The 144,179-nt window shown below is 42.0% G+C and overlaps 2 protein-coding genes across 13 annotated transcripts; one reads left to right on the forward strand and one right to left on the reverse strand.

The window, feature by feature from the left end:
* Positions 1-8,399: 8,399 nt before the first annotated feature.
* On the reverse strand, positions 8,400-94,024 carry LOC147606272 (flowering time control protein FCA-like). Of its 12 annotated transcripts, none has more exons than XM_086792507.1 (21): positions 93,601-94,018; positions 93,433-93,497; positions 84,007-84,085; positions 82,357-82,439; positions 82,138-82,189; positions 81,909-81,976; positions 62,713-62,779; positions 61,276-61,355; positions 61,084-61,148; positions 60,863-60,925; positions 60,596-60,764; positions 42,805-42,873; positions 26,182-26,652; positions 26,017-26,067; positions 25,676-25,846; positions 25,145-25,591; positions 24,774-24,818; positions 24,612-24,689; positions 9,526-9,591; positions 9,299-9,341; positions 8,400-9,164 (listed from the first exon to the last, which is right to left on the reverse strand). In XM_086792507.1, the coding sequence occupies exons 1-21, from the start codon at positions 93,821-93,823 to the stop codon at positions 9,157-9,159; spliced, it is 2,463 nt and encodes an 820-aa protein (XP_086648633.1). In that variant the 5' UTR covers positions 93,824-94,018; the 3' UTR covers positions 8,400-9,156. The 12 variants fall into 12 exon arrangements, with proteins under 12 accessions (XP_086648633.1, XP_086648628.1, XP_086648635.1 ...); XM_086792502.1 differs by having other exon boundaries at positions 9,526-9,603; XM_086792509.1 differs by having other exon boundaries at positions 60,863-60,922; positions 93,601-94,015.
* A 3,193-nt stretch (positions 94,025-97,217) lies between these two features.
* Positions 97,218-99,677, forward strand: LOC147606273 (uncharacterized). The gene is made up of 2 exons (XM_086792937.1): positions 97,218-98,519; positions 99,672-99,677. The coding sequence occupies exons 1-2, from the start codon at positions 97,218-97,220 to the stop codon at positions 99,675-99,677; spliced, it is 1,308 nt and encodes a 435-aa protein (XP_086649063.1).
* The last annotated feature ends 44,502 nt before the right edge of the window (positions 99,678-144,179 follow it).

Below are 144,179 nucleotides of genomic sequence, written 5' to 3' on the forward strand. Positions count from 1 at the left end.
AAGTTAACATCCTGGCATTTCTGTTACCCTTTGCAACCAAGCAACACTTATTTTTGAAGTCTTCCACAAAACATCCTTGAGGATTAAACCTCACTTGTAGACCCTGCTTAACCATCTATCCAACAGAAACTAAGTTCTTTGTAATATTCGAAACATGAAGCACATCAGCCAAGTACTTCATTTTGCCATCCTGCACATAGACAATGGCACTTTACCAACATGCGCAATGGAATGCATAGTATCATCACCTGTTTCTACATAACCTGGTTTTTTCATTTTCTACATATCTCTAAACCACTCAGCATGATTGGTCATGTGGTTAGAGGCGTGAGAATCCACATACCATATATCTTGAGATCCTAACACATCCCCTGTTATGGAACTAAGCATGTGCTGCATCACAAATAGTTGCTCACTTCTGTCATCACCTCCATGTTTACTAGATGATACATAGTTGCCTTGCTGCAACTTCCCACTTTTAATGTCTTTTTGCTTTTTGTAGCAGTCCTGGTTTGCCACAGTAATAGCATTCTATGCTATTTGCATTTTGATTTCTTTTACAACCACCACCTCGGTCTCTTTGGCTCCCCCTACCTCTAGACTAGCCTCTTCCACATGTGTATGATTGTTGTTGTGAATCATTGGACTGTTGTTGTCTAAAATTCTGATTTCCTTGTTAGCCCACTTTGGCCTCGACCATAGCCTCTACCTGTGCCTCTACCTGAATTAGAGTAGAAGACCTGTTCCGATGTGTTCTTGCTTTGTGAAGAAGAATCCTCACCTAAAGCCTTTTCTTCTATATGAAGCATAGATATCAAGTCCCTAAATTTGGAAATATTCTCCCTAACTGCAATGGAGGTCTTGAATGGCTTATACTCTTAGATAAGCCCATTCAGACAGACACTCACCAAATCATCATCCTCCACACTGATACATTCATAGACCCAAGGGATTCAATAATGCCCTTGATCTTTAAGACATATTCATTAATGGATATGCCTTTCTTTTCCACAGTATGCAACTCTTGCTTTAACTGCAACTTCCTTGCCTTTGTATTAGTTTGGAACATCTGAACCAGATTCTATCATGCAATTGCTGGAGTGTTTGCATCCTGTATGTGTTCTATCATAGTGTCTATGACACTAATTGAAAGCCAATACATGACTTTTCTTGCACCCTAATTCCAATCCTTGAACGCTTTTATATCTGCAAGAGTGGCATTCTCCTCAGATAACTCTAGAGGCTCCTCATTATCTCCTTCTACATAATCCCAAAATCTTTTATCCATTAGGAAATTGGTCATTTTGAGCTTCCAAAAGCATGGAAGTTACTCTTATCCAGCTTCTCACTAACAATCTCATTAATTCCGTCAGACATGTTTTCCTGCACACAACAGCAATCAAAATGTAAACAGACAACTTCTGTGTGCAACCTGTAATACAGTAGTATCTTCTGTAAATAACTGTTGCAGCAGCAGCAGCGACACTTCAGCACAATCTGTGTCACCAAATGTAACCAAAGTAGTACATGTACATACACCTAGTTTCAACAATACATGTGCAAACCCGGTCTGCACTTCCAAAATGCGCTGTTGCACTACAATAACCTGATTTCAAACAGTTCTCTACCAGAAATTCAAGGAAAACTTTCAAAAATACCCTACAGTGACAAAACGGGGCCCGTAACGTGCCCGAAACACGAATCTAGACAAAAAATTTAGTCCAATAAGATAGTATACTTGCCCTGTAGCTCCACTCTCCACAAAGACAGCTCCTGATTCGGAGATATTTAGCTCCCAAAGCTATTGAGAAGGTGTTGTACTACCTAAACCAAGAAGGGAAAAGAGATGATGATGCTCTTGCCACTTCCTTCCTTGCTTGTTCTTGCCTCTTGCGTACCTCCTTAGCTCTCACACGAACCAGGCTCTGATACCATAAAGAGAATGTGGGGGAGAGGGAGAGCTTCAAACCCTAGCAACCAAACACACACACAAGAGAGAGCAAGACACAAGAGAGATGGATAGCTGAATTTTCTTCTATCTTCTTCTTCTCTACTCAGCCAACATAACATAAAGATAAGAGTATAGACTATATGGGTTAGTACTCAACTACTACAACATACAAGGGTCGGTCCATAATGTGAACCCGACTAAATGAGTTGACGCTATAACTATGACAGTCTCTAGTAATCCAAAATGGCCACATGGCCTCTCATCCCACTGCCTGCATATCACCCATAATCTCGCCAACCATGCCAATGGTGTAGATGCGGAATCTATCACCCAGGCGGGTCATCAATGTCCAGCGTAACACTAGTTGAGCTTGATATCTCAACAAAAATGATTAATATTTGAGGATGAACTCATGTATATATAACTTCAAGAGGAAAAAATCATTTATCTCACAATTACAAGGCCAGATATTTCTCATGCAGTTAGAGTGGTAAGCTAGCTTATGTAAAACCCAATGAAACCTCACATGGATGCTGCTGTGAGAAGAATCTTGAGATATGTCGAAAGCTGTATAATAGCATGAACTTCACTCTCGGTGTGAAGTTGCATTTAAACTTCATAAATTTTATGATGCACATTTGGCAGGTGATCCATCACAAACAAGAAGAAGCATCGAAGGCATGTTTTTGTTAGGAATGATTTTGTTTCTCAAACATCAAAGAGTGGTAGACTTAAGTACTTTAGAAGTAGAGTATGAAGCTTTAGGACAAGAAGCATGTGAAGTTATATGGATGCAATAACTCTTAGTTGATTTGGAGATAACGTTGATCGAACCAGTATTCAAGTGGAAAAGAAGCTAGTTTTTCATGCTCAAACAAAACACAATAAGATACATTATCACTTTGTTAAAGAAAAAGTGATGTAAGGTCAAGTTAATCATTTATGTGTCCCAAGAGAAGGTAATTTCAAGAATAGAATCTTAGTTGAGGCTCATGAGAGTACCAAACTAATGATAGTATAAGAGTAATTCAAAATGGGAGAATTGAGATGTACATACGTGTACCCTTTTATTCATTTATGAGAAATAGGCAAGTTATTCAATAAGTGTATATGCCAAACTGGTGTAATCTAGATACACTTTTAAATGTATACAACCACATACCATAGCTTTCATCCGAAAGACCCTTAGAAAAGGTGACAAAATAATTAGTTTTCTCATTAATGACTTAATAAAAGGAGAAGCCTTGTGAACATGACCATGATTCCAATAAAGGCCTAGCTATCTTATAGAGAGAATACCTGCTCTAATGGAAATTATTCCCATAGAAACCAAAATTAAAGGTGATGATAATGATAAAGATAGTATTATATGGGAAAGAGCATAGATTTACAAAAGTCCAGAGGAAAGAAGAGCCCCAAAATTCTACAAGATTCTAGAGAGGTAGTGAAATTCTAGCAATAAAAAATCAGGATGAAGAAAGTAGGAATTAGAAAATTCAAGGTTAGAAGAGGTTTAAAGCCTAAAAGAAATAAAAAAAGATTTAAGGCCTCAAGAGAAGAATATGTACTAATACAAATGGCTATTAAGTCCCTAGAGAGAAATCTAGAGTAATTTTTCACACCGTCTATAAGTTAACCCGATGTTGTTATGTGACAAATCAGAAATTATCCTAAAGAAATTCTCTTTTACATTTAAGGAATAAATAATGCAAGACAGGATAAGAATCCCAAAGATCTACCTTGGAGTCATCAAGTTAATTAAAATGTTAGAAGTTTGAGATATTGAAATTAAGACCTCAACATAAAATTAGAAGATGACTAAAGCTCAGTTGAAACAACCTCAGAGAAACCGTAATGTTAGATTAAAAAATCAAAGGCTTTAAGAAAAAGTGTGTCAATTACAATGAAGAGACCTCATGCCTTGATCTAATAACGGTACAAATTAAGGCTCATCTAACACCAAAGAATCAAATCAGAAACAATTAACCTTGAGACAATCCAGAAATTAAAAAGAGCAAAATTATTATTCGAAGCTTTAGATGGAAAGTGGTTAGATTGAGAAACGCATCCAGAGATTCAATGGAGGATCAAGATTGTCTCATCAAAACTTGCAATGTGTTATCCCATTTCATGTTGTATGTGTGATGTATGCTTGCTTGATCATGTTTCATATTCGTTTGGATAGTGTTTGTGTTGAGATAGCGAGCTCAACTAGTGCTACCGAGAACATTGATGACCCACCTGGGTGATAGCTTTCACACTTTTGCCACTGACACGGTTGGTGCGATTATGGTTGATATGCCGCCAGTGGATGATAGGCTATGTGACAGCCACTTTGGAGGAGTACTAAAGTTATGGCATAGTTATAGTGCGAGCTCACATAGTCGGGTTCATACTATGGACCGACTTTTTTGTATTATGTGATTGTAGGAGAGTACTTTCCATGGTTGCATGTGAATGTAAATTTGGCACCCTTCGTTCAGATCGAGGGGACAGCCTCAAAGCAGATTTTAGAAAGTAGAGATGTTCTTGTCAAAAACTTAGTTCAGCCCATGCTTTCATACAAAAAATAGCAGAATGTATGCTCACAAGGCATGTTTTTTGATTCACTCCTACCTTTGTTTGATGGAGGACAGCCATATGTAGAGCAATTGAATGCTCAACTGTGCTAAAATTCAACCTTTGTAGGTGCAAAATCAGTCTCCAAATCAACCTTTTAATAAGGTAATTATTAAGGATGTAGTGGTTGAGAGGAAAGCAACCATAGAAGAATCTAGGCATATGCCAAAATAGCTTGTGTAGACATTGAGGGATAGCAAGTGGGCAGCTTCTTTACCTAGCAAAACTCGTGCAGGTTCTCATCATGCAGATTATTCTCATGTGGATCATGTTCTCATTTCTACTTTATGTAATAAGAAGAAATCTGTTTCCTTTGAGGAAGCATAGGATGATGATCATTGGATGCATGCTATGCAGAATGAGTAACTCTATACTCAAGAATGACACCTGGTATTTGACACCTACCTCATGGAAAGAAGGCCATTGATAGTAAGTGGGTTTACAAGTCAAAACACAAAGCAGATGGTAGCATTGATCGGTATAAGGCCAAACTTGTTGCAAAGGGGTATGCCCAACAAAAGTACATTGATTATGATGAGACCTTTGCAACCACATCTCGTATGACTACCATTAGGTGTCTCATTGCTTTGGCAACATATCATGGGTAGAATGTACATCAGTTGGACATGAACACTGCATTCTTAAATGGTGATTTACATGAGGAGGTGTATGTATCGCAGCCTCCTGGTTTTGCTGTGAAAGGAGAAGAGTCTAAAGTATGCAAGTTGAAAAAATGCTCTTTATGGCCTTAAGCACACTCCTAGAGTATGATATGAGAAGATTCATGCATACTTGGTTGTAAATAATTTGTGCAATAATCCAACAGAGTACCCTCTATGTGAAGAGAAGTAAGGACACAATTTTGTCATCGTTTTGTACGTTGATGACATGCTGTTCACAGTACCCAATATAGATCGGATTTTAGCCTTTGAAGCTGATTTGCGATCATGGTTTGAGATGTCAAATTTGGGACCCTTGCATTACTATTTGGAGATTCAGTTTATGCAGCGCAATGATGGCATTGCTATGCCGGAGTCTAAATATATACAAAAGCTATTGAAGAGGTTTAATCTTAAAGAGTGTAAACCTGTGGCTACACCTATAGAGACAAGTACTGGACTTAGTCTTTTCAAGATGTAGGAGACTCTTTTGATGTTAGTTTGTATCAACAAGCTGTTGGATCCCTTCTTTGTACGAGGTCAGATATATAGTATGCGATCTCACAATTGAGCAGATTTATGCTTAGCCCAAGTACAAAGCATTGGTAAGCTGTAAAGCGGATTTTTTCGTTATTTTCAGGACACTCAGTATTTTGGATTATTTTATCCAAAAGGACGTGAATCACAACCTCATGCTTTCAGTGATCCAGATTGGACTGGATATTATGACACACGAGTGTCCACTAGTGGGTTTTGTTATCGCCTTAGTGATTCATGTATATCATGGCTCAATAAGAAACAGCCTATATAGTGGCCACCTTTAGTTGTTGTGAAGCTGAGTAAAGGAGGTAACTTTTATAGCTACAGTTGAGTGTGTGTGGCTTAGACGTCTGATGGCTGATTTGGATGTTGGACAATAACACTACGATTTTCACTGACAACCAAAGCGCATGAACAGTTGCAAAGAACCCACTGTTTCCTACTCGCACTAAGCACATTGAGATGCATTACAACTATGTCAGGAAAAGAATCTGCATCAAAGATTAGTCTGGTCTATGCGCTTGTACATGACAACATGACAAATTTATTCACAAAGACTCTTTCTCATCAAAAGTCCGAAGCTTTTCATACAGCTTTGGGCTTATTGCCTTTTAAAGATTGATCTTTCATACCCTGTACACGTTCACATCATCACTCCATGGAAGATTTGTAGCACTATATAGTAGTGACGTGTATGAACACACTTAAGACCGCCGAAAAACTTTTTTTCTCACTAGGAGGTTGTTTCCTCACTAGGAAGTTTTTTCCCCGTGTATATACGCCCTCTTATCTACTCATTTTAAAATGTACTTATCTTTTGTGTCTGACACATTTGTTCATTCTAATCTAGTGAGTTTGTGTGCTCTCAAAGCTTCTTTATCTTATGTGTATGCATTGTTGCAACCCTAACCCTAATTCCAACAATTAAAGCCCAAGAGGCTCACATTTCATCGCTTTGATCCAAGGATTAACTTAGCAATTCTAAAATCCACTCTAACAACATAAACACTGAGTGGAAAAGGATCGAATTTAGAATAAAATTATTCATAGATCTTATATTTTTTTCATAATTTGTTCATGCATTATTGAAATCGGTAGATTAGAAATACATTAAACCATTCAAAAACACTTTAGTCACTTACATATGCGACTGTTAACTAAAGATCATTACCACTACAATGTCTTAAAGTTAATCCTATTGTTTAATATTGAGTTCTCAAACAAAGCCCAATGGTTTTGTGGTTGCTGAATTTATCGATTTCACCATCACAATGGTTTTGTCTAAGGTCTGTTAACACCATTGCTCCAAACAATGTTTTGTTATCATGCTCTTATATTTTTCCATAATTTGACCATACATTGTTAGAGTTGGTAGATTACTACGTTAAACCATTAAAAAGCACAATAATCGCTTACATATGCAACTGTTGACTAAAGGTAATTACCACAATAATGTCTCAATCCCATTGTTTTAATGTTGAGGTCTCAAACAAAGTCCAATGGTTTTGTGGTTGTTGCATCTTTCGGTTTCACCGACACAGTGGTTTTGTCCAATACTTGTGTACACCATTGTTCGAAACAATGCTTTGTTACGATGCTTACTCTTGTACAACCATGAGATGTCCTTACATCTTTGCCTCTACAACTACGAACAAGATTGCATTTGTGGCTACACTTTCACCCCTCGTTTATTGACTTGTATTTTGTACACCTAGTATTTCTTAGTGCTTAATGCAACACTAGAGACATCCTCATAATCTACCATTATTTCTTTGAACTCTTCCACATTTGCTAAAGTTGTCAATTCAAACAATCGCTCTGTTCCTCCCATAGGTTTGGGCTTGCATGTAGCAATGTGGGAAAGGAAAATTTTATTTTAGAGGATAGGAAAAACTGTCATTTCATATTCTCCTTTGTCTCACACTATTAACGATGTAAGGAACTTAACGCAACACCTCCTATATCTTAGCATTTTAATGCAACACAATAGAACTCCTTATGGATCTAACACAAGCTAATTTAACTCTTCCATATTCCATCCAATCATGTGTAGATCCTCACTCACATGTAGCACCCCCAAAATGCCCTTTTGATTTAAAATTGTGTTCAAGGCTTCCAGAATAAGAACTTAAGAAGTTTAAGGATGGGATGCAGAAAAACATTGCAAGCAACATGAGTATAAGGGGGATGCAGGAGGTGAATGAGAAAGGTTTGTAGAAATAAGTTGACGCAAATGTGGCTTTTAGACTCTTCAAGGTCAACAAAGAGGTAGTAATCAAGTGGAAAGTGGGGGTTTGTAGATGGCGACATAGGAAACATTCTACTCACCTCTGAAGACCAAGGGAAAAGAAGAGAAAGACATGCATTCACTTGTGTCCAGTCAGCTAATAATTTCCAGGTCCATTCTTGCCTCTTCTAAGAGAGTTGTTAGTTCAATTTGAAGAACATTTTTTCTGATTTTTAAAAACTAAGCTGAATTAAACCTTATGTGACCAACTGAATTTCAAATAAAGGACAATACTTTCCCAAGCAGGACAATCCCTACAAATCAGTAAAACCCTACCTACACGTTTCACATTTGCAGATCTATTGGATCACAGCCTAGTCAAAGGGTTGGTAAAGATTCAAGGTAGATTGCAATGCAGTCTTTCCATTAGTCCCACAGTGCTACTGTCAAAAATGGCTTTTTAGGTTTTACTGGAATAGCACGATGATGAACTCCACACCATGAGTGTGCTTGTTATGGCCGTCCGACTAGACATACCAATAGTTACAAAATTCATATACGGTTCTAAAGGATAGGCAATAATCAAACGGAGTGTTCCTGATTTTTACAAGCATTCAATTGTGTCCAGACAGCTAATAATTTCCAGATCCATTCTTGCCTTAACAAAGTTGTTTAGTTCATTTTGAAAGATATCTTCTTATCTGATTTCTAAAAACAAAAAATTATCCCAATTAAACCAACCTTCTGACCAACTGAAATTCAAATAAAGAACAATACTCCATCCCAAGCTTCTTTGCAGGAAGAAACCCTGCAAATGAGCAAAAAGATGAAAAAGTGACAGCACCCTACCTGCACTACCACATTTGCTTGTGAACTTGTGTATATCTATCAGATCATAGAATAGTCAAGAGGGTTGGTAGAGATCCGGTAGATTGCAATGCACTCTTTCCATTAGTTCTGCAAGGCTAAGGTCAAAAATGGCTTTTTGCAGTCCTTGTGTTTCACGTGAATGGCACGATGGACTCCACACAAGAACTTTACCTTCCACCACATTGGGCTGCCAAGGGCAGTGGCTTCCACTGCCTAATTCACAGAAACAAGCCTGGTAGGAATCTCCCCACACTAACATACCAAATTTGCAGCACTTGCACTTCAATCAGTCAAGAACCTGCAATAACATCAGAGTACATGAGTCCACTCAAAAAGCAGCAAACCAAGAGCAGATATGCCAAATTAGATGCTTGCAGAGGTCAGATCTTCCTCAGATACTCCCTTTTGAAAAATATCCAGCAAATAACTTACCAGTAGGCTTAGATTTCCACATCCACTCTTGGTTTGGCAAACCCTGCAAAAGAGGAAAATGAGGTTTTTAATGTATAGTAAGACACATTCAATCATCTTTCAGACAGTCCATGGTTCCACTACAGTCATCCATGAAAAAGAATCATCTATCGTGCTTATAATAAGGTATCAAAATGATTGCTCGTTTAAAAATTCCAAATACAATAAAGCATAACCAATGCAGTCACCTGCTGAACAGCTGGAAACCACTGTGCACCCCTAGCTACATCAGGCATTCCATTTGCAGATGGAATCTGTGCGAGCACCTTCACACGAGTAAGGATATTAGATGAAAAGACCTTAAATAGCCTCCCCAAAATTTCAAGCCAAGAGATTTTCACACAAATTCCCAGGAGTGCACATTGAGTTTTTCCATTAAGTGATAGACTGTTCTTTTCCAAATGAAATTTTGATATCTCATTTCTTCAACTTGAAAAAAAAAAGATTCTGGATTCTCCCTCAAACAAAACTAGCCAGAGGTTTTCCACGAAGGAAGTTTTAGCTCGTGACAAATCATTATGTATGGGTTCAGCCGTAGAAACTGTTGGCAGTAACACTACCGCATGAGGTTACAGAACTGGCACAGGATGTGGGAGGATTCTTCCATGGCTACACCGTTTCCTAAGACATCACAAGCACGATCTACTCCTGGTGCATTTGGCTCATTGACTGAGAAAATATGATCAAGAGATACATGTGGGCAATGTTGTGACCCACCTGCAGGTACAAGGCCGACAGCAACAGCAGCCTCAGCAGCCAGGCCAGTCAGGCGATGGGGCTGCCTATGGCACTAGTTGAGCAACTCCAGCCTAGTCCAACAGGCAACCAGGTTGTCTACAGCAGGTTTAGGCCTGGCAGTGGCCATGTGCCCACATGTAGATGCTCAAGGCTATTAAATAAGTTTTACTAGGGCTGTAAGGAACACCATCCTCATCATCGTGGATACAAAGTGGGTGTAGAGTATTAGCTCCCGAGAAACAAGCCAGGAAACAAATCTTCACCCTTACATTCTCAACATGTGTTCAAAGTTCGAAGTTCAACTTCAAACTCTACACTTTGCAGCTTGCTATTAACATATGGTCCATGGATCATGGACCATGTTTGAAGTATGTTATTAACTCATGTATTTAATTTTTACATTCTTAATAGCATTGAGGAGTCGTCCATACTGTTTGCTCAAGATCGTGACCAGTTTGCACTAGAGATTGCCATGAGAGAGGAGCGAAGACAGCAAGTCATCTCATGATGGGAAATCAACGGATGGACTCCCACTTGCAAACCTTGGCTCTTCGCACTATCCCAGGAATGCACTGGTGGTGCAGCCAAGCGCATTTGGAGCATATGCGCAAACATTCACACAAAGAAGACAAATAGGTATACACATTTTGTTCTATACTTTAAAGTAAGAAGCTAGAATCTAGATTCTGACTCACTTCTAACTAGTAAGACTCATGAGTCATAGACTATATATACTTCACCTTCTAATCTTCCTTTTGCGTGCTTGATGTTGCACGTTGAGTCCAGGCCAACTAGATAAGTTGGTCTATGTGAATGCAAATCTTTGGCTATTAGAGGAACTCAAAGATCGATGGGAGCATTGACGGAGCAAAGGTTCTCAAGTGGAAGGCGAAAGCGAATGACAGCATGGTGATCATGAAGCTAGAGCAAGGGATAGCAAATCGACCTTACCTTCACTCAACGGTGCAACAACAAGCATCTGACATATGATTTCCTTCATGAAAAGGAACGCTTTAGACAGGTCAAACGAGCCTAGGCTCGAGCTCTTCTTGCTGCTCCTGAGCCACAGGATGTTGATCTTGACGTACGTTCTCCTCCAGATGTGGAAACTTCTTCCAGTGCGCAGTCGAGACATGGAGGAAGGACTAGCCAACGCGGTCGTGGCAGAGGTCGTGGTAGAGGTCATGGCAAAAGTCGCTATATTGTTATGCGAGAGATGACGCCATCAGACGAGGAGAAGCTACAGAGTTCTACTAGTAGTACTAGTGCCTCAGACACTCGTGGTTCAGGAGAGGGAGATGATAGCGGCTCGCCACTAGAGCAATGAACACTAGCTCCTAGTTTTTGAGCTTTGACATGTCACATGATGATGATACATTATGCTCTTCCTTTTGTTTGTTTTTCGCTACTATGGCATTTTGGTCCTGACTCTTTGGAAATCAAGCTTGAGCCATGGACTTCAGAGTTTAAACTTTGAATAATTCAATGATGAATCCATTTTGGTAGTTGAATTTTGGAGTCTCAACAGGCTTGAGCCGTGGACTATGAAGTTTAAACTTTGAATGATTCAATGATGAATCCATTTCGGTATTTGAAGCTTGGAGTCTCAACTTTTGATGCTTTGAGAGTCAGGAGTTTGTGACTCATTAGTATAGACTCATCACTCTATATAGGATAGAAAGATAATCTTTTGAGAAATACTATGCACTTAGCACAATGCACTTTATGTTTTAAGTTTCAACTTTTCAACTTTCTAGTGGTATCTGAAAGACATACATACATACATACATACATACATACATACATATATATATATATATATATATATATATATATATATATATATATATATATATATATATAATAGTAACAGACAAAATGTTTCGGGAAAAAAAAACTCAAAACGTTTCTTGTGACTATGGGAAATGAGAAAAAGTCAATTGATGAGAAACAAACAAAAAAATACATTGACCTTCAATTTGTCATTTTTTATTTTCTCACAATAAACCACACCATACAATACTAAGTGTACCAACCTTAGCCAAGTGTCGTAGCTTTCAAAAGTGCCCACACTAAGGTTATAAGTGTATAACATCAAAAATCTAAAACTCTAATGTCCTTGGGCATTTTGTTCCCCTAACACCTATACACTTTTTCACCACCTGAAGTGTGTAATCTCCTACAATTGCTACATATATTTCGAGCTGAGGACACTTCTGACTGAAGCACATGTAACGATCAAACCCCCCACAAAACCTTTAAAGAGCACAACTCCGTTTGAAACTATGACAGATTCCGCCACGTATCCAAGAGGTGGAAAAATATAGAGAGGGGGAGAGTAGGGTTTAGAGAACTTTACACATGACACACACTGAGGAGGGAACAGGCCCCACCCCCTTTCAAGAATTTATTCAAGAACAATCCACGGGCTCGCAAATCAATGAATACAAAAGCAAAAAAATATGCTAATGTAGAAACCAATGTCGAAATCAATGTCGAGGCACCAAATCCCGTTGTAGAGCACACCACGGGTATGGCCCACAAGATCTCTCACCGGGCTAGTACCAAATCCAACATACCCCAAGCTAGTAAATGAGGTACACAAGTGATAAGAGTAGATGATAAGGTAAAAAAATGTTCAGCAACAGATTTGACAACCAATCTAGAGTAGAAACAACTCAAAAAGACCAAACAGCAACTATCTTAGGCCGTACCGAGTTGTACGGACCACATCAAGTCCACGTGGCAGTACGGCAACAGCCTGTCGGTACAGAACAGCTGCATGGCAACACGACAACAATGCAGAACAACAACGCGGTAGCGGCAATCGACGCAAGCAGCAATACAAGAGCGACAGTCGACGCAGACAACAGTGCAGCAGCGGTAATCGGCGCAGAGACAACAACATCGTAGCGTTCCGTGTACGAACTGTATGCATCCATACAGCATACGGCCAACTGATGACATGGCACTGGATGACGTCAGCGGCGTTCTGGATCAGCAGCATGCGGCTATGAAAAACTCCAAACTTTGCTGATGATGAAGAGAGGTTCATGCTTGTTTTGTTTTGTTTTCCTCTTTTTCACTTTATACAATAAAATATTATTCAAATAAGGCCAGCTTTTCCCAAGTGCTTTTGTGCTTTGCTTTAGGGCCTTGCTTTTTGGCCCTAGAGTTGCTTTTTGAAAAAGCAACTTTTGCTTTTTGGTCCTGCTTAATTCCCTCTTGCCAGTGAAGCTCTTGGCTCACGGTCAACTCAATTTGACTTTTTGCTTTTCTCTTCTTTTTGCCCAAAACTAGTGCTTTTCCATGTGCAAACCTTATGGTCCCTATCCCCATCATCTTCCACCAATCCAGTGTCCTGGCAAGGGTTCCATCATGTGAATAGTGCTAGGAACGCCAAATAGTTGCATTCCGCACTTGTCCTCAACTCCAGAGCACAAGTGTACAAAGCATATCTATGTTCCAAGTACTAGCCCCATCTAGTAAACTAGTGCATTTGGACATCCCCCATAACTGTGATGTCATCTGCTCATCTGGCAACCTACTACAAAGATTAGACAGAATGTAATCAATAAACAAGTATGCATCATTCGTGTCTACTAGGTATTCTAGGCACTGGCCACGTAATCTGAAGCCCAGTGGACTATCACATGCCATAAATCCAAGCACATCAAAAACACCACACAAAAGTCAGAAATTTAAACAATCATCAGTATGCAATGCATATATAAAGATCCTCCTGTTCATAGATTGTCTTGTCATGGTCGACCATCTCGTCTCATCAGAAACCACTCCTTAGCTATCTTGCTCCCAATAAAACCACTCAGTCAATCATAACCACTCATCTGGGCCATCTAGTCACTATTACCACTCGAGAGTTTATCAATACAGTCATCTCGGCCATCTGGTCTCTCGGACCACCCTACTGTCAAATAGTCATCTCGGCCATCTGGTCGCACTGATTGCCCGACTATCCAATCCAACACAATCATCTAGGTCATCTAGGCACTATGACCGCCCAACTAATCCAAGGCATCTGACACAACCACCCAATGGGTCATCTAGCATCACTGCCACCCAAATACAAATCTTGCTCCTTGGGTCATCTGGTCCGCAACCGACCCAAACTAGAGCATGTCCAATTAACCATTACATAAGCAAAATAACGATCAACTACATTCCAATATATATTTATACAATGAAGAGGGTAGAAGTACAATCCCTCCCTCTTGAATCTGTCTTGTTCTCAAGACGTCTATCTCTGTACTTCAAACACATTTGGACCCATATGCAACCGACCCAAACAAGTGCATGTCCAATTAACCATTACATAAGCAAAATAATGAACAATTACATTCCAATATATATTTATACAATGAAGAAGGTAGAGGTACAATCCCTCCCTCTTGAGTCTATCTTGTTCTCAAGACGTCTATCTATGTACTTCAAACACATTTGGACCAACCGCTTCCTCATAAGCTCGGAGTACTCTTGATAGTCATTAAAGTACTCCTCTGACATCCATTTCGCATCCAATGGCGAATAATTCTTGTATTTCAAGAGAGACTGTCTGACCACTGTCTTTCCTCTTTTCCTCAGAGAATGAAACACAATCTGTTCTGGTTGCAAAATTTCTTCTTGCTTTTCGTTTCAATATACTCACATGGAAGGCATTATGTATCCTCCAATGATCTTGAAGGTCCAACCGATAACATACATCGTTGATCTTCTTTGTAATCTGAAAGGTCCATAATACCTAGGAGCAAGCTTTGGGTCCTTGTGCTCATTGGCTTTAGACTTCCGCAGTCTTGCTTTCTCGAATCTCAACAAGACCCAATTTCCTTCTTCAAATGAGACCTTCCTTCTATGCTTATCCGCAGCTTTGTTTTGCTTTGCTTGAGATGTCTCAATAGCCTTTCGAACCTATGCAAAAGTTTTATCCAAGTCTCGAACAAACTCATCCGCATGGAAGATCTCTTTCTTGGTTCTAGGCACAAGCAACAACAATGGTTTGCCATAGATAATCTCAAAAGGAGCTTTGCATGTAGATGAATGAACTGTGTTGTTGTAAGCATACTCAATCAAAGGCAAATACTTCTCCCATCGATCCTTTGCTTCGAGAGCATAACATTTTTGCATATCCAAGATAATGAGATTTGCAATCTCACTTTGTCCATCGGTTTAAGGATGATAAGCCGAAGAAAAATTCAGTTTTGTTTCCATATTGTGAAAAAGAGCTCTCCAAAAGAAATTGGTAGTTCGAGGATATCTATTCTCCACAATGGACTTGGGCAATCCATTGTGCTTGAAAATCTGTTGAATAAACAATCTCGCCATATGCTCTATGCAAATGGTCTTCTTCACTAGCATGAGGTGGGCTTGCTTACTGAATCTATCAATAATAGTCCACATACCATCATTCCCATTTTCTAACTTTGGTAATCCAAAGATAAAATCCATAGCAATACCCTCCCATGGAACATTTGGAATCCGTAATGGTTGCAATAGTCCTACTGGCTTTCGTCGATCAAATTTGACCTTCTGACAAACCAAACGTTCTCAAACATATCGGTCAATGTCCTTTCTCATGCTAGGCCAATAAAAGTAGCACTTTAAAGCTTGAGTTGTAATCAAGATGCCCCATGCAGGGTGGAGCATGGCATTCTTCCATCACTTTTGGCCTCAAATCCTTTTTCACACATAACCAGGTTTGCATCATAAGAAAACCCTCCTTGATGTTATAGGAGGTTACTAAATCTCCATTCTGCAATTTGTTTCAAATATCCTTGAAATCCTCATCAGTAGCATAAAGATGTTTCATCAAAGTAAAATCTATATGATAATCCATAGAAACCGCATGGCTCATGGGTCTCCGAGATAATGCATTTGCTACCTTATTGTCTTTTCCATGTGTATGCATAATTTGGAAATGAAATTGGACCAAATAATAAGCCCATCTCATATGCTATTCTAACATCTTAGGTTGAGACATGAAGTACTTCAGACTTTCATGATCCGTCTTGATAACAAGCTCAACAACCATAAGATAATGCCTCCAAATCTTCAATGCATGAATGATAGCCTTCAACTCTTTCTTAAAAGTGGATGAGGTCTTTTTGGCTCCTTGAAGTCTTCCACTTTCATAGGCCACAGCATGGCCCTCTTGGTTCACGACTACTCCAATGCAATCTCTTGAGGCATCACATTCAACCACAAAAGGCTTTGACAAATATGGAATAGTCAACACCGGTCTTTTGCTAGTATAAAATTTCAATGCTTCAAAGGATTCTTTTTCAGCTTTAGTCCACCGAAATCCCACGGCTTTCTTTGTCAAATCATGCAATGGAATAGCCACCACTGCAAACCACTTGATGAACCATTTTGAGAGAAGATGGGAAACGGCAACTCTACAAAACGGTAATTCCATTTTTTTTACTAGGAAACGGCAGTTTACTATTTTTATGTAAGCGCAACACCTCCCCCCCCCCCCCCCCAACTTTCCTCTCTTTTAAAGAACGAAGAAAACAATTCGCCCTATTTCTTGTGTTTGGAACAGCAAACTAACATTATGGAACAGAGACACGAATGGCTACTCTCTCCACAATAGAAAAATCTTGGAACTACAATATGGAAACAACTACAAAAATAGCAAGTCTTCCACGATAATATATATATATATGTGTGTGTGTGTGTGTGTGTGTGTGTGTGTGTGTGTGTGTGAAGCAATATTCTAAAAATTGTTGGAAGCTGGAGCTTCCCCCCCCCGGCCTCTGCACGCAATACTTTCCTCCCCCTCCCTTACTTTCCTCTCTTTTAAAGAACGAAGAAAACAATTCGCCCTATTTCTTGTGTTTGGGAAAGCAAACTAACATTATGGAAACAAAGACACGAATGGCTACTCTCTCCACAATGGAAAAATCTTGGAACTACAATATGGAAACAACTACAAAAATAGCAGGTCTTTCACGATAATATATATATGTAAAGCAATATTCTAAAAATTGTTGGAAGCTGGAGCCCCCCGCCCCCCCCCCCCCAAACCCCACCCCTCGGGGCAGTCCCATATCAGCCCCCGTCTTTGCTCCCTTTTTTCAACTCAACCCCCACCTTGCCATGCTCCCGCCCACTTCCCCTCCTCCTTACCCTCTTCCTCATCAAGTGCTTTCAGGATTCGGACATTTTTCTCTGTGACAAGACTCGACAACTCCTGGTCTCGAAACCCCAGAAGGACTCCACGGCAACGCTTCGCCATCCCCAACCAAGGTCACCATCCCTTGCCTCTCTTTTCCAGAAGCAGACTTTCATCACCTCACTTCGACAGTCACTTCTTTGGAGGCCTCCAACTTGGTTTGCAAGATTGTGAGTAACCGAACTGACACGCGGACGGTTCAAAGAGCTGTTACAGACAAGCCTTCTTGGCGCGCCTGGAAAGATCGGTGATATTCATCCCTTGGGCCGTGGCTACTATCAAGTTGAGTTAGATTCGCCTACAACTTTAGACAGAGTCATGTAGCTAAGGCCCACCGCACTGCGTATGGCCCAAGCCTTCTTTACGAGGTGTCAACACCGCTTCAACCCGACGTCCAACCCTTGGCAAGCGTCTCAAGCTTTCCCGTGACGGTCTGCTTTCCAGGTCATAGAATGGAATACCTTCCTCACCTCCCGATGATAGTCGGTGCTATCGAGAGAGTGATGGAATTACCCCCCACCGCAACAAGTTGAGTTCGATTCACTTGGAGCTTCGGACATAGTCATGTAGCTAAGCCCCGTCGCACTGCGTACGGCCCATGCCTTCCTAGCGAGGTGGAGCTTCAACCCAACGTCTGACCCTTGGCTAGCGTCTCAAGTTTTCCCGTGAGAGTCTTCTTTCCAGGTCATAGAAAGGAATACCTTCCTCACCTCCCAGTGATAGATGGTGCTATTGGGAGAGTGATGGAATCCCCCCCCCCCACCGCCACTTTGGTTCTTGCTTAGACGGCTAGGATTCCCTCCATTCGTATCTGCATCACCTCTTCAGAGTCAATGCCTCATGCCACATCATTGTTGGGTAGGAGGACAGCTAGCCTGCACACACACACACACACACACACACACAACCTCAAGCACAGAGAAACGTGAAGATGTACTCAATGAATAATAAAAAGAAAGTACAAGTGAGTACTAAAATGCCTAGGGCTAAGTGCCCAACACACAAAAGTGTGTTCACACGGGGAAAAAAACATGTGTCCAGTCGCAGGGAAAAAGTGCCTGTGAGTAAGCTAGATTCACACCTGAACTAGCCGGGAGTGGACATGACCAACAAACCCCCCTCAAGTGAACGGTGTGAATGGGTAGCAAGGTGACAACGCTATGAATGTTGCCTTGCACTATGCTCGTAAGAGTGATCAAGAGAGATCACAATGGCAAAGATAAACTGCAGTGCCAATGGGAAAAGCAAGCACTATATGACGGGGAAAAGGAGAATCCCCAATGTCATAGTGCTAATGCAAGAGCACAGTAGTACATAAACGCATCACCTGAAATGCATGTCAAAGATCATGTGAACATCAACTCCATCAAATCAAGAGGCATTGCATAATACCCCCCTCAAGGCAAGCATCCAAATGCCAAGTTAAACTGCATGCAATCCAAATCAATGACAACAAGAGAGAAAAGCATAGCTCTGTAACTGCACTAGTGATAAGCATAAGAAGAGGTAGCAAATACACGCATGTGTAAAGGCAACAGGATCCAAAAGTCATGCTTGTGAGACATGCAATGTAAGCTGCAAGATAGAAACTCATCAATGGAGGATCCGATGAGGAAAAATCAGCAATGGTAGGGCTGATAAAAGTAAAAATTCAGCAATGGGAAAAGCCGAAAATCGAGAGAAAAAGTGGGGACTCGAGGTGGGCATCAGCCAATGCTATGAGAGGATGGGTAAACTCTCAGCGATGCCATGATCAGTGGCATGTATGGCAAGTGTAAAGATGCATAATCCCACAATGATCAGTGGCATGTATGGCAAGTGTAAAGATGCATAATCCCACAATGAATAATATACATGTGACATGTCAAAAACATGAGGGCAAGCCAACACTGGCCAAGTGTGTAGAAGCACTCCCAGTAAACATCACATGTGAGAAAGTGACAATGTCAACACTGTAGAAACTCATCAATGGAGGAGCCGATGAGGAAAAATCAGCAATGGTAGGGCTGATAAAAGTAAAAATTCAGCAATGGGAAAAGCCGAAAATCGGGAGAAAAAGTGGGGACTCAAGGTGGGCATCAACCAATGCTATGAGAGGATGGGTAAACTCTCAGCGATGCCATGATCAGTGGCATGTATGGCAAGTGTAAAGATGCATAATCCCACAATGAATAATATACATGTTACATGTCAAAACCATGAGGGCCAGCCAACACTGGCCAAGTGTGTAGAAGGCACTCCCGATAAACATCACATGTATGAAAGTGACAATGTCAACACTGTAGAAACAATCCCGCTGCAAGGAAAACCAGCATAAAAGGCACCTCCAGTAGACATCATATAAGAGAAAGCGTCTAGCATAGACAAGCATAAGGGTTAACAAGCATAAGTGACCATGAGGCATCACCAACTGCATGTGGGCAAGTAAAATCCCCCCCCTGAAATGCATCTGCCTGACAATGCACACCAAGAAGTTCGGACTATAGAGCATAGTCATCAAAAGCAACGGCATCAGAAGACATCTCTGCATGTGATGAAGATATAATGGTCAAGGCTGATACATGTGTAGCCAAATTGGCCTGATATGCACCTATGGAAGAAGATGCCAGCAGCTTCTTTTTTTCACTCTCAATACGCTTCTTGCATTCCTCTATGGTGTGCCCTGTTTTCCTGCAATAATTACAGCACTTTTTCTTTTCAGGCTTGTCCTCTTTCTTGGGAGAATCCGATGGGCTAGGTTTAGGCCCATATCAATTCCCACGAAAGGGAGCAGCCATTGTTGACTCAACGGACATCATGTTGTTCCTGTTGGAACGGGATTGCTCTTCACTGAGCAAGAGAGTCACGAGGTTATCAAAAGTGACCGCATTAGGTGCATTGCCAACCAACAACCGTAGAGTGGTACCAAATGTCTAATAAGAGTCGAGCAAATTACGCAAAACAGTCTGAACAAGATAGCCATCTATCAAGACCTCATCAATGTTAATGAGCTGCCCTCGTAGGTCTTTCACATGCGTAAGGTACTGATCGATAGAGTCACCTTCAAGCATGCGGTCAGTCTCAAGCTTGCTCCGAAGGTAAGCTACACAAGCCTCATTGCGACCTGAATACGCCGCCGCCAAGGTATCCCAAGCACCCTTTGCAATGGTACAAGAACGAATGTGCGGAATGATATGCCTGCGGCACGAGAGAGCAATCAACGCATGGGCCTGAGCATCCCTAGCATCCCAAGTACGCTGTTGCTAGGTAGGAGGAGAACGAGAAGGTGAACCTGCAGGAGGGTAAGTGGGAATAAATTCACCTTCCGCTCGAGCTAGAGGACGCTCCTCAATGCCATTTACATATAGCCATACATTCTTGGCAACCAATACATGACGCATCATATAAGTCCACATAGGGTAGTTATCCCCATGGAGCTTGTCCTCTTGAGATAGCATGCCAAAGAGGTCATTATTACTGTTGGCCATGACAGCACAGCAAATTTGTCACAAGTCACTACAAGTAGGCAATGCCCAGCAAAACCGTAAGAATGCGGGAGATAAATAGCAAGATAATCAATGGACTAAAAGGGAACTCCTTCACCACAAGAAATACATATGCATGTCCCAAATCTGCAAGTGTACTCCACGATGATGTAAATCTGTCAAAGTGTCCACAATGGCATACATATACTGCAGCAAACCACAAATGTATACATGTGCCGTGAAAAACACGATCAGCTAACACCTGTAAGAACTGCAAGTGCTCAAATCCTGGCAAAATCAAAGGTAAATTGGTCGAATGCTGCAAAATGGGCTCAATGTAGAAGAGCCCCAATTTTTAGGCAACCAATTAGACCAAATCTGAACTGGATTTGTCCCTGTAAATCTGCTAAAGCAATTGTCACCTGCACCAAATGCTGTAATGCCCAAAAAATTAGGAAAAATGCCCCAATGCCACGTAAATGCACCTGTAACAACCAAAATGCCTGCAAATGTCTCTTATAGACTTGCAAATAGTGCCAATTTTTGCAAAATCCGCAAGTTTCTAGTGCAATTACGCACCGAATCAACTGAAATCAATGCCAATGTTGCGATTGCAGGCTCAATCGTGAAAAGCTCCAAATTTCAACGGACAAAATATGCAATTTCAGGTCAAAAACTACCAAATCCCACAAATCTATAAATTTATAAACCTATGTGGGCTGAAATTTTCGAAAAATTTCAAATACCCCAAATTTTTTTTGTGTGCAGGTGGGTGGAGATCTGTATGCTCACCAAGTACAATGCCCCAAATTTTGTAGTGTGCAGGTGGGTGGAGATCTGTACGCTCACTAGGTACAGTCGGACAGTACGGGTCGACAGCACTGGTACAGTCAGGCGGCACAAGGCAACGAGGGCGACGGCTCTGGTACAAGGCGGCGTTGCGCACAGGTACAGTCGGCACACAAGGCGGCGGGTTGTACAGCAACGAAACAATGCGCATAAGTACGGTTGAGGAGCGACGCAGGTACAGTCGACGGGCATCAAAGAGGCGACGTGCAGAACAAGTCAGCAGCTGGACAACAAGTGTCTTGCTCGTCTATGTGCAATAGGCCAAAGCTGAGCAATAAGGGCAAACCCTAGCTCTGATGTGTAACCCTACCCTAACCCCAACCAAGCTCTAATACCAATGTTGGGTAGGAGGGCATCTAGCCGGCACACACACACACACACACACACACACACACACACACACAACCTCAACACAGAAACGTGAGTGTGCTGGAAAAGATGTACTCAATGAATAATAAAATGAAAGTACAAGTGAGTACTAAAGAGCCTAGGGCTAAGTGCCCAACACACAAAAGTGTGTTCACATGAGGAGAAAAACATGTGTCAAGTCACAGGGAAAAAGTGCCCGTGAGTAAGCTGGGTTCACACCTGAACTAGCCGAGAGTGGACATGACCAACAATCACGTCCTTGCATTGAGGGGGACCCTATTTTGCAAAGAGTTGAGTACTCTGGCCTCCGAGGCCAATGTTTCATCTGCCGACACATGGGACACCTCGATAGAGCTTGTCCTCGAAGGAAGGTAGTCTAGGATGACAACTCCAGTGCAACAACCCCACCCTCCCCCCAACCCCCCAGCGGGCGCCTTAAGGGCCCAGTTCAAAACCTTCTCAAGGGATGGGAGGGAAACAGGCCCCCGAGTACCAAAGCACCAGGACCCGACCTCAATTGAGCCCGGTGCAAGAGAGTGGCAAACTGCTGGCCCGAGGTGGAACCGTCGGGCGACTTTCAATGCAAAAGGCACCGCCAGGCTCACAAAACACGACAAGATATGGTTGTTTCAGAGAACCATTATGAGCATTTATCTCACCATCCACCCCCCAAAAAAAAGCACCCTCGAGAAACCCACCTCCAAGCCCCCCCATCTCAAGATCGTTACTCATCGAGATCCCTCTCAAGGCTTTCAGTTCCCCAAGTGACTCTCTGACTCTTCAGCGGGCTCCATGGATTGTGCCTTCCCACCCGCGCGTAGAAGGCGTTGCTTGATTCCAAGTTTGCCTATGACACAATAGCATACATGTCGGGGGATGCGGGAAACCTCCAAAGATTCGCCGAGGCAATAGGGTTCTTCTATCATGCATTAGGAGCGCAGGTCAACTCACACAAGTCATGTGGATTTTGGGTTGGCTCAATGCCCACCCGACTTGGCATCCACTTGAGGCTTTTCAATGGATCTTCCCGAGGGGCACTCCATCTAGTTATTTTGGATGCCACGTTGGAATTGGTATCTCCCCTGAGCAGCAGGTGTCTCGTCTTCTACTGTGCATTCGAAAGAAGCTGCTATACTGGAGTTAGCCAAGCTTTCTTTAGCTAGCTAGGTGGTGGTGCCGAACCACTAACAAGATTCTTCTCGCCACCATGTGGTATATCACATCCTGCTGAGTTTTCTTCCGAGCTTGTATTGGTCAAGTTCAGCGGTTCATCCACAAAGTTTTATGGGCTGGTAGCGACGAGATGCTTACCCGGGCCAGGGTGGCCTGAAGAGTGATCATTCAATCATGACGCAGAGGGGGCTTAGGCATCGACGACCCCTCCATTCAGTGTCATGCCTTCTTCCGGGTGGTGAGCCTTGGAAAGACTTGCTCCTAACTAGGATCTCCGCCATTCGGGGAGGCCCCTGGCCTCAAAGCATGAGATGGATCTTCAGAGAGATGCGGGTTTGAGGCTTTAGCCCGACATTTGAGGACAAATTTGCAGCCAGTTTCTTCTGTGCTTGGGATCATCTCAAGCCATCCCTTTGGCAATCAACTCTAGTAACCTCCAAGGAGCATCTCCACCCCATGGTCCATCTGCCTAGTTGTCATATGCTTGGGACTCGCCTACACGTATCATGGCGAGCTTTGAGCACGGGCCCCACTAGGTCACTTGGAGCTTGGCTTACATTCAAACAACTGCCCGAGAGGCCCAGGAGAGGGGCCCTACTGGGATTCACGGCAAGGAGCGACTTACCCTCAACATCGACTCCGGGGTGGCTGGGCTCTCTCAGTCTACCATGAGGTCTAGTAGAAAAGGTGGGTAAGGGGGGGCTCTCATCCGCGACATAAACTACCAAGGGTATATCATGCCTGGTGAACACTCCCAACCACTACGGAGGAGGATCTGATATCTGGGAGAGACCCCCTTGAGGATTTCAGGGGATGTACCTTGCAAAGCGTGAGGGTAATTGGTTTCCATGCACATGACTGGCACATTGACCCTCCACCGGCCAAGGTGGCCAAAGAGAGACTCTGGAGTTCGTGGATTTGGGAGGGCCAGCCTCTCACGCATCTCCAATGGGACCCGGAAGGGTGAACATAGCGTGATCCATAGGACAGTGAGGAGACACCTATAACACAGCAACATGAAGTATTCCAAATACTTTTATTTCCGTGTATCCAAGCCTCAACATGAACACACAAAAGTAGTACGAGGAAGAGAATTAAGGGAGCTTGATTATTCCAGGGGGGGAAAATGCTTCTATACAATCGTTTATTTTAAAAAACTGTTATTTACAAGGACCTTTTCTTGCAGATTTGTGGTCGTTTGGGAAAGAAGCACCTTGGCGAGGTTTCAATACTGGGATTGGTGCTGTTTCAGGAACAAAAGGGACTTCAAGAGACTAATTAAGGATCAAGTTGATTGGCTTTCAATGAACAGTTCATTAATACGTGAGATTATGAGAGAAAAGACAAGGCTAAAAAATCAAGAGCATCTGGTTTAGAAAAGATAAACAAAGCCACATAAATCACATCCAAGAATAAGCCATCACAGAGATAACACATTGAGAAATCAAATGGTTTGTTCCAAAAAGTTCTTGAAGAGAAATGTCACTACCTGCTGACTTGGTGGAAACTGCTGAGCACCTCTGGAGGGATCTACCATTCCATTTGCAGGTTGCCCCTGAGCATAACCCTGTCATACCAAAGTTCCAATCAACTACAGTGTATCAACGCTGGCCCTATTAAAGCAGCTAGATCAAGTGAAATAGAGGTATACCTGGACAGGTTGGTAGGGTACTCCACTGAGTGGTTGTGTAAATTGCTGCATTACACCATGAATTACCATGTTCATCACAAAGTGTATTCCATATAGCCTCTTTTTTCTTAGAGAAAGACAGAGAGGGTATGATATATTAAGTAAAAGGGCACCCATGGCCGTAGAGCAGGAAGGGTTTGAACCCAGGCCCACGGCTTGGAGCTCTGGGCACACACGCGTGGACCCATAAAGCCATTTTATAGCAGACACACTCAATTTAATACAAAGGAAGATAACATGTGTTTTACGGTAAAAGGTTCAGATGTCTGGAATTTAGTTGAATTCTTACAAAAATAGGTCTAAAACTCTTTTTAAATTGAATTTTTCAATACCAGTGAGGTAACTCCAGAATATGGAAACTGTGTTTCACGCTGTGATTGTTGCAGCTGGGGTTGTTGCTGCAGTTGTTGGAGTTGAGGTTGTTGCAATTGTGGTTGCTGTTGATGGAGTTGCTGCACCTGGGGCTGATGTTGCTGTTGATAATGTTGTAACTGTTGAGAAGGGACCTGCTGCTGAGGCTGATGGTTGAGAAGCTGTTGCTGCTGGTATTGATAATTCAAGTGTTGTGGCTGCACCTGTTGAACATGAGCCTGAACTTGGGCCTGCACCTGTTGTTGTTGATGATGATGAGGGATCTGCTGCTGCTGTTGTTGCTGTTGCTGTTGCTGTTGCTGTTGCTGGTGTTGTTGCAGTTGCTGTTGCTGTTGCTGTTGCTGTTGTTGTTGTTGTTGTTGTTGTTGTTGTTGCTCATATGCCACAAACTCTTCTGGCTTCTCCCACTGCAGGAAACAAATAAGTAAATATGAGTTTTACTGGCTCCACCATGAAGCAAACAGCGAACAATGCACTCTTTGGCCTCTTACCCGGCTTTCTCCTGTTGAGCTGTTGTAATAATATTTATGACCCTCAGGAGATGTATGTTCTGTCCACTCACAAGTAGCAGTCACTGGTGCTGGAGTAACAGAAACAGAAGCTATAGCAGGTGCTGCCACTGAAGTCACAACCTGCTGCTGCACAGGAACAGACCAAGAAGGCTGCAAAGCAAAAACACATAAGCCTGTATCACATACAAACTTCCTACTTGACAATAGTATCAGGCAAGCAGGCACTTAAGAACAGCGACTATGGCAGTGCTGTAAACTGACGCAATAACTAAGAGATCTGTCTGCATGGCATTTTAGCATTCGACAGGCATTAACCATACCTGCGCAGTCACTGGCTGCTGACTTGTCATTTGAAGAGGCTGGAGAAAGGCCTGCAAAAAAACAAAAGGAGAAAAAAAAACCAGCTGAGGCAAAAAGCTTTAAAAAAATGAGCAGCTTTTACATCTTGCATACAGCACACTGCATAAAAACCTGGAGAGTTGTACCTGTTGGGATGTTTCCTTTACTACAACTTGCTGCTGCAGCTGAGATGGAAGTGGCTGCAGCGGCGGGATTTGTTGTTGTACTTGCTGCAAAGGCTGACCTGTCTGCACCACAATAGGCTGCTGATTTGGTTGAGAATCCAGCTGGTGCGGAGGCTGCAACTGCAGCTGCTGGGATGGCAGCGTCGGTATTGGTTGCTGAATGGAGGTTACAACCTGTTGCTGCAATTGATGATGAGAGACAGAACTTTGGCCATATACCTGTAGCGTAGGCTGTGCAGAGGAATACTGCCCAAGAGGACCCTGCTGCTGCAACCTTGTATCTGTGGATTGTATCAATGGAAATCCTTGTAGAGGCTGCAGTTGATTATGATGTGCAGTACTGGGTAGGAACTGTTGTGGTGGCTGCTGATGCAAAGAAATTTGCTGACCAAATACTTGTGCTGGTCTGTGAAGTGATGACTCCTTAAAACCCTGCAAATTTATATACAAACCATTAGCAAGTGAAAAACAGAGCTGACTACCAATACTTACAGAAAACAAAATGCTCTGTGTCTAAAAATCAGTCTAGTCCCTGCTTAACCTATAGCTTCTCGAAAGCCACAATGTAAAGCAAAGGAACACACATAAATAAGCATAGTGCATGTAACTATTGGCCTTCCTGGCACTATTCACATAATGGAACCCTTGCCAGGACACTAGGACTAGTGGAAGGAAGACATGGGGACAAGGACCATAAGGTTTGCACATGGAAAAAGCATCAGTTTTGGTCAAAAAGCAAAGAAAAGCAGAAAGTCAAACTGAGTTGACCGTGAGCCAGGAGCATCACTAGCAAGAGGGATTGATCAGGACCAAGAAAGCAAAAGCTGCTTTTTCAAAAAGCAACTCTGGGGCTAAAAAGCAAGGCCCTAAAGCTGGAAAAGCAAAGCACAAAAGCACTTGGGAAAAGCTCGCTTTATTTGAATAGTATTTTATTGTAAAGAGGAAAACAAAGTAAAAAGTAAAACTAAAGCATGGAAACAAAAGCAAAGCAGGACCCCCCTCAGGTATAAAACAAGCATTAACCTCTCTTCATCCATCAAAGCGTGGAGTTTATTTCATCGCCATCTGCTCTTGTTCAGAACGCTGCTGTCGACTGCCTGTGCCACGTCATCATCAGCCAGACATTCGTTGTACGGATCCGTACAGCCATACGGCACTATGCCGTACTTCTGTCTGCACCAACTGGTCTGCTGCCGCTGCTGTTTGTGCCAACTGGGCTGCTGCCTACGCCGAATGTCTATTGCCGCGTTGCTGTTCTGCGCTCACAGGCTGCCGCCGTGCTACTGCATAGCTGTTCTGTACGGACTGGGCTGTTGCCGTACTGCCACATGGACCTGTTCTGGTCCATACTCCCCTGTACGGCCTTTTGGAGTTGTTTCTACTCCAGATTTGGTGTCTTTTCTGCTGCTGATCATCATAAACTTCATCATGTACACTTATCACTTGCGTACCTCGTTTTCAAGCTTGGGGTACGTTGGATTTGGTACTAGCCCCGTGAGGGATCTAGTGGGCCATCCCTGTGGTGTGCTCGGCAATGGGATCTCGTGCCTCGAATTTGATTGTGACATTGGTTTCTACATCGGCATATTTTGTTTGCTTTTTGTATTCGTTTGATGTATTGATCCTGGCTTGCGAGCACGTGGATTTTCCTGAATAAATTCAGGAAAGGGGCGGGACGTGTTCCCCGCTCAGCGTGTGTGTGTGTGTGTGTGTGTGTGTGTGTGTGTGTGTGTGTGTGTCCTGTGTAAAGTTCTCTAAACCCTACTCTCTCCCTCTCTCTATCTTCTCTCTCTATTTTTCTCTCTCTTGGATACGTGGTGGAGTCTGTCATAGCATGCCCCACTGAGTTTACAATGGTATCACAGCAAGATTTCTCTTGAGAAATCTTTCTTGGGGTGATAGAGCCATGTCGAGAGTAGAGGGCAACCAAGGGCCTAATGAAGGGAACAATTATGAGGCCGATCTTGGACTTTGGGATGGGAACAACTATGATGGCAACCAAGATCGTCAATCCAATCCGTTACTCATGAGACTACAGCCATTTCGTCAGAAGGGTACAATGTTTTTCAGCAATTCAAGCATTTGCTCAAGGATGAAGAATTCCTTGCTTGGAGAGCCAATAAGGAACAAGAAAAAATATAACATTCTTTCTTTCTCTCAGATTTGACATTTCCAGCTCATAGCTCTAGTCTTTGTTTTCTTTTGTACCATGATGAGATTACATGGACACCATTGCATCACTTTTGGTCTCATAGACCCACTGGGTCTTTTGAAGACGTTTAATATAACTTTCTTTCTTTCTTCTCTCTCTCTAGGGGGTGGATAGGGAGGCACCAATTTTTCCAGCCTAGACGGGTGGACAAGGAGGCACCAATGCCCATCACAGTGGATATGGGAGCCTATACCATAGTGCCCCCTCACAACAAGCCCATGTGCGTAGATCGAGCACGCAAACTCTAGAGAGCTAGACGCCCTCATCCCGTCGAACCCCGACCTCCCCCGGCTCATCAGCCCTCGATTCAAGAGATCATGACCCGCCATCGAGCAGCCTCATCCTCACTACAAACTATCGCCATCTCTAGCCTTTATGTATCACCCATGATGGACATCCTGAATGGGCCCTTACCTGACATACAGGGTTGACTAACTGTTTTTATTTGGCTCTCCCATATCCCATCACTTATTGTAACCTATACCTGGCATAGTAGGATCTAGATATACCCAGATGAATCCAAGAACATGCCCAAATTCACCTTTTAAGAATGTGCAATTTATAACCTCATGGTAGTTCATCGACAAGACAATAAACCATCAACTCCATCATGCATAGTAGGATCTAGATTTTTCACCTTGTATAATCTCAGTGTGTAAGAATTCACTTTTCACTTTTCAGTTTTAGTTTACTATTGCTTTTTCTTATTTCATCCATGACAAGATTTCATGGACATTCCCAGCTCATAGCTCTAGTCTTTGTTTTCTTTTGTACCATGATGAGATTACATGGACACTATTGTATTACTTTTGGTCTCAGAAAGGGGGGGGGGGGGGGGGGGGGGGGTAGGAGGGATCTTACATCATCCCCCACTTAAAGAACCGAGAATGTCCTCATCTCGCGAACCGGGGATAATCTGATTCTAAGTCCTTTTCCCAAGTGGCATCCGCAGGAGGGAAAATTTTCCATTAAACCAAATACTCCCTTAGGATTCTATTCCGAAGGGACTTTTCCCTAATGTCAAGAATTTCTTCACCGACATAGTGGATCTTGTGGACCCTCCACAAGCTGCTCTAGACCTACCTCGCCCGAGAGGAGTTACCTCGGACCGAGCCTCTGCACTCCAGCGTGCCACATGCCCTCGACCCCCCCCCCCCCCGCCCCCCGCCCCGTCGGCCACGATCACCTCATCAGCTTCAGATCCAGGACATGCTCCACTGCCATCGAGCTACCTTTCCACATGACATAGCTGAGGGAGACCTCTCAGCCAATCTCATTCGCCCCATGCTTGATATTTTGGAGAGTGGTATACCATCTACTCAGAGCTGATGTTGCTCTCATGTTTCTTAGTATTCCATGATGAGTTTCCATGGACAGTTTTGTATCACCCCAGTGAGATAGCTATGTTTATGTTTTCTTTCTGTTTTATTTTCCATTCCATGATAAGATATGCCATGGACATTATTGTATCACTTTGGTCTCATAGGCCCATAAGGTCTTTACTAGACGCTTAATCTCTCTCTCTCTCTCTCTCTTGGTGTGAAGCAAGGATGCCCACTTTCCCCCACGCTATTTGGGTTATACATTGATGAGGTGGCTGACTTCATTACACGGGGAGGCGGAGATGGAGTTGATTTAGCAGGTACCTCAGTACATATTATGCTCTATGCTGATGATATTGTATTAGTGTCTGAGTCCCCAGGTGGTCTACAGCAGCATCTACATGCACTCCATGATTTCTGCACACAGAGGGGTCTTACTGTGAACCTTGGGAAAACCAAGGTTATGGTCTTTCATACATCGAGACAGGGCAGGAGTCAGCTGACATTCACTCTCGCCGGATGCCAGGTGGAGGTGGTGACATCATACGTATACCTAGGGGTTACCTTCTCTGCAGCAGCCACACGCTTTACCATGGGTTCAGCAGCCAGAGCTAGATTGACACGGGGATATGCAGCATTGGCTATGCTAGAGAGACAGTGCCACCAGGCGCATTTTCAGGAGCCCCGGACGAAGGGGTGGCTATTTCACACATTAGTCACACCGGCATTGATGTATGGAGCAGCAGTATGGGCGCCAGGCCTTGCTACCCATTGGTGGACACAGATAGAGAGACCACAGGCCCTCATGATGGCACGCATGATACGCAGCAAACCGTCAGTACCTCATGACATTATCCGAGCAGAGTTTGCTACGCCTCCTATGATGGTAGAGGCCATATTTCAGACTATATGCCTGCTAGACAGATTCAGAGAGATGCCACAGGACAGATTATCATACAGAGCTTTTCAGGCATCTAGACAGTTGGCTGAGGCAGGAGACAGAGGATCATGGTATGCACAGGTCACACATTGGTTCTCACAGCATGGCCTAGACATGGATCATCTACCACCATTCCAGTATGACAGGGATGCACCACATATCCGTCTCTCTCATAGTGAGAGGAACAGAGTATTGAGACAGGATCTATGGCAGCTCTATACACGAGAGACATGGATATCGCCTACACAGCCTCTTCCACCGAAGATGCTATACTACAGAGATCACTTCATGAGTATCACTGATGATGGATTTATAGAGAGGCCTAGATACATGGAGGGCTTTTTACCACACGGCTCCCGAGTGGCTATTGGTCAGCTCAGAGTTTCATCACACCGATTGGAGATTGAGACTGGCAGAGCAGCACGGATCCCCCGAGAGGAGAGGGTATGCAGATTGTGCAGAGAGGAGGTGGAGAGTGAGGAGCATTATGTATGCAGATGCAGAGCATATACAGCCATCAGAGAGAGATATCCCATTTTATTCAGAGAGCCACATTCCCTACGCCAGATCTTTGAGACAGCAGACCAGCGCATACTGGGGAGATACATTCTAGACATACAGCGCCACAGAGAGACATTATTACAGGCTCAGACAGCTCCAGAGGGGGGGGCGACAGACACAGATTACTACATTTTTTCAGAGATCCATACCCCTCCCAGCCCCTACACGGCAGGGAATTACTCTCCAGAGAGCAGAGACACTTAGAGCCCGCAGGAGACAGAGGACACCTGGCTTTCGGACACCACGCCTATACCAGAGAGAGATGACAGAGATCAGAGCTCAGTTTCACAGAGAGGGTGCGGAGCGACTGGCTCGCTTCAGAGCACACCCAGGCATGTTCTTCAGGGAGCTGTGGACACCCCCTTCACTGATGTATACCATTTTATACCCCCAGTATGGTACAGGATGGAGCTAGCTAGTTGCATATCATGATTGTATACTCCATGCATATAGCTTTGCATTCTCCTAGTAATAGAGCTCCATCCCCTGCACACCCAGATTCAGCTTTTTTATTCAGTACTTTTTCATTTTGTTGGGATGACAGAGGATACCCCATACAGGTACTCCGATTTGTCTCATAGGCCGAGTTCGGTCTTTTGGAAGACGTTAATAAAATCTTTCTTTCTTTCTTTCTTTCTCTCTCCACACGAGGATCCGGGCCATCATCTCCCATCATCACAAGACCGTCTCGTGCCGGCTCAGTTTTACCACCTCGAGCACCATGTCACAACCACCCATGAGGGATGTGAGAGCTCTCTGCTCATGTACCTAGATCAAATTTTGTAGTTCTAGATTTTTGTTATCTTTCTTTATTACTATTTTGTACCCAGGATGATATATATATATATATATATATATATATATATATATATATATATATAAGAGAGAGAGAGAGAGAGAGAGAGAGAGAAAATGAAATGATATATTAACGTCTTCAAAAGGCCAAAATGACCTATGAGACTAAAAAGGTTACAACAATTGGTGGATCTGATACAATGTCTGTGTAAGAAAAGCTAAAAACAACTAACTGAAACTGAAATAACTGTGAGGAAAAGTACGGTACTAGGAGCTCCTAATGGATAACATCTGGGAGGAAAACTCCAGCAACAAAGGTAAGCATCATACACATCACTATCCAAAGATGTCTCTCATCGGTCGATGGCGGATATCCTCAATGTCCTCCATGGTGAGTACTCTGACTGGACGTCTCCCATGCCGTGCTAGTATGGTCCTGATCCTCTGATGTAGTCTTCGCCGGTGTCGAGATGGGCCTCTCATCTTGGGGCGCCTGGACCGCCCCAGCTCTATAGCCCGATCAATCAGTGTACCTCTAGTGCGGCTATACTCTGGGGCTAGCTGCAATGCCTGCTGGCCTGACTACTCAATCTCTGGTCGAAAGAAGTCTGTAATCTGCCTCTGTAGGTGTCTCTCCCTCTCTGATCCCGTCCCTCTCAAGAGACCCTCTCTATGTCTACGAAGCTCCAGCAAGTATAATCCGAGGCATCTCTGATCCTGGTATCTCATGACTCTAGAAAGTGGTCCGAAACCCTCTCTAAACAAGCAGTGAAAACGGCCTCGTATCTCATAATATACTGGACAGTGACATATGTAATGTAACTCTGTCTCTGGCTCCATCTAGCACAGCTGACAAATCCTGGCCTCAGCTGGTACTCCTCTGAATCTGCCAGTCTCAATCTCTAGCTAGTGTGAGGATGTGCGCATCTGACCAATAGCACACCGTACCCCATGAGAAAGATGAGTATCCATGTAGCTGGGTCTAATCACAAACCCATCCTGCGTGAGCTGGAGAAGATGATCTCTATAGAAAGCCATCTTCGTACCAAGCTCTTGTGTCGGCTGTATCCATGTCCTCCTAGTGTCCAGCTGAATCAAGTCCTGCCTGATAAGTCTGGTAATCTCTGCCCGTGTGAGAGAGAGAGAGAGGGAGAGAGAGAGAGAGAGAGAGAGAGAGAAAGAAAGAAAAGAAAGAAAGATTTTATTAACGTCTTCCAAAAGACCGAACTCGGCCTATGAGACAAATCGGAGTACCTGTATGGAGTATCCTCTGTCATCCCAACAAAATGAAAAAGTACTGAATAAAAAAGCTAAACCTGGGTGTGCAGGGGATGGAGCTCTACTACTAGGAGAATGCAAAGCTATATGCATGGAGTATACAATCATGATATGTAACCTAGCTAGCTCCATCCTGTACCATACTGGGGGTATAAAATGGTATACATCAGTGAAGGGGGTGTCCACAGCTCCCTGAAGAACATGCCCGGGTGTGCTCTGAAGCGAGCCAGTCGCTCCGCACCCTCTCTGTGAAACTAAGCTCTAATCCCTGTCATCTCTCTCTGGTATAGGCGTGGTGTCCGAAAGCCAGGTGTCCTCTGTCTCCTGCGGGCTCTAAGTGTCTCTGCTCTCTGGAGAGTAATTCCCTGCCGTGTAGGGGCTGGGAGGGAATGACCTATGAGACCAAAAGTTTACGTCGTATCCTGCATTGCATTCTTGTATACCCTACGCATATAGGTTGCATACTGATCCTCTAGCAGTAGTGCTCCATCCATCACACCCCCCACTAGCTCAGTACTTTCATAGTTTATTTCATGTTCATTTTGTCTTTTTTTTCTGGACATCCAAAGGACATTGACAGTCGTACATTGATTTGTCTCATAGGTCGAGTTCGGCCTCTAGTAGACGTTAACACAGCTCTCTCTCTCTCTCTCTCTCTCTCTCTCTCTCTCTCTCTCTCTCTCTCTCTCTCTTTTCCAGACAATGTATCAGATGTCACATGGTTAAAACTTTGGTCTCACAGGTCACTTTGGCCTTTTGAAGACGTTAATATAACATTTCATTTCATTTCATTTCTCTGTATGTGTGTGTTTGTGTGTGTGTGTGTCATCCTAGGTACAAAATAGTAATAAAGAAAGATAACACAAATCTAGAACTATAAAATGTGATCTAGGTACGAGCAGAGAGCTCTCACATCCCTCATGGATATGACGTAGGTCATTTTGGCCTTTTAAAGGCGTTAATACTTCTGACAGAGACACATCAGAGCCCAGAGAGAGGGCTACCTCGAGTAGAGGGATTCCAGTGGGAGTCAGCATACAGGAGGACCACACGCCAGGGTACCTCGAGAGGATCGGGGGGAGTAGCAGTCCTATTCAGACGGGAGCTACAGGGGAGACTGAGAGTGGTAGCACAGGATCCAGAGGCTAGATACATGTGGATCAGCTTACAGCTCTCACAGGACAGGGTTATATACATAGCTTTATGTTACTTTTCTCCATCAGGATCCTCCTATGTCATTACAGAGGACATGCCACAGGAGGAGGAGACAGGAGCCTCGCCATACACTTGTCTGTCAAAGGAGATTATGCATTATTCTACACTAGGGGAAGTATTTCTTACGGGCGACTTCAATGCCCACACACAGAGCAGACAGTGTGAGGTGTATGACTATGATGACATGGAGATCCTCCACCCTGTGGAACCAGAGGAGATAGGGGCTAGTCGGGCATCAGAGGACACTGGACCAGATAGAGGACATTATGGGGACCACTTACTAGAGTTGGGAGCCAGGCATCGTCTCGTTATTTATAACGGGATGCTACAGTGGCCGGGATCAGGAGGGCTGACATGCTTTCCACATGGGGGTCATACACGGACCGGAGGCACGGTGGTAGACTACATTATGGGGTCTTTGGAGGCATCACAGCTTGTCACCTCATTCTCCATTCCACCTCGTCCTATTGGGGCAGATCATACATACATGGCATTTTCACTAGCCGGATCACCAGTATCACCAGCCCCCCACATACCGACGCCACACACTACCATCTATTTCACACATGACATGGCAGACATATACACTGGCAGAGTAGAGGATGGGCTCCTACTCATGGATCCCCTGGCACCTATGGATACCATTACAGCCCAGCTCGCATCACTCCTACACACGGCTGCATTACAGAGCTTCCCACATCGTGTACACTCAGGAGAGCCTGCGAGACCTGGGACTATGCCCCAGAACAGATGGTATGATGATGAGTGCAGAGCCCTATACTCACGGCTCCGCATACAGAGAGCCTTGGGAGCCATCACAGAGCAGGAGTCGAGGAGAGAGATGAGGAGACTTACTCGCCGCAAAAGGCGGGCCTTCGCAGAGATACAGGAGCTAGAGATCTTTCATTTCTTCATGAGTAGAGATAGCCCTGTCTCATGGCGGCACTTTAGAGAGCCCCGGACCCCGACACCTATTGCAGACCCACAGACATGGCACACATATGCAGAGGGACTATACCATGCCCCACAGTAGCCACCTATACCTCAGCCACAAGAGCCTCGACCTACCACAGCTAGCTTCTTTACCCACTCGATGGTACAGGAAGCTATCCGCCGCCTACAGCATGGACGGGCCGCCGACCATATGGGCCTGCAGGGTGAGCATCTCATATATGCAGTAGATTCTTTAGCTCCTTTTCTTGCACACCTGTTTAACAGGGCACTAGCAGAGGGTTTGCCTGCAGAGTGGACGATGCATACCATTGTGCCGATTCACAAAACAGGGGATATGCTCGATCCGAGCAACTACAGGACGGTTATGGTTGGCCACGTGCTGGCCAAACTGTATGGTGCAGTGCTGGAGCAGGAGCTTAGCTTATATGCTGAGCGAGCAGGTTTACGCTCATCAGGGCAGGCAGGCTTCAGGAGAGCTTTCTCTACCACCGACCATGTATTCACTTTGAGATGTATGATTGATCAGGCCAGAGTGAGGAAGAGAAAGCTCTATTGCTGCTTCGTGGATTTCCGCAAGGCATTCGACACAGTACCACGAGAGAGGCTCTTTCAGTGCCTGCAGTCTCTTGGCATACCAGCAGATATGACATGGGGCATCTATGCATTATATGAGCAGGTTTTTGGGCGAGTCAGATGTCCAGGAGGTATGTCCGAGACTATTGCTAGCACCATTGGTGTGAAGCAGGGATGCCCACTTTCCCCCACGCTATTTGGGTTATACATTGATGAGGTGGCTGACTTCATTACACGGGGAGGCGGAGATGGAGTTGATTTAGCAGGTACCTCAGTACATATTATGCTCTATGCTGATGATATTGTATTAGTGTCTGAGTCTCCAGGTGGTCTACAGCAGCATTTACATGCACTCCATGATTTTTGCACACAGAGGGGTCTTACTGTGAACCTTGGGAAAACCAAGGTTATGGTCTTTCATACATCGAGACAGGGCAGGAGTCAGCTGACATTTACTCTCGCAGGATGCCAGGTGGAGGTGGTGACATCATACGTGTACCTAGGGGTTACCTTCTCTGCAGCAGCCACACGCTTCACCATGGGTTCAGCAGCCAGAGCTAGATTGACACGGGGATATGCAGCATTGGCTATGCTAGAGAGACAGTGCCACCAGGCGCATTTTCAGGAGCCCCGGACGAAGGGGTGGCTATTTGACACATTAGTCACACCGGCATTGATGTATGGAGCAGCGGTATGGGCGCCAGGCCTTGCTACCCATTGGTGGACACAGATAGAGAGACCACAGGCCCTCATGATGGCACGCATGATACGCAGCAAACCGTCAGTACCTCATGACATTATCCGAGCAGAGTTTGCTGCGCCTCCTATGATGGTAGAGGCCATATTTCAGACTATATGCCTGCTAGACAAATTCAGAGAGATGCCACAGGACAGATTGTCATACAGAGCTTTTGAGGCATCTAGACAGCTGGCTGAAGCAGGAGACAGAGGATCATGGTATGCACAGGTCACACATTGGTTCTCACAGCATGGCCTAGACATGGATCATCTACCACCATTCCAGTATGATAGGGATGCACCACATATCCGTCTCTCTCATAGTGAGAGGAACAGAGTATTGAGACAGGATCTATGGCAGCTCTATACACGAGAGACATGGATATCGCCTACACAGCCTCTTCCACCGAAGATGCTATACTACAGAGATCACTTCATGAGTATCACTGATGATGGATTTATAGAGAGGCCTAGATACATGGAGGGCTTTTTATCACACGGCTCCCGAGTGGCTATTGGTCAACTCAGAGTTTCATCACACCGATTGGAGATCGAGACTGGCAGAGCAGCACGAATCCCCCGAGAGGAGAGGGTATGCAGATTGTGCAGAGAGGAGGTGGAGAGTGAGGAGCATTATGTATGCAGATGCAGAGCATATACAGCCATCAGAGAGAGATATCCCATTCTATTCAGAGAGCCACGTTCCCTACGCCAGATCTTTGAGGCAGCAGACCAGCGCATACTGGGGAGATACATTCTAGACATACAGCACCACAGAGAGACATTATTACAGGCTCAGACAGCTCCAGAGGGGGGGAGACAGACACAGATTACTGCATTTTTTCAGAGATCCATCCCCCTCCCAGCCCCTACACGGCAGGGAATTACTCTCCAGAGAGCAGAGACACTTAGAGCCCGCAGGAGACAGAGGGCACCTGGCTTTCGGACACCACGCCTATACCAGAGAGAGATGACAGAGATCAGAGCTCAGTTTCACAGAGAGGGTGCGGAGCGACTGGCTCGCTTCAGAGCACACCCAGGCATGTTCTTCAGGGAGCTGTGGACACCCCCTTCACTGATGTATACCATTCTATACCCCCAGTATGGTACAGGATGGAGCTAGCTAGGTTGCATATCATGATTGTATACTCCATGCATATAGCTTTGCATTTCTCCTAGTAGTAGAGCTCCATCCCCCGCACACCCAGATTCAGCTTTTTTTTGTTCAGTACTTTTTCATTTTGTTGGGATGACAGAGGATACCCCATACAGGTACTCCGATTTGTCTCATAGGCCGAGTTCGGTCTTTTGGAAGACGTTAATAAAATCTTTCTTTCTTTCTCTCTCTCTCTCTCTCTCTCTCTCTCTCTCTCTCTCTCTCTCTCTCTCTCTCTCTCTCTCTCTCTCTCAACCTTGGGAAAACCAAGGCCATGATTTTCCACACCTCAGGGCTGGTTCGACGAGACAGGCCATCTTCACACTAGCAGGAGGACAAGTAGAGGTGGTAGACTCGTATGTGTATCTGGAGATTACATTTACGACTCCGCCAAGAAGATTTACTATGGCACAGGCAGCCAGGGGTAGACTCACACGAGGGTATGCAGCTCTGGCCATGCTAGAGAGAGAGTGTCACCAGGCACACTTCCAGGAGCCCCGCACGAAGGGGTGGTTGTTTGACACACTAGTCACCCCTGCTTTGATGTATGCTGCAGCAGTATGGGCACGTGGGCTCGCCACCTCCACATGGTCTCAAATAGAGAGGCCTCAGATTCTCATTCCCCTCACGGATGATCCGCAGCAAACCCGCCGTCCCACATGACATTGTCCGGACGGAGTTTGTTGCACCTCCTATGCTAGTAGAGGCCCTCTTCCAGATGATCTGCTTCATACAGAGGATCAGAGATATGCCATCAGATCGACTCTCACATAGAGCTTTTGAGGCGTCCAGGCAGCTCGCAAAGAGTGGAGATAGGAGAACATGGTATTCACAGATGATACAGTGGCCCACTCAGCATGGTCTCGACATAGATCACCTACCACCTTTCCAGTATGATATACATGCACCACACATCCAGCTCTCTCATAGTGAGAGGAACAGAGTCCTTCGACAGATTTATGGCAGCGATACACTCAAGAGACTTGGATTACACCCAGTCAGCCTCTACCGCCGAAGATGCTATACTACAGAGATCAGTTTATGCGTATCTCAGCGGATGGATTCATACAGAGACCTGGATACATGGATGTGTACATGCCTCACAGTGCCCGAGTGGCGATTGGCCAGCTCAAACCGGGCCTTCGCATTCCATCATGCCCAACACCCTCAACCCCCGAACGTCAGCCACGATCCCCTCATCAACTCCAGGTCCAAGACATGCTCCACCGCCATCGAGCTACCTTTCCCCATAACATAGCTAAGGGAGACCTCTCGGCCATACTCATTAACCCCATGCATGATATTTTGGAGAGTGGTATACCATCTAATGGGGGTTGACTCTCCTCTCATGTTCCATGTTCTTGGTATTCCATGATGAGTTTCCATGGATAGTTTTATATCACCCCAGTGAGATATCTATGTTTTGTTTCTGTTTTATTTTCCATTCCATGATGAGATATGCCATGGACATTACTGTATCACTTTGGTCTCACAGGCCCATTGGGTCTTTACTAGACACTTAATATAACTTTCTTTCTTTCTTAAATGACACCTCCTTCACTCTGAAGGGAGGTTTTTGGATATTTTGGAGTCTAGTAAATGTCCAGGTGGTGTGTGTAAACACTTTAGGTGTGAGCACCCTCTTATTACGAGAACATAAGATAGGGTCTTGGTGCCTATGCAAAGCCTTGCACATGGTGGAAGTATTATCATAATACAAGTATTGTTGTGATGTCCAACACAACTCTCTCGTGTGTGTGTGTGTGTGTGTGTGTGGGTGGGTGTTATCACCTCTCTCTCTCTCTCTCTCTCTCTCTCTCTCTCTCTCTCTCTCTCTCAAGAAAGAAAGAATGACAAATGGGCAATATACAGAGGAGGACAAGCAATCATTAAAGAATTCCGTACCCCACCCCCCTCAAGAGCAAATCCATCCATGGATGAAATATAGCTATTTTTATTTTGAACCTCAATTTCGAACTAGATGCAATAGAACCCATTGTAATTTAAACTCTTAAGAGTCTTAAGAGTTCATTTTGAGTTATTTTTTTTCAGTTTTATGCCTCTTTGGCATCGATACCCAGAGTGGAATGTAAATGGATGTACCTGATCTGTCCCATAGGTCAGATTCGGCCTCCCGTGGACGTTAATATAACTTTCTTTCTTCTTTCTTTCTTTCTTTCTCTCTCTCTCTCATCTCTCTCAGCAGTTACTCCAATCAAGAGCGAGGAGAGCCTAGATCCAACAGACTCATGACCGATTTCTTCCAGAGGACAACCATGCCAGATCCCACAGTGGTGGGCCGAGGGGTCACTTTGAGGAGAGCAAAGCAAATTGCGGTGTCCACGAGCGCCCGGATACCGACCTTCCAACAGACATCGACATATGATCAGGGACATTCGGGCACGACACCAGAGGCGACTGGGACCCATTGATCTGGCGGCCATCTTGCATATCATTACAACTGGCGCTGACTTGTATGACATATTACACCCCCCCCCACCACAGGATGGAGCTGACTAGGAGCATGCCTGCATTGAGCATCGTTGTATCACAGTAGCATATAGTTGTGCATTTACCCCAGTAGTGCTCCATCCTTATATATGTACATACATCCCAACCTCACAGTAGCAGTTTTCTTCCAGTTGTTGTATTGCGCATTGAGCACCATCTGATACTCAGAGATACCACATACATTGTACATGGTTTTGTCTCATAGGCCAGTTCTCTTTGGCCTGATAGAGACGTTAATACAATCTTTCTTTCTTTTCTCTCTCTCTCTCTTCCAAACCAAAGTGACGAGGGCAGATTCACCCACTACACCCGACCTTCAAGCTGATGCAGGAGCTCGGCCAAGAGGAGTGACACTAAACAGAGCCATTGAGCTATGCAAAGCCTTGCACTCTCAACCTCGTGGTCCCTGCCCACGCCCGTGTCACTACAAGAGGATTAGAGCCATCATCTCCCACCACCACGGGACTTTCTCCCGCCGGCCCAACTTTACTACATTGGGTGCCATGTTGCGGCATCCTACGAGGGATATTTTAGGGTGATATGAGAGCTGGACACTTTTTGTTTTGGGATCAGATCTGACATTTCAGCTCTTATTACTTTCCTCATAGGAATTATGTCATTCCAGTAGCAAGGATCCACAATTGGGGTTCCACACCGGCTTAGGTAAGGGTCACGAACTTGTGTGGAGCTTACGGATGACTATATCCTACTACTAAGGTACAATCCTATCGGTTGTCCTATCTAGCCCTCACTTACATTTAATAGTTGTAACATGGTTTTGCACCAACTTCATATATGCTTTTGAACTGGCACAACATTAATAGCACGTCACAGTAACTCAAGTATCATGACACCACCTCTGGCTTACTTCTCATCTATCTTTGCCAATAATTAAAACCAATCCTCCTCAACTACATGCAACTCCTCATTTTCAAAAGTTCATATACCTTTGGGAATTCAGCTTTTGTACTATCTTGGCCATTGTTCTCATGCAGCTAAGTTCCCCAAAGTAAAACCCAAATCATGTTCGTTGCTTTTACATAATGCATTACCATTGAAAATTGTACTCTGGGACGGGAGCGCACTCATCTAACCCATCGACACAAAGGATGAGAATGTAAACAACAATTTTGAGTGACTGAAATCCCAACACGAAAGAAAGCTTGAAAACGTGTGCGCGTAGAGTTTTAAGCCTTCCATTGCTTTGATGGATGAGAATGCAAAAAACAATTCTTTAAATGTCTAAAATCCCAAGACGAAAGAAAGCTTGGCAATGTGCACGCATGGACTTTTAACCCTTTAATCACCCTATGCGGGATATTTTAGGGTGATGTGAGAGCTTGATGCTCTTGTATTGGGATCATTTCAGCTCTTGTTCCTTTCTTTTATTTTTAGTACCCATGATGATGTATTCCATGGAAATTATGTAATCTTTTGTTCTCATTGGTCATTTTGGCCTTTTGTAGACATTGATATAACTTTCGTTCTTTCTTTCTTTCTCTGAGTCACTTGTCCTTTAGATGGATAGGACTTACAGTACAAGCTCATCAAACTTTCAGGTCCCCGCACATATCCTTCATGGTTCCAATTTCATTATAAATTCACTCTAATCCTTAAGTAAGCATTAAGTTAAAGGCAAGAAATGATTGCCTTAGACAGAATCCCAGAAAAGGTTATTCAGAAGGATGCTGCCGGGCAACTAACTGAACCAGATACTGACAGCAAACAAATGGAAAAAAACCAAAACTAAAAGCAGATACAGCTAGGATATAGCGCACCATGATGAATAGATATAAAGTAAATAAATTGGGGGAAAAAAACTAGCTCCATATGCAAGCACAAAGCATAGTCACATAGAATGAGAATGGCAAGCAAACAACAGCCAACAAAAACATAGTCAAAATGGTTTCAGAAGCGTCAAGAAAGCATTCACAAAAATTTCAAGTGACTTAGGAAAGCAGAAGTGGAAAATGGAATAGCTCTTCATAAAACGCCAGAATTTGAAACCATGGAGGAGGAATGATGGAAACGCTTATGTTTATGAAAGCTAAATTGATCTAAACTTTTTTTCACCACCTCCCCTTACCCTTCAGAATCAACCCTCAAAAAAACCTCTGACAAATATGTTAAAGTTTTAGACTAAGTGTAATTTGACTGAAGGGTCTCGTATGCATTCTCTGACCCAATTATGATCCTGTGAGGACACCATTATGTAGCCACTAGGTCACCCTCAGATGATTGAGCAAAACAAAGTTGCACAAGATAATTCAATGTGTGAACCTGAAGCAGAGATGTCTGACTGAAAAGATTTCAAATTTTGTCTCAATACCTGCTGCTGAGAAAGCTGACCCGAAATAACTGGAGATGCTTGAACGGATCCACCACCAGCCCTAATGCCCTGCGTCAATTATAAGATGGCACACCAATCTTTTGAAACTACTTCTAAGATGGACAAAAGAACAAGTATCTTTTTTGAATCCTTTGAGACCCTAGTAGTAGCCCTGATGCTCTACAGCACACTACACACAAAAAGCTTTTTGACACTTCACACAAAACCATGACAACCACAGATTAAACACTTCCCCCTTTTGCAGATACACTAACTCAAACAAGACGATCCTGCACTATCAACCTAACAACATGTTTACAGTCCCTACAAACAGAGTCATGTGTTGCTAAGTTCCTCACTATACACTCAAGGGCTATAAGTGTCAAATCCCCACGGATCTCCTCGTGATCGATCTTGGTTCGAAACTCGAAACCTGCAAACAAACGAACAAACAAACAACAAGGGGGTGCAGGCTTGACTCACCTCCCAACCATGACAGCCGTGGGCAAGCCCCCAGTCTTGGCTGTCCCCACCGAGCCACGAGCTGAGCTAACTAGGATGACGTACCGACCAATCTCCTCCTCGCGACGTCCCATACCGCCACGAAGCTGCCCTCGCGGGCCTTGAGACTGCTGCCGGCCTCGGCTGCGTAAAGCAGGTGAACGTCTGCACTAGATCCAGGCTCCAAGACCATAGAGCTCTCACAAACTCGCGAGATTCTCTATATACAATTAACTAACCTTGGCCACCCTTTTATAGGCTCTTGGCCGGTCATCAGGCGTCCACACTTGGGCGTCCGCCCGTCCATACTTGGGTGCCCGCCCGTTAGTATATCCCTAACTCAGCTCGTCAATCAGCCTGCCTAGTTCCAAGCTTCCCCAAGCCTCGAAACTAGTCTTGCATGCGTGTAGCACACGGTAGATACACACTGTGCACATGACATACTCCCCTTCCTCTAAGAGCTCACTCCTGAGCTCACTAAAAAGCCAGGGTAATCTCTCAGAAGAGTAGTTAATGTCTCCCATGTAGCGTCCTCCTCAACACGATCCTTCCACTTGATCTTGTATTCCGTGATAAACGTATTACGCAATCTTCTTTCACGAAATCCAAGAATCTTTTCAGGTTCGTGCAGAACAATGTCCTCGACATCTATAATTTCTTGAGGAGTAACTAACTGATCTGCTCCACCCAGTACTTCCTTAAGTCTACTGACATGAAATACAGGATGAACTTTCACATGAGAAGACAAATCCAACTGAACCAATCCGTCATGTAACACGAAATGGTCCACAGTATCTAGGGGATAATTTCGGAGATCTACTTGTCCGTAAAGTCTCGGAATCTTTCCGAACTCGCAAATACACCGTCGTTCCTTCAGAGAACTCTCTGGGTGAAGGATGTTTATTAGAATAAAACCTGTCTCGGTCTTGAGCACTTCTATATTTCCTTCGCAACTTGTAACATTTCCTGCATATCTTGCAAAAAATTATGTGCTGCATCATGCTGAAGTCCTGAGAATCCTACCGTAACAAGTGATCTAGGTTGAAAACCATACATAAGCATGAAAGGACTATATCCTGTACTCGTATGCTTAGTACTGTTATATGCAAATTCTAACATAGGAAGATAATCCTCCCATGAACTCTGTCTTTTGGATACATATGCTCAAAGCATATCCTCCAAAATCTGATTCACTCTTTCAGTCTGGCCATCAGATTGAGGATGATCTGAGGAACTCAAATTCAACGTTGTTTCCAACTTCTCAAAAACAAGTTTCCAAAAATCACTCGTAAACTTAGAGTCCCTATCACTGACTATGTCCTGCGGTAACCCGTACAGTCTAAACAATTGCTCGATAAACTACCGTGCTAATTGCGTAGCTGTAATAGTCTTTCGGGTCGGTAAAAATCTAGCCATTTTTGTCAAGCGATCTACCACAACCCAAATAGAATCGTGGCTTTGATGTGTTCTTGGCAATCCGGTAATAAAATCCATGGAAATACTTTCCCATTTATTACCTGGGATTTACAAAGGATGCAACAACCCAGCCTGTTTAAAGCGTTCAGCTTTATTTGCCTGACAAATTTGACACTTGGGAACATAATCTTCTACATACCCTTTCATCTTTGGCCAATAAAAAGTGTGTTTCACTAATGATAGTGTCCTGTGTACCCCAGGGTGTCCAGCAGAAGGAGCGTCGTGACACTCCTTAAGAATCTTGGACCTAATGTCAGGGATCTGTGGTACACAAATTGTCATTACGGAATAGTAAACCATTCCGAATCATCCACTGGCCTCCTGTAGCCTGAATGGTAGACTGCTCAGTCATTGAGTCTTGGTCAATCAATGAGCTCCCGTCCTGGATCTTCTACCAAAATGGACCAAAATAACAATCAGCCCTGCAAAGCTCTCTCAATGACTGAAATAAGTCGGTAGAAATCTCGGTGAACCACAAAGTATTCACCTCTCAAATTCGACGAAGCGCATCTACAATACTATTCATGGACCCTTTCCGATAACGGATCTCAAAATCAAAATCTTGCATTAGCTCTGCCCAACGAGCTTTCCTGCTGTTTCACTGTTCGCGGTATAGGCCAGTCCAGAAACTTCCGAACTCGGTCATAGTCAATGCTCAATCCATCTCTAGTGATCTTGTGTCCCAAGTAAATGATGTCGGTCATAAAGAACTCACATTTACTTAACTTAGCATATAGTCGATTCTATCTTAAAATAGATAAGACAATCGTAAGGTGTCTGACATGATCCTCAAGAGTACGACTATAAATCAAAATATCATCCAAGAACACCACCACAAATTTTCCCAAACGTTCACGAAAACGATCGTTCATCATTTAATGGAAAGTGGCTGGAGCATTGGTTAACCCAAAAGGTAATACGAGAAACTCGTAATGGCCATACCTAGTCTGAAAGGCGGTTCTTTCGACATGCCTTTCATGAATACGTATCTGGTGGTAGCCAGTACATAAATCTATCTTCGTGAAATATTTCGCTCCTGCTAACCGGTCAATCAGGTCATCTGATCTAGGGAGAGGATAACGGTTCTTAATGGTCAGCTTGTTCAATCTCTTGTAATCTATACACATTCTCCAGGTATTGTCCTTCTTGCTCCTAAGCAACACAGGTGCACCCCAAGGTGATTTACTTGGACGGATGGCCCATCCTCAAGTAATCTTGGAGTTGTTTAGCCAACTCATCTTCCTCGGCTTGGCTCATCCTGTAAGGTGGAATACTCACAGGATGAGCACCAGGGATCAAGTCAATACGATGATCTACTGCCCGTTCAGGTGGTAAACCCGATGGCAGTTCCTTAGGAAATACATCTTGAAACGAATCAAGTATCTTTTGTAATTCTTTGCTTTCAAACAAACTTAATTCATTCACATCCATGGAAGGGATGAGAAAAGAAGAAAGTGAAATCAATACACAATGGAAAGCGGTATACAAAGAAGAATCCATTATATTTCCAAAATCAATTGTATTTACAAGAGGTCCCTGAGAGGATGAATACAATCACCTAGAATACTATACTTGGTGTCCTTATGCTGAAAAGAAAAAATATGACTAGACCAATCTATCTGGACTTCAAGAGTCTTAAACCACTCAATCCCTAATAACAAGTCTACATTTTCCAGATGCATTACATAGCATTCCAGAGTATCTTTGTAGTCCTCAATCTGGATTGGAAGCATCTCCACCTTGTGATCCCAAACTTGCCTTTCCGCAGGTAGGCGTACCTCATAGGTATGGTCGCTGAGTGTCGTATCAAGACTCAATTTCTGCACAAGTTTGTAGTTAACAAAGTTATGTGAACTGCCAGGGTCTAAAAGAATGTGAATTTTATGGCCATTCACTTCTCCATAAACTCGGAGAAGATCATGCAAGCCAAATACTTTAGAATTGAACAGACCGTCAGAACAAGTACTAGGGCGAGAAAGTACAGTAATTGACGTACCTGTCAAAGACAACTAATTAGCTACCTTTGACTTGGGTCCTGCGTTTGTCTTGGTACCCTTTTGCTTTGGGCACTCGTTACGCATGTGTTCTTTTTCTTCGCACATAAAACAACGTCCTTCCTTCTTGAGCTTTAAAGCCCTAAGGAGTCGTTTCTTCTTTGCTGGTGTCGAACTGGAACTCTTCGAAGGTTAGTCTGAAGACTTTCCTTCTGTCGTGTTAGCCATAGGTGCGGTGAACCTTCTTTTATGCTTGTTCCCCTGCTCGGTAACAGGTTTCGACTTGGAAGAGACCATTGTATCACCATAGATACAAGCTGAATGAATGGCCTCGTCCAATGTTTTACATTTGTTATTTTTAACCTGTAATCGGTAAGAGTCTCGTAAACCAGCTACGAAAAACCCCAAAAGAGTAGTGGGATCCATCTTTGTAGCTTTCATCTGCAAGTCACGAAACTTCTGGAGGTAAAGACGTCTTCAAATTGTGCCCAAGTCGTTGGCTCAGGGTTGAGTTCCTTCCACCAAAGCAAAGCTTTGCCGGACAGGAAACATGCTGCTAACTCGATCTTCTTTCCATCATCATATGGATGAAACTGAAAGGGAACTTGCCACTTGTGTAGCCAAGTGTCCACGATCTCCTTGGTGCGCTGCTTTTGCTCGCCCCCGAACGGTTCCGGAGTAATGTTGGGGCCTAAAGCTGAAGCCAAGGTATCCATACCCAAGAAAGTAGAGAGGATAGTGGTCAATAGAGCGATGGAGTTCTGCAAAGCTTGCATCTGGGCTACGATTTGTGCCTGACGTTCCGTCGAAGAAGCTTTGAGAGCTACTTTGAACTCTTGGAAATCCGATTTTGACACAAAATCGTCAAAAAGATCGACATCGGTACCTTCCGTAGCCGACAAGTCTTCGCGTTTCACAAGGGCTCCAACTCCGATTCTTGGGTCGACATCGTGAAGAGGATACGTGGAGAGAAAATTCGATCTTTGCACAACAAAAGTGCGAGTGAACTTGAGAGCTTGAAAACTTGAGAGATGTGTGGCAAGAAGCCCACTTGAGGGGGTTTATAAAGATTTCCCAAAAGCCAAAAATCTCCAAAAGCTAGGCTTAGCTTTTGCTTTGCTTTTATTTGTTTTTTTTTTCTTGAATATATATATATATATATATATATATATATATATATATATATATATTCTAAGTTCTTAAAAAAAATAAACACTTTTAAACCTTGGAGGAGGGGTCTTTTAAAACTTTTAAAAAATATATATAACTCAAAAAAAACGTAAGCTTTTCTTGGTTTTTTTTTTCCTCCTCCTGGATTAGCACGCCATCGTGCTGTTTGCAGGCGTCACCTTCGCCGTCGTTAGCTTTCCTGCCGGCGTCGCCTATGGTTGGAGTCCATGGCTGTGTGCGCCAGCCGTTACCTGCGCTGGGCCGCCTGCCAACATAGAGCTGGCCGCCGACATGGGCCTGGCTGGGGCGCCTACCTGCATCAGCCTGGGCGCTGGCCTTGAAAGCAAAGAATTACAGAAGATACTTGATTCGTTTCAAGACGTATTTCCTAAGGAACTCCCATCGGGTTTACCACCTGAACGAGCAGTAGATCATCGTAATGACTTGATTCCTGGTGCTCATCCTGTCAGTATTCCACCTTACAGGATGAGCCAAGCTGAAGAAGATGAGTTGGCTAAACAACTCAAAGATTATTTGAGAATGGGCCAGATCCGTCCAAGTAAATCACCTTGGGGTGCACCTGTGTTGCTTAGGAGCAAGAAGGACAATACCTGGAGAATGTGTATAGATTACAAGAGATTGAACAAGCTGACCATTAAGAACCGTTATCCTCTCCCTAGATCAGATGACCTGATTGACCGGTAGCAGGAGCAAAATATTTCACGAAGATAGATTTACGTACTGGCTATCACCAGATACGTATTCATGAAAGACATGTCGAAAGAACCGCCTTTCGGACTAGGTATGGCCATTACGAGTTTCTCGTATTACCTTTTGGGTTAACCAATGCTCCAGCCACTTTTCAGCAAATGATGAACGATCTTTTTCGTGAACATTTGGAGAAATTTGTGGTGGTTTCCTAGATGATATTTTGATCTATAGTCGTACTCTTGAGGATCATGTCAAACACCTCACGATTGTCTTATCTATTTTAAAACAGAATCGCCTATATGCTAAGTTAAGTAAATGACAATTCTTTATGACCGACATCATTTACTTAGGACACAAGATCACTAGAGATGGATTGAGCATTGACTATGACCGAGTTCAGAAAGTTCTCGACTGGCCTATACCGCGAACAGTGAAACAACTTCGTTCTTTTCTCGGTTTTGTTGTTTTTCTTCGGAAATCTGTACGAGAGTACTCTCAGCTCACACTACCGATGACCGACTTATTGAAAGGTCGTGGACGTAAGTCAAATCAGCCTATCACTTGGAATAACGATTTGGATATGGCCTTTAGACTTTTGAAAGATAAAGTCAAGAAAGCAACTATCTTAGCATTACGTGATCCTAGTCGGCCTTATGTTCTTGAAACTGATGCCAATGACTGTGCTATTGGGGCTACTTTATTTCAAGATATTTCAAGATGGTAGACCGGTTGCTTTTGAAAGTAAAAAGCTAGACGACACTCAATCTCGTTGACCAACCCTTGAGAAGGATGCTCTCAAGGTTTGGAGACATTATTTATATGGCTCCAAGTTTGTGGTATTGACTGATCATCAGTCAATCAAGTATGTGTGTGATGCAAATGATTTGAGAGGCAGGAAAGCTCGTTGGGCAGAGTTAATGCAAGATTTTGATTTTGAGATCCGTTATCGAAAAGGCTCCATGAATAGTATTGCAGATGCGCTTAGTTGGATTAGAGAGGTGAATACTTTGTCGTTCACCAAGATTTCTACTGACTTATTTCAGTCATTGCGAGGGCTTGACAGGACTGATAGTTATTTTGGTCCATTTTGGCAGAAGATCCAGGACGGGAGCTCATTGATTGACCAAGACTCAATGACTGAGCAGTCTAACTATTCAAGCTGCAGGAGGCCAGTTGATGATTCCGAATGGTTTACTATTCCGTAATGACAAAATTTGTGTACCACAGATCCCGGACATAAGGTCCAAGATTCTTAAGGAGTGTCATGACGCCCCTTCTGCTGGACACCCTGGGGTACACAGGATGTTATCATTAGTGAAACACACTTGTTATTGGCCAAAGATGAAAGAGTATGTAGAAGATTATGTTCTCAAGTGTCAAATTTGTCAGGCAAATAAAGCTGAACGCTTAGACAGGCTGGGTTGTTGCATCCTTTGTAAATACCAAGTAATAAATGGAAAAGTATTTCCATGGATTTTATTACCGGATTGCCAAAAAGAACACATCAAGGCCACGATTCTATTTGGGTTCTCACGATTGTCTAATCTATTTTAAGACACAATTGACTATATGCTAATTTAAGTAAATGTAAGTTCTTTATGACCGACATCATTTACTTGGGACACAAGATCACTCGAGATGGATTGAGCATTGACTATGACCGAGTTCAAAAGGTTCTGGAATGGCCTATACCGCGAACAATGAAACAACTTCGTTCTTTTCTCGATTTTGTTGTTTTTGTTTGGAAATCTGTGCGGGAGTACTCTCAGCTCACACTACCGATGACCGACTTATTGAAAGGTCGTGGACGTAAGTCAAATCAACCTATCACTTGGAATAACAATTTGGATATGGCCTTCAGACTTTTGAAAGATAAAGTCAAGAAAGCACCTATCTTAGCCTTACCCGATCCTAGTCAGCCTTATGTTCTTGAAACTAATGCCAGTGACTACGCCATCGGGGCTGCTCTATTTCAAGATGGTAGACCGGTTGCTTTTGAAAGTAAAAAGCTAGATGACACTCAATCTCGTTGGCCAACCCTTGAGAAAGAGCTTTATGGTGTGATTCATGCTCTCAAGGTTTGGAGACATTATTTATATGGCTCCAAGTTTGTGGTATTGACTGATCATCAGTGATGCGGATGATTGGAGAGGAAGGAAAGCTCGTTTGACTGAGTTAATGCAAGATTTTGATTTCGAGATTCGTTATCAGAACAAATTTCAAATCCTTATCACTTGACTTGAAAGTATGAAACATTTTAGACAAAATAGGTAAAACAACAGCTTCTTTAGCATGAGCGCTCTCTCTCTTTTCATTTGCTGAGAATGGCTCTCTATGTGAGACTCAATCCTTGTGCATATGTGGAAATCCTATTGCGATTCCCCATAACAGGAGACCAGGAGACCCATCTGGACGGCTCATGCATCACACTCTTGCCCTTATCACGGTTTTCAGCACCTGGCATATGCAAATAAGAGTGTGCAAGAACCTTGGGTTCAGCATGTCCCATCTGGGTAGCAATAAACTTGAAATCCTTTTTATCTTGCAGACTTTTTTTGTTGAGCCCCTAAGGCCTATTGAACCATAGGTACGTTCAAAACAACCTTACCTTATCAAGGTCTTGACGAAGCTTCTCAATCTCTGTATCACTTCCACATGCTCTTCCTTTTCCATGAAAAGAGGTATACGAGTGTTCACTAACCCTTCATGCTGACAAACAAATACAATGCAAGCTTCTTGGTGTCAAGGAGTCCTTCTCTTTGTAGAGTAAGGAAACATGGCTCAGATATCACTCTAGCAAACCAAATACTTGCACTTAAACACTATAATTAACCATTGAATTCAACATCAGCATCAAAACAGCATTTCGCAAATATACATCAAAAGATTTGCTTCTTTCCATCATAACCCATTTGCACATCATTAAAGACCAGTAGATGGACTGGTCTCCCCCCCTAAACTGATATTTTCATTACCGAAATACATCAAGCATCACCAGCGGGCAGCCCAAGGCCCGGCCTTGTCAAACTACCACTTCTTTCCACAATGCAAGTGAAGACTCCAGCCATCAAGAAGGAAAAGCCAGTACTACAGTCTGTACATCGAGGTACAAGGGCAGTACGGCTTATTCAGAACAATATTGACATGTACAAACAGGTACATAGGTACAGTACCGAATGACGAGGAGATTCAGTCTTGTATGGTCGCGGCAACATAGTACACCAGGTATGTATGGCTAGATCACAAGTGTACGATTGGATCAACAGATATATACTACACACTACAACCGCCAAAAATACGGAATCTAAGGAAGTGTATAGGAAAACGCACCAACCATTCGAGAATACGAGGTCGTCGGCAATAAGTCCCTTTTTATTTTTTACCACCTTAGACTAAGGTAGGCCATGCAATGCAAGTTTTGCCACCTTTTTTGAGAGAGCCAACCACTTGGTGCTCATGCTTGTCCACATGTCAAATCCCCAAGGATCTCCTCGTGATCGTTCCTGGTACGAGACTCGAAACCTGCAAACAAACAAACAAACAAACAAGGAGGTGCAGGCCTGACTCACCTCCCAACCATGACAACCGTGGGCGAGCCCACAGTCTTGTCTGTCCCCACCGAGCCACGAGTTGAGCTAACTAGGTTGACGTACCGACCAATCTCCTCCTCGCGACGTCCCATACCACCACGAAGCTACCCTCACGAGCCTCGAGATTGCTGCCGGCCTCGGCTGCAAAAAGCAGGTGCACGTCTGCACTAGATCCAGGCTCCAAGACCATAGAGCTCTCACAAACTCGCGAGACTCTCTATATCCCAATAACTAACCTTGGCCACCCTTTTATAGGCTCTTGGCCGATCATTGGGCATCCACACCTGGGCGCCCACCCGTCCATACTTGGGTGCCCACCCGTTAGTATATCCCTAACTCAGCTCGTCAATCAGTCTGCCTAGCTCCAAGCTTCCCCAATCCTCCAAGCTAGTCTTGCGTGCGTGTAGCACACGGTAGATACACACTGTGCACATGACATACTCCCCTTCCTCTAAGAGCTCACTCCTGAGCTCACTAAAAAGCCAAGGTAATCTCTCTGAAGAGTAGTCAATGTCTCCCATGTAACGTCCTCCTCAACACGATCCTTCCACTTAATCTTGTATTCCGTGATAAGCGTATTATGCAATCTTCTTTCACGAAATCCAAGAATCTTTTCAGGTTCGTGCGGAACAAATGTCATGTCCTCGACATCTATAATTTCTTGAGGAGGCAAATCCAATTCATATGCAACTAAACCAATCCGTCGTGTAATACAAAATGGTCCACAGTATCTAGGGGATAATTTCAGAGATCGACCTGTCCGTAAAGTCTCGGAATCTTTTGGAACTCGCAAATACACCATCGTTTCTTCACAGAACTCTCTGGGTGAACGATGTCTCTTAAAATAAAATCTGTCTCGCTCTTGAGCACTTCTAATAGATTCCTTCGCAACTTGTAACATTTCCTGCATATCTTGCAAAAAATTACGTGCTGCATCATGCTGAAGTCCTGAGAATCCTACTGAAACAGGTGATCTAGGTTGAAAACCATACATAAGCATGAAAGGACTAAACTTGTACTCGTATGCTTAGTACTATTATATGCAAATTCTAACATAGGAAGATAATCCTCCCATGAACTCTGTCTTTTGGATACATATGCTCGAAGCATATCCTCCAAAATCTGATTCACTCTTTCAGTCTGGCCATCAGATTGAGAATGAGCAGAGGAACTCAAATTCAAAGTTGTTTCCAACTTCTAAAAAACAAGTTTCCAAAAATCACTCGTAAACTTAAGAGTCTCTATCACTGACTATGTCCTGCGTAACCCGTACAGTCTAAACAATTGCTCGATAAACTGCCGTGCTAATTGCGTAGCTGTAATAGTCTTCCGGGTCGGTAAAAATCTAGCCATTTTTGTCAAGCGATCTACCACAACCCAAATGGAATCATGGCCTTGATGTGTTCTTGGCAATCCGGTAATAAAATCCATGGAAATACTTTCCCATTTATTACCTGGGTTTGCAAAGGATGCAACAACCCAGCCTGTCTAAAGCGTTCATAGTTTATTTGCCTGACAAATTTGACACTTGAGAACATAATCTTCTACATACCCTTTCATCTTTGGCCAATAAAAAGTGTGTTTTACTAACGATAGTCTCTTGTGTACCCCAGGGTGTCCAGCAGAAGGGGCGTCGTGACACTCCTTAAGAATCTTGGACCAAATGTCCGAGATTTGTGGTACACAAATTTTGTCATTACGGAATAGTAAACCATTCTGAATCATCCACTGGCCTCCTGCAGCCTGAATGGTAGACTGCTCACCCATTGAGTCTTGGTCAATCAATGAGCTCCCGTCCTGGATCTTCTGCCAAAATGGCCCAAAATAACTATCAGTCCTGCAAAGCCCTCTCAATGACTGAAATAAGTCAGTAGAAATCTCGGTGAACGACAAAGTATTCACCTCTCTAATTCGACTAAGCGCATCTGCAACACTATTCATGGACCCTTTCCGATAACGGATCTCAAAATCAAAATCTTGCATTAACTCCGCCTAACGAGCTTTCCTTGCTCTCAAATCATCCGCATCACACACATACTTGATTGACTGATGATCAGTCAATACCACAAACTTGGAGCCATATAAATAATGTCTCCAAACCTTGAGAGCATGAATCACAGCATAAAGCTCCTTCTCAAGGATTGGCCAACGAGATTGAGTGTCGTCTAGCTTTTTACTTTCAAAAGCAACCGGTCTACCATCTTGAAATAGAGCAACCCCGATAAAATAGTCACTGGCATCAGTTTCAAGAACATAAGGCCGACTAGGATCAGGTAATACTAAGATAGGTGCTTAATGGTCAGCTTGTTCAATCTCTTGTAATCTATACACATTCTCCAGGTGTTGTCCTTCTTTCTCCTAAGCAACACAGGTGCACCCCAAGGTGATTTACTTGGACTGATCTAGCCCATCCTTAAATAATCTTCGAGTTGTTTAGCCAACTCATCTTCCTCGGCTTGGCTCATCTTGTAAGATGGAATACTGACAGGATAAGCACCAGGGATCAAGTCAATACGATGATCTACTGCCCGTTCAAGTGGTAAACCCGATGGCAGTTCCTTAGGAAATACATCTTGAAACGAATCAAGTATCTTCTATAATTCTTTTCTTTCAAGCACAATTAATTCATTGACATCCATGGAAGGTATGAGAAATGAAGAAAGTGGAATCAATACACAATGGAAAGCGGTATACAAAGAAGAATCCATTATATTTCCAAAATCAACTGTATTTACCAGAGGTTCCTGAGAGGGATGTATGCAATCACCTAAAATACTATACTTGGTGTCCCTATGCTGAAAAGAAAAAATATGACTAGACCAATCTATCTGGACTTGAAGAGTCTTAAACCACTCAATCCCTAATAACCGCTTGGGTCCTGCGTTGGTCTTGGCACCCCTTTGCTCTGGGCACTCGTTACGCATGTGTCCTTTTTCTTCGCAGATAAAACAATGTCCTTCCTTTTTGAGCTTTAAAGCCCGAAGGAGTCGTTTCTTCTTCGCTGGTGTCGAACTTGAATTCTTCGAAAATTGGTCCGAAGACTTTCTTTCAGTCATGTTAGCCATAGGTGCGGAGAACTTTCGTTTATGCTTGTTCCCCTGCTCGGTAACGGGTTTCGACTTGGAAGAGACCATTGTATCATCATAGATACGAGCTGAATGAATGGCCTCGTCCAATGTTTTGCATTTGTTATTTTTAACTTGTAAACGATATGAGTCTGGTAAACCAACTACGAGGAACCCCAAAAGAGTAGTGGGATCCATCTTTGTAGCTTTCATCTGCAAGTCCCTAAACTTCTGGAGGTAGACCTCATAAATGAGGTGCTGCGCGAGGTCATGGTCAAAGCTAAAAACCAGGCAACAACATCATAATCATCCTCTTTCTTGAAGAATTCCTTCTTGAAGACATCTTCGAATTGTGCTCAAGTCGTTGGCTTAGGGTTGAGTTCCTTCCACCAAAGCAAGATTTGCCGGAGAGGAAACCTGCTGCTAATTGGATCTTTTTTCCATCATCATATGGATGAAACTGAAAGTGAACTTGCCACTTATGTAGCCAAGTGTCCACGATCTCCTTGGTGCGCTGCTTTTGCGGAGTAATGTTGGGACCTAAAGCAGAAGCCAAGATATCCATACTCGATAGAGTAGAGAGGGTAGTGGTCAATAGAGCGATGGAGTTCTGCAAAGCTTGCATCTGGGCTCCGATTTGTGCCTGACGTTCCGACGAAGAAGCTTCGAGAGCTACTTTGAACTCTCGGAAATCTGATTTTGACACATAATCGTTAAAACGATCGGCATCGGTATCTTCCGTAGCCGGCAAGCCTTCGCGTTCAACAAGGGGCTCCAACTCTAGTTCTTGGGTCGACATCGTGAAGAGGACAAGTGGAGAGAAAATTTGATCTTTGCACAATGAAAGTGCAAGGGAACTTGAGAGCTTGAGAGCTTGAAAACTTGAGAGATGTGTGGCAAGAAGCCCACTGAAGGGGTTTATATAGCTAGCCCCAAAAGCTTCTGGAGCTTTTGCTTTTGTGTTTATATATATATATATATATATATATATTCTATTTTCTTAAAAAAATAAAACACCTTTAACCTTGGAGGGAGGGGTTTTTTTAACTTTAACAAAATTTAATCCAAAAAAAAAACGAAAGCAAGTCCAAAATGACGAGTGCTATCCTTGTTTTGTTTTTTTTTCTCTTCCCTCTTGGATTAACGCTGCCGACGTGCTGCTGTCGTCAACTGTGCTTCTGCCGGTGCTTTCTCGCCAGCCTGCGCCTGCGCCATCCTCGCATAGGCCTGGCCACAAGGCGGCGTGGGCCTAGGCGCCTGCCTCGCTTGACCTGGGCGCCTGCCTGGCCTAGGCGCCTGCGCTAGGCGGCCTAGGCGCCTGCGCTAGGCTGCGTAGGCCTGGCTACGTAAGCCTGGGCGCCAACGCTAGGCTGCGTAGGCCTAGCTACGTAAGCCTAGGCGCCCGCCAGCCGCCTGGGTAGGCCTGGCCGGCTGCCAGCCTGGCCGCCTACATAGACACGTTTGCCCAACGCCTGCCCAACGTCTGCCCACCAGCATCACCGAGTACGACCAGCACTGCAACATTCGCCTCTCACGCTTTCTCTCTCTCGTTCAACCAAACAAACGAAGATTCTTTTTTCTGTTTTCTCTCTGCTGAAACTGTTTATACAGCAGTTCAAAGCCATCTTTCCTCTTCTTTGCAAAGCAAACAATCCTTCTTAGACCACCATCTCCATCAACATGGGTTTCTTTGATGAAAAAAAAACACATACTGAATCTGAAAAGAACAGTATGCACAGAAAAAACAGCAAGCTTTTTGAACACATACCTTTCTTCGACCTCATCTTCTCTACCTACCGACTTGCTCGTTCACGAGAAATGCTCTGATACCACTGTCAAATCCCCAAGAATCTCCTCCTGATCGTTCCTGGTACGAGACTCGAAACCTGCAAACAAACAAACAAACAAACAAAGGAGTGCAGGCCTGACTCACCTCCCAACCATGACACCCGTGGTGGGCGAGCCCATAGTCTTGGCTGTCCCCACCGAGCCACGAGCTGAGCTAACTAGGTTGACGTTCCGACCAATCTCCTCCTCGCGACGTCCCATACTGCCACGAAGCTACCCTCACGGACCTCGAGATTGCTGCCGGCCTCGGCTGCAAAAAGCAGGTGCACGTCTGCACTAGATCCAGGCTCCAAGACCATAGAGCTCTCACAAACTCGCGAGACTCTCTATATCCCAATAACTAACCTTGGCCACCCTTTTATAGGCTCTTGGCCGGTCATCGAGCGTCCACACCTGGGCGCCCGCCCGTCCATACTTGGGTGCCCGCCCGTTAGTATATCCCTAACTCAGCTCGTCAATCAGTCTGCCTAGCTCCAAGCTTCCCCAATCCTCGAAGCTAGTCTTGCGTGCGTGTAGCACACGGTAGATACACACTGTGCACATGACACCACACTCGTGAAAAGTGCCCGCATATGGATGTCACGATCCGATGAGTGTAAAATCCATTAAAATGGGATACCCAAGTTATACCTTGTCCATCCTTTATAGTGAATGCTTCTAAAACACAGGATACCCAATTGATAATGTGTCCACCCTTTTTGCACAAGTGATGTGAACCCAAAGCAATGCCCTTTTTGAAGCCTTTGTTTACAACCTGATTTTTCCTTAAATCATTGGGCTAACTGTCGTTCCACCTCTTGTGCTTCGAAGTGGCTAATTCTGTAAGAAAACTTGCTGACACGGTTCCAACCAAGGAGCACCTCAATGCCATGGTCAATATCCCTAGATGGTGCAACACCATCCAACAAATCATCAAGAAAAACATCCCTAAACTCTCACAATAAAGAATTTAATGCAGCTCCGTACTTGTTAGTTTTTATTGACTCAATTTCGACCTTGACTTTTAGGTTTTGTTCACAAGACGACAAAACAATGTTTAACAAACAGGGGTCTCTTCCAAGGCTGTTTAAGTTTTCATTACTTAAATCAGTTTAAACTACGGAAACATTAACTCTAACACTTGTTTCATCTACGAAAACAACATCATCAACATATGTTTCATCTACGAAAACAAAATTATGTACGAGGATACAAAAATATACCTCATGAATATCGTCGGCATCAATGGTACGACACACCTCTAGGGACGAAATAAGGGGTGTAACTGGTACCTCATGCTCACCCTGTAGCCCCCCTCATGCATGAGCTCTAGAATATTATTCTGATAGCTACGACCCAAGGCTGGCCAAAAGAACATTTCCCACATACGAAGTTTTGCATGCCCATCCTCTTGTCCTTAGACTTGCTCCAAGCACCATCACGTGTTTACAAGGTGCCGTAATCCCATTCCCAAAGCTTGTATTACTTGTTCCTATAGACTCAAGCACAGCCCTTGGGGATATCGGTGCCTTCCAAAACCATCCACAAAAGAGAAAATGGGAAATGTCCAAAGTGATTGAGAGAAGGAAACCATGAGAATGATGCAAATCTTCCACATGAGTCGTGACACAATTCCAGTTGTAAGTCACGTGCAAATTTCTAAAGAAGAAAAGAAGTATGTTTCTTTATACTTGGTTTTTTTTTAAGACAAAAGAAAAAGGTAGTGAATTGTCACGTCATGTGCATGCTCATTTAGGGATGCCCATGGACAAGTCCTACTAGTGCAGCCGCTTTCTAGGCAGGATGAGGAACCGTGCGTGTGCACCGATGGGCTAAAGTTTTGGTCACCCAGATACTTGATAGCAAGACAACCAAGGATCTGTCAGTGTAGTTTAAAGAGAGTCAGATGGTGGCCTCGATGCCAACAACCGACATTCTGTTGGGTCCCAACCAAGCTGATAGAAGCACAAGGCTTCTACGAAGGGAACCGGTTTTCAAAGTCTAGAAAACCCACACCACAAGGCCCTGCAACCACACCATCAAGTGCCATTCTAAGATGGAGTGGAGACCAAAAAACATGCCTCTGCTGATGCCAATCCCAAAACCTAACAGGAATGGAGAACAGTGAGTTCCACCTCCTCAACTTATATGCCGGCACCACCTTCATGGAAGTCATAGGAGTACAATGTATCTAGTCACGCACAATTGGCACATCAGCCCTCACAGCCAAAAAGCCCTTTACCCACTATACAAGGGCAAGTCGAGGGTCATTGTACTATGTGGACCATTATTCAAAGTCTGCAGAGCCAAGGCTTCTGGATCATCGCATTTGCAACACTCTTCTGTGTTTGACACTAATCTACAGCCAAAGGACAACACAACTTGCATTTCATAGTAGATATGCACAGAATCTACTGTAGAGTGCTAAAACATGAATATATACAAGTAGTTTTTAGATCTATCCTAAGATTTGTCTACATGACCACCTCTATTGTGCATTTTGCTAAGAAGGATTAGCCTTAATCTCAATTTATCTGAGCGTTAATCACAACCGGGTTCTGTTGGCATGTGACATTGATGTCAGAGCATCAAAGTCTAAGGTGGTTAGAAATATTAGGTACAATACCTACAAAACGTGTTTGATACTAGTACGAAAAGTACTCATAAGATAAGATACATGTTCTATGCACTCTGAGTGGTAGCTTGGAAAAAACAAGTTACGAGGTCAGTGTACTCTTGAGCCCTAAGTTGGGTTAGCATGGTGTTGTACCATGGCATCCCGTATAGTTACTCAACTGGAGCGACGACATAAATCTACAAGAGATTCCGTGTAACCATCAAGCTGCTTAAAAGCATTCTTTTCATGGTATTTATCTAGACATCTTGGACTCCGGATGGCAAGTCCACAAAATGCCTGCTGCGAAACACACAGAGATGGGGGGAGAGGTAATCTTCAACCCCTAGTGTGGAGCAGGGAACAAGCACACCGCACAGATTCACCTGCATCCATTCTCCTTTCACATTGTGCATACAGATGTCTTGGGAACCCCCGGCTACATTAGCTAACCCCAAACATGGCTGGGATAGACAAACACACGCAAAATCCTTGATGCTACACCATCTATTACAGAAAAATCACTTGATAGGTGAGAAAAATTTACGTCTTCCAGTCATTTCAAACGGAATCAAATTTGATCCACCTATCTCCATGGAAAAACTACGAGTCATTGATTTGAAATAGGTATGTGAGAACCAAAAAATCAGTATTAGATATCGCATGTTTGAGTTCTTGTAATGGAAAATGCTTTCCTGAATTAACTTTCCGTGCATTTCTATGTAAGTGTTTGGAGCACTGTTCAAAGCCTACATATGTTTATACCCTACCCACTGCAACCATTAATTTCATTTCCAAAAACATTCAAATCGATCATTTAAAAAGAGTAGAGATCAGTGTTACCATTGCAGTATTAGGACCTTCCGAAGGGCCACCTCGAAAAGATGTTGATACTGGTGTTCCCAACGGAAGTATTCCTGTCTGAGGTAGCAATCCCATGCCACTTGGTCCTCCACCTTGGCGCCACCCAAAAGCAGGACTGTGAGCTCCCATAGCTTGTCCTCCAGAACCTCTTTACATCACAACATACAAAACGGGAGTTGTGAAGGTTCACAAACTGGTAGAAAACGTTTCTGATCGACAAAGTCTAGCAAACACAGGCATTTTTACCTAGGTCCTCCAGCACCCTGAGGAGAATAAGGGCTATAATTTGGTCCTGTACCTCCCATCCTACTGAAAATCATATTGAAAAGACAGCAATTAACATGTACAGTGAGGCACATTTAACTCCTACAAAAGAAAAAATTACTTTAGCATCAATAGAGGCAACAAAATGACAGGTTTCCCATTAAAAATCTGCTTAAGCCCATCAAAAAAAAGGATGTAAATACCTTGTTTCCCCCGATCTCGGTCTCTTAGGATCAGCGAAGCGAACAATTATTGGTTGGTGGCAACCCTGATAACCACCACCATAAACATATAATTGCGCATCCAGAATTTGTGATGGAAGAAATAAGCATGCATTCACCACACGGTCTAAGTAAAAGGTGCAAACATGTGTTCAGCTCTAACTGCAACCTTACCGCCATTCTGTAGACACCATTCAGTGCAGATATGGCTGCAATTGCCATGTCTCTATCTGGAAAGGTAACAAAGGCACAACCTGCACATCCATAATCCATCAGGATTCAGAACGAAAAAACATGAGTGCCACAAGAATTTATGTTCATGAAAAGCTGAAACATGCTTGAAGCCTGTAAAAATCCCCAAAACAATTTTATTTTATTTTTTTAAAAAAAAACTTCCAGTGTCCTAGACTAAAGAGCCAGGCCTGGAGTGCACATATCTCCACCTTGACAAATCATACACAAGCCCCAGAACTGAGGTCAAAAGGAAAGAACTTGGGGTGTCATGAATGAATGCATTCAAGTAGAAGCTGCATCAGAAAAGAATGGCAATTTTCACGTTGAAGTCATCACCTCCTGACAGAGAAACTTGAACAATCTCCAGCATATTCACCCAAATACAACAAAAAAGGTTCTTCAACTATGACACATCTCACTACAGCACCCTAAGATTCGCCTGTTCGTACCATATTGACTCACAGAAACAGACAAGGACAGTAGCTCATAACTCCCCAACCTAACCACAGGCCCGACAGCTCCGACCTCCCCCAAGCAAGGGAGAGTTAAATCAGATGTAACACCTCGGTAAGAGGCCTCCAAATACTGGACCATCTTGCTTCCATGCAACCACCATTTGTGTCCCATACCAGCCACCCTTGGGTTCAAGAATCAATGATGGGTAGCCTAGATCCACACCCGGCTCATTGATCAGATAATTGACTAGCTTAGCTCTTTAACAATGGTCAATGTTACTCCTAGCACAACCTACAGGGATAAGTATACCCCACAGCCCATCCATGTCAAGGATATAACATACTTCCCCACTTGAGAGTGTACCTCTATAGAATTAACACCAAGAATCACTCCCTTCAGATCCAAACTTTCCCAAGAGTCATGATCCTCAAAAGATGCTCCAAACTTGTGTGATGCTCCTACGAAATTTAAAGGTTTTTGAAGAGTCAAACCTCAAAAGATACTCCCCATCTTGTGTGAATTATCTTTGTTAATGCCATTGGAATTCAATGAATAAAGTACAATCAAATCACCCTCGTCGAACTGAAAACAATACCAAGAATGCAGCTCTATAACATGAATCATAGGCGATTTGGGGTATCGTTAAACATAAGCTACAAACAATGCAGACAGAAGTCAAAATGCAAAATGAGCACCACCTGGCACTCAGTGATTTTGCATTTAAGCAAAAAAGTAGCCAAAAGAAAAAAAACTACTACTCAATCTTCTGCCTCTATGGCTACAATTGGACGATGTTTTCACCAAATACTGCAACTGAACTTCTTTCTAAGTCCATATTGATTGTTTTACACTGATGGTCATTTAAAAGCACATTCAGAAAATAACAATTGCTCATGTCGCACACTTTCCTTACACGCATACCTCTGCTTAGCTTATGCTCATCCCGAATGACATACACATTTTCCACTCGACCAAAAGGAGCAAAGATCTGCAACGGCGAAGCAATGTTACGAATAAAATATCAATAAAAGATACAAGAGACACCATTCTATTTGCATAGCTTTTATTGGCCATAGAAACTGAAGTGCAAAATGCTTACAGCATTAAAAACGCCACATCATGTGAGTGCAAGGTCACAAAAGATGCCCATTTTGATGCATATGCTGATGGAATCACATAAAAAGACTGCCATTTACAAGTTTCTATTGTGTCAGCGTGAAAACAAAGACATTGTTTGTGAAGCAGAGCGTTCATGGAACTATGCACACTGGGAGCGTTGTGGGTTGCCTAGCTACCCTCCAAAGTAAAGTTAACATTGAAAATCAATGTTAAAATCCTTTTTTTCATAATAATGATAAGTGAAATTGCGTTCAGTAGCTAGCCAGTGGAATTTGAACCCAGGCAGCTGCGCAGAGATTCAATCCCCTTACCAATGTTGGATTCTTTCTGTACCCAATTATCAATAGTATGTAATTACAAGGAACGAGCAGAGAGTAGAATAGGAGCATGGGCAAGAAACAAATGTTGAGCGTGAGCATGTGCAGACCAGAGAGTCATCAAACAAAGGCAGCATTCAGGCCAAGTGAACTGTCACATACCAACTCGAACACAGCTGTCAAAGATAGCCACATTTAGCCTGGTCACTCCAAAAAAATTGCAAAAGGAGGATATTAACTTTGGGGCAGATTGTTATGCTTTTACAGCAATGATAAACCTGCACCCTTAAAAAAGGGCCCGGTAGCTTTTGTTGGGTTTTATTAGTTGCATACCTTCAACCCAGCATTTGCAGTAATTTTCTGGCCTTGAAATAGCTAGTTCCTTGAATTGTGAAAGCCTTGACAATTTCTTTTTAAGAAAAGACAACACGGCTTGTCAACACACATACATACATTGGCCATACACAAGATGCATGCTCCTAATGAATCTCAATGTGCTTAGTACGTGCATGAAATACGCGATTCCGTGCCACGGCCATAACACTCTAGCCGTCAGTGAGAATGGTGGTGGGCTTTCTTCTGACACTCACGAAGATCAGCCAATAATCTCCTCAACCATACACAATCTACTGTAGCTGTGAAGACTACCCTGTACTCAACCTCACATGTAGATGTGGCATCAATGGGCTGCTTTTTGCTCAACCAAGATATGCAAGAATTGCCAAGGAAAAAACAATTCCCATTGGTGGATTGCCTGGTATCATAATCATCAACCCAATCTGAATCACTCTATGCAAAAAGCTGCAAGCTGCCCCCCCGGGATAGAGCAAACCAAGATCCAGGGTAACCTGAAGATAACGGAAAATGTGTTTGACTGCTTGCCAATGCTTTGTGCCTAAGCTGTGCATGAATTTGCTCAACAACGACACCCCAAAAGATAAGTCAGGTCTCGTATTACACAAGTAAATGAGGCATTCCACTGCCTGGTTGTAAATGCCGGCCTCAAAAGGCTCACCAATATCATGCATAGTAAGCCGTACACCTGGTTCTATTGGAGTAGAAATTGGCTTACATTCTTTCATGTGAAATGTCAGGACCTTGTGTTTTTCTCTAGACAATATGCACGTGTGCACAGGGACATGGTGGACAGTGTGAATGGCATCGGATTGGAAGTCAAAAAGGACTCAAGGTTTTTTTTTTAAGGTCTCTTTTTCACAACCCCATGTGGGGGGAGGGGACAAAAGATTTTAAAAACCTCTAAAAACTTGATAATACCCTTTATGAAAGTAAACGTGGCCCATATGCTATTATTGGGGCCACGTGTGTGCTTTTTCTACTGAAGGGATTGGCGGGCTGCTTTAGGCGCCTCTCTTTTGCTGGAAAAACAGGGGGATTGCACAGGCGTTTGGGCTTTTTCTCGCTCTAGGGCGAGCAGATGGCATGGCAGCTAGGCGCCTTTTGATTGGTGAAAAAGCAGAGCGCTGGATTGCAGAAAAAAGAGCGCCTCTTGATGGCTGGACAGCACTCACACGTGGGACAGCACTTACACACTAGCTGGATGGACTGCAGAAAGAAGAGGGCTGGATGCGCTTCTCTATTGGCCGAACAGCAAGAGTCGAGCTGCAGCAGAGAAGTGTGTGTGTGTTCTTCCTGGTCGGGCTGAGGTAGCCAAGAGGATGTACTTTCTCTTTCCCTCTCTTGCTTGCTATGAAACGCCCAGCAGCACTGGTGCTTTTTGGAGGGGGCGTGTTTTTGCAGAAGACAGGGGGGCTGGTTTCTCTGGACATACAGGTGGCCAGGGGGCTGGTTTCTCTGGACATAAAGGCGGACAGGGGCTGGTTTTTCATGAACATAGACATCATGTCGATGGTGTTCAACTGATGGAACTTTCAGCTTCTCTTTGCTTTGGTTCGGGAGCATGTCATCTACATACAAGATGACTATGAGAATATCAGCACCAGTTTTCTTCACATACAATGTACTTTGAGCTAGACTATTCACATAACCCTGACCGGTTAGATGAGCATGTATTTTTTCATACCAAGCTCTTGGAGCTTGCTTTAACCCATACAATGCATTGTGTATAACCTGCATACTTTATGTTCCTCGCCAAGAACTACAAAACCAATGGGCTGATTTACATAATACTTCCTCTTGTAAATCCCCATTTAAGAATGCAATTTTGATGTCCAACTGATGTACTTTCCATCCTTCATGTGCATCCAATGCAATCACTGATCGGATTGTAGTCATCCTCGTAGTAGGAGTAAAAGTCTCCTCATAATTTGAGTTCCTTTTTTTTTAGAATAGCCTTTAGCCACAAGTCTTGCTTTATACCTGTCAACAGTACCATCATACTTCCTTTTGACTTTGTACACCCACTTTGTTCCAATGATATTCTTGCCTTTCGGCAAGTCCACAAGATCCCAAGTATTGTTCTTCATGATAGAAGAGATTTCATCCTACATGGCTTGCACATAGTGCTCATTCTCCTGTGCTTCTTCATAAGAAGAAGGCTCTTCTGAATCAAAGAGACCACCCATGGCTAATGCAGACTCCCCATGATGCATATTCAATGCATGGCTGGAACTAGCCCTTGTTCTACCTGTCAGTGGAGCTGTAAGTTAGCTATCTTGCAAAGTTTTCAGCAACCATCTTGGCAACGACTTGGTTGTGTCTATGGCTGTTTGCTCTTCCCTGACAAGATCTACAACTTCTTTTCCATAGAAGTGGGTTGAATTGCTCGCTGTTCCACGTGTTCTACATGAGGATTTTCCTGTGTAGGGGCTGGCTGATCTGAATCCCCCCTAATTGCAATGGGTAATACACCATCAAACATGTCATGTATGCCTCTATGATGACTTTTATACAAGTTGTACATGGGCTGAACTGAATTTTCAACGAATACCACATCTCTACTAACAAAAATCCGGTGTGTTGTTGGATTAAAACGACGGTATCCTTTGCTCTAATTGTTAAAGTCCACAAAAATGCATTTTATTGCTTTCATCTAGCTTTGTTCTAAGTTGTTCTCGCACATGTGCATATGCCAAACACCCAACTATACGCATGTAATCCACTTTTGGCTTTCAGCTATACCAAGCCTCAAATGGTGTTATGGTCTTCAAAGCTTTCGTTGGACACCTGTTCAACACATGAGTTGCACACATTATGGCTTCCATCCAAAAGTTGTGAGGCAACTTCTGTGCTTTCACTATGCATCTTGCCATCTCCATGAGAGATCTGTTTTTCCTCTCAACTACACCATTATGATGTGGTGTATAAGGCCCAATAAATTGGTGTTTGATGCCCTTTTGAAGCATATAATCCTTGAATGCATTTGACATGTATTCTCCACCTCTATTTGAGAGGAGTGTTTGGACTTTACATCCACACATATTTTCAGCCATTGCTACAAAGTGTCGAAAGCATGTAAACACCTCTGCTTTCAGTTTCAAGGGGTAAACCCAAGCAAACCTGGAGTAGTCATCAATGAATGTGACAAAATAAAGATGCCCCCCTATGGATGGTGTCCGCATTGGACCACATACATCACTTTACATCCATACATATTTTCAACCATTGCTACAAAGTGTCGAAAGCATGTAAACACCTCTGCTTTCACTTTCAAGGGGTAAACCCAAGCAAACCTGGAGTAGTCATCATGAATGTGACAAAATAAAGATGCCCCCCTATGGATGGTGTCCGCATTGGACCACATACATCACTGTGTATGAGTTGTAATTTATTTTCAACTCTATCAGCTCCATCCCTGGGAAATGGTTTTCAATGCATCTTTCCCAAAATACAACCCTCACATACATGTCTTATTGGAGACTGCATCATAAGTACGTTGGTCATAGCTGTCCAGCTTATACAAGCCATTGTATCGTGTGCCCTTTCATGGGTACTTTACCAAACACTTCCACCTTCAAATTCAACCTTTAAACCTTGGTCGTTTATAGCTGAGACGGAGAGCAGATTTTTCTTTATCCCTGGAACATACAACACTTTTGTCATACATATATTTGCACCATTGGCTGCAACAAGTATGACACTGCCAATTTCCTTTACTAATAAGTGGTATGCTATGCACATGATACAGTGCGGCCATTAGAAGCATAAACCAAGTGCTAAAATACATCTTTGCATGAAGTGATGTGGCTCGAAGCACCACCATCAAAATACCATGGTATATGCTGTCTATCAAATGCAATGCACGACGTATCATTCCCTGAAGCACTTGGTGTGTCACTAGTGCATGTGACCAAAAAAGTATACTCTTCTTGAATTACATCTCTGCTTTGTCATCAAAAGTGTCTGCTACTGCATTGCCTGCATCTTTCTTCTTGTCTTTTGCAATCCGTTTTCTACATTCATTGATGTAGTCGCTAGGCTTATGGTAGTAGTGACATCTGTCCTTCTTTTTAGGCTTGTTTTCACCACCAGAAGAGGCATGTCCATGACCAACCTTACTAGTCTGGTGTCCCCCATGCTTAAAGCTCTTTGCTTTACCCTTATCCTTGGCTGTAAATGCTTTGTCTCCACCACAGTTGCTAGATAGGTTTGTTCTTGTTTGCTCTTCCTGCAAGAGTAAACCCACCAGCTCTTCAAAAGTGACAGGATTAGAACCTCCTCTCATAGAGAGGAGGAGAGGGATGTGAAAGCCCAAATAGGAGGGTGGTAAAGAATTAAGAGTGTTGCTGACCAGCTGTCTGTCTGAGATAACCTCATCAATGTTGAGCAATTGTTCCTACAAATCTTTCACTTTGATGAGATGATCGGACATGGAGTCACCCTCATCCATAGAAAGAAGATCCCATTGCCTCTTCAAGTAAGCAACTCTTGCCTCGTTGCGTACCTAATACATTGCTTCCAAAGTGTCCCATACAAGCTTCGATGTCTTGCAAGACCGAATGTGTGGAATAATATATATACCTAAATGAATCTAGGAACATGCCCAAATTTACCTTTTAGGAACGTACATGTTATATATTCATGGTAGTCAACCCACAAGACCATATAACTATTAACTCCATTATGCATAGTATGGACTAGATACTACGACATCCCCACTAACTTCATCAGTGCCCAATAGTGGGTATAGAACTCTGTATCAAGATATGCTCTCACACGCACTCCACACACACGCGCGCGCGCGCACACACACATAAGAGCATATATTCACACAAAGCCCTTCATACTGAGTTTCTGTCAAACCTCCGGAGATGCACGTGCATGGAAAGGACCTTTTCACTGAAAGGGCTATCAAGGACATGGCCTACGCATCCCTCGAGTCCCATCTCTTCTGCTCTTGTAAGGGAGCAAGTTCTACTTCAGGAGCTCTTTGAGCACCTCCCCTTTGAGGCGTTGTTGGCTGTAGGGTAAGTGGGCGTGTGTCGTCACCAAACACGATGCCCCAAAGCCCTTTGGCTACCAGCAAGTTACGGATCATGAAACTCCACAAGGAGTAGTTTGATCCATCCAACTTGTCCTCTTGGGTGAGCACACCAAATACATCTTTAGCGTTTTGAGCCATGTAGAAAAAATACACTTGTAAGCAAACCAAGCACCAATGTGCACTGCCAGGCAACCAAATGTCCTTGGCAAACTTTTGCTGCAATCTCAAGCAAGTATAAACCTGCACCAAATTGTCCAAGTACACTCAATGTGTATACATTTGTGACAAAACACTGTTGTAATCCCCTGCTACATGCTCCAAACAGAAAAAGCTCCAATTCTTACGCACTACAATTGCTTCAATGTGCAGTTAATTACCCAATTTTCACAAAAGCCCCAAATTTTTGCAACTGAAAGAGGCTCAATTTACTGATTTTGAACTCAATTTGAAAAACCCCCAAATTCCAAGCAAGGCAACATGTTTAATTTTGCATCAAATTGAGAAATCCCCAAATGGTGATTCTTGATATAGCCTTCAATTTTTCATGCAAAGGGCAAATTTGCTAAATTCCCAATTTTTTGTACCTACAAATCAAGTACTCCTAGAATACTAAATTGAAAACACACCACACAAGGAATCTTTGAGGACACAACCGGGAAACGTGCAGGCACGACCTGGTCAGAATAGGATCGAGTTGCAGACGAGCTAGTAACGCTGACGGCAACGACGAAATGCAAGCGAAGAGATGGCGACGGCAGTATGGCTGGATACACGACGGCGACGAGTTGCAAGCGAGGTGATGTCAATCAAGGCTGGAGACGATATGCAGTCGAGCGGACAGCATAGGTTGCAGACAACGAAGAGTAACTGGCGACGGACAGAACCGGGACGAAGGCTGTCATCACTAGCATCGGATGGCAAAAACGCCGTACGGAACGGGGGAAGAAAACTTGGAAATTCTGGTAGATGCCACATAAGGCACAGATGGGACTAAACTCTGCCAACCTGTGCCTCCTGTGTAAAGAGCACCGCCGACGGACCGAGCAGCGGTGATCCTCTGGATAGTAGCACCCCCGAAACGAAGGTGAAGAAGAGCGGCACAAGCCTAGCTCAGCCACCACAGAACAACGTTTGGAGCACTATCTGCAGACAAACGAAGTAGCTTGTCCGAGACAGCCACCGATGAAGACAGCCGCATAGTGACGGACGGAACGCGTGTTTCGCCAACGGACGGACAAATATGAAGCGCCGGAAGGGGACTCCAAGCTCTAATACCAAATGTTGGGTCTCACACACACACAATAGGGTTTCCTCCAGATTAGGGTTTGCTACAGAAACAAGAAGCTCAGAGAGAGAGAGAGAGAGAGAGAGAGAGAGAGAGAGAGAGAGAGAGAGAGAGGTTAATCACAAATGCAAGTCAACCCTTACATGTGAGTCACATAAATATAATATCCAAGTACAAAAGTTATATGGATAGAGCGTCCTTTCACACTTGATATCCAAGGGAAAAAAACACATGAAAAAAAGTGCCCTTGGTTAAGCCCTGTTCACACATAGCACTACTATAAGTGAGCTATGCCTACAAGTACTTAGCTTATCTGCAAGAAAACAACAATTTCACACGTAAAACCTTGAGAAAATCTGGGAAAAAAAAACGAGAGAGAGAGTAGAGAGAGAAGACACCACACTAGGGGTCAAAATAGCCTTGGGCCGACCCAACCCCCCTCCAAGTTATATTAGATGAAACTCCTTGGAGGAGTCTTGGAGTACAAGTTCTTAGAGCTACAAAGCTCGCTTGTCTTTTTACATGTCTCAACAATGACAGAATAGCTGAATGTATAGTTCTTGCCCAAAAGCACTTGAGAAAAGCGCTTTAAAACTCACTTGTAGTCTAAAAAGCATCTTTTTTAATAATAAAAGCTCCTCTCTTTTTAGTTTTTAAAAAGCTTTTAATCTTTTGCTTTCCAAAAGCTAGTCGCATCATTCCAAGTCTATAAGGTGACCTAGCGCTGCTTTTCTGCCACGTGTCAATGCCACATCACCATTGCCACACAATCAACGCCGCACCACTTTTTTCGAAACTTTTTTTCCAAAAAAGACCCAAGGTTTTTTTTTGCACACGTTGCATTTGTTGGCTATGGCGAGTGGAGAGCTTGGACAGCCATAGCCATGGCTACACATAGAGAGAGAAAGTGACGGAGAGAAACTCAATGCTAGACTCAAATGACGAGACTAGATGATTAATGATGTTGAGTCAATACAATGGAAGAGAACACACCTCTATATAGGTGTGTAAGTACAAAGGATGTGAAGGGGAATATGACATATCAACATACAAAGGATGTGATGGGGAGTGTGACACATAATGAGATAAGATAAGTGCGGACTAAGAGAGTTCTCACGGGAAGCTACAAATCCCAACAAACCCCTCTCAGAGCGAAGGTGAGAAGCTATGGAAATGACCTTCAATAGGAAAAGAGGTTAAAGCCCATGACACCGCATGTTCCATGTGACTATGATTACAAGGCTTTGGTTATTTAGATATGCAAACACGGGATGATACATGGATAAAAGTGAAAAAAAATATAGATGCAATCAGATTTTGGAGGGACAACTCCGGGTAGAGAACCCATTATTGACAACATACATAAAAATAGGATAGACATTTAGAAGGCATAGTCATCAGTGTCCGACACCTAAAGGTTGTCGAAAATGGTCATGACCTGGTGGGAAGCACAAGATGGTGTGGGGTCATGTCATCGTCGGAATCAGCTTTAGCAATGACGAGGTTGACATGATGTTGAGTTTGCTCCTTGGCCATGCAACGATAGCACTTGTCTTCGGTGTGGCCAAGCTTTTTGCAGTAAGTACACTTGATGGGTTTGCCATTTTTGTCTTTACCCCTTGATGCCGTGTAAAATGCCTTGGTAGAGTTGAGGTCGAAGGTGCTGCGGCGACGATCATCATCGATGAGGATGGCAACCATCTCTTCAAATTTCATTTCTGTACCACAGAGCAAATGTCCGTGTATTTTTCATGTTTTTCTAACCTATTAAGTAACACGACTTTCTTGTCATCGTCATCAGGTGGAACTCCAAGTTCCATGAGTTGTTGGACAAGCAAAGTGAGTGCTTCTAAATGCTCTTTAAGATTTTTAGAATGAAATTCTAGACTATAGAACTTTTGCTTAAGAAACAGCTTGGAATTTGTGATTTTTGCACCAAAGACACTTTGCAAATGGCCCCATACCTCCTTGGGTGTTTTATTGAGGTCCATGTGATGCATTAGAGATTTATCGATGCGAGGCCAATCACTGCCACGGCTTGGTCGGCTCGATCCGTCCAAGCGATGACCTCCGGTCCCCGGATAACCCTCACAGCCTTCAGGTTTGAGATCATTCCCCTTTACCATCTTCCACAACTTGTTTCGCATAAGAGCAAGACGCATCCATTTTTGCCAGTCCGAAAAGTCACTTCTGGAGAATTTCTCAATTACAATGAGAGATGAATACTTGGATTCCATGTTTGTTGGCTGCATCAGCAACAAGAGAATACTCTTCAGCTCTTGTAATTACTGAAAATCAGCATATTAGGTTGCAGCTGTAGAAGGCTGTGGAGTATGGGGCAGGCGAGTCAGAAGTGCCAAGGTGGCACAGCAGTAAGTCAAGGCAGTGGCTCGGTGAATAGGCGCACAATCGCGATGGAGGGGTGAGCTCGTGGTCGTCTCGAGGAAAGCCATTGCTGAAAATTTCAGCAGCATGTCAGACACAAAAGATGAATATTTTTATGATGAAGAGGAAGAGCAAGAGACCTCTCCTGAGAGAAATGAATCTGAGGGTATTCTTGCAGGAGAACAGGCTGCAGAAGATGCACAATATGAGGATGTAACACATCCAGAAGACATGCCTAGTAAAGAGGAAGATGATGCTCAATTTAAAGCTCGTTTGGCAGGGGTAATGGATGTGTTTAAGCAGCTCACTCAAAGTGAGAAGTTTGCTGAATTTATGAGATCCCGTTCTGAGCCTGAGAAGAAGAAGAAAGTGCGTTCTAGGAACCCACCTCAGGGCAATAGTGGTGCCTTCCCACAGGATCCTTCTCTTGGACAGTTTCCGAACATGCAAAACACTTATGGTGCAAACTCACAGAGTTCCTTTTTCGGACAGCCACCTATTCCGCAGCAGTCTATGCATCCAGGCTATTTTGGTGGTGGCTCTGTGTTCCAATCTATGACTGGGGGTTACCCTCAAGAAGGCATGGGTATGCAAGGGAATTTTGGAGCTAATTTTCAGCCTGGTATGCAAGAGAATATGTATGGTGGTATGCAGCCCGGAATGCAAGGAAACATGTATGGGGGCATGCAACCTGGAATGCAAGGAAACATGTATGGGGGTATGCAGCCCAGTATGCATAGTGGTATGTTTGGAAACATGGGATGAATGTATGGTATGCCAAGTGTGGGAACTGGCAATGTTGACCCTATGATGGGCATGAATGCTGGGGGTAGCAATCTTGTGAAGCCACTTCCTTACGATAATCTAATGGGGAGCTACAGTGAAATTTGACACGTTCAGCGGGGCCAAAGACAAGCTAAAGGCACTTACCTTTTTACAGCAGTTTGATGCTGCTTTTTCTAGTGGAAATTACACGGAATCCTCTAAGGTGAGAAAAGCAGCGACTTTTCTCAAGGGCAATGCATTGCAGTGGTGGTCCACTCTTCTTTTGCAGGGCATAGCACCATCTACTTGGATACAATTTAAACAGGTGTTCTCTTCCGTGTGGCTCACATCTACTTTTGAGGTGGATGTAATGACAACATGGCACAAGTTGGATGCATCGAAGTGTGAAAATCTTGAGGATTATAATAAGAAGTTTTGGGAAGCTTTACTCCTAGTTACTTCTTATCATGCAGTGCCTTTGTCTACGCAAGTGGAGAAGTATTGTTGGGGGCTGCCCAAGGAAGTGCGTGACAATTGCATAAAGACTCGAGTAACAAATATGTCGCAGATAATAGAGAATGCTATGACGGCAAATGCGTTACTCACACTAGTCTCATCTGGATTTAAAGGAAGTAAAAGCTCAAGCAAGAAATCTGAAAAGTCAGGGCATGATTCGCGTGATGCAAAAGGGTCTACATAGAAGCGGTATAAGAAGTTACCAATGCCCAAGAGAACTCTTGAGGAGAGACAGGCTTTGATGGATGCTCGGAAGTGCTTTTTCTGTACTGAGGAGGGACATATGTCTTTTAATTGTCCCAAGCGTTCGTCCCAAAAGGACTCTGACACTAAAGGGGAGCCCAAGTCTAAGAAACCAAAACCTTCTGCAGGGTTAGTTCCTGATCTTGTTGGGGAACAGCCAGGTAGTGAAGAGACTGAGTTGTGCAGGGCATGGAGCAAAGTGAGAGATCACAATGCCTTGATTTTCTTTGACACAAGTGCTAGAGCCAACTTTATCTCATCGGATTTAGCTAGCCGATTGGAGATCCGCGCAGAGGAGATGGGGCCTTTGTATGAGGCTAATATGGCTTTTCTTGGGTATGCAAAACCCGTTACCCCTATTATTGGGAAGGTCAGGCTTCATGTGCAGGGTTATGTGGACAGTGAGGAGTTCTTTATCATGCCACTTGATGGGTGTGATGTTTTGTTGAGTATGCCATGGTGCCATAGAGTACATACGGTGGTGGATACGTAAAACAGGAAGATTACTTTGACTCATAGAGAGAAAGAGCATATTTTGGATGTAAAGCTTAAAGGAGAATATGTTCCTATTGTATCAGCTTCGGCCATTTCATCAGTAATGAAAAAGCATCTTTCCGCGTACTTGGTTTTTGTAAAGGATGCAAAAGATGATCAGTCTAAAACTAATTTGTCTATGTTAGATAAAGACAGGACTAATTTCTTACGTGAGTTCCAAGATTGTTTTTCCAAGTCATTGCCAGGAGAACTTCCTCCGGAAAGGCCTGAAGATCATGCTATTGATCTAATTCCGGGGAGTACCCCACCGCTGTACCGTGTTAGTGCAGCCCAACAAGAGGAAATTATGAGCAAGGTACAGGAGTTGTTAAAAAAAGGGTTGATCCAACCTAGCTCATCACGCTTTTGCTCACCTGTGCTCTTAGTGCAAAAGAAAGATGGTTCTTGGCGCATGTGTATAGATTACAGGGTGCTAAACAAGAACACCATCAAGAATCAATTCCCTATTCCGAGGATCAATGACATATTGGACCGCTTACAGGGCTCCACAGTCTTTAGTCGGATAGACTTGAAAAGCGAGTATCATCAGATACGCATTAGACCCGAGGATGTGCATAAGACAGCATTTCAGACCACTTTGGGCTATATGAGTTCTTGGTTATGCCCTTTGGTTTGACAAATGCTCCTGCCACATTTAACAGGATGATGAACAGGATTTTCCGACCTCATAGAGTGTTTGTGGGCACATTCTTTGATGATATGATTGTGCATTCACGCTCACAGGAGGAGCATAGGAAGCATTTGGCCATTGTGTTTAAAGAACTTTGGAAGCATAGGTGGGTCATTAACGGCAAGAAGAGTGAGTTCTTCTTGGAAGAGATACACTTCTTGGGACATATCGTGTCTAAACATGGAGTCTGTATGGATCCTTCGAAAGTGGAAGCAATTCTCAATTGGCCAGATTTGAGAACCATGCATGATGTACGCAGCTTTTTGGGATTGTGTTCTTATTACAGGCGGTACATACAGTATTTTGTTGAGATTGCTTCGCCCCTTCATGCTTTAACTAAGAAGGCAACTCCGTTTCGATGGGCTGATCAAGAAATTGCAGCCTTTAAAAAGCTTACTTCAGATCCCATATTGGTATTACCAGATCTCCGAAAGGCTTTTGTTGTCCAATGTGATGCATGTGGGCAGACAGATCATCAAACCTGCGTTATTTCCTCACGCAAACTAAACGCTCTGAAAAGCATATGAGATGGGCCAACTTTTTGTCTATGTTCCACTTTCAGATTGTACATGTGGAAGGCAAAAAGAATGTTGTGGCAGATGCTTTGTCACGCAAGCCACATGTCTCAGCAGTTTCACTTGCTTATCATCATGAGCTTGATGAGATGAAAAAGCATGCCCAGGATGAGGATTTCGGAAGGCTTTATGATCAGATGTCTGAGGGTCAACGGCATGATCATTATACTCTCAGGGATGGCTTTTTGTCGATGCATGGTAGACTGTGTGTTACCAGGCAGTTACGACTCAAGGTTATGATTGAAAGTCATGCTCCACCATATGCAGGTCATAGAGGTATTGACGCCACACTAAAGGCAGTTGAGACTTTCTTTTATTGGCCGACCTTGAGAAGAGATGTTGATGCTTTTGTTAGGCAATGCATCGTATGTCAGAAGGTGAAGTTTGACCTCAAAAGACACCAGGGTTACTTCAGCCTTTACCTATTCCAGATAGACCATGGGAGAGCATTGCCATGGATTTTATATTTGATCTTCCAAGGACACAAACGGGGAATGATGGCATTTGGACTATCATATGCAGGTTCAGTAAGCAGGCTCATGTCATTCCCGTGCGTAAGACGATCAAAGTTGATCATATGGTAAAGTTGTTCATGGCGAACATCTTCAAGTATCATGGCTTGCCTTCGTCTATCATTAGTGACGTGATTCACGGATGACGAGTTTATTTTGGAGAGGGTTGTTTAACAACATGGGTACAACTCTCAAGTTTTCATCATCGTTTCATCCACAAACAAATGGTCAATCGAAAGAGGCTAATTCTACAGTGTTAGATCTTCTTGAGTGTTATGTGTCAGAGCACAAGCAACAATGGAAAAAGTATCTTCCTTTGGTGGAGTTTGCTTATAACAACACCGTCCATACCTAAATGGGCAAGACACCTTTTGAGATTGTGGAAGGAGGGAAGAAGGTACCACCTATTTTGCACACAAAGGATAAGATCTTTGAGGCTAACCAATATGTGGAGAACATGGATGAAGCTTATCGGAGAGTTAAGTTGGCACTCCAAAAAACTCAGCAAAAGCAAAAGAAAGCAGCAAACCGTCACAGACGTACATTAGAGTTTGCATTGGGTGATTGGGTTCTTTTGCGATTTGAGAAAGCTAGGCTCAAAAAAATGAAGGGTAAAGAGCGCTTATTCCCTAAGTTGAGCATGCGCTATTATGGACCTTTTCAGGTATTGGAAAAGATTGGTGAGGTGGCCTATCGCTTGAAGCTACTAGATCACTGGAGGATTCACAATGCATTTCATGTGAGTCTACTTAGACCTTTCCGGGGGATGTGCCTGAGGATGTATCAGATGAGGCTCAGTCGGGACTCGGAAGTTAAGGAACTTGATGAGGTTCTTATTCCAGCGCAGATACTTGCACATATGGAAAGAAAGGTACGAGGTAAAGTTTCCCGTCGCTATCTTGTGAAGTTCAAGAACTATTCACCGATGGATGCGAAGTGGATGAAGGAAGGTGACTTAACAGATTCACCTCAGGTTTTGCAGCTTTATCTCGATGCCTTTGAGTTGGAGCCGACTCTTGTTACGGCTCACTCAGGTTCAGCAGAGCATGGGTCTGGAGCATTGCCTGATGCTCAAGAGGGGGGTAGCACCTCCACTCCCTTGATACAGATAGGCTCAGGTGACATCTAGAGGTCGCTTGGTGTAGTTTTTGTCTCACCCGAAGGTACTCATGGTGGCTGACAGTACATCTGTTTATCGAACTTCTATGATATATGTGTGCTAGTCACATTGGATGTTGTGGTTGTGTATGGTTCACAGTGGTATACAACTTGGACTATTACTACACCATTGGTTTGCAGTGAATGTTGCTACATATGCATGGCTTAGAGAGATTGGGACGCTGATCTTGCCATATTGTACTTTTCACCTTGGATGTCTTGCTGTATCACTAGACTGCAATCGAGGACGCTTACCATTTTTCAAGAGGGGGGTATGTCATGACCCTGTGAAATTGGAACAGCACAAGTGTGGGCATGGTGGTCAGTGAGCAAGATAAATTTTAAAAGATTCATACTTGGGTGTCCGGACAAAAAGGTAACAGGTGTGGACAACCCCAAGTGTGAAGGGGGACCAAGGTATTAAACTTTATAAGGTTTATAAACCTTGGGTGGCCCTTAGAAAGTTTTAAAACCTTTAAAGGGCCACTAGGATAATTATGGAGGGAGGGCTACTCCACTTTTAGAGTACACGCCTCCCTCTCCATCTCTCTCTCTCTTGCTTTTTGGAAAAGTCTAGTCTGCTGGCTGCGTGGAGAGAACAGGTCGGCTGGCTGCGTGGAGAGAGACTGGTAGAGGTCACCTAAAGGGAAGCCGTACATTACATGTGCTACAGGTACAGATTGGTACGGACAAGTACAGGCAGTTCAGGCCAGCTGGTACAAGCGGTTGCAGGGCGACTGGTACAGACAGGTACAAGCGACTGCAGGTACACACTGGTACGGCCTCATAGGTATGATCGTTGGGTGTTGTGTCAAGACCCAATTTCTGCACAAGTTTGTAATTAACAAAGTTGTGTGAGCTGCTAGGGTTGAGAAGAATGTGGATTCTATATATGCAGCAAGCTTGGGCAGCATTGGTGGCGCTAGTGGCTGCGTAGGTCTGGACGAGCTGGCTACGCTCTGCACATAGGTGTAGGTGGCATAGCAGAAGGAAGCGATGCCCAGAGTGCCGGCAGAGAGGGGCAGTCGATGGGTGAAGAGCGCTGATGCTGCAGGCGGAAGAGAGTAGCAAGTCGTCAACAAGTAGAGCTCATCGCAGCAGGGCACTGAACCATTGATGCTCTGATACCGCTGTTGGCTATGGCGGGTGGAGAGCTTGGACAGCCATAGCCATGGCTACACACACAGAGAGAAAGAGACGGAGAGAAACTCAATGCTAGACTCAAATGACGAGACTAGATGATTAATGATGTTGAGTCAGTACAATGGAAGAGCTGACTCGTGTAGGATAGCTGAGAGCTGGGTGGTAACATTGGCAAGGGGGGTGGTATGTAAGTCGATGGCTCAGAGGCGACACCATATGTGATCCTTGTAGATGTTGTCGAGATCATGGTGGAAGTGCAACTTCGTCTAGAGGAAGGGCTGTATGGGATATGGCACCGAATGTGAGAGAATTGAGATGGTGAAGGCAAGATATGTATGGTCAGCCCCGATTGGGGGAGGGAGTATGATATTATCCTGTTAAGTAAGGGGTTAAGGCCAGAGTGCACATCAGGAGTCCACCTCCGTGTGGAAAGCGTGTGAATCCTCCAGATTCTGGCCATCTAGACATGCCGTTATATATAATCAAGTTGTGTGCGGTGCCCATGTCTAGTAATGCTCTCCCTGTTGCTGTGAGTCCCATATCCTTTGAGGTTCTGCTGGTGCCCATCTCTGTAGGGTCAAGCTCATACATGATGGCTGAATCACGGCTGAGACTGGAGGCTCCGTGTCCTTGCATTGAAGTCACCTACAAGGAGAATGTCTCATAATGTGGAGAACTCCGTGATGTCATTGTAAAGTGGCATGAATGGGGAGGGGTTTCATGAAAAGGATCTCGATGTATCTGGTGGGAAGTAGCACACAGTAAGCTTCGCCTCTTGGGAAAGCTGAGCCTGACCCACATGAACCTGGCTTCCTCGTCCTGCTTCATCACTGTGATGATAGGGCTGAGATAGTCACTGAACAGTATCGTTACTCCACGCGATCCTTTAACCCCTCCATTATTCCTGAATTCTCCACGATAAGCTGACTTCCACGTGTATCCAATGACCATCGGCAAGACCTTTTCCAGACTCTGATGAGTCTCAATATAGAAAACCAGCTGCCTCCCACTGTATGTCTCCATGAAGCTTCCTGGGTCAGACCAGTGTCCTGTCGCAGTTCCACACCACTACTATGAGTGTATCCTTTGTACCGTAGACCTTGCACCATCATGCAGGTCGTTTATTTGATAAACTGCCCATTTTCATGTTTTCCATGCTTCCATGAGTTGAGCCATACTTGTTTTGCGGTGTTCTACTTGTATCTGCATCAAGTCATCTCCCGAGTAGATTTTGGAGGCCTGAAGGGTTACTCTCTTTTTGAGAATCTCTGTCCACGATGTGTTATCAGGGAATCTAAATATAAGGAGTTGTTCCCTTGTTGCATCCTTCCCCACCCGACATGAAAGCTATGCGCATGACTGACTGAGGAAGATATGCTGTCCCAGTTTTCCCTGAGATCCTAAAACGCAGAAAACCCTCATTCCCTTTGGCCAGCGCTAAGTTGTTTTTCGCCTGTGTGTTGTATCAATTCTCTCCTGACTGTACTGTAGTCTGTGTGTGTGTGATGGGCAGCCGGTTTAAAGGGGTGCACAGTACTATACAGTGCAGCAGCACTGCTGGCTGTACAGACTGTGTTGATGCTCTTGGTGAGATGCTGTCTGTAGTGACAGTCACATTGGACAGTGCGAGGAGGTTTCAGCATAGCCGGCTACTGTATGGCAGCACAAAGGTGAAGCAAGGGCATGGTGGTGTGCAGCTGTATAGGGTATGGGCAGCCATACAGGGAACCCCGTACAGAACCGTACAGTCAGGCTGCAGGAAGTCAGCGCTGATTCGAGATAACATGCTAAGGTTGGCACCCTAGATATTTTTAGGGTGTTTTTTTTAAGCATTGATGTGGTAAAACACCCCAAAAAAAAAACCCATCATTTTGGGAAAAAAGGTGCAAGGAAGGGGCCTAGTACCTTCTAGCCTTTGTTATTAAAGGCATCCCCATTAATTACAGTGGGAAAGCACATGGGTGTTTTTTTACCTCTAAAACCAAAGTTTGGGGGGTATTTTACCATGGCTAGCAAGTCTCTCAGAAATCTCACACTCCACGCAGTTTCGAGCAGGGATCCCAACGTAAACGTTGGGAATGCTTTACAGAATAAAAATCAAACCCAAGCATCGGGTGATTCCAATCCGAAGAAAGAGAAGAAAACCCACCAAGGTCTCCGATCCTTCTGAGATGGCCAGTTCCTCGAACAGTGAAGCAACTTCAGGCATATTGTCTTTCTTAAAAAGTCAGTGAAGGATTATTCGAATCTAACTATTCCTTTCACAAACCTTCTCTCAGAGGACGGGGACGTAGTCAGCCTGGCATCCCATCAGTGGTATGGAATGCCAGGGCTGACTGGCTTGACCTGTGGGGAGTGGAACCCTAGCCCCTGGCTTGAGGGGAGATTCCTGATGGAATCTACGGTGGGAGGTGAATTTGCCTGCACCCTTCTATATGTACTAACCTTGTGTGTTTAGCTTGTGTGTCAGGTGATCCTATGGGGGCTTTACACTATTCCCGTGGCTGGGCATTTGGCAAGTGGTAAACTTATACCTAATGTGCAAGTGAAAAAACAAAGAAGATAGAACAGCCAAATAGCAGCACATAACTACCTAAACTAGTGTATATTATATTATGTACAAGAAAATTTGAGATCCAAGTACAACATGATATTACAGCCTGCTGTTAGATCCCAATGCTCAGCCCAACGCCTTGTTGCAGGTTTGTTTCCAGCACCTTCAATCAGCCCTCAGATGGTTGCTCATGATTGTGTGCTCCAGAAAGCATGAGATGAGATGAACAAATGAGGAACCAAATCCCTGTTTACATAGCAAAGCCACTGCAAGTTGGGTTCAAGTTGGCCAGCCCTTTTTGACCTAATTTTATGTGCGAAGGGTGTCCCATCTATGGGTGCCTTGCCTGGGCACTTAACACTCTATGTAATATGAGCACGTCTTAGCAGTGAAGCAAACTCATTCTTGACTGAAGTGGCATCAGCTTAAAGGCTTACAGCAGTTGTCCATGGTCTGTAGCTCACTTGGTAGGGCATTGAAGTCTCAAATGGAGATCTTGGGTTCAATTTTTGCCGGGCTGCAGCAGCAGCACACCATCTATAAATATAATACTCTCAAAACAAGGCTAACAGCATCTACGTTCCTTCTTACCAAATATATATATATATCATACGTAGGCTGGATCTTTACAGTCAATTAACTTATCAAAGGCTCATGTTTTCACAGATAAAACTTTTGTTGGTTTTATAAAGAATGTATTTCCAAGAAAGGGGAAAACTTAATTAACAAACTATCAAAAACAGCATAAACCCTTTATGAATTCCATGCATTTACAGAGTTTGAGAACTTCTGAAGATAGAGGACAACTCCACCATAGTAGAGCGGTCCTCGAATTACCAATTGAATGAACAGGAAAACACAAATCATATACACATCCCACTTCTCAATACTAATGCTAAGAATGCATGAAATTGGATACCTCTTCAATTTCTTGCTCAGTTGCCTGCTTGCTGAGTGATCCCACAAACAACTTGTGCTCAAGTGGGCCTACCAACAAATGCATCGCAAGAAATGGGCATTTATACTTTTAACCAAACACACAAAATCACCTGAAATGGCCAAAATCCCAAGAGCAAATACGAATTAACTAGTTCTAGATGGGCCGTAACACGTAACATTGAGATCCCTTAAGCAACAGTCCATATTACCTGGATGATCACGTTCACCATCTGCAAACTTGACTTGCAAAGGTGCTGATCCCTGCTTAAAAGCATCAACAATAAGGCCCACCAAAAGCATTGGAAAATAAATTTAACTCAAAAAAATAGTTGTTTCCACCACGTGGTCAACAGCATATAGTCATTCTCATAGAAAAGAGCAGTTCACATGAGGTGATGTTTGTGTGTCGCTTCCAGTTCAAGCCCTACCCCTTGTAAGGTTCGCTGGTTGTCCAATGCTCGAATAGCCCTCTCAGCTTCCACGACAGTTTCATATTTGACGAAGCAACAGCCTGGGCAGCATAACGAAGAGTTGCAATAAGTTGCCCCACAAGAAAGCTACTAAAGATAAATACATCACATGCTGGGCTCTGATCAATTCTAGTCTTCTTTATATTAAGCAGGGACCCCTCACCTTCAGTTCCTTCTTTTTACCTGGACCTGAACGAAACCACTGTTGAAGGTGTAAAATATCAAAAATCCCAGCATTCTAACTACAAAGGTAAGGCCTGGCAATATGGATTATAGTTAAATCATGAGAATTCACTATGTTCTCAACATCTTCAAAGTAAAGTAGACAACCATGTCTATGATCATCGATAATTCAGATGTCCAGACCATGTGAGCCACAAGCATCACAGTAATCGGTTAAATGAGAAGTCTCGTTTTTCAAAAGAGCTGTATGATGGTATATGAGGCGCCCTACCTGGCACCTTCCAACCTCTGACCAAGGGCCACGTCTGCACACTGAAATGCTGCAATTCGCATCTCCTCCACACCAAGTCAAGCAGGTAGCCTAAGCAATCCCTGAGAACAATGGCAGCAGCTTTGTGCATGATGGCTCTTGGTCATGCATGTATCTGTTACAAATAAATTGAGCGAGCATACACCCCCCCTCAAATCAGCTTGGCTTCACCAATGCTAGACAATGAATAAGACTGCCATGAGTTTGCACTTAATATATAGAGATGCATGCCATTCACATTGTCATGTGCATCATGAGAGTAAACTATCAATCTCAGGTGAAGGTTCAGTATGCCTCTCAAAGGAAAAACTTTAATATAATCCAAAGCATTCTACATGGCACCTCCCATCTTGACATAATTCACAACAAGCCGCATTCATCCATTGCAAGGATTCCCATGCCACAATAAAGGATGCTGTTAGACAGTACCATTCATATTTAACAGAAGCATCAGCCATAGCTCCAGCAATTATTAAATTCAAGATCAACATCATCTGGCCATCATGTTTAGTTTGCAGAGAGAATAGATAATCACAACAAGCTTGATTCAGCCATTGCTAAAGAACCAAGGATGCACACCACTCATATTTTGACAAAAAACATCCACCGTATCTCCAGCACTCTTTAAAGTTTCAATGACAAAAAAATCTGACCACCAGCTACAATTGACATAGATAACAAATAATCACTCCCTCTCAATCCCCGATTGTGCTTTAGCAATTATAATTACCGGTTTAGAGAAAAAACTCTGTTCGCAGTAGGCATTGACAGGTTATGAAGAATCCTAAGAAGGTAGGATTCATAAGTGGTGCAGTTCCTGTCTAGGATAGGGGCTCACACCAGAAAGAGTCTTGTAGGCAGTGCAACACCAAAGATAAAACCATCACCTTTTTGTTTCAGTATTCCATTGCCTTATCAATTTTTAACTCAATGAGATCTGTGCCTCAAAAAGTAATCCTTGTAAATAAAATTGGCATTAACCAGAAACAATTAAATAACCCTTGCAAATGCCATTGAAGGTTAACCCCCCTAAAAGGGTGTCCTCCACAAAACAAACCTTTACTATATGAAACAGAAGGTGTTACCACTTGAAAAAATGGCTTAAGCAGTCATACCTTGAGGCAACCCTGTCTTTTTATCTTTCAGAAAAACCACCTCTACAACATTCCCATATTCTCCAAACAGTCCACGTACCTGTCAACACAAAACAGGATTGAGTAAAAGGATTTAGCCATTCCAAAAGAAAGAAGACAATGATAGAGACTAGCAAAAGATTGTCTTAAATATTAAGGTGCAGACACTTTAGACGCGATTAACTCCCTACAATACCGTAGCAAAAGATTGTCTTAAATATGAGGTTAAACACTTTACGCAATTAGCCCCCTACAAGACCATAGCACAGCTTCAAAAATTAATATTAAAAATCTCTGGCTTGATTGAAATAACCACCATCATAGATACACAAAAAATCCAAAAAAAACTGAAGACACCACCTTTAAGACCCCAACTATATAATCAAGAATGCATGGCACAACCTGCATAAGACTCTTTAAACAGGAACGAACCAAAAAGGGGGGGTTTTTTGGTGTGTGGGGCAGGGTGAAATGGCCTATGAGACCAATCAGAATATGCATTGGGAGATGTGTAGGGCATCCCCTGAACCCTGAACAAAACATAATGAGAATGAAAGACATAAGAGTGAAACTGTGAACTCAGACAATGATGATGGCCGTGCAACACCTTAGAAGCCTGAAAAAGTTACAAAGCCATCTGCGAACATCACGTGAAAAGGAGCAATACTCATATGACGCTCTGTGCCGTGAGTAAGAAAGCTCCACAATTCTAGGTCTTGCTGATAACAAGAGGTTAACAACTCTATTCAATTTTAAACTCCCCCATCAAAAAAGAGAGTGCTTCAAAAACTAGAGGCCTATTATGGTTTGCCAAAAAAGAAACACCATCACTGTTCAAGGCTGTATGTTAATAAAAAAATATGCCCAGATGAATGACACTAACCCTGATTATGCTCTCTAAAGACAACATCATTATTTGGACAATGGAAGGTCCAACAGAAGCTATATTTTGTCGACAAGATCACCATTCAAGTACTGAATCAATTAGCCATCTGACCAACCATGCATGTTCATAGAACATCAGATCACAGAATTTAAGTGCTGAATCAATTAGCATGCAAAGATGATCTAGAACAGATAGTGATAGATCATCGACAATGCAAACTCATAGAACACTCAACAGTAGAGATCCATGACCAATATGGAACTATAAGTGAACCAACATGTGAAGAAATCCACATAACAATGTAGAGTCTCATGACGAGAATGAACCATAAATAAACCATGTAAGATAGTTGACAAGGATAACACCCTATCAAGCTCACATAAAAAGAGAAAACAATGATTTTGAGCAGCATCTGAAATCATCTTCAGGTACGAAAATGGTCTTGTTACAGGCATTGCTCTTTTTTTTGAAGACGCACAAGGATATTCCAGAGTCCATAGAACATCAATGATTGGATCAACTATGATATCAACAATTATGATTAACATTTGTAAAATATTAATCGATGCTAAGAAATACAATTACAAATTTATTTTATTAAGACATCGAGAATGATGGCAGCAGTCTACTATATCAACAATCATTTAGTGAACTTTTGATAAGCCTACGAGGTGAACATCAACAAAGATGATAAAACAGCCATTTGTAATCACCATGACCCACATCTGCAGCCATCACCTGACAGACTGTGGGACATCATCGTCAATTATAAAATAATGCACATACAGAGAGAATGAGAGCCATTTTCATCAACGCAATCCATGTCTACAGCCAACAAGATCAACTCAAATAGATAGACATTATCAAAAGCTTGACTTGTGAGATCAACATATAAAGAGAACAAATGTATAATCATCGAGGATGATAGTCCATGGACCGGGACCCACAGCAATAATCAAGATCAACATACTTATGTTCTTCAGTACCGATGGCATAACCCCAAAAGAAAAAATATAGGCTCAACACTTTACCCTAAACATAAAAGCCATACATCATTTCCGGTCACCAACAAACCATTTTACAAAATGAAGCTAGATAAGGACTTATGCCACGTAAGTTATGACATTGACACATAAGATAAACAACAAAAAACTCTCCACAATGCTGATTTATAAAGAGAACAGAATAGCCAAGACACCAAACACTAGCCATATGCGGCATCAGCACCTAAAGAAAATACATGATACACTAGCGTTCTACACTGCACAGGTCCAACATATCAGGTCAAATATGATATGATTAACAAATCATAGTATTTTGAATCAAAGACAGGGATAAAGTATATATAATTGGTGAAAAGTTGTGGGATGAGCTACGACAAGCTATAGAAGGTGAACACATGTAGATTATGAGAAATAATAAGCCGAACAGCGTTGCAAGCAGCTGATCGTACATATGATAAGCTATCATCACAAGGAACATCTCCTCAATGTAAGCCTTCAACTTCTTACTGGCAGTGTCATTCTAAGGAGCTGCAAAATCTGCCACATTGTCAACACATTTGTCATCATTGTTTTTAAAGCCATTCACCACATTGGCCATGCTATTAAGCACTGTTAGGTCAATGCACATGTTGTGCAGTATGCAACAGATTATTGCCACCTTCCGAACAGTCTTCATGTCATTTTCAGAGGACCATATGTCTTTTAATCCAAAACACTACCGATTTCTTTTAAAGCATCAAATACAGACTTTTTCATTCCCTACTTAAAGTATGCTTCTGAATCTTCATAACAGGAACATTTTGGATTGCTGAACCACCCTCCATTTAAACAATAGAGAATCAATGTTAGCATCCTTTCTATAGCCCAAAGCATAGATTGAGATGCCAAGCATAATAAAACAGGTTGTCCAAAGGACAAGTTTCCCCCCTACTCAAACCGCAAGACGTACCACTTCTACACGCTTCCTTGATTTCTTAAAACAAAGTCCAACTTCCCAAAACATTATGCTTAAGGTTCACCAATGATGGTTGTTTAAATAGCCCAGCCCCCAAAGGCCAAAGATTGGGTATGCCCTAAATTGACAAGAAGCATGTATACATGCCAAGTGTGTAACATGCGGAAGCTTTGGGGGAGATCGGTAACTTCAATGCTCAGAAAAACAGCACACTTGTCGCGACAAAATTAACGCACAAAACTGAATATAGATGTGCAAAAAAATAGAGAGAGAGAGAGAGAGAGAGAGAGAGAGAGAGGGAGGGAGGGAGAAGAGGACACAGTATTGGGTCCCGAATACCCTCTGTAGGGCCCCCACCACGAATGGTGTATTTGCTTTTATTAGAATGATGCAAAACTGAAAATAAAAGACTGAACCTGAACCTTCTTGGCTGAGATAGATCTCTGCCCTTGACCTTCAATCCTTCACCCCTTCTGCCTTAGCTTGTCCTTGGCTGTCCTAGCCCTTTGTTCAGCTTCAGCACTTGGTGAATGATGAGATAAATGAACTGCTTTATGTCTTGGGCATTTATACCCTTCAGGGAAGCCAGTCGGCTGGTTTTAAAGCAGTCGGCTGTCTAAAAGTTGCTTCACGACTGGAATATTCAGCATTAAATGCTGTAAAAATCAGCGCATGACCCAAAATCACTGCTGGCCATCAGGCGCCTCGCTGCTGGGCAGCCTGTGTGGGCTGCCCCATACCTGGCTTACAGCCCTCTAGGGCTGTGTACCGTCGGCAGCCTGTCCAGGAGCCCTAGGGCTGTCCTAGGGCCCTTCCATGGCCATCCCATGGCTGGTGGGTACAACCAAGGCCTTCTTGGCCCCTATAAGGGTGGTTCTACACCTTCCCCATGCCCACATCTGTCCTTGGGGTAGCCCTATGGACTAGCCCCTTTCCTATATGCAAACCCTAACTGTCTACTCAGTGATCTAGCATCCAGTATCATACCAGATACCCAGAACCACTGACATCATTCCAAAGGGAGACTCACAGCGCGGACTGGCACTGTTTCATGTGCAAGACAATGCACACCTGACCTTGGACGCATGTGCAGGACAATGTACACCTGACCTCGGACGACTGGAATGGAACCCTGGCGGACTCGTCCCGGACTGGACTCACATGGGACTAGTTTTCCATCATAGGTCCTGCACCTTCTGTGCAGATATGTCTACATGGCATCCAAGTGCGGGATGCACGTGACATCCCCTTCTGCTTAACAAAGCTGCATAGCCTCCAAATAATCCGTCAATAACGTCAGATAGTCATCGAAAACTCTTTGTCAAGCCATACCACTTCGTGGGTCCCTCGGTCCTGAAACTTCGTGAGGAACTGTCTTTGCCTTCGGCCTGAGCCATGCTTGAAACGGTGCAAAAGGATATGTTCTGGAACCATAACTTCAGCTTCATCAATAATATTTGGTTCCGTCTCGTCTATAACTTCTGAAGGGATCGAACCTGCATATGGCTTTAACCAACTAACGTGAAACACATCATGCATAGTCCAACTCGGAGGTAGCTTCAACTTCATTGAAACCTCATTAATCTTTCTCTGGATGGGAAAAGGTCCGCAGCTCTTGAAGGACAACTTTGGACATCGCTTGCCCACCTGCTTCAACCTTTGCTTCTTAATCCAAAGATAAACCCAATCTCCTTCCAAAAACTTCATGGCTTGTCGAGTGTAGGCCTCTTGCGCTTTAGCCAACCTGTCTTTACTGACTCTAAAATCTCCTGGTAAGACTCCATCACTCTGTTCACTTTAGGTACTGCAGACGAGGTCCTAGTCAATAGCGACTAGAATGGTCTTCCAAACGTTGTCTCATATGGAGTCCTGCCAATAGCTGAAGCAAAAGAATCATTCAAAATAACTTGAACTAAAGGCAAATATGATTCCCACTTACCTTGCTGATCGTGGACATAACACTTCAGCATATCAAAGGCCAACTGGTTGTAGATCTCTCTCTGGTCGTCCGTCTGTGGATGAAATGCACTGGAAAAATTTAATTTAGTACCGAAGTTATCAAACAATGCCCTCCAAAAATGACTGGTAAACTTAGCATCTTGGTTTGACACTATGGCCCTGGGAATCCTGCCAATCGAGTACCAATGCCGAATGAACAACTGGGCAACATCCTCGGCGTTCACATTGGCCCTACATGGAATAAGCATAACAAATTTGCTAAATCTATCAACTATAGTTAAGCACTGAGTATTACGCTTACTCGAACTGGGAGAGATTCGTGACAAAGTCCATCGAAATATCTTGGAAAGGTCCCTCAGGAATTGGCAAGGGCTGTAACAACCCTATCTTCTTTCCACGAGGAGCTTTCACCTTTTGAAAAATATCACAGTGTTGTACATATGAAAACACATCTCGCCTCATCTTTGGCCAATAATATTGCCGTTCCAATTTCTCCAAAGTCGAATTCATGCCCCTATGACCACCAGTAATGGCATCATGGAGAAGAGCTACCCTAAACATCGTCATGACACATGGTCGGCCTTTGTAGAAAGCCAACCATCGTGTATCAAAAAGTGGCATGGTCCTGTGGCATCCAATGCATGTTCCCACTTTGTACCAAATTCCTCGGAATCTACGTACGTGTGCTTCATGTCGTCTAGTCCCGTACCAACAAGGTCGAGTCTAGTGGTCTGAATCGAAGTCACTTGTCCCTTCCTGCTCAAAGCATAAGCCATTGGATTAGACTTTCCTAGAAGGTACTCAATCATACCACCAAATTGATAGAATATCGGGCTTCAGCGGTGTTATTGGTCACTCCACTGTGCACTTGGCATTGTCTAATCCAGTAGTAATTCTTCTCTGCGGCGGACAGTAACTTACGAGACATGTGAGCTACTCGATGACCATTCTGTTGTAATACACCACTAATTGCGATGTTAATCGCATCAGTGATCACCTGAAATGGCTCGTTCCACAAGGTAAGTGCTAAACAAGGCGCTTCTGATAAAGCCACCTTGAGATTCTTGAATGCCTCCAACGCTCGTGGAGTCGTTCGAATCCGTTGCCTTCTTGTCTTGACACCCTTTAGCAAATCAGTGAGATACGCCGAGAGGTCATAAAACTTGTCTATGTGGGTGGAGTATGCCTGGCATATACCCACAAAGGATCTGATGTCATAAGCTGTCTAAGGTACTTCCCAATTGACAATCTCTGTCACCTCAGCCGGATCAAGTCGAATGCCTTCTACACTAATTATATATCCAAAGTAATGAACCTGGAATAAATAAAATTCCAACTTCTTCTCATTGACGTAGAGCTCGTTGCTTTCCAGCAACTTCAGGACTTTCTCCACATCAATGTCATGTTGCTCAACCGTAGCTGAAAATACCAATATGTCGTCCAAAAATATGAACACACTTTTCAATTAATTCCCAGAAAACACGCATCATCATGCGGTTGAATGTAGCTGGACTAACCACTACCTACCGTCTTGCAAGCATGCAAGGACAATCCTTTGACAAAAATCAATACAAGCTGTTGTCTAGCCTATATAAGGGTTTCCTTTTCACCTTCTGCACGAGGGATTTCTCCTTTCTTGCTTCCTTGCACATCCATGCGGAGAAACCATGGCTTTCATGCCAAAACAGCCACATAAGGGTGTTGTCTTGGACATCCTCCATGCCTTGAGTTCTAGCACTTGTCAAATCGACGCTTTGATACCAATGTAGGATCTCTAAAGACTGTGCCCCGAACATCATCTAACCTATAACAGAAACCTTCATATACTCAACATTGTGCACATTGCATGACCGCAATAGATTGTGGCTAGCGACTCACCACCCAACCAGAGTCCTCCAAACTGACCCCCTAGCCTAAGGTCTAATTGCCCACGAGCCTAAGATCTAATTGCCCCCTAGCCTAAGGTCTAATTGCCCACGAGCCTTCTTGTACCAACAGACCAACCTAGCGTCCCATCCATGGACATGAGGTTGTGCATGCCCTTGGTAGCCCTCCTACCAACCACGTGGATACCTCAATAACTCATAAGTGTCCCCAAGGTCACTTATATAGTAATAAACTGGCTATTATTGGCCCTTACTTTATTTATAAGCTTCTAGCCATTATTAGCCCTAGTCTATTAATTTAAGCTCTTAATTAATCTATACCTCATCTTGCTACTAGCGCCCTTAGCCCACGTGTGAACCCTCCTAGTCCCGACGCCCTTGCTAAGCCCTAACCCTAACCTGGGTTAGTCAACGTTCCTAGGCCTATCGTGACGTAACATGGAGAATCTTTGGCTTCAATGGCAATTGCTTCAGTTTCGGAGCCAGTAAAGGAGGACTTTCCTCACTTGTTTGCATTAGGCAGAGTTTCTGCAAGCACCATAGCAGGACATGTCACTTGGGAGAATATGCCAATGGGTATGTCTTTGAAAGTACGCCGATTTCTTGGAGCCTGTAGCAAGTCGGCCAACAAGAAAACATGCGCAAGACAACCTATGAGAGATCGGCCAACAGAGACGTGCGCACGACAAGGCGGGCAGCAATATGGACAGCTAGGCAACATGCAGACATATCAAGGCCAATCAAGCCACACGTGAACATTATTGCCAATCATGAGCAATTAAAACAAGCCATACCTATACATACGTATACTCGAATATCATCATAATCCTCTGCATTTACTCAATGCTAGTCTCACTACATAGCATTTCTCCTAGTGTGTGGTCTAGCGAAGGAGATCTTCAACAGAGTTGGGAGGCAAGTTGACGTCTTCACTCTCGGCCTTTATTTGTGCTTGAATTTCTGTTGTGTTACTTCTTTCTTGTGCATAATATAGACAGTCGTTTAGGACTCATGTGCACTGCATGTGTAATTCTGTTGCACTCTTTTCTATCTTTGAAAACCTTGGCACATAGGTACAAGTGTCGCTCCTTCTCCACACAAAACCCTAAATCAAGACCATGGCAAGTAAACCTTGCCCTGATGTTATAGAAGCGAATCAACAACTTACTAACCTAAGGTCAATGGTTTGATTTTTGAAAGAGGAGTTAAAGAACAATTTGTTAGTAGCTAGGTAGCCTAAAGCCAACTCCACACAAAGGTGCATCAGTTTTTCTCTTTCCAATAACATTTTGAGACAATGAGCAAGTGGCCGTTAAATACATTAAACCCACCCATTCTACTAGTACTCACAATATAGCCTTGTACATAGACCACACCAAACGTCCAACAGGTACATCTTCTTGACATTGTTATATACCTAGATGAATCCAAGAACATGCCCCAAATCACCTTTTAGGAACGTGCATGTTATATACTCATGGTAGTCAACCCACAAGACTATATAACTATCAACTCCATTATGCATAGTATCGACTAGATACTACGACATCCCCACCAACGTCATCAATGCCCAATAGTGGGTGTAGAACTCTGTATCAAGATATGCTCTCACACACGCACTCCACAGACACGCACACGCACACGCACACGAGCATATATTCACACAAAGGCCTTCGTACTGAGTTTCTGTCAAACCTCCGGAGATGCACGGAAGACTCGGCCATAATGAAGCCTAGCACTAAGGGAAGTAGCAAATAGAAAGAATTAGTACAACAAATAAGTAGTTGATAGGGTAAATGCACCGCTAAAGATAGAAAGAATTAGCACAATATCAACTGGCCGCAGCTCGGACGAAAACTTCACAATGTGAAATCTGCGTGTCCGCTAATACGGCTGAATTATATACCTAGATAAATCCAGGAACATGCCTAAAATCACCTTTTCCTTGTCGTTTTCCACCCATGTTTGCTGTGTTGCAAATCTACTCGCACTTTCAAGCCATCAAAAACACCAAGCCTTATACCCTTACAAAGGTAAGGGGTAGGCAATGTAACTGAGAGATGATACCATCCAGGTGTAAGCATCCACTCCCTTCTCTACAAGGAGCAGAGACATCCTTCAAGCTTGACAATTCTTTTCAACTAGTTGAAGTAGGCCATATGGCGAAAGCATAAACTTGATTGAAGAAGTTTGAAGGTGTGGCATGCCTATGGAAGCATGATCTGGATAACGCTAAGCAAAACTCAAAGTAATACTAATCCAACTTTGGCAAAATGCACAACAGAGAAGACCAAGAAGGCCTAAACTAGTTTATACTGCCAAAATATGAATATAAACAATAGGTTCCCAAATCTAATATCTACCACGTGTGTGCTAGCCAAACACAAAAGAGAGGTGCAAATTTGATGATCTAGAAGCCTTGGCTCTGACAGACTCTAGATGCATAGCTGTCCACCAACCTTATTAAAAAAAAGTTTCAACAATTTCATTTCGATGTCAACGACATCCTAGAGCTGATGTCATGAGTCTTTGATGGCACCAAGCGTATGACATTCTAAATTATCTTGGTGCAATGAGAATTAAGGGGGGCTGCAAGTCATTCATCACACTCCAAAACCCTAAATCAGTGAAACCGACTTTTCCAGCATCTATATATGTTTGATTGGGAACAGAGCACAAAAGAAAACACGAGAGGAGAAGCCTGGAAATGCAGGGTACCTCATCTTCTGAGATGTTTCGAGGAAGAGAACCAACGAAGAGCTTTGCGAAGCCTGCACCTTCTGCTGCCATCAGAAAGCGGAATCCCATCACTGCAAAGCCATAAGGGCCGAAACCAGAAGGCAACAAGAACATGAAAAATTAGGGTTTGAGGGACGGAGGGCATACCTGCAGAACGATGGTGAAGGGCCATACTGTTGCGTTTCTGGCCTGCTAAGGGATGGGCAGGGCCGGAGAAGGGAGACGGGCGGGGACCCAATCCCAAATGTGAATGCGGCAGGGGGAGGGGCTGACGGGGGGGCTGCCCGCCCGCCTGCGGGTGCAGGAGAGGGGGGAATTGCTGCGATTGCAAAGGGGCATGCACCGCATGATGCTGTCGTCGGCCATCCATCGCAACAAGCACACAGAAAACCCCCAAAGAAAGACACTGGCCTCCGCAAAGAAGACAGGGAGCCAACCTTTGCAACAGCAAAAAGAATAAGATGGCGGGAGCTTAATACTCTGTGAGAGAAAAAAGAGAGCAGAATTGTGCAAGGAGCCTTCGGTTTCCCCACACACAAGTTTTTGAGTCTTAGGTTTTTTTATAGCCATGGTAAACTAACACCTTTTTCTTATATAGAAAATGCTTGGTTAGGGTTAGAGCTTATTCACGTGGATTGTAACTTTCAATTCTCCACATTCCATTCACAAACTCGACAAGTTCTATCCATGGCCATGATTTGATATTCTCCCCTTCTCTAAACTTGCACACGTGTCACGAGACGACCACACTAGTGGCACCAAGGTAGCTATGCCCTCATTCTTCCTTGCTTGTCTCATAGAGAGGCATAGTTTGCCCTTATTCAAGCCCACAATTATCAAATGGGTTCCATGATATTGTCAAAAAAATTAGTTAACTATGCCTAAGGCATAGTAGTTCGCTTTGGCGTGAGAATGGACTCTTGGTAGGAATTTGCCCCTATGTGTGTTATGCGAGAGCACAAAGGGGAAGGGGGGGTAAATGGGGGTCCATGAGAAAAAATTATGAACTTATAAAAGTTTGGTATAGCAATAGTGATATTCTCACTAATTATCTTATACATAAGTGGCCAATGTTCACTTTGGTATAACAATAGTGTTGTTTTCACTAATTATCTTATATGCAAATGGCCAGTGTTCACACTTAGCCGCCTATCCATGGTGCTCTATTTCTAGCCTAAACATGTGTATACATGAAGTCATAGACTTCCTCTATTTGGCGTTAAGCAAACAGTAAGGCCGCTTTATATGATTAAGCATCACCTTACAAAAGATAAGCTTTCGTTTCCAAAAGAGGCCAAGTCTCATAGAGAGGCATAGTTTGCCCTTATTCAAGCCCACAATTATCAAATGGATTCCATGATATTGTCAAAAAAATTAGTTAACTATGCCTAAGGCATAGTAGTTCGCTTTGGCGTGAGAATGGACTCTTGGTAGGAATTTGCCCCTATGCATGTTATGCGAGAGCACGAAGGGGAAGGGGGGGGGGGTAAATGGGGGTCCATGAGAAAAAATTATGAATTTATAAAAGTTTGGTATAGCAATAGTGATATTCTCAATAATTATCTTATACATAAGCGGCCAATGTTCACTTTGGTATAACAATAGTGTTATTTTCACTAATTATCTTAGATGCAAATGGCCAGTGTTCACACTTAGCCGCCTATGACTTAAGTCCATGGTGCTCTATTTCTAGCCTAAACATGTGTATACATGAAGTCATAGACTTCCTCTATTTGGCGTTAAGCAAACAGTAAGGCCGCTTTATATGATTAAGCATCGCCTTACAAAAGATAAGCTTTCGTTTAAAAAGGTAAGATGGTGAAGCGTCATCTTGATAAGCTTTCGTTTTAAAAGGTAAGATGGTGAAGCGTCATCTTACAAAAGATAAGCTTTTACTATAAGAAGGTACGATGGTTAAGCACCTTACAAAAGTAGAGGCGAGGCCATGTTAATCGAAACAATGACCCTGTCCTCGCATCACCAACCACACGTGTCGAAAATGCTGCCAATCTCATGAAAAAAGTTGATAAATGGCTTGCGGGAAAGCCATCACACCCATTCATTTCATTATGGTGGTGAAGCTCTTGCAGAACCTTGTGTCCGACATATCCTCGAAGGTGATACAATGCCATGGAAGTATTTGGTTGTGTCATAGTATCCTTGTATCCTCGAAGGTGATACGATGCCATGGAAGTATTTGACTATGTCGTAGTATTTGATTTGCTGGCAAAAGCAAGGGCCATTGTTTAGATTGAAGACCAAGCTTTTGAGTTGAGCCCATTGGTCCTCTCTTCGACACCTTCTTGACGAGAAGGAGGATCAGCTTTAAGAAGTGAAAGATTATAACTACTGTTGCTAGATCTGGGACCTTGATGTAGTATTTATCATTAAAGTTTTTCATTCATAGCCACATCTCCATTGTGGTTTAAGGATTTGGCCCATCAAAAGAATGAAAAGTAGAATGGGCCCATGCTCTTCATGTATAGGAACTTATACCAAGACCAACATCTTTTGATCAGCAACAAGTACATGGGGCTAGTCCTGGTCACCCTTGGTTGCTAGTGTCGAAAGAACTCCTAAGGGTCTTGAGGTAGTTGCCTTGTGGATGAGGTCCTAGGAGTTAGGAGGATAAGCCAATTGTTACTCATGGACGTAAGGATAGAGATGGGTCCTTCTTCCTGTCATCCTCCCTTTGGCAGGAACAAGCATTTTTTAAGCAAAAACTTATAAGCATTAGAGCGATAAGAACCGTTTTCCTTATTTATTTAATTTTTCAAAGAAATATACATGTTTAAATACAAAATAAAGACAAAAAATTACAACTTTTCTTAATCAAAACAAAATACACGTTTAAATACAAAATAAAGACTCAAAGTTACAACGTTCTCAAATTTACCTCTTATCAAAACCTTTTTTGGTGAAAAATAGGGTTTTGCCACAAATTAAAGCAGCACGTGCTGAAGGGAAAAAGGCACATTTCGGAGACGGCCATGTATACATAGAGGGCAAGATGGTGGCATAGCACCATATGGCCTATGGGACATAGGAAATTATCAAGAAGCACAAGGAGATATATGCAGCAGTTTGGAACTGCAATGGGGCTCTATGGACACATCCAGGTAGACTAGAGGAGGTTATGGAGAACCGGGACATCATGTTTCTGACAGAGACACATGAAAGCCCAGAGAGAGGCTTACCACGGGTAGCAGGGTAACAGTGGGAATCAGTGTATAGACAAGGGATGTGACCGGGCACTTCCAGAGGCTCAGGTGGGATCGCTATACTATTCAAATGAGCACTACACTAGCGTATCAGGGTGGTGTCGAGAGACCTAGAGGCACGCTACATGTGGATTAGCCTACAGCTCTCAGAGGTGAGAACAGTTTACTTGGCAATATGCTACTTCCTGTCGAAGGGGTCGAGATTCAACACAGGTCACATAGAGGACCAGATTGGAGGAGGAGAGGAGAGAGGGGCCCTTCCTAGTGAGTCTCCATACGCCACTCTATCCGCAGATATCCTACACTATTCGACCATGGGGGAGGTTCTCCTGATAGGGGACTTCAATGCACACACACAGAATTGACAGTGTGAATCATTCGACTTCACAGATCCCCTCATCCTACAGGCACTAGACGATGTAGATGCAGGGACCACGAGTATGTCAGAGGAGGACAGTGGGCCAGACAGTACAGGTTATGGGCAACACCTTCTGGACCTGGGAGCTAGACATTATCTCGTTATTTATAACGGGATGTCACAACATGGCCAAAATCGGGGGAAGACTCACATGTTTCCCATCATCAGGAGGCAGCAGCACTGTGGACTACATATTGGGCTCGCGGGAGAGCACAGACCTGATAGACTCTTTCACTATCCCGACATGCCCCATTGGTGCGGACCATACTTATTTGGCTTTTTCTCTTAGGAGCTCTCTTGATCTGCCACCCCCGACCACTCAGGCATCTCGTACAATCTTCCACTTTACTCGGGAGCTTGCAGATGTTTATGATTCAAAAGTACATGATGGCCTCTTTGGTATGGACCCTACAGCACCCATCGATGTACTGACGGCCCAGCTTTCACACATACTGCACACAGCAGCTAGCCACAGCTTTCCACACCATCTCCAGATAGGGAAGCCACCTAGATCCGGGGACATGCCCCATAATAGATGGTATGATAATGAGTGCAGAGAGCTTCATCGACATCTCCAAGCCCAGATAGCGAAAGGGGAAATAACACAGCAGCAGGCCAGTAGACAGATGCGGTCTCTTACACGCTGTAAGCGACGCACATATGAGGAGACTCAATACTGGGACATCTACCACATGCTCATGAGCAAAGATGCAGCCACTGCTTGGCGACGACTCAGAGAGCCATGCCCCCCCACCCCGATTACTGATCCTCAACACTGGCAGAGTTATGCAGAAGGGCTTTATGATGTTCCGCACCAGCCACTCATCCCTCGCCCCATCGAGACTCCACCGACCTCATCGGTTTTCTTTACTACCGATATGGTATCTCGAGCTATACATAGATTCCAACATGGGAGAGCTGAGGATCACACTGGCTTACAGGGTGAGCATTTCATTTATGCAGCTGACACACTCTCTCCTTTTATTGCTTACCTCTTTAACAGGGCTCTGGTAGAATGTTTCCCGGCTGAGTGGACGATGCACACTATTGTACCGATCCACAAAGCTGGGGACATGTTGGACCCCGATAATTACAGGACTATCATGATTGGTCATACCTTGGCCAAACTCTATGGGGCTATCCTGGAGGCAGAATTGAGCACACACGCTAAGAGGGAGGGGCTTCGTGCCCCTGGTCAGGCAGGTTTTCGGCGAGCCTTCTCTACTATTGATCACATTTTTACCCTGAGATGCCTGATTGACCAAACTCAGGCACGGAGACAGAGACTCTATTGCTGTTTTGTGGACTTCCGCAAAGCCTTCGACACAGTCCCGAGAGAGCGCCTCTTCCACCGCTTACAGACACTGGGCATACCCCCCAACATGATGTGGGGGATTTACAGATTATATGAGCAAGTGTTTGGACGAGTTAGATGCCCAGGGGGACTATCAGATATGATTGCCAGCACCATTAGTGTGAAGCAGGGCTGCCCTCTCTCTCCGACACTCTTTGGCTTATACATCGACGAGGTAGCAGATGTCATGAGAATATATTTTAAGTCCTCTTTAAGAATATTATTTTCCCCTCTTGAGTAATTTGGGGATGCCTACGTTACTTTTGCGTCATGCCGGCTAGGTTAATATCGTGGGTGACACCACTATAAATATTAATACGTGCAGTATATGACGTATGCTTGGGGCCGTCTATGATTATTTCAGTTAGGTTTGTATGGCAGGGTGATTCCTGGGATACTTACGCCTAGTAGTCATGAGTTGGTAATGGTTTGTGCCTGTTTAATATTTGTGGGATTAATTTAATTATTAATTGGGCTTATATTTTCAGGTGATGAAGATTACGAGGATTGATGAATAATGTTGAGGAGAATGTTTCTTATGCGCATCATATTTATTTTTACAAGCATAGCTTGTAACCTTAGTAGTTGATTTTTCCATTTTGATACATTGGAAAAAATACATTTATAATGTTGAATTTATTAAAGCCTAAAGGCTTTACCCTAGCCCCAATTTTTGGGACACTCTATTTTTGTTGTGGAAGAGTGTTGTGCTCTCTAAAAGCACACTTTGTATATTTATTGGGGGCTATGGCCTATTTTTTATGGAAGCTAATAAAAATACTCTTGTGTGGGGGGAAGGCCACGCACAAGGGGGGGGGGGGGGGAAGATTGCACCCAACATGTGTCTTTGAGCTAAGTATTATGTTTGTTATGCTTTTGTTCAATTTATTTGATTTTGTTGAAACCTGCAAAGCATGTGTTTTCATGGTTGAATTTATGTGTTGAATTTCTCAAGTGTTCCACAAGCTATCCTAGAGAACGATTCTGTTTTCAGTGGTATCAGAGCTTGGGCTAAGAGATTTGTGGAAAGGTGGGAAAGCTCTTCATCAACACAACTCTCAAGAAAGTTGCAGGCTTTTAATCAGTGGGCAAAAGAAGGGTTTGTGGTCTTTAACCAAAAATTCAAATTCTCAAACTAGCTCTACTTCTCAAACCCACTTACCTCTTCCCAAAACCATTCTTCTTTATCAAAAAGTGGTTTTGCTCAAAGCTTCATGAATTTCAGATCTGACCGTACAGATGGATTCCCCATAGCCAAAAACCCCATGTGGTTTGCTCAGATTTTGCAAAGATTCAAGCTGCCAAAATCCTATAATTGATGGTCTGCATGTTTTGTGAGCAAAGAGCTTTGTAAATTGATCAAAATCAAGCAAGCGATGATGCGCCAAAACGCAGCCTAACGGGCGGGAATCAATGCCGTTTGCTTTCCAATTCATAAGCTCACAAAAGAGCTTAACAAAGTTAATTAAGCTAAATTAAAAGCTTAATTAAATTCCACTTTTTCCAAGCCCAATGCATGTCACATCAACTTTTGGAGTTTTCACACTACCTATTTTCCTATTTCAAGAGAAATTCCAAAGAATTGTAATTTTCAGATTTTTGGGTGCTGAAAATTGAATTTTCAGGGCTCAAAGAGGCTTAAAAAGGCCAAATGAATGCCAAAAAATTCCAAAATAATTTCTAAAAAATTCTAAAAATTCTCAAAAAAATATTACAGAGGTTTGGCCAAGTTTTCAGAATTGTTTGAGCAGTGTTCAAGGTGTAGAAAATTATTTCTTCAGTATTTCGACTAGCCCAAGTCTCCTAAAACACTCGGAATTGCTCGGGACTTGTGTGAAACAAAGGGAATTCGACCCAACCATTGAACCAAAGTCTTTGTTCAGTTTCAACACAAATCGAATTGCGGGAGAATTGAGATAAGTACAACCATTTGCTTTATTTACATACATCAAATAATATCAATTTTACTTATTTACATTGTTTGCATGAGCACTATGGTAAATTTTCAAACAACAAATTGTAGAAGAGAGAGAGATGCGAATTGAATTGGAGCGACAGCTCACGAGTCGAAGGCGTAAGCGTGACTCTTTGTCATCTTATGATGACGAAGACGACACCATCCAAAGAGTTGTCAATGCTACACTTCAAGCACAAAATTCACGGAAAGATTCTAAAATCAGTCGTCGTAAAGCTTTTTCATTTCAAAATTATGATGGCAAGAAAGATGCTTGAGTCCTTTTGGCATGGCTTAGTCAATTGGATGACTACTTTTCGGGGGAGAAATTTTTCGAGAAGGACAAGATCAAATGTGCGGCTAATCACATGGTGGATAGCGCAGCTTTATGGTGGAGCATCATCAAGCAAGGATGTGACAAACCGGATTCAGGGAAAAGGTTTCAAAGGCTAGTGAAAAAGCATTTCTTACCTTCACAATTTAAATCTAAAGCTAGGTATCAATGGGATACATTGCATCAACTTGAAAAAGAAAGCATATCTCAGTATGTGGAGAAGTTTTGGAATACATTACTACAAGTACAGGTTGTGGAGAAAGTCAATGAGAAGGACCAAAAGAGGAAATTCATTTCGGGCCTTAAGTCTACAATTAGGGCCGATGTGAATATGTTTAAACCTCATTCACTTTCTACAGCTATATCTTTGGCAACAAATTCCGAACGCAAAAATGGTTTTTCTAGAGAGGCCAAGTCATTTGAGAGTAACCACTCTAAACCTTTTTCTAAACCTTTTCATGCTTCACGAAATTTTCATAAGCCAGGGTTTGACAAAGGCAAGGAGATGGTCAAAGGCGAATTAAATTCAAAGAAAGTCAATGGTGGCAAGCCCAAAGGTCCTCTAATCAAATGTTTTCGATGTCATAAAGAAGGACATATAGCACCAAATTGCCTAGATCGTGCAAAGAATCAGACACCTGCGGCACGAGTCAATATGCTTGAAGGAGACGACAATGAAGAAGAATCGCTCAAGCAAGAGGGTAACTCTGACCCCGACTATTCAGAAGCAGAAGGTAAGCCTCAAGCTCATTCGCTACTCAAAATAAAAGGAAAAATTAATGAGCATGAAGTTATTGTTTTGCATGATGATGGTAGCACTCATGACTTTATTTCTGAAAAGGCAATTAGAGCTTTAAACATTCAACCTTCACCTACACATTATAGAGTTAAAGCTGCATTTACTGAAACCAAGTATAATTGCATGCAAGAGGTGAAAGGTTTAACTTTAAGCATCAATTCCTTAACAGAAAAAAGGGATTTCTTAGTTGCACCTTTACAAGGCGTAGATGTAATATTGGGTATGCCTTGGAGACATATGTACAACCCTATTATAGACTATGATACATATAGCATTTGTGTAAGGAAGGACAATGAAAATATTTTCCTCCAATGTCTAGTCAAAGGAGAGACGAGCCCTTTATTGAGTCATACTCAAGCAAAGCGAGCTCTTAGGAAAAAGGAGAAGACTTATATGGTTTGGGTTAACCAGCTTAACGCTGAGTTCAACACATCCAAAAGTCCAAAACTTGATCCTTATATCTCCAAATTCAGGGATTGTTTTATGGAAGATTTACCTCCAGGATTACCTAAGTCTAGGCCTGAAGACCATAGTATTGACTTATTGCCAGGCAACTCTCCACCTTGTAAAGCCCCTTATAGAGTCAACAATTTAGAGCAAAAAGAAATCCAAAAACAAATCGAGGATTTGTTAGAAAGAGGCCTTATTAGACCTAGTAGTTCACCCTTTGGAGCTCCAGTCCTTCTTGTTAAGAAGAAGAATGGAACTTTCCGAATGTGTGTTGACTACCGAGCATTGAACAAAATCACTGTCAAGAACAGATATCCTATCCCTAGGGTAGATGACTTACTTGATAAGCTTAGAGGTTCAAAGGTCTATAGCAAGATTGACTTAAAGTCTGGTTATCATCAAGTACGCATGACTGAGTCAGACATATTCAAGATTGCATTTAGAACCCAGACTGGCCATTATGAGTTTTTCGTTATGCCATTTGGTTTGACCAATGCTCCACCTACATTCAGTCGTATGATGAATCGCATTTTCCTAAAGTTTCAAAGCTTTGTTGTGGTGTTCTTTGATGATATTCTTGTTTTCAACGAGAATCGTCAAGAGCAACACTTGGAGCAAGTGTTTAACCTTTTGAGAGAAAATGAATTGTATGTCAATCCTGAAAAGAGTTCTTTCTTTCAAAAAGAGATTGAATACTTAGGCCATATAGTGTCAGCTGAAGGAATCCGTGTGGATCCTAAGAAGATTGAGTGTATAGCCTCTTGGCCTACACCTCGAGACATTCATGACCTTAGATCTTTTCTAGGTCTATGTAGTTACTATAGGAAGTTTGTCAAGAATTTCGCTTATATTACACATCCTTTGACGGAACTTCTCAAGAAAACTACATTTTTCCATTGGACCGAAAGTCAAGATAAATCTTTTCTAGCACTCAAGGATGCATTAACTCATGCACCAGTTCTTACACTACCTGACTTTCAAAGACCATTCTTTGTGGTAGTAACTGATGTTAGTGGCAAAGGTTTTGGTGCTGTGCTTATGCAAGACAACCATCCTATTGCCTATGAAAGTCGAAAGCTAAAACCTGCTGAAATAAATTATAGTACATATGACAAGGAATTAGCAGCAGTTGTGCATGCCTTGAAGATTTGGAAGCATTACCTAATGGGTTCAAAATTTCTTATCAAGACTGATCAACAAAGCATTAGGCATTTGCTTTCGCAACCCCTTATTTCAGATAGGCACATCAAATGGGCGTCTTTCATACAAAGTTTCCAACCCATGATTCAATACCAACCTGGAAAGGAAAATGTTGTTGCCGATGCTTAAGTAGAAGACCTCATATCAACAACATTTCCGCTATTGAAAGTGAACCATTTGTACTTATGAAAGAAACTTATGAAGTAGATCCAGATTTTTCTGAGATATGGATCAAATTGCATGAAAACAATTGGACACCTCAAGGAAATTATTCTCATAATGATGGTTATCTTTTCTTTGAGAAAAGATTATGTGTTACTCAACCCTATAGACAACTTGTCTTGGAAGAGATGCACCAACCACCATTCATGGGACATAGAGGAGTTTCCGCAACACTTCAACTAGTTTCTCGAGAATTCTTTTGGCCTCATTTGAAAAATGATGTAGCAAAATTTGTAGCTAATTGTAACATTTGTCAAGCAATTAAAAGCTACAAAGGCAAAGCTTTGGGATTGCTTATGCCTTTACCCATTCCAGACCGACCATGGGAACAAGTGTCTATGGACTTCATTACAGGCTTTCCTACTACTTCCAGTCATCATGACATGATTTGGACAATAGTGGACAGGTTTAGTAAGCAAGCCTATTTCATTCCATGTAAAAAGACACTGACTTCTCAGCAAGCTGCGACCATATTTGTCAAGCAAATCTTTGTTCATCATGGTCTACCCAAAGTGATAGTTTCTGATAGAGATTCCAAATTTTGTAGTCACTTTTGGATTGCTCTTTTCTCAAACTTAGGCACTAAGTTAGATTTTTCTACGGCTTTTCATCCTGAATCAAATGGACAGACCAAAGTCACGAATAGCACTATCTTGGATATGCTTAGAGCCTATGTTTCCCAGCAACCTAGTTCATGGGATAAGTACATACATCTACTCCAATTTGCTTATAATAATACTCCTCGTTCTGCTACTACTGGTCGAGCACCATTTGAGATTATCTATGGTAGAGCTTTGCCTATTCCGGCTACTAGACTCTCCCATAAGATTGAAGCTGCTGACCAATATACTCGAGACTTTGATCGCATTTTATCTGAAGTGCGTGATTGTATTGGAAGAGCTCAAGAGAAGTATACATTTCAAGCAAATAGGAAACGTAAAGATTTTTCATTCCAAGAAGGTGATTATGTACTTTTAAGAATTGAGAAGAGATGATTAAAGAGTGTGGAAAAATTCCCTGCAGTTAAACTTGCACCTAGATACTATGGACCATTTAAAATTATTAAAAAGATTAACGATGTGGCCTGTAGACTAGAGTTGCCATCTAATTGGAATATCCACAACTCTTTCCATATTAATCTCTTGAAACCCTTTCGAGGAACACTTCCTTCTCACCCAATTTATGAGGAACCACCTCTTGTTGAAGGAGAGGAAGAAGTCTTAGTTCCTGATGCTATTATTGATCAAGAGACGACAACAACAAGAACTGGAAACCAATACATCAAATATCTTTTAACATTCAAAAACCATCCTCAAGAAGATGCAAAATGGATGCCCGAGAAATTTTTCCGAGCTTATCCTGAGATCCTTCGTTCTTTTCAAACCCAGCAAACCTGCAATTGAGGGCAATTGTAAACTCGAGCAAGAGGGATGTCATGAGAATATATTTTAAGTCCTCTTTAAGAATATTATTTTTCCCTCTTAAGTAATTTGGGGACGCCTACGTTACTCTTGCGTCATGCCGGCTAGGTTAATATCGTGGGTGACACCACTATAAATATTAATACGTGCGGTATATGACGTATGCTTGGGACCATCTATGATTATTTCAGTTAGGTTTGTATGGCAGGGTGATTCCTGGGATACTTACGGCTGGTAGAGTCATGAGTTGGTAATGGTTTGTGCCTGTTTAATATTTGTGGGATTAATTTAATTATTAATTGGGCTTATATTTTCAGGTGATGAAGATTACGAGGATTGATGAATAATGTTGAGGAGAATGTTTCTTATGCGCATCATATTTATTTTTACAAGCATAGCTTGTAACCTTAGTAGTTGATTTTTCCATTTTGATACATTGGAAAAAATACATTTATAATGTTGAATTTATTAAAGCCTAAAGGCTTTACCCTAGCCCCAATTTTTGGGACACTCTATTTTTGTTGTGGAAGAGTGTCGTGCTCTCTAAAAGCACACTTTGTATATTTTTGGGGACTATGGCCTATTTTTGATGGAAGCTAATAAAAATACTCTTGTGTGGGTGGAAGGCCACGCACAAGGGGGGGGAAGATTGCACCCAGCATGTGTCTTTGAGCTAAGTATTATGTTTGTTATGCTTTTGTTCAATTTATTTGATTTTGTTGAAACCTGCAAAGCATGTGTTTTCATGGTTGAATTTATGTGTTGAATTTCTCAAGTGTTCCACAAGCTATCCTAGAGAACGATTCCGTTTTCAGCAGACTACATCATACACGGAGGAGGCTCTGGGATTGACATCTCAGGTACGACTGTACACATTCTATTATATGCTGATGATATCATTCTTGTGTCGGATACTCGGAGAGGGCTACAAAGGCATCTACAGGCCCTGGATACTTTCTGTGCAGAGCGAGGACTCACAGTGAACCTTGGGAAAACCAAGGTTATGGTCTTTCATACATCAGCACCAGTCAGATGCAAGACTATCCTTACACTAGCACAGGGACAGGTAGAGGTGGTGGGCTCATATGTATACCTTGGGGTCACATTTACCAGCTCATCAGGGAGATTCTCTATGGCACAGGCAGCCAGAGAACAGAGTGACACGAGGGTACGCAGCACCAGCAATTTTGGAACGCCAGTGTCACCAAGCACACTTCCAGGAGCTCCGTACTAAGGGGTGGCTATTTGATACACTAGTTACTCCAGCATTGATGTATGCAGCAGTAGTATGGGCACTAGGTTTGGCTACATCCTCATGGACACAGATAGAGTGCCCTCAGTTTTTGATGCTCTCACGGATGATGCGCAACAAACCTTCAGTACCACATGATATCCTTCGAGTGGAGCTTGTTGTACCACCTATGTTAGTAGAGGCCATGTTCCAGACTATATCTTTTATACAGAGGATGCGGGAGCTTCCACTAAATCGGGTATCTCAGGCTGCTTTTGAGGCATCCAGACAGCTTGTTGAGGAGGGACATACCTGGTCATGGTACTCCCAGGTGGTACAGTGGATATCATCACACAGGATTGATATTGACATATTACCACCCTTACAGTATGACCCAGCTGCACCACACAGACGCCTCTCTCAGACAGAGAGGAACAGAGTCATGAGACATGACATTTGGCAGGGCCACATACAGGAGACATGGCTATCTCCCAGTCAGCCACTCCCGAATGAAGATGCTCTACTACAGAGACCACTTCTTGAGCACCTCCACAGACGGCTTCATCCAGCGACCACGATACTTGGAGGTCCACTTATCACATGGAGCCAGAGTAGCCGTTGGGTGACTAAGGGTCTCATCACACCAACTAGAGATCGAGACTGGGAGAGCAGCATGCATCCCTCGAGCAGAGCGCATTTGCAGATTATGCCAGACGGGGGTAGAGACAAAGGAGCATCTTGTTTGCCAGTGTGGTGCTTTGCAGGAGATCAGGGCATGCTATCCTCAGGTTTTTAGAGGGACCACATCACTTACACAGATCTGGGAGAGATCGGACTAGAGACAGCTAGGCAGACTACTACTAGCACTATAGAGACACAGGGAGATCTTACTTCAGACACCCGCACATCATAGCGGAGGAAGACAGTCCCAGTTGACTGACTTCTTCTAGAGATTGGCACCAGTAGCCCAGCCACACACATTGGGAGTGACATCTCAGCGAGCGGAGGAGATTCAAGCTAGGCGAGCAACGACCCAGTCTAGCCGGCTACCAGACACCATGGCTACACCACAAAGAGATCGCGGCCATCCGATCTCGACACCAGCAAGAGGTCCAGGAGCAGCTGGCACATTTTTGCTCTGATCCAGGATGCATGTTCCAGACATTTACAGCATCCTCAGATCGGATGTATGACATATTGTACCCAGACTATGGGACTGGATGGAGTTAGGAGTAGATAACATATCATACTTGTAAATTTTATTCTCACTCCACATTTTCCTCTTGATGACTGGAGGAACATCATTGTACTACTTGTTTGTCTCATAGGCCAATTTTGGCCTTTTGCAGACGTTAATATATCTTTCTCTCTCTCTCTCTCTCTCTCTCTCTCTCTCTCTCTCTCTCTCTCTCTCTCTCTCTCTCCACATATATGCTAGGCTCGCTTTGGAGTCATCACGACAGCTTGTAGAAAGGGGAGATGAGACATGCTAGTATGCACAGATGACTACATGGTTCGGTCTACATGGGATCTCGATGGATAGATTGCCACCTTTTCAGTACTCTTTAAATGCCCCTTCTCTGCCTTTGCACCACTCAGAGGTGAATAGAATTATCAGGCATGATATTATTAGATTAAACACTGAGAGGACATGGGTATCACCAACGGGGCCTCTAGGGATGAAGATGAGTTTTTATAGAGATCACCTACTTTGCCTCATAGAGGATGGTTTCATCACTCGTGTAAGATACATGGACATACATTTGTCACCTCGCATCAGATGCACTATTGGTCAGATCCTCACTTCCTCTCATCAGCTAAGGATTGAGACAAGTAGATATGGACCACAGAGAGTACCAGAAGAGCAGCGTATAGGTGAGCTATGTCAGCTAGAGCCAAAGACAGAGGAGCACTACATCTACTGATGCCCCGAGTACTATGAGATTAGAGGGAGGTTCCATTGCCTTTTCAGAAAGGGGTTTGGCCCCCTTGTCAAAGCGATGGACTAAAGTGACCAGAGATGCCTATGACTTTTTCTACTAGAGATACGCTAGCATAGAGAGACTCTCATACATGGAGGAGTAGCACACATAGGTCTTGTGTAGAGACAGCTTACTGATTTCTTTAGGAGCACCACTTCTACTAGAGATACGCTAGCATAGAGAGACTCTCATACATGGAGGAGTAGCACACATAGGTCTTGTGCAGAGACAGCTTACTGATTTCTTTAGGAGCACCACTTCAACACAACAAAGGTAGGGTCAAGACACAGTGCATCCACATCCAGAGGGGTCACCCTTGAGCGTGTCTCTCAGCTCTGTCGGGACAGATGCCCTAGACCTTGGGGTATCCGTAGAGCAGATCCAAATGGCATGGGAGGATTAGAGAAATCATCGCAAATTACCTCAAATACCCTCCAGGCAGTTCACCCTGGAGGAGCTTGTCTTCATGCTTTAGCAACCTATGAGGATTTCATCTGAGGGCCCGTTTATACCCTCACACATTCATGAGCCTCACATGCCCAGAGATGTCTCTGAGTGGACACTTTCGTCCCCTCTTAGTAGCTTCCCAGGTTTCCCATGTTTCCTATTTTCCCATGTTACTCTTGATCTCTAGATATATAGATCTTTAGATCTTTTCTCACTTTTTCATGTCACACACCCACTGACATTTGTACTTCATCTCACCAAATTATTGTAACTTTTGGTCTCATAGGTCATTTTGGCCTTTCGAAGATGTTAATACAGATTTCATTTCATTTCATCTCTCTCTCTCTCTCTCTCTCTCTCTCTCTCTCTCTCTCTCACACTCTTAAAAAATACTCCTCTCTCTCACTCTTTTTTTTTTCTTTCCTTAACAATATACACTATGCATGTTTTCACTACAATAAACAATTATAACTTTCTCCATAAATTTGAGAGGCCCGTCACCTCTTCTTCTCAACCCTCTTTAAAATATATATATATGTATGAGACAATTAAAAGTAGGAGAAGTTTTCTTTAGACATGCATATTAATTAATTTTTAAAAATATATTAAAAAGCATAATATAAGTTATTGAGTTTTATGTCAATTTTCAGAGAAAAACAATATAAATGTTTCTCTTTGCATATTATTTCCATACAAAAAGTATGGTATCGTTTTCTTGTATGTCAAAACCTCGAGGTTAAAATGCATCACTCTTCTAGTCTTTAACGCTAGTTTGCAATTTTTTTAAAGTAGCCATAACTCCTATGTCTTGTGTCCAAATATAGCCATTTAGCCACTCAAATCAAGGGAAAATTCCATTTGAATACATTAAAGGGGTTAAATTATATAAATATCATCATTTAAAATAATAGTTTAATTTGCTTTTTGTAAAGGCATAAACCTTGTATTGGTGATACTTTGTGTAAAATGTATCTCACAAATCACTATTATAATCATAATTTCTCTATTAAGTATTTAAAAATTAGATATTCGTGTGGTCATGAATAAAAATATTGTGTTTTATTATTTATTTTTTGATGATATTTTCTTTGAAGATTATTTAACACACAAAAAAAATCACATAAAATAGTAAAAATATATTTAATTTTCTTGAAAATGCATACTTTCTTTTTTAAAAAAATCTTTTTCTTCTTTAGAATAGGATATATATTTACACAATATTAATTTACTTAGAATACTATACTACTTCTTTTATTCATTACTCTAGTATCAATCAGATATTTGTTTCTTAGTTAGGTCATAGATTTACTTAAATCTCATGAAGGGATCTAGGTTAGATTTATTATTTTATCATCATAAAGATAAAAATTAAACATGTGTCTAATATAAATTAGTAGCTTCGGATGCTAGATTTATTATGCATATAAGTTAAACATTAATAATATTTTAAGAAATTAAGTTTTGAGAATTTACTTATATCAATCATTTAAAATTATTATGGGCAAAATATGTGTTGTTACTCGATGTTTGCTTTAGAAATTATGCACTAAAACTATATTTCTTTGAGAAAATAATTTTTACACAAGTCTAAAAATAGCTGCTTAAAAAACCCTACTGGGATATTTTTGCTTAAACTATGTATGCATCCCCCTTTGGCAGCCTGGGTAATTAATGTGCATCCCCCTTTGATAGCCTTGGTAATTAACATGCATGTGCTTGGGCATTTGTAGGTGCCTTTCTTGGGTGAATGGTGTTGGATGTGAAAGGACAGACTTAGAGGCAAAACATCCACACGATCTCTGCTAATGCGCTCTGACTATTAGTGTAAAGGGTGGTAGCAGAATGTTATCCGATACCAAGATCAACTAAAAAATGTTAGAGCTAGACACACTCCATAGTAGCTGTGAAGACTACCCTGTATTCAGCTTCACAATTGGGCACGGCTACTATCAGCTACTTTTTGCTAAGCCATGAGATACATGAGATGCCAAGAAGGAAACAGTATCCAACTGGCTGACACTCATGTCAGAACATCTTGGCCAGTCACCATCTGTATAGGCGGACAACCATTAAGAAAATGTAATGCCATAAAACAATGCATAGTACTGAGTGCCTTGAATGTAGCATAAGACATGCTTCACTGCGTGACAATGCCGAGTGGTGGGACAATGCATAAACCTTCTCAATTGCAACACTCCATACTGAACATCCAGATGGGTATTCCACAGCTATATAAACCATCCGACAACTTGCTCGATAAGTGGTTACATCAAAGGGCTCAGAAGAGTCTTCAATTGATAGTTGGAGACCGTGTTCCACAGGAGTAGAAACAAGTTTGTAATCTGTCATGTGAAATCGTTCCAAGAGCTACTAAATGAATCTTCTTTGAGATAATATAATGCCCCCCTCAATCAAAACAAACTGGATACCCAAATAATAATGCAGAAGACCCATGTCGGAAACATTAAATGTATTCTGCAGGTCAGTGAAAGCTGCAATGTGCCCCTCGTCGGAGCCTGTCATGAGCAGATCATCCACATAAAGATTAAGGATAAGGAGATGATCCTCTTGTTTGCGGAAATAAAGAGTGCTTTCATTGGGGCTAAGGCAAGAGAGCAGGTATACATGCATCTTTTGATACCAAGCACGAGGAGCTTGTTTAAGGCCAGATAGTGCTTTGCGCAATCTACATACCTGATACTCTGCACCTTGTTGAACAAAGCCATGAGGTTGTGTGACATAAACCTCTTCCTGCAAATTACCGTTTAGAAATGCAATTTTGACATCCAACTCATACACATTCCAACCTTTATGCATAGATAATGCAACCAGAGTTTGAATGGTCGTCATATGTGATGTAGGTGCAAAAGTCTCATCATAGTCAATGCCTTCCCTTTGATCATAGCCCTTGGTGACTAATCTAGCCTTATACCAATCAACGAATCCGTTAGGCTTCCGTTTCAGCTTAAACACCCACTTGGTGCCTGTAGCACGCTTCCTAGTAGGCAGATTACATAGCTCCCATGTATCATTTTTGGCAATGGAGTCTAACTTCGAACGCAGGCTGAGACCTAATTGTCATCCCCCAAGGCATCAAAGTGAGAAAGTAGTTCCTCATTTAGTGTGGTAGCAACAAGGGCTATGTCTACGCATTTAGTGTGGTAGCAACACTTGGGCTATGTCTACGCATGTCTAGAGGCAACTCGTGTCAGTTCTAGGAAAGGTTTACACAGCTTGCTGTCACATAAAGTAGCCCATAGCCAGCGCAGAATCCATTAAGAATCACGAATAGCTACATCCTCTTTAATTCATGCATCACCCAAGGCATTCGGATTAAAGAATTGTTGATTTGGAGAAATAGGGATATTGATGAACTATTAAATCTGCAGATGGGCTGCAGTAGCAAAAGGTTGCGGGCTCAAAGGAGTCAGCACCAGTACCAAACAAAGGCAACAATGTATCAAATATATCCGAGGCATCAATGGATGGTTGTAGCCAATAGGAGAGTATGGGTTGAGATGCATATTCATTAAAGATGACGTCTCTGGATACAATCAGCTTCCGACTGGATAGATTATATAGTTGATATCCTTTGCTCTCTTAGTACTATACCCATAAAGATACATTTCAAAGCCTTTGCTTCAAGGTTATGTATGTGATGTGCTGGTACATGTACATAAGTCAGACAATCGAAAACATGCATATGAGTAATGATGACTAGAATTTTGCCATTCCAAGCCTCATAAGCTGTCAAATTTCAAATCCTTGATTAGACAGTGATTCAGTACATAATTGGCACACATCACCACTTCAAGCCAAAATCTCGAAGGAAGATCCTTGATTTTGAGCATACATCTGGCCATTTCCATGAGTATCTGATTCCAACGTTCAGCCACACCATTCTGCCTTGGTGTATAAGGAGTAGTACACTGATGAGAAATGCCATGGGATACCATGAAAGTAGTAAACTCATTTGATAAATATTCCCCCCTCTTTCAGTAAACAATGTTAGTAGCTTATGATTGCAAGAATTTTCAACAAGAGGAAGAAACTGACGAAAAGTTGAAAAGGCATCTAACTTGACCTTCAGACCATACACCCAACAAAAGCGTGTGTAGTCATCAATGAATTCATGAAGTGCAGATGTTTACCGAAAGAGGGAGCCTGCATAGGACCACAAAGATCACTAAGCACTAGCAGCAATGGGTGAGTAGCATAGACAATGCTATCTTTTGGAAAGTGAAAAGATGCAGGGGAGAAGAGAGCTTATGCTCTTGCAACCACACACACACTCACACAAACCCTAGAAGAGAACACACAAGGTGAGAGGTTGAAAATTCTTATTCTTCTTCACACAACAAAAGAGGTCTACAACAAAGATAAAGTGACTAACACACATAATAGAGTATATAAGCGGTCCATAATGTGAACACGCTAAGAGGAATGGGTAGATGTGGACTAGTTGGTGTAGTCCAGTTTTGTAGGATCTCTGGCGAAGATATGTCGGTGCCAGCTACCAAACCCGTTAGTGATATAAATGTTGAACGGTCATGCAAGCGCCTTGTGAGTGTCAGCTCATGTTAAGCTTGACATCTCAACACTCCCCCTCAAGCTCAACTCCAACTCATGAACTCCAAGCATATCTCAAAATCTGCGGAGCTTCGTGAAGATGTCAGCGACCTGATCCTGTGTGGTGCTAACGTAGGCCAAGTTTATGTCACCTGCCAAGACTCTCTCTCTCATGATGTGATAATGCACATCAATGTGTTTCATCCACGCATGAAAAACTGGGTTCTTGGCCAACTATATACTGCTAAGATTGTCACAATATATGACAACCTTTTTCTCCACGTGCAACCCCAAATCAGTAAGTAGCTTGCGTAACCAAGCTACCTCACATGCTGCCACCGCAACTCCTCTGTACTCTCGAGACAAGGCAACTGTGGGCTACTTCTTGCTCCTCCATGTCCTAGCAGCACTCCCCAATGAAAACATAAATCCACTCGTAGATCTCATGTGAGATGCTACCTGCCTAATCGCAGTACCCATATAGCTCCAATGGTACACATGCTGCATAAAACAATGCATAATCAAAATTGGCCCTCAAGTATCAAAGTGTGCGTCGCACACTGTCAAGATGTGGTTTGCGTGGAACCTGCATAAATTGGCTCTCTAAGCCAACAATGTAGCTCAAATCTCACCTATTGAGACCGTGTGACAGATCAAACTCCCCATAATCTTCCTGTACATAGTGGGATCCTCCAACACATAACCTACATCCATACTAAGCTTGCCATTTTGATCTAATGGCACCAAGATTGGCTTACAATCAGCCATCCCATGTCCAATGCATACTGTCTCTGCTGTGACAGCCAAATACCCTTAGGTGTGTGAATGACCTCAATTCCAAAAAAATAGTGCAGATCTCCCAAATCCTTCATCTCAAACTTCCTTTTGAGAAGACTTTTCACATGCTCAATCTCTTCCAAGTTGTCACCCTAACAATAAGATCATCTACATATATAGTGATGATCACAATACCCGTATCACTCGTGTGCACATACAAAGAGTGATCTGCATCTACCATATGAAAACCAGTAGTGTGACAAGATACTCAACAATATTGTAATGCTATGCTCATGGAGCTTGCTTCAACCCATACAAGGCCTTACGAAGCTTACATACATACTTTGGGTGACCTGTATTCTCAAAACTTGGTGGTTGATCCATATACACCTCTTCTTGCAAGTCACCATGCAAGAATGCATTTTTTACATCCATTTGATGTAAAAACCAGCCTTTAGCTGTGCAGCCACATCGCAATCACAACTCTCATAGTTGCCATTTTTACAACTGGAGCAAATGTCTCCTCATAATCAATCCCATATGTCTGCGTATATCCTTTAGCTACCAATTTAGCCTTGTACCTGCTTATGCTACGATCATTGTTATGTTTCACCTTATACACCCACTTACAGCCAATAGCTTTCTTGCCTTCAGGCACTGGCACCAAATCCCAAGTCTCATTTCCATACAATGCATCCATCTCCTCATCCATAGCTTTCTCCCAACACACATTTCCAATAGCCTCATCAAAACATGTGGGTTCTACAACCTGCACAACTTTTGCCATATAAGCATAGTGATGTGCCACATAACCATCATAAGTAAACCTCGCCATAGGGTTTTTGACTCTTCCAGATCTTTGTAACTTTGCATTCATAGCTTCCATAGCCTTCTTCACACCGGGTGTCCTCATTGATGGAATCCCAAGCTCCTCATTAAGGCTCATCTCCGAGCCACTAGAATCTCCATTAATAAGAGAATGGCATGCAGAAATATCAGGCATACCAAGGGGCTCAACCGCTTTCTCTTTGCCTTTATGTGATGTACCAACTACATTTTCAGGACTGGTATTATGACGCGACCTGCTGTCTGCCACTCCATGGTCTATCAATAGAACCACTGGATGAGGACTCTCCTAGTCCACTCACAATGACTGTGATTACTGACGTGCATTCTGTGCAACCACATTTCCTCTTACATCAGCCCCAACAACATCTTTTTCAGTAGCATACCAACTACTCATCTCATCAAATACAACATCTTTGCTTACCCTCAATTCACGTGTAGCAGGATTATAACATATATATCCCTTTTGCTCGAGGGAATACCCAATAAACACACTTTTTCTACCTTTGGATCTAGCTTGGTACGTAACTCATCTGGCACATGCACATATGCAATACATCCAAAAACTTTCAAGTGAGACAAATCAGGTTTCCTACCAGTAAACCTCTCCTTTGGTGTTATATCATGTATGGCTACAGTAGGAGTCCTGTTCATGATGTAAACTATTGTAGACACAGCCTCGACCCAATAGCTATGTGGCATATTCTTCTATGCCATCAATGCTTGTGCTATCTCTACGCTATCTCTACAATGTGCATGTTATTCCGCTCAGCAACTCCATTTTGTTCTACGAAGTGTATCTACATGTAAATTGTCTCTAAATGCCATTCTTTCGCAAGAATTCAAAGAACTCATTTGAGAAATATTCTCCTCCTCCATCTGACCTTAGGCACTTCACATGCTTTCCCGTCTGTTTTTCAGCCATAACTCTGAAATTCTAAAAATGAGTGAACACTTCACTCTTCTCTTTCATGAAATACACCCACACTTTCCTCGTGTGGTCATCAATGAATGTTACATAGTACCTGTAACCACCCATAGACATAGTTTTTGCATGACCCCATACATCTGAATGCATAACATCTAGTACATTTCTAATCACATTTCTGTCATGTGGAAATACATGTTTTGTTTACTTTCCAAATTGACATGCTTCACAACCTTTATGCATACCTTCAACTTTAAATTTAGGCAACCCTGTCACAATTTCTTTAGTCTGCATGGACTTCATCCTTTGCACATTTACATGCCCAATTCTCTTGTGCCAAATATCTATATCTGCAACAACTCCTAAACCATTTGCAAACACCGCAACACTCACTTCAGGCATATTTACATTCAATGTAAACATTCTACCCACTCTATTGCCTTCTGCAACCAACCTGCACTTATCTTTAAAGTCTTCTACATAGTAGCCATCTGGGTTAAACCAGACCTACAAACCCTGCTCAATCATCTGGCCACCAAACAACAGAAACCAAATTCTTTGTAATGTTCGAAACATGAAGTACATCTGCAAGGTACTTCACTTTACCATCCTGCATAGACAATGACACATCTCCAACATGGGCAAACGGATGAGCAGTGTCATCCCCTGTTTCAACAAAACCTTGTCTTTCAAGACTCTTCGTTTTCTTGAACCACTTACCATGAATTGTCATGTAGTTTAAAGCACCTGAATCAACATACCATACGTCATCCTTACCTACTGGTACATCATTTCCTAACACAGCATTAACCACATGTTGCATAACAAACAACCTCTCATTATTCTCATTATTTATGCTAGAGTATGCATAGTTGTTTTGTTGCACTGTTGAGATGAGTGATGCTAGAGTGCCAAGTCACCTAGCCAAGTTATCCCACATAAGCTATCATAGCTTTGTTGTACTCTCCTCGTATAAAAGAGGACCATTTCAAGCAATGCAAAATGTAGCAATCTCTCAAGCCTCTCTATGAGTATAAGTCTCAATCTTGTAATCTAATTGAGCTTGAGTCTTAAGCTAAATTAGTTTAGTTCATTCATTATGTTTGTTATTAGGTATCACCCACCCTAGCTTAGCTTAGTACTAATCACATGTTAATTAGATTAGGATTAAGATCTAATTAGATAGTTGATTATCATTAGAGATCTTGATCCACGAATTTCATCATGGTATCATAGCTTGGTTTAAGCTCCTCATTAGCTTAGCTTTAACTCATATTACTTTAATCTCTTCATTACTCACCTAATTGTCTACTAACCCCTAACTTATACAACTCTTCTATGTGTGGCCCAAATTTTAAATGCTCGCCATTGCTCATTCCCTCTTCCATTAGCCAAGAAACTTTGCAAGACTCTTTCTCAACACTAGGATAAAGCACAGCCAAGAACTCTTTGTCAATTTTGCCCTAAGTCACTCGATTTTAGCGTTAAATGCCTGACTGGTTTTTTTGTCCATTCGCTGTCTATGCATACAATTAGGCCAAGCCCTTCTATCCCAAGCTAATACATGGTACAAGACCTCTACAGTCCAAATGCCACATCAAATGCTTCAGTGTACAAGCCGGGAAGTTAAAAAAACCAGTCATGAAGGACGGCATGAAATCCGTGATTTGTGTCCTAAATTGACCAGATTATTTGGTTGGGCCTTTGATTACCATTAAAAGCATAGTATAGCTAATACAAAAGACCCATCAACCTTGCTTCCTATAAACCCAATTTCATCCTCCAATTTTGGCCCTCTCTAATCACAAGGATTAAGCACTAATTATAATCATTAAGTGTGATAAGAAGGTGGTTAGTAAATTAGAGCTTCAAGTTTGAAAAGTTGGGAATGATTTAAGCCTTGAGGATTTGTCATTGCCATTTAGAAGCATTCCACTCTCTTGCATTAAATCTTAACCCCTCTAATGCATTCAAGCCCTGATTGTAAGAGAGTAAAAGACACTGCCATGAGATTTGTCACAAACTCATGGTGGTAAGACCCTCTCATCAAATCATTTTAAGAGAATCAACATGTTTTAACTACAAATTAGTACATGATTAGACACACTGCTTGTTAGTAAGACCTTCTCAGTATGGAACGTATTGAAGTTTCAAGGTTTAATGGTGATGGGTTTTACACGGCAAAGCAAGACCATGTACTTGCTTATGCGGAAAGAGCTTTGGAACCTTATTGAGGATGAAGAAGTGGAAGTTGAGCCATTTCAACACAACAAAGCATTGGGCCTCATTGCTCAAAATCTTGATGATGATGTGATTAGTCACATTGCTGGCATCAAGGATGCCCTCCTACTCGTCTTCATCTCATTGGCGCCACCACACATTTTGGGTAAGATCTTCCTCTGCACACTCAATTCTTAGATCTAGGGTTTTTTTTGCCTTCTTTTGTACATTGGCATCTCTTTTTTGTTAATACTGTCGTACATTCAATGCTCACCCCCGCATAAGCTCTTCACTCACCTTTCATCAAAGTTCTTCACCTAGTACTACTCTTATTGCTACGTTCAGTCATTCAGCTTTCTTTTGACATATTAGACTTCTGTGTCCATCAGCTTTGAACTGTCAGCTTCTCAACATTCCTCTTGAGCATTTGACTTTTGCATCAATTGATTTCGCTTGGTCAGCTCATTTAGCTATGTTAGTTAGTTTTGCCTTGTCTGTAGCTCAGTCCTTCACTTTTTGCATTCAGTAACTAGCTTTCAGTCTTTAGTATTAAGCACTTAGCCCTAACTCTAGGGTTGACATGGCTGCTAACACACTAAGGGTGTGTTCTCACAGGGGGAAAAACCCCTACCCCAACACAGGGTAAAAATTTCCTGTAATTAGCTTTGTTCACACCTGAACTTCCTAGAGGCAGAAGGCTAACAAATGGTTGAAGACTTTAACAGTCCTTACCTTAGAAGCCAACTCCTCCTTGACCCTTGTGCAATTACTTATGTATGGCCCCTAAGCAATGTGGCTTTTCTTAAGACAAACACCTCTAGTTACATTTATGGCCATGCTATTTGAAAAATCCTTAGGAATCAAAGAAGTAAACCGAATAATTTTGGTTAGACCCCGACTATGAGAATGGCGGCCAGTAAACTACTTGCCTATCTCTCGAATCTGAATCAAGCAAAAACCTCCAGACCAATTCCAAATCTTGACACAAAGAATAGACTACTGTTGAATTAGCGTAGTTTTTTTCACTAGAATCAACTTTGGTTAATCTGTCAACTACCACAAAAATGGAGTTGTAACCTGATTGCACTAAAGGTAATCCACTGTGACAAAGTCCATACTGATACATTCCCAGTTCATTTGTGGAATGTCTAGAGGTTGCAGTTTTCCCGGCATCTTGACTCTCTCTACCTTGACTCTCTGATGACACATTAAGCATTGCCGCACATGATCAAGCACATCCTTTTTGAGCCCTAGCCAGAAGAAGCTTTTCTTCACAGACATATAGGTTTTTATAAACCCTGGATGTCCAGCTATCAGGCTATCATGGGCTTCTCTCAGAATCCTTCCCTTTATTCCCTCATCATTGGGAATGCATAGTCGATTATTATACTAAATGCATCCTTCATCCAATTTGTACCCAAGAACTCGACTTATTTCCTGAGGAGTCTTGCTTTCCTGCATCGGAAGGGTAGCAATAGGGGTAAAGAATTTTTCCTGCATGATTCTCTCCCTTGCTTCACTGATTAATGGATTTGACACCACTGTAATTGCAAGCAAGGAGGCTTTTCTACTGAGCGTATCTGCCACCACATTTTCTTTCCCTGGCCGATACTTAATTTCAAAATCGAATTCCTGGAATTACCTCTCTCTAGAATTTTTGACTCCCCTTTTGGACCAGTTTGGCTCCCCCTTTGGACCAGTTCTATATACTGACTTAACCACTCTGGTTCTTTAGCCTTGCATTTTATATCTACCGGATTCATCTTAACGACAAGATTTGGACTAGTTTGGCTCCCCTTTTGATCCAGTTTGATCCAAGAGAGAGGAGAGATAAAAATATCATAATTTTTTTGAATTAAAAACCCTCCCACACATGTGAAGGAGGCACCTACCTCAAAGGTCCCCCTCTCCTTACCAAGGTGTCAAAAATTCATCATTTTTTTAAAATATCTCATTTTTTTAGTAATATCTCTTAATTTTTAACTAATAAACCTTGTACTCAGTCAACTCTTCATCTTATGTGAGCATTTACTCATTTTTGGGTATTTTCTTTTATTCATTGGATTTATCTCATCCCAACACTTGGATTAATCCTATTGGCCCATAGGAACCTTAATTGGACGATAATCCAGAAATTTTTGAAAATCTAGACCCTTAGGCTAAGGTCCCTTATATCATTTTTAATTGATTCCTAATGCACATTGGAGAATTTATTTTGAACTTATATTTCAAGGAAATATATTTTAGATATTAGGAGAATTTTTATATCTAAAAATATCTCAATATTGAATTACCTCTCTCTATAATTTTTCTTCTCTCTAGGCAAAAACAAGGAAAAATAATATTTTCTTGTAATTAGAAATAGGGAATGATTACAGGGATTGAGGTGAAAGCTTATTCATTATTCAGGCTGAGGAGGAATCTTACATCCTCTCCCACTTGAAAAACGCGAGATGTCCTCATCTCCCAAAGTGGAGGTAATCTTTTGATAACTCTTCTTCTTTCTCCTAGGTGTGGCGTCTTCTAGAGGGTAGAACTTCTACTTGACTAAAAACTCTCTGAGGACTCTTCTCCTGAGAACCTTCTCCCGAATGTCAAGGATTTCTTCACGTTGGAGTACCATCTGGCCTTGAGTTAGAGAAATCAATTGTTCAGCATCAAGCACGTGACTCGGGCTGGGTACATATTTCTTAAGCAAACTGACGTGGAATACATTAAGTACCTTGAGATGGGGAGGCAGAAGAAGTTTATAAGCTAGATCACCTACTTTCTTAGCATATGGTCCATAGTATCTGGGAGAGAGCTTCTTGTACTTCCCTAAAGATAAGGAACTTCTTTTTGGTCGTACTCGAATGAAGACCATATCTGATTCTTCAAACTCTCTTTCTGATCTCTTTTTATCTGCATAATGCTTTTGCTATCTTAGGCTGCCTTAATATCTTTACGGATTGACTACATTTGCTGGTCCATGTCATCAAGCATTTGTCTGGAGATCTCGACTCTGATCAATGGGTCGGACCAAGTCAATGGTGTAAGGCAATCTTGTCCATACAAAGCTTTAAAAGGGCTCATCCCAATGCCTCGATGATAAGAAACATTATAAGCAAATTCAGCCAGATGCAAATGGCTTAACCACTTCTTGGGTTCCCTACCGTAGCATGACCGAAGGATATCTTCTATTACTTGATTCACTCTTTCAATCTGGCCATCTGTTTCGGTGTGATAGGCTGTACTGAGATCCAAGAAAGTTCCTATTGCTTCAAAGAATGCAGTCCAGAATTTCGATGTGAACTTGGGATCTCTGTCACTTACTATCCTCCTGGGTAAGCCATGCAATCTGAAGATTTCTTTAAGGAAAACTCTGGCAACATCCACTGCAGTGTATGTTTCTTTCACTAGAATCAGATGGGAAACTTTGGTTAGTCTGTCAACTACCACAAAAATGGAGTTGTAACTTGATTGCACTGAAGGTAATCCAGTGACAAAGTCCATACTGATACATTCCCACTTCATCTGTGGAATGTCTAGAGACTGCAATTTTCCTGGCATCTTGACTCTCTTTGCCTTGACTCTCTGACACATTAAGCATTGCCGCACATGATCAAGTACATCCTTTTTGAGCCCTGGCCAGAAGAAGCCTTTCTTCACAGACATATAGGTTTTTATAAACCTTGGATGTCCAGCTATTAGGCTATCATGGGCTTCTCTCAGAATCCTTCCCTTTATTCCCTCATCATTGGGAATGCATAGCCAATTATTATAATACATGCATCCTTCATCCAATTTTTACCCAAGAACTCGACTCATTTCTTGAGGAGTCTTGCTTTTCTGCATCAGAAGGGTAGCAATAGGGGTAAAGGATTCTCTCCCTTGCTTCACTGATTAATGGATTTGACACCACTGTAATTGCAAGCAAGGAGGCTTTTCTGCTGAGCACATCTGCCACCACATTTTCTTTCCCTAGCCGATACTTAATTTCAAAATCGAATTCCTGCAGGGTTTGCATCCATCTCCTTTGATGCATGTTGAGATCCCTTTGGGTGAAGATCCACTTCAGACTTTGATGAACCTCTGTCATCAAGGTGAACCTTGATCTGTCATCAAGGTGAACCTCTGTCCCAAAAGATAATATCTCCACAACTTCATAGCATAAACTAATCAGAGTAACTCCAAGTCATGGACGGCATAATTTCTCTCATGTGTTCTGAGCTTTCTGGATTCATAGGCCACTGCATGACCTTCCTGCATAAGAGCACCGCCTAAGGCAAACCCACTAGCATCAGTAACTACCTCAAAAGATTTGGTAAAATCTGGCAATTTAAGGATAGGGTTGGTTACTAAGGCTGTCTTCAGCTTATCAAAGGCACTCTAACACATAGCAGACCACTGAAATAGGGTACACTTCTTAAGAAGGTTAGTTAAAGGGGATGCTATCTGAGCATACCTGGGTATAAAGATCCTATACCATCCGGTTAATCCTAGGAATCCTCTGACTTCCTTTACCATCTTGGTTTTTGGCCAATCTACGCTTGCTTGGATCTTTGCGGGGTCAGAAGAAATCCCATCTTTAGACACTTCCTTTACCATCTTGGTTTTCGGCCAATCTATGACTGCTTAGATCTTTGCGGGGTCAGAAGAAATCCCATCTTTAGACACTATGAATCCCAAGTAATCCACCTGATCAACAAAAAAAGAACACTTGCTCTTTTTTGTTGCAAAGAGTTGGTGCTTCCTTAGGATTTCCAGGACCTTGCGCATATGATCTTCATGATTTGCAGCATTCTTTGAGTATACCAAGATATCATTAAAGCAGAAAAGAACAAAATCATCCAAGTAGTCTCTGAGAATATCTTGCATAAGACGATTAAACGTCGCCGGGGTATTAGTTAATCCAAACGAAATGACTGTGAAGTCACAATGCCCATAGCGAGTATTGAATGCTGTCTTCGGGATGTCCTGTTCCTTGATTCTGATCTGGTAGTACCCAAATTTGAGATCTATCTTTGTGAACATTTGGGTCCCACTTAACCGATCCAGAAGTTCATCAATCCTAAGGATAGGATTTTTAATTATTAATTGATTCAATCCTCTGTAGTCAATATAGAGTCTTAATGTTCCATCTTTCTTCTTCTGAAAGAGAACGGGCGCACCCCAAGGTGAGACACTAGGTCTGACGAATCCTTGCTCTAACAGTTGTCTTAACTGCTCCTTAACTTCTATGGCTTCAGGGACTGACATTTTGTATGCACGCTGGGCTACTGGCTGAGCTCCAGGGGTTAACTCAATCTCATGATTTTCGCGAGACGGAGGCATCTAAGTCAGCTCTTCAGGGAACACATCTGCATACTCACTTAACCACTCTAGTTCTTTAGCCTTGCATTTTATATACCGGATTCATCTTAACGACATAAACAGCTTGCCTCTTTCTGAGTCCTTTTAATAATTTAGAAGCTTTGACTAATTGCAGCACTGGGGATCTGGAAATTCCAGTTCCTTGAACTTTATTCCCGTGAAGGTCAAGGGAAGAGATGGTTCCATTGTGACAATGAATGTCAGCCTGATTCTTATGGAGCCAATCTATTCCAAGGATTCCATCATAGATTCCCAAGGGTAGGACTCTGAACTGGCACTCTGCTACGTTCCCATCTAGATTAAACTGTTACGTTCCCATCTAGATTAAACTGGCACTCTGTTACGTTCCCATCTAGATTAAATTAAATAAGGTCTGTCTCAAGGTGTGTGAAAAGAATCTTCCACACTGGCCAATTCCACTTGCATAGGTTTCTGTGATTTTTGATTTAGGACTAACTTACACAGACATTCTGGGGAAATAAAAGAATGAGTATTGCCTGAATCAATCAAAATCTTGAATTGCTTACCGTGGTACTCTGCTGGAGTCTTGAGGATTGAAAATTGATGATTATTCCCCTGATGCTCAATTGTGGCATATATCTGTCCTTTTTCTTCCTCCACTTCCTCAGCTATAGTGTGACGGCTCTAGCTGCGCAGTCTGAGGTGGAACTCTCTTTGGTTACCCCAATTATGGGAGGGAGTTTGGAGACTGCTTTGCATCTGCAGGAGGCTGAGCTGGCACTCTTCTGGGGTTGCTCTGATTTTGGCGCGGGCGGGGGGGACCCTGATTGGACTAATACGAAGGAGTCTGTCTCTGAACTTTGGGACCCTGGCTTCCTTGGCCCATAGAAGGAGATGGGCAATCCTTGAGCTGGTGCCCAAATCCTTGACATCCGAAGCACCTGTTCTCACTTCGAAGCTCTTCCCTCTACATTCTTGAAAGAGCCGGAGTTCCTGAGAAAGAGCTTCGAGGAAAAGGTCTTCCTTCATTCATGAAACTTCTTGACTCCAGATTCTGGTTGGGACCTTGGTGTCTCTTTGGAGGCGGAAGGTTGGAAGAACTTCCCGGTGTCTGAAATCTCTTGAAGGATGAGGGAACTGGCTTTGCCGCCGGGACTTTAACGATGAAGGCTTTGGCAAAGTCCTTCGCCATTCTTACAGCTTCAGCCATGGAAACTGGCTTGGCATTCTTGACCAAGGTGTCTAAAGGTTCGTTCATTCCCCGAATGAACCTGGCCATAAGGTGCTCTTCGTCTAGTGGTGGTGAGTACTTGAGGAGAAGAGCAAATGCTTGGTGATATTCCTTCAATAGTTTTGCTCCCCTGGTTTACCACTAAGAATTCATTCATCTTAGTTTCTAAAAATCTGAGGGGACAAAATCACATTTTTTCACACACACATCCACATCCATTTACTTCCCATCTCACCCTTTCACATATCCTCTCATCTCATTCTCATCTCGTCAGTCACATCCACATCCATTTACTTCACATCTCATCCACATTCATTTTTATCACACCACATTCTATCACATCCCATTCACATCTTATCACATCCATTCACATCCTATCGCATCCCATTTACATCTTATCACATCTATTCACATCCTATCACATCCCATTCACATCTTATCGCATCCCATTTACATCTTATCACATCTATTTACATCATATCACATCCCATTTACATCTTATCGCATCCATTCACATCCTATCACATCCCATTTACATCTTATCACATCCGTTCACATCCTATTCCCATTTAGTAGCTTTTCCTACTTCGATACCGATAATGGGACTTTTTTTGAATTTCTGCCAATTGCTTGGCCTAGATAAAGGTTCTTTTTCTCAATGACTATTTCCATATTCTTTCTCAATTTCTCAAATGAATTATATTCAATATTCCTCTTTTGAATAAAAGAATTCATGGGATTTACAAAAATCAATTCTACCCATATTTCCACTCTTGATAAATATTCATAAATTGAATTATACTAAAAATTCATCTTTTTTCCATTTAATTTCTTGGATCTCAAATATCATGGGAATTCCTCTTTCTACATTTAATTGATTGATTTCTAAATGTCGTGGAAATTTCTCTTTTATCATCAAATAAATTTATCTAAAATTTCTCTTTTCTTTAATAAAAATATCCATTAATTTAATATGCCAAGAATTTCACTTTTACTATTTAAATGATTGAATTCCAAATGTCATGGAAATTCCTCTTTTATCACTTAAATATTTCTCATGCATAAAATAATTTTATATAAAATAAAATATTCATTAATTCCAATATGCTAAGAATTTCACTTTTACTATTTAAATGATTGAATTCCAAATGTCATGGGCATTCCTCTTTTATCATTTAAATATTTCTCATGCATAAAATAAATTTATCTAAAATTTCTCTTTAAATTTTAAAAAAATATTTATTAATTTCAATATGCTAAGAATTCCACTCTTCCTATTTAAATGATTGAATTCCAAATGTCATGGGAATTCCACTTTTATCATTTAAATAAAATTATCATAATTTTCTCTTTTCTTAGTTATTTAATTATCATAAACCTTAAAAATTAGTTTTCTATTGAATGTGATGAAAATTATTCTTTTAGCCTAGGATATTCAATCCTAGAATATGGTAGGAAGTCCTCTTTTCACGTTATGCATAAGAATGAATTATGTATCAATTTCTTAAAAATTTTTCCATAGCTCCGCTGCTATTACTGATAATTTTTAATATTTTTGAAAAGAATAAGACTTAGTAATGTACTTATGATAGTATAACTTTCTTTTAACCTTTAATCCAATTTATGGATTTAACTCATAAGATTACCATAATTTACTAGCATATAAGCATAAAAACCATTTTCTTAACCTCTAGCTTCACAAGACTAGAGTTTGGTTTGTGAATTTAGAATTTCTCAATGAGAAGCATCATTTGAATAGAGAATTGGTCATAGGAATGACCATTCTTTGGGGGAGAGAGAGATAAACATAAAAAGTATCCTAGTTAAGCATAAATGTAAACTTTTCTTAATTATTCATTACAACTCTTAAGAAAAGCTCAATTTGCATTATAAACACTTAATTTAGAAACTTCTCAAGCTTGAGAGGGGTTGAGAAGAGAAAACATTGAGAATAGTAGAGAAAAACCATAAAATTACACTTTACCTCTTGTTTTTGCTTGCTTCTCTATCTTAGAAGAAGTCCCCAACCAATCAATTGGTTAGTGTGTTGAAAGGAAAGCTCCAAGGATGGTTGAAGAGAGAGAGAGAGAGGTTCCACTCTCTCCAAAAGTAGAGGATTTTTAAGGGATAATAAAAAAGAATCATTATTTTAATGTCATACTAGCATGGTATAGTTCACATATTTTTTTACAAAAGACTAAGGTTCTATTTATAGGTGAGGGAGGCCTTTAACCAAGTCCAACTAGGTTTTAGAATTTTCCAGGTTCAGTTTGGCTGAATTTGGACAAGATTTGGACCTAGTTTGGCTCCCTTTTGATTTGGTTTTATCTAGGAGAGAGGAGAGATAAAAATATCACAATTTTATTGAATTAAAAACTCCACCACGTGTGTGAAATAGGCGCCTCCTTCAAGTCTCCCCCCTCCTTACCAAGGTGTCAAAAATGTATCATTATACCAAAATATCTCATTTTTTTAGTAATATCTCATAGTTTTTAACTAATAAACCTTGTGCTCAGTCAACTCTTCATCTTATGTAGGCATTTACTCATTTTTGGGTATTTTCTTTTATTCATTGGATTTATCTCCTCCCCACACTTGGATTAATCCAATTGGTCCATATGAACCTTAATTGGACTATAATCCTGAAATTTCTGAAAATCTTGACCCTTAGGCTAAGGTCCTTTATACATATTTCTAATTAATTCCAATTGCACATTGGAAAGTTCTTTTTGAATTTCTGTTTTAGGGGAAACCGTTTTAGACACTAGGAGGATTTTCATATCAAAAAATATCTCAATTTTGGATTATCTCTCTCTAGACATTTTCTCTCTCCAGGCTAAAAAAGGATCTTTCTTTTATTTCAGAGAGGGGAATAATTACCAAATCAGAAGGGGAGGTCCTTACACCTTTACACCTCAAAAACTGGAGGGAGGAATCTTACATCCTACCCCAATTAAAAAACGCGAAATGTCCTCATCTCGCAGTTGGAGGACAACTCTTTCCCTTAAGATCCAACTGAATCTTGGGTTTCCTTATAGTTTGGTCAACCCAACAGAATCCTGAGATAAAGATCCCTTCTACGAGAAGAACATATAGAACTCATTATAAGGTAACAATTCATTCAGAACATATTATTCATATCCTTAACACAATAATGGTCCATCAGACTAGAGATTCCATCTGAACATTCCTCCACGGGAATTTCAGTTATGCAGGTTCTCAATTTGGCATCCTTTAATTAGATCCACGGGGTCAAGGGTTAACAGGAGCAATCTGTCAGCACAATCCACTAATCTCATAGTGATTCGCTGAAGTCATAATCGTCATCCAGTTACCAATATCATCACTGGGATTTGTCCCATTCATCCTCATTGTGGTTTTGTTCAACTTATCTTTTTTCAACCAGAATTCAGGAATCATTATCTTTCAATCAGAATCCAAATCAACTCATCAATTCTCAACCAAAATTCTAAAATCATATCAACCAACATTCGAATTCATCATCTGGATAGCATTTTTGCTTATAATTTCAAGGTCTTAGATTTACTCATATATACTGCCAGTAAAGAGCTGCAGTTATAATTTCAAGGTCTTAGATTTACTCGTATATATTGCGAGTAAAGAGCTACAGTTATACCCTCGGTATATACGGGTAGTCACGGTCCTTGGAATTATAAGGTAAATACCATCATGTCTAGGCCTCAAGCAAGCCAGGGATTCCATACAATTGCGGTACTTCATCTGAAGACCCAATTACCTATTTATGAATCTTCATTTTGAATATCAATTTGTATGAATTTCATCACACAATTATAATCTTTTACTGGTACTTCATAAATTTTTGACATTTCTCGCTTCTCGGTTGTTCCACTCTTTAGCCAATTCGCTCTCTGATACCAGCTGAAAGATCCCTGCCCCCTCTGCATAACGAATTCTGGGGTGCTAGAGCAGCGGAAGTAGCACTTCTTGTGCAGGGCAGAGTCCCTCACTCAGAGCCTCGCCCACGGATATCCGGACAAGAGACTAATCCCTCGGTTCTTCCAAAACCGAACCCGAAAAAACTTTCCTCGCCTAGAAAGCATGGGCAATTCCTCCACGATATTTTTATTCTAACGTAGTCAAAAGCCTTAACTAATCAAACGGATCCGACCGAACCTGTAAGTCACATGGTCAGATCAAGGAAGAAACTTGCACTTGGATCATAGAGACCAACGCTTTTTTCCTCATCGAGAGGCACAGTCGTTGATTCTTTTCCATAGAACAAGACTAACCGGGATTTACTTCTTCTAATGTACCATAACAAAATTGAGTCTCATTTTAGGGATCCATCAGTCCAGCCTAACCCCATCCAGCCCCATGGGTTAGCCAATCGCCCAACCACTGTAGTGATAGGATCCATTTAGGAATTTGGTTATGTTTTGTCCCGGGTACTAAGGAAAAGAGTTCCTAAGTCCCCTAGCCGGCGCTTCATGCAAACTTTAAGATAGTCACACCACTTACACACCCAATATGAAATTGCCTTTTTCACGGATTCAGCTGTCTTTAAAACAATCTTTTTATGAAACCATAGTATCACTGATCATAATCCTCCAAAATATCCGGTTGAATTCTAATTTCCAATCATTCCTTCATCGGTGTACTTATGGTATCATCAGCAACGTATGGTCAACACCCTCTAGGATCCTTTGTCGCAGGTCACCTAGCGCTTCACTCATAGGCCGCTTCCTTGGTCCCTCATCCACCATACCGAAAGCTCACCATTTAAATGGAACCGAGGCTGGTCAAGACCTCGACCCACCTTGCTACGCGAGACGTCCTCCGTTGACTCTCCGTCAGCTGTTGCAACTTTATCACTTAGGTCTCCACGACCTCATTCACAAGACAGTCAAATGCTTCCCCAACATTCTTGACATAAAACAGTCATTTAAAAACAGGTCATAAATACAGTTTCTATAACGAACTCTCGTCTTTCCACATTGTTCCACATCAGTCCACATTACTTAATCCACGTCTAATCATATGGGTTCCCATCGTTCTTCATCCATTCTCATCCAATCACATCATATTCTATCTCATCACATCTATCCACATTTATCCTCATCACATCTCATCCATTCGCATCTACCCATATCCACATCTCATCACATCACATTCATTCACATTTCATCCATTCATATCTACCCCGATCCACATCACATCCCATCACATCAGATCCAGATCACATCACATCTCATTCATTCACATCTATCCCGATTCACATCACATCACATCCATTCACATCACATCTCATCCATTCACATCTATGCCGATTCACATCACATCACATCACATTCATTTCACATCACATCACATTCATTTCATATCATATCTCATTCATTCACATCTATCCCGATTCACATCACATCACATCACATCTCATCCATTCACATCCATCTCATTCATTCGCATCACATCCATTCACATCCATCACATCACATCCATCCATTCACATCCATCAGATTCATTTACATCACATCCATTTACATCCATCACATCACGTCCATTCATATCCATCACATTCATTCTCATCACCATCCCATCACATACATTCTATCCACATTACATCATGTCCACATCTATCCACATCATATCTCATTCACCCCATCCACATCTATCCACATCATATCTCATTCACCCCATCCACATTACATCACATTCACATCATATCTCATTCATACACATCCCATCTCATTCATCCACATCCATCCAATCATTCACATGCACGACTATCCACATCTATCCATACATTCACATCTATCACTTCACATCCATATATATTCATATCACATCACATTTCATCCACATCTCTTTACATCACATCACATCTCATCCACATCCACATCACATTCACATCCACATCTCTTTTCATCACATCACATCTCATCCACATCCACATCCACTTACATCACATTCTTTCGCATACACATCCACATCCATTTACATCACGTTCTTTCACATACACATGCACATCCATTTACTTCCCATCTCACCCTTTTACATATCCTCTCATCTCATTCTCATCTCGTCATTCACATCCACATCCATTTACTTCACATCTCATCCACATTCATTTTTATCACACCACATCCTATCACATCCCATTCACATCTTATCACATCCATTCACATCCTATCACATCCCATTTACATCTTATCACATCTATTCACATCCTATCACATTCCATTCACATCTTATCGCATCTCATTTACATCTTATCGCATCCCATTCACATCTTATCGCATCTCATTTACATCTTATCACATCTATTCACATCCCATTTATATCTTATCGCATCCATTCACATCATGTCACATCCCATTTACATCTTATCACATCCATTCACATCCTATTCCCATTTAAGAGCTTCTCCTAATTCGATACCAATAATGGAACTTTTTTTAAATTTTTGCCAATTGCTTGGATCTTACATCCTACCCCAATTGAAAAACGCGAAATGTCCTCATCTCGCAGTTGGAGGACAACTCTTTCCCTTAAGATCCAACTGAATCTTGGGTTTCCTTATAGTCTGGTCAACCCAACAAAATCCTGGGATAAAGATCCCTTCTACAAGAAGAACATATAGAACTCATTATAAGGTAACAATTCATTCAGAACATATTATTCATATCCTTAACACAATGATGGTCCATAAGACTAGAGATTCCATCCGAACATTCCTCCACCCACGGGAATTTCAGTTATGCAGGTTCTCAATTTGGCATCCTTTAATTAGATCCACGGGGTCAAGGGTTAACAGGAGCAATCTGTCAGCACAATCCACTAATCTCATAGTGATTTGCTGAAGTCATAATCGTCATCCAGTTACCAATATCATCACTGGGATTTGTCCCATTCATCCTCATTGTGGTTTTGTTCAACTTATCTTTTTTCAACCAGAATTCAGGAATCATTATCTTTCAATCAGAATCCAAATCAACTCATCAATTCTCAACCAGAATTCTAAAATCATATCAACCAACATTCGAATTCATCATCTGGATAGCATTTTTGCTTATAATTTCAAGGTCTTAGATTTACTCGTATATACTGCCAGTAAAGAGCTGCAGTTATACCCTCGGTATATACGGGTAGTCACGGTTCTTGGAATTATAAGGTAAATACCGTCATGTCTAGGTCTCAAGCAAGCCAGGGATTCCATACAATTGCGGTACTTCATCTGAAGACCCAATTACCTATTTATGAATCTTCATTTTGAATATCAATTTGTATGAATTTCATCACACAGTTATAATCTTTTACTGGTACTTTATAAATTTTTGACATTTCTTGCTTCTCGGTTGTTCCACTCTTTAGCCGATTCGCTCTCTGATACCAGCTGATGAAAGATCCCTGCCCCCTCTGCGTAACGAATTCTGGGGTGCTAGAGCAGTGGAAGTAGCACTTCTTGTGCAGGGCAGAGTCCCTCACTCAGGGCCTCGCCCACGGATATCCGGACAAGAGACTAAGCCCTCTATTCTTCCAAAACCGAACCCGAAAAAACTTCCCTCGCCTAGAAAGCATGGGCGATTCCTCTACGATATTTTTATTCTAACGTAGTCAAAAGCCTTAACTAATCAAACTGATCCGACCGAACCTGTAAGTCACATGGTCAGATCAAGGAAGAAACTTGCACTTGGATCATAGAGACCAACGCTTTTTTCCTCATCGCGAGAGGCACAGTCGTTGATTCTTTTCCATAGAACAAGACTAACCGGGATTTACTTCTTCTAATGTACCATAACAAAATTGAGTCTCATTTTAGGGATCCATCAGTCTAGCCTAACCCCATCCAGTCCCATGGGTTAGCCAACCGCCCAACCACTGTAGTGATAGGATCCATTTAGGAATTTGGTTATGTTTTGTCCCGGGTACCAGGGAAAAGAGTTCCCAAGTCCTCTTCTATCGTACCATAACAAAATTGAGTCTCATTTTAGGGATCCATCAGTCCATCCTAACCCCATCCAGTCCCATGGGTTAGCCAACCGCCCAACCACTGTAGTGATAGGATCCATTTAGGAATTTGGTTATGTTTTGTCCCGGGTACCAGGGAAAAGAGTTCCCAAGACCCCTAGCCGACGCTTCATGCAAACTTCAAGATAGTCACACCACTTACATACCCAATATGAAATTGCCTTTTTCATGGATTCAGCTGTCTTTAAAACAATCTTTTAATGAAACCATAGTATCATTGATCATAATCCTCCAAAATATCCGGTTGAATTCTAATTTCCAATCATTCCTTCATCGGTGTACCTATGGCATCATTGGCAACTAGAACGCTCACCACCTGTCCACTCAGGGGCCTTTTCAATAGTTCCTAGCTCATATTACCCAGAAATATATTCACTTAAAAAAATCCAGATGGACTCTCCGTTGAAGATTAGCAAGATCAACCAACAGATCCATATAAAAGAGCCATGGACTCATCCGTTGAGGACCAACAAGGTCAATCAGCCAGATGCATGCCCAAATTTAGAAACCAACTCTTACTCCTTGTTCCAATATCTTCCTCGACGCACGCGTGGGTATCTTCGGTGACCCAGAGCCCGAGTACCGTATGGTCAACACCCTCTAGGATCCTTCGCAGGTCACCTAGCGCTTCACTCATAGGCCGCTTCCTTGGTCCCTTATCCACCATACCAAAAGCTCACCATTTAAATGGAACCGAGGCTGGTCAAGACCTCGGCCTACCTTGCTACGCGAGACGTCCTCCGTTGACTCTCCGTCAGCTGTTGCAACTTTATCACTTAGGTCTCCACGCCTCATTCACAAGACAGTCAAAATGCTTCCCCAACATTCTTGACATAAAACAGTCATTTAAAAACAGGTCATAAATACAGTTTCTATAACGAACTCTCGTCTTTCCACATTGTTCCACATCAGTCCACATTACTTAATCCACGTCTAATCATATGTGTTCCCATCGTTCTTCATCCATTCTCATCCAATCACATCATATTCTATCTCATCACATCTATCCACATTTATCCTCATCACATCTCATCCATTCGCATCTATCCATATCCACATCTCATCACATCACATTCATTCACATTTCATCCATTCATATCTACCCCGATCCACATCACATCCCATCACATCAGATCCAGATCACATCACATCTCATTCATTCACATCTATCCCGATTCACATCACATCACATCCATTCACATCACATCTCATCCATTCACATCTATGCCGATTCACATCACATCGCATCACATTCATTTCACATCACATCACATTCATTTCACATCATATCTCATTCATTCACATCTATCCCGATTCACATCACATCACATCACATCTCATCCATTCACATCCATCTCATTCATTCGCATCACATCCATTCACATCCATCACATCACATCCATCCATTCACATCCATCAGATTCATTTACATCACATCCATTTACATCCATCACATCACGTCCATTCATATCCATCACATTCATTCTCATCATCATCCCATCACATACATTCTATCCACATTACATCATGTCCACATCTATCCACATCATATCTCATTCACCCCATCCACATTACATCACATCCACATCATATCTCATTCATACACATCCCATCTCATTCATCCACATCCATCCAATCATTCACATGCACGACTATCCACATCTATCCATACATTCACATCTATCACTTCACATCCACATATATTCATATCACATCACATTTCATCCACATCTCTTTACATCACATCACATCTCATCCACATCCACATCACATTCACATCCACATCTCTTTTCATCACACAAATCTCATCCACATCCACATCCATTTACATCACATTCTTTTGCATACACATCCACATCCATTTACATCACATTCTTTCACATACACATGCACATCCATTTACTTCCCATCTCACCCTTTTACATATCCTCTCATCTCATTCTTATCTCGTCATTTACATCCACATCCATTTACTTCACATCTCATCCACATTCATTTTTATCACACCACATCCTATCACATCCCATTCACATCTTATCACATCCATTCACATCCTATCGCATCCCATTTACATCTTATCATATCTATTCACATCCTATCACATCCCATTCACATCTTATCGCATCCCATTTACATCTTATCACATCTATTCACATCCCATTTATATCTTATCGCATCCATTCACATCATATCATATCCCATTTACATCTTATCACATCCATTCACATCCTATTCCCATTTAAGAGCTTCTCCTACTTCGATACCAATAATGGGACTTTTTTTAAATTTCTGCCAATTGCTTGGCCTAGATAAAGGTTCTTTTTCTCGATGACTATTTCCATATTTTTTCTCAATTTCTCAAATGAACTATATTCAATATTCCTCTTTTGAATAAAAGAATTCATGGGATTTACAAAATTCAATTCTACCCATATTTCCACTCTTGATAAATATTCATAAATTGAATGATGCTAAAAATTCATCTTTTTCCCATTTAATTTCTTAAATCTCAAATATCATGGGTATTCCTCTTTTTACATTCAATTGATTGATTTCTAAATGTCATGGGAATTCCTTTTTTTATCATCAAATAAATTTATCTAAAATTTCTCTTTTCTTTAATAAAAATATCCATTAATTCAATATGCCAAGAGCTCAACTTTTACTATTTAAATGATTGAATTCCAAATGTCATGGAAATTTCTCTTTATCATTTTAATATTTCTCATGCATAAACAATTTTATCTAAAATAAAATATCCATTAATTCTAATATGCTAAGAATTTCACTTTTACTATTTAAATGATTGAATTCCAAATGTCATGGAAATTCCTCTTTTATCATTTAAATATTTCTCATGCATAAATTTTTTATTATCTAAAATTTCTCTTTAAATTTAAAAATAATATCCATTAATTCCAATATGCTAAGAATTCCACTCTTCCTATTTAAATGATTGAATTCCAAATGTTATGGGAATTTCTTATTGATCATTTAAATAAAATTACCATAATTTTCTCTTTTCTTAATTATTTAATTATACATATACCTTAAAAATTAGTTTTCCATTGAATGTGATGAAAATCATTCTTTTAGCCTAGGATATTCAATCCTAGAATATGGTAGGAAGTCCTTTTTTCACGTTATGCATAAGAATGAATTATGTATCAATTTCTTAAAAAATTTACTATAGCTCCACTGCTATTACTGACAATTTTTAATATTTTTGAAAAGAATAAGACTTAGTAATGTAATTATAATAGTATAACTATCTTTTAACTTGAAATCTAATTTATGGATTTAACTCATAAGATTACCATAATTTACTAGCATATAAGTATAAAAAACCATTTTCTTAACCTCTAGCTTCACAAGCCTAGAGTTTGGTTTGTGAATTGAGAATTTCTCCATGAGAAGCATCATTTGAATAGAGAATTGGTCATAGGAATGACCATTCTTTGGGGGAGAGAGAGATAAACATAAAAAGCATCCTAATTTGTAAACTTTTCTTAATTATTACAACTCTTAAGAAAAGCTCGATTTGAATTATAAACACTTAATTTAGAAACTTCTCAAGCTTGAGAGGGGTTGAGAAGTGAAAACATTGAGAATAGTAGAGAAAAACCATAAAATTACACTTTACCTCTTGTTTTTGCTTGCTGCTCTATCTTAGAAGAAGCCCCCAACCAATCAATTGGTTAGTGTGTTGAAGAAAAGCTCCAAAGATGTTTGAAGAGAGAGAGAGGTTCCACTCTCTCCAAAAGTAGAGGATTTTTAAGAGATAATAAAAAATATCATTATTTTAATGTAATACTAACATGGTATAGTTCATAGATTTTTTTACAAAAGATTAAGGATCTATTTATAGGTGAGGGAGGCCTCTAACCAAGTCCAACTAGGTTTTAGATTTTACAGGTTCAGTTTGGCTGAATTTGGACAAGATTTGGACCTAGTTTGGCTTCCTTTTGATTTGGTTTGATCCAGGAGAGAGGAGAGATAAAAATATCACAATTTTATTGAATTAAAAACTCCACCACATGTGTGAAATAGGCGCCTCCTTGAAGTCTCGCCCCCTCCTTACCAAGGTGTCAAAAATGTATCATTATACCAAACTATCTCATTTTTTTTTAGTAATATCTCATAGTTTTTAACTAATAAACCTTGTACTCAGTCAACTCTTCATCTTATGTGTGGAAATTTACTCATTTTTGGGTATTTTCTTTTATTCATTGGATTTATCTCCTCCCCACACTTGGATTAATCCAATTGGTCCATAGGAACCTTAATTGGACCATATAATCCAGAAATTGCTGAAAATCTTGACCCTTAGGCTAAGGTCCTTTATACATATTTTCAATTAATTCCAATTGCACATTGGAAAGTTCTTTTTGAATTTTTGTTTCAGGGGAAACCATTTTAGACACTAGGAGGAACATTTTCTCTCTCCAGGCTAAAAAAGGATCTTTCTTTTATTTCAGAGAGGGGAATAATTACCAAATCAGAAGGGGAGGTTCTTACACCTTTACACCTCAAAAGCTGGAGGGAGGAATCTTACATCCTACCCCACTTAAAAAACGCGAGATGTCGAATCTTGGGTTTCCTTATAGTCTGGTCAACCCAACAGAATCATGGGATAAAGATCCCTTCTACGAGAAGAACATATAGAACTCATTATCAGATAACAATTCATTCAGAACATATTATTCATATCCTTAACACAATAATGGTCCATCAGACCGCAGATTCCATCTGAACATTCCTCCACGGGAATTTCAGTTATGCAGGTTCTCAATTTGGCATCCTTTAATTAGATCCACGGGGTCAAGGGTTAACAGGAGCAATCTGTCAGCACAATCCACTAATCTCATAGTGATTTGCTGAAGTCATAATCGTCATCCAGTTACCAATATCATCACTGGGATTTGTCCCATTCATCCTCATTGTGGTTTTGTTCAACTTATCTTTTTTCAAGCAGAATTCAAGAATCATTATCTTTCAATCAGAATCCAAATCAACTCATCAATTCTCAACCAAAATTCTAAAATCATATCAACCAACATTCGAATTCATCATGTGGATAGCATTTTTGCTTATAATTTCAAGGTCTTAGATTTACTCGTATATACTGCCAGTAAAGAGCTGCAACTATACCCTCGGTATATACGAAAAGAGTTTCCAAGTCCCCTAGCCGGCGCTTCATGCAAACTTCAAGATAGTCACACCACTTACACACGCAATATGAAATTGCCTTTTTCACGGATTCAGCTGTCTTTAAAACAAATTTTTAGTGAAACCATAGTATCACTGATCATAATCCTCCAAAATATCTGGTTGAATTCCAATTTTCAATCATTCCTTCATCGGTGTACCTATGGCATCATTGGCAACCAGAACGCTCACCACGGGCCTTTTCAATAGTTCTTAGCTCATATTACCCAAAAATATATTCATTGGCAACCAGAACGCTCACCACATGTCCACTCAGGGGTTTCAATAGTTCCTAGCTCATATTACCTGGAAATATATTCACTTAAAAAAATCCAGATGGACTCTCCGTTGAAGATTAGCAAGATCAACCAAGAGATCCATATAAAAGAGCCATGGACTCATCCGTTGAGGACCAGCAAGGTCAATCAACCAGATCCATGCCCAAATTCAGAAACCAACTCTTACTCCTTGTTCCATTATCTTCCTTGACGCACGTGTGGGTATCTTCGGTGACCCAGAGCCCGAGCACCGTATGGTCAACACCCTCTAGGATCCTTTGTAGGTCACCTAGCGCTTCACTCATAGGCCGCTTCCTTGGTCCCTCATCCACCGTACTGAAAGCTCACCATTTAAATGGAACCGAGGTTGGTCAAGACCTCGACCCACCTTGCTACGCGAGACGTCCTCCGTTGACTCTCCGTCAGCTGTTGTAACTTTATTACTTAGGTCTCCACGACCTCGTTCACAAGATGGTCAAAATGCTTCCCCAACATTCTTGACATAAAACAGTCATTTAAAAACAGGTCATAAATACAGTTTCTATAACGAACTCTCGTCTTTCCACATTGTTCCACATCAGTCCACATTACTTAATCCACGTCTAATCATATGTGTTCCCATCGTTCTTCATCCATTCTCATCCAATCACATCATATTCTATCTCATCACATCTCATCCATTCGTATCTACCCATATCCACATCTCATCACATTCGCATCTACCCATATCCACATCTCATCACGTCTATCCACATTTATCCTCATCACATCTCATTCATTCGTATCTACCCATATCCACATCTCATCACATTCGCATCTACCCATATCCACATCTCATGACATCACATTCATTCACATTTCATCCATTCATATCTACCCCAATCCACATCACATCCCATTACATCAGATCCATTTCACATCATATCTCATTCATTCACATCTATCCCGATTCACATGACATCACATCCATTCACATCACATCTCATCCATTCACATCTATGCCGATTCACATCACATCACATCACATTCATTTCACATCACATCACATTCATTTTCCCATGAATTCTTTTATTCAAAAGAGGAATATTGAATATAATTCATTTGAGAAATTGAGAAAGAATATAGAAATAGTCATCGAGAAAAAGAACCTTTATCTAGGCCAAGCAATTGGCAGAAATTTAAAAAAAGTCCCATTATTGGTATCGAAGTAGGAGAAGCTCTTAAATGGGAATAGGATGTGAATGGATGTGATAAGATGTAAATGGGATGTGATATGATGTGAATGGATGCGATAAGATATAAATGGAATGTGAATAGATATGATAAGATGTAAATGAGATGCGATAAGATGTGAATGGGATGTGATAGGATGTGAATAGATGTGATAGGATGTGAATAGATGTGATAAGATGTAAATGGGATGTGATAGGATGTAAATGGATGTGATAAGATGTGAATCGGATGTGATAGGATGTGGTGTGATAAAAATGAATGTGGATGAGATGTGAAGTAAATGGATGTGGATGTGAATGACGGGATGAGAATGAGATGAGAGGATATGTAAAAGGGTGAGATGGGAAGTAAATGGATGTGGATGTGTATGTGAAAGAATGTGATGTAAATGGATGTGGATGTGTATGCGAAAGAATGTGATGTAAATGGATGTGGATGTGGATGAGATGTGATGTGATAAAAAGAGATGTGGATGTGAATGTGATGTGGATGTGGATGAGATGTGATGTGATGTAAAGAGATGTGGATGAAATGTGATGTGATATAAATATATGTGGATGTGAAGTGATAGATGTGAATGTATGGATAGATGTGGATAGTCATGCATGTGAATGATTGGATGGATGTGTATGAATGAGATGGGATGTGTATGAATGAGATATGATGTGGATAGATGTGGACGTGATGTAATGTGGATAGAATGTATGTGATGGGATGGTGATGAGAATGAATGTGATGGATATGAATGGACGTGATGTGATGGATGTAAATGGATGTGATGTAAATGAATGTGATGGATGTGAATGGATGTGATGTGATGGATGTGAATGGATGTGATGCGAATGAATGAGATGGATGTGAATGGATGAGATGTGATGTGAATGGATGTGATGTGATGTGATATGAATCGGGATAGATGTGAATGAATAAGATGTGATGTGATGTGATGTGATGTAATGTGAATTGGCAAAAATGTGAATGGATGAGATATGATGTGAATGGATGTGATGTGATGTGAATCGGGATAGATGTGAATGAATGAGATGTGATGTGAAATGGACGTGATGTGATGGGATGTGATGTGGATCGAGGTAGATGTGAATGGATGAAATGTGAATGAACGTGATGTGATGAGATGTGGATATGGGTTGATGCGAATGGATGAGATGTGATGAGGATAAATGTGGATAGATGTGATGAGATAGAATATGAGGTGATTGGATGAGAATGGATGAAGAACGATGGGAATACATATGATTAGACATGGATTAAGTAATGTGGACTGATGTGAAACAATGTGGAAAGACGAGAGTTCGTTATAAAAACTGTATTTATGACCTGTTTTTAAATGACTATTTTATGTCAAGAATACTGGGGAAGCATTTTGACCGTCATGTGAATGAGGTCGTGGAGACCTAAGTGATAAAGTTGCAACAGCTAACGGAGAGTCAACGGAGGACATCTCACGTAGCAAGGTCGGCTGAGGTCTTGACCAGCCTTGGTTTGATTTAAATGGTGAGCTTCCGGTATGGTGGATGAGGGACCAAGGAAGCAGCCTATGAGTGAAGCGCTTGGTGACCTGCGAAGGATCCTAGAGGGTACTGACCATACGGTGCTCGGGCTCTGGGTCACCGAAGATACCCACGCGTGCGTTGAGGAAGATATTGAAATAAGGAGTAAGAGTTGTTTTCTCAATTCAGGCATGGATTTGGCTTACTGACCTTGCTGGTCCTCAACGGATGAGTCCATGGCTCTTTTATATGGATCTGTTCGTTGATCTTGCTGATCTTCAATGGAGAGTCCATCTAGATTTTTATAAGTGAATATATTTCCGGGTACTATGAGCTAGGAACTAGTGAAAAGGCCCCTGAGTGGATAGGTGGTGAGTGTTTTGGTTGCCAATGATGAAGGAATGGCTGGAAATTAGAATTCAACCGGATATTTTGGAGGTTTATGATCAGTGATACTATGGTTTCATTAAAAGATTGTTTTAAAGACAACTGAATCTATAAAAAAGGCAATTTCATATTGGGTGTGTATGTGGTGTGACTATCTTGAAGTTTGCATGAAGCTCCGGCTAGGGGGCCTGGGAACTCTTTTCCCTAGTACCCGGGACAAAACATAACTAAATTCCTAAATGGATCCTATCACTACAGTCGTTGGGCGGTTGGCTAACACATGGGACTAGGCTGGGCTGATGGATCCCTAAAATGAGACTCAATTCTGTTATGGTACGATAAAAGAAGTAAATCCCGGTTAGTCTTGTTCTATGGAAAAGAATCAACGGTTGTGCCTCTCGATGAGGAAAAAAGCATTGGTCTCTATGATCCAAGTGCAAGTTTCTTCCTTGATCTGACCATGTGACTTACAGGTTCGGTCGGATCAGTTTGATTAGTTAAGGCTTTTGACTACGTTAGAATAAAAATATACTGGAGGAATCGCCCGTGCTTTCTGGGCGAGGGAAGTTTTTCTGGGTTTGATTTTGGAAGAACCGAGGGATTAGTCTCTTGTCCGGATATCCGTGGGCGAGGCCCTGAGTGAGGGACTCTGCCCTACACAAGAAGTGCTACTTCCGCTACTAGCATCCCAGAATTCGTTGCGGAGAGGGGGCAGGGATCTTTCAGGTGGTACGAGAGAGCGAATTGGCTAAAGTGGAACAACCGAGAAGCGAGAAATGTCAAAAATTTATGAAGTACTAGTAAAAGATTATAATTGTGTGTACATACAAATTGATATTCAGAATGAAGATTCATAAATAGGTAATTGGGTCTTCAGATGAAGTACTGCAATTGTATGGAATCCTTGGCTTGCTTGAGGCCTAGACATGATGGTATTTACCTTATAATTCCAAGGACCGTGACTACCCGTATATATCGAGGGTATAACTGTAGCTCTTTACTGGCAGTATATACGAGTAAATCTAAGACCTTGAAATTATAAGTAAAAATGCTATCCAGATGATGAATTCGAATGTTGGTTGATATGATTTTAGAATTATGGTTGAGAATTGATGAGTTGATTTGGATTCTGATTGAAAGATAATGATTCTTGAATTCTGGTTGAAAAAAGATAAGTTGAACAAAACCACAATGAGGATGATGATATTGGTATAACTGGAATGATGATTACAACAAATCACTATGAGATTGCTGACAGATTGCTGCTGTTAACCCTTGACCCCATGGATCTAATTAAAGGATGCCAAATTGAGAACCTACATAACTGAAATTCGCGTGGAGGAATGTTCAGATGGAATTTTCGGTCTGATGAACCATTATTGTGTTAAGGATACGAATGATATGTTTTGAATGAATTGTTATCATAATGAGTTCTATATGTTCTTCTCATAGAAGGGATCTTTATCCCAGGATTCTGTTGGGTTGACCAGACTATAAGGAACCCCAGAATCAGTTGGATCTTAAGGGAAAGAGTTATCCTCCAACTGGGAGAGATGAGGACATCTCGCATTTTTTAAGTGGGGTAGGATGTAAGATTCCTCCCTCCAGCTTTTGAGGTGTAAAGGTGTAAGAACCTCCCCTTCTGATTTGGTAATTATTTCCCTTTCTGAAATAAAAGAAAGATCCTGTTTTACCCTGTTTTGGCTTGGAGAGAGAAAATATCTAGAGAGAGATAATCTAAAATTGAGATATTTTTGGAGATAAAAATCCTCCTAGTGTCTAAAATGGTTTCCCTTGAAACAGAAATTCAAAAAGAACTTTCCAATGTGCAATTGGAATTAATTGAAAATATGTATAAAGGATCTTAGCCTAAGGGTCAAGATTTTCAGAAATTTCTAGATTATGGTCCAATTAAGGTTCCTATGGGACCAATTGGATTAATCCAAGTGTGGGGAGGAGATGAATCCAATGAATAAAAGAAAATACCCAAAAATGAGTAAATGCCCACATAAGATGAAGAGTTGACTGAGTACAAGGTTTATTAGTTAAAAACTATGAGATATTACTAAAAAAATGAGATATTTTGGTATAATGATACATTTTTGACACCTTGGTAAGGAGGGGGGAGACTTCAAGGAGGCACCTATTTCACACATGTGGTGGAGTTTTTAATTCAATAAATTTGTGATATTTTTATCTCTCCTCTCTCCTGGATCAAACCAAATCAAAAGGGAGCCAAACTAGATCCAAATCTTGTCCAAATTCAGCCGCCAAACTGAACCTGGAAAATTCTAGAACCTAGTTGGACTTGGTTAGAGGCATCCCTCACCTATAAATAGATCCTTAGTCTTTTGTAAAAAAATATGTGAACTATACCATGCCAGTATTACATTAAAATAATGATATTTTTTATTATCTCTTAAAAATCCTGTACTTTTGGAGAGAGTGGAACCTCTCTCTCTCTTCAACCATCCTTGGAGCTTTCCTTTCAACACACTAACCAATTGATTGGTTGGGGGCTTCTTCTAAGATAGAGAAGCAAACAAAAACAAGAGGTAAAGTATAATTTTATGGTTTTTCTCTACTATTCTCAATGTTTTCACTTCTCAACCCTTCTCAAGCTTGAGAAGTTTCTAAATTAAGTGTTTATAATGCAAATCGAGCTTTTCTTAAGAGTTGTACTGAATAATTAAGAAAACTTTACATTTATGCTTAACTAGGATGCTTTTTATGTTTATCTCTTTCTCCCCCAAAGAATGGTCATTCCTATGACCAATTCTCTATTCAAATGATGCTTCTCATAGAGAAATTCTAAATTCACAAACCAAACTCTAGGCTTGTGAAGCTAGAGGATAAGAAAATGGTTTTTTATACTTATATGGTAGTAAATTATGGTAATCTTATGAGTTAAATCCATAAATTGGTTTTAAGGTTAAAAGATAGTTATACTATCATAATTACATTACTAAGTCTTATTCTTTTCAAAAATATTAAAAATTGTCAGTAATAGCTTGAGTGGAGCCATGGTAAAATTTTTATGAAATTGATACATAATTCATTCTTATGCATAACGTGAAAAGAGGACTTCCTACCATATTCTAGGATTGAATATCCTAAGCTAAAAGAATGATTTTCATCACATTCAATGGAAAACTAATTTTTAAGGTTTATGTATAATTAAA

Source organism: Cibotium barometz, chromosome 58 (assembly GCF_041138505.1).
Source record: "Cibotium barometz isolate CiBa-2024 chromosome 58, ASM4113850v1, whole genome shotgun sequence".
NCBI classification, from domain to species: domain Eukaryota; kingdom Viridiplantae; phylum Streptophyta; class Polypodiopsida; order Cyatheales; family Cibotiaceae; genus Cibotium; species Cibotium barometz.

Bases quoted from the DNA above. Each gene is read 5' to 3' on its own strand.
- LOC147606273 (XM_086792937.1), top strand. From the start codon at position 97,218: ATGGCCAAAATCGGGGGAAGACTCACATGTTTCCCATCATCAGGAGGC.
- LOC147606272 (XM_086792502.1), bottom strand. From the start codon at position 93,823: ATGGATGGCCGACGACAGCATCATGCGGTGCATGCCCCTTTGCAATCG. The intron at 60,926-61,083 runs GTATTTACATCC...TATGATTTTCAG, and splicing joins CCGAGATCGGGGGAAACAAG to TAGGATGGGAGGTACAGGAC. The intron at 42,874-60,595 runs GTAACACTGATC...TAATTGACGCAG, and splicing joins AAGGTCCTAATACTGCAATG to GGCATTAGGGCTGGTGGTGG.